General features: G+C 39.0%; 2 protein-coding genes across 3 annotated transcripts in view; both read right to left on the bottom strand.

Annotated features, from left to right (window-relative positions):
- Positions 1-45,012: 45,012 nt before the first annotated feature.
- Positions 45,013-132,996, bottom strand: LOC148898784 (GDNF family receptor alpha-2-like). Its single transcript, XM_088993690.1, has 8 exons — positions 131,571-132,996; positions 128,840-129,184; positions 108,967-109,053; positions 85,501-85,879; positions 63,405-63,517; positions 62,394-62,534; positions 55,942-56,084; positions 45,013-46,224 (listed from the first exon to the last, which is right to left on the bottom strand). The coding sequence occupies exons 1-8, from the start codon at positions 131,620-131,622 to the stop codon at positions 46,084-46,086; spliced, it is 1,401 nt and encodes a 466-aa protein (XP_088849816.1). The 5' UTR covers positions 131,623-132,996; the 3' UTR covers positions 45,013-46,083.
- An 8,322-nt stretch (positions 132,997-141,318) lies between these two features.
- The window catches only part of bco2l (beta-carotene 15, 15-dioxygenase 2, like), a 15,321-nt gene continuing 12,460 nt past the window's right edge, over positions 141,319-144,179 (bottom strand). For both annotated transcript variants that reach the window (XM_088993647.1, XM_088993646.1), the window contains 5 exons: positions 143,976-144,146; positions 143,462-143,599; positions 142,980-143,162; positions 141,947-142,057; positions 141,319-141,756 (listed from right to left, as the gene is read on the bottom strand). In XM_088993647.1, coding sequence (XP_088849773.1) covers positions 141,640-141,756; positions 141,947-142,057; positions 142,980-143,162; positions 143,462-143,599; positions 143,976-144,146 — 720 coding nt within the window. In that variant the 3' untranslated portion in view covers positions 141,319-141,639. The remainder of the gene's footprint in view (positions 141,757-141,946; positions 142,058-142,979; positions 143,163-143,461; positions 143,600-143,975; positions 144,147-144,179) is intronic.

Genomic DNA, 144,179 nt, shown 5'->3' with positions numbered 1-144,179 from the left:
CATTATAATTTTTTTCCTCCCAGTTTGTGATTGCCTGACGTGAAATGAACTGTTGTCATGACTCCATGTATAGAATACGTGTTTGCGCTTAGTTTTTTTTTTTCTCGATCAGGTGTGCAGCTATTTCAATGCAAAGCGTGTAAAAGCGTATTGTGAGAGTCCCTCCTCGCTTTCAAAGCCCGTCTCATAAAACGCAATCAGAGGGAAGCAATTAAGAGTATTTTTCCTCAAATGACTAAATGGCTCGGATTCTTTGGAAATGTTCTGTCTGCTAAACGCTCTGAAATAACTGCTCGGTCACATTCATTGTCTTCTATGTCAAAAACATTCATCCAGAATATGGCTGTTATTCTTGGTTCAGCCTTGTCTTTCTCCTTTCACTCCCCCCACTAAACACACACACACGCACGCACACATTCCTGTTTCGATGGTTTTGTGAGGTCTGGATGACTCCAGATAAGGAGTGAGGACCACTGTTGCTGATAAGTTTAGAGAAGAACTAGTGTTACATTTGAACACTAAATGTCACCCCGTTTCCCAGTTCAACTTCTTTAAAAACAAAGAACTAGCAAGTGGACTTAAAACGGAAATAACTGCATGAGTGAGGTTTCTGAATGGCTACATTCAAAGTCCTCACCCCTGTTGTGAATTTGGTTAAAATATTGTTTTGCTTTTTGCGGTATAAACTTTTTCCTCTCATTAACACACACACATAAACACACACAGTGAGTAACAAAATGTGTGTATCCAAGTGAAATTAAAATACACAACAAAAATAATTTTGGGTGAATTTGTGAGGACCTTTCTGAAACTCTCTGAATGGGGTGCATTTTGTTAAAATTTTGTTTTACTTTTTGTGGTATGAACTTTTACCTCTCATTAACCACACACACACACACACACACACACACACACACACACACATACACATATATATACGTATATATAAACACACACAGTGAGTAAAAAGTGTGTGTATCCAAGTGAAATGAACATACACACCGAAAAAAATCATTTTGGGTGAATTTGTGAGGACCTCTCTGAAACTTTAACAGATGCATATATAGACCCTCTAGAAGCCTTTAGAATGAAAAACATGTGAGGACCGGCCAAAATGTCCTCACTACGTATGGTATAAATGTTAGTGGTCCTCACAGAACTATTCATACAAACACACACATACACACACACGCACACGCACACACACAGTCCCAAATGTTGGGGGAAGATCAATACCCGGTTGAGTAAAAAGCTCATGCATAACGTTGCATAATTTTGTTGACCCAGCTGGCCCAAAGAACTGACCCGATTGAATATGCACACAATTGTTCGTGAGGCAGCTGTTATAAAAAAAAAGCATGATAATAATAATAACAAAGCCATTGTAAAATAAAACGCCATCAGGCTGCCCTTTTCTTCTCCTGCGCTAATATCAAAACACGAATAATAATAATAATAATAATAATAATAATAATATTTCATTTATAAGTGCCTTTCAAAACTCTCAAGGTCACTTTACAGTCACTGGAGCAGTTTTTCTATGGGTGAGCAGCGGCTGCCACACGCGCCAACGTTCACGCAATCAGAAAGCTAGCTCAATAGCTAATAAATAGCTAATAGCTAGCTAAATAGCTTATAAATAGCAAATATATAGCTAGCTAGGTAGCCAGCTAGCTAGCTCATAGATAGCAAATAGATAGCTAGCGAGGTAGTCAGCTTGATAAGTAGCTAGATAGCTAGCCAATAGATAACTAATAGCTAGCTATCTGGATAGCTAGCTATCCGGATAGCCAGCTAAATAGCTTATAGATAGCAAATATATAGCTAGCTAGGTAGCCACCTAGCTAGCTCATAGATAGCAAATAGATAGCTAGCAAGGTAGTCAGCTTGATAAGTAGCTAGATAGCTAGCCAATAGATCACTAATAGCTAGCTATCCAGATAGCTAGCTAGATAGCTTATAGATAGCAAATATATAGCTAGCTAGGTAGCCAGCTAGATAGCTCATAGATAGCAAATATATAGCTAGCTAGGTAGCCAGCTAGCTAGCTCATAGATAGAAAATAGATAGCTAGCGAGGTAGTCAGCTTGATAAGTAGCTAGATAGCTAGCCAATAGATAACTAATAGCTAGCTATCTGGATAGCTAGCTATCCGGATAGCCAGCAAAATAGCTTATAGATAGCAAATATATAGCTAGCTAGGTAGCCACCTAGCTAGCTCATAGATAGCAAATAGATAGCTAGCAAGGTAGTCAGCTTGATAAGTAGCTAGATAGCTAGCCAATAGATCACTAATAGCTAGCTATCTGGATAGCTAGCTATCCAGATAGCTAGCTAGATAGCTTATAGATAGCAAATATATAGCTAGCTAGGTAGCCAGCTAGATAGCTCATAGATAGCAAATATATAGCTAGCTAGGTAGCCAGCTAGGTAACTAGGTAGATAGCTAGCTGATAGATAACTAATAATAATAAAAATACATTTCATTTGTTAGCGCCTTTCAAAACTCTCAAGTATCCTTAAAGATGTGAAATATTTTCATCTATTATCCAAATAAACATCCAGAGTCTTTCCGGGAGCACTTCAACCTGTTAATCGTGAGTAAAAAGCGAACGGCTCGCGCGCAAATAAAAAAAAAATGTTGCTATTTAGAGTCGTAAACAGGAAGCGGCGACATTAACGCCCCGGTTTAATTACTTCCAACTGCTCCCTGGTGCTTCCTACATCGCCCGAATTGCATTTGCGTGGCTTTTTGATGGCCTTCCATCATTTCAGCGACGCTTTTGTGCAATATTCAACCTCCCGTCGCTAGAATAGCTCGGCTGCTCGCTGTGAAAAATGGAAAATATGCATATGGGTGAGATAGACATGGATGCGCTAATAAGCTAAATGGCCTTCAGTAATCCTTGCGCCTCGCTTGTATCTATGGATTTGAAAAGGTCTGTCAAGGCTGATGACTCAGGTGAGTATTTGCATCGCCCCTCACCGGGGGGTCTGATATCGGGCTCACGACGGCCACGAGTTGGTGTGAGATGAATGCAATTTGGCAAAATGGACACAGTTGCGGCATTTTTGTTTTTTTCCGACACGAGCCAAGGATGCGTACGCTAAATCTTCTGTTGCGCTACCACGACCTGGGTGGGGAGGTGGAATCTTTGCATTGCACAGTTGGGAGCGCTTCTCATAGCAGGTGGAGCAAGTCGGATACTCAGCTGCTTGTTGACCTGTTGAGATAGTCATCTTGCAGTGAGAGCTGGCAATCGGCAAACAGCATTCGAGCTACAGTAGAACCTCATTTTAGATGTTTGTAATCGGGCGGCGACCAGTCCTGGATGTTTTCTGCCTTTTGAAAGTCATTTTGGATAAGCTCTAGGTGACTTGCAATCTGAATGTCATTAAATGGAAAATTTCTTGAAATAAATCGGTGGCTCTGTCAGGGATCGATCGATTGATCGTTCATTCGTTCATTCGTTCGTTCGTTCATTCATTCATTTTGCCATGTATTTATCTATTTATTTATCCATTTATTTGTCAATGTTTTAATCAATTTTTTTAGGTACTTACCCATTTAGTTATCTATTTATCCATTTTTATCCATTTATCAATGTCTTAATCGTTTTTTAAAATCCATTTTAATAATTTTTTAAATATTTTTTACCAATGTTATATCAATTTTTATTAATTTATTTATGCATTTATTTTTCTATTTATGAATCCATTTTTACAAATATTTTTTAAAAATAAAATTGTATCCATTTCTATTTTTTTTCCTATCTTACATCCATTTTTGTATACATTTGTTTCTCCATTTTTCAATCCATTTACTTATATATTTTGTATCAATTTATTTAGCAATTTCTAAATCAGTTTTGATCAATTTTTAAAATACATTTTAATCTATTTTATACGTTTTTAATCCATTTTTAAATGGATTAAAATGTTTATAATTTTTTTTTTTTATCCATTTGTTGATAAATTTGGACCCATTTTTTATCCATTTAAGTACCCATTTATTCATCAGTTTTGTATCCATTTTATCAAATTATTTTTCCATTTACTTATCATTTTTTTTGTCCAATTTCTTATCCATTTATTTCACAATTTTTAAATATGTTTTAATCCATTTTTAAAAAACATTTTTATCTATCTATCTATCTATCTATCTATCTATCTATCTATCTATCTATCTATCTATCTATCTATCTATCTATCTATCTATCTATCTATCTATCTATCTATCTATCTATCTATCTATCTAGCTACTCACCTATCAGCTATCTGTCTAGCTAGCTACTCACCTATCAGCTATCTATCTACCTAGCTACTCATCTATCTATCTATCTATCTATCTATCTATCTATCTATCTATCTATCTATCTATCTATCTATCTATCTATCTATCTATCTATCTATCTATCTACTCACCTATCAGCTATCTGTCTAGCTAGCTACTCACCTATCAGCTATCTGTCTAGCTAGCTACTCACCTATCAGCTATCTATCTACCTAGCTACTCAACTATCTATCTATCTATCTATCTATCTATCTATCTATCTATCTATCTATCTATCTATCTATCTATCTATCTATCTATCTATCTATCTATCTATCTAGCTACTCACCTATCAGCTATCTATCTAGCTAGCTACTCACCTATCAGCTATCTGTCTAGCTAGCTACTCACCTATCAGCTATCTATCTATCTATCTATCTATCTATCTATCTATCTATCTATCTATCTATCTATCTATCTATCTATCTATCTATCTATCTATCTATCTAGCTACTCACCTATCAGCTATCTATCTCCCTAGCTACTCACCTATCAGCTATCTATCTAGCTATCTACTCACCTATCAGCTATCTATCTATCTAGCTATCAGCTATCTAGCTAGCTATCTTTAAATGTATTTTTTGATCCACAGTTTACCACTGTTTACAGTTAGTGTTCAAAACTAACTTTCTTATTCTTTCTTGGCTTTTTTTTCATTTTTGGCTGCTCTTTGCCATCTCTGACCGGCACACACATGCTTTCACTTCAAAGCGGCCATGGCTGCCTCTCTCTCGCTCTCTGCGCAAAGCCAATTTACTCACACAAAGTTGCCTCTCACCCACAGCATATAAATAAACCCGGCAGCAAGTGGTCAATGCGCACGCTAACCGACTGTCACATCACGCGAGGACAATAAAGTTGTCGGGCGACGACAAATCCAAAGAAGCCGCGGTTGATGAGACCCCGAGACGGATAGGAACACCAAACATTTAGCTGCTAGTATTGATTCAACACGCTCGGCTCGCCTAAGCCGCAATTTGACGAGGCTTCCGTTCGTCAACGAACAAGCGGCGTAAAAGGATTAGGCCTGCCTTCATTTAACGCGCGCAGATCATCAATGCACATCTTGACCCTCGGAGACATCTTTGATTGCAGCTCGCAGCTACTGTTTCACCCTGGTTTTACCTTTCAGACTGGATTTTCCTTCATAATCCTATTAAAGTCTCGCAGTAAATCAGGGGGGGGGGGGGTGAAAGCGGTGAGTGGATGATTTAAGTTTTTGATGTGGTGCGGCGTACGTTAGCCAACCGCGGCGGCGCGGATTGAAAAGCGCTAAAGTCAGCCCTGATCTCGCCGCCTTGTCCTCCAGGTGTTGTCTGTTTCCAAATTTGACAAACTAACGCCATTCATCTCGCTATGCGCTTGCCGCATTAGAGGCTAACATGGAAGGGAGGTTATTTATTTATGTATTTGTTTATTTATTTATGTGTGAACGTGTGGATGTGTTTGTGTATCTGTATTTGTTTGTGTTTGCGTGTGTGTAGGTCTTGTGTGTGTTTTTGTGTAGGTCTTGTGTGTGTGTTTTTGCGTGGGTTTTGTGTGTTTTTGTGTGTGTTTGTTTGTGTGTTTGTGTGTTGGTGTGTGTTTGTTTGTGTGTGTGTTTTTTTGTGTGTGAGCGTGTGTTTGTTTGTGTGTTTATGTGTGTGTGTGTTTTTTGTGTGTACGTGTTTTTGTTTGTTTGTGCGTTTTTGTATGTTTGTGTGTGTTTGTGTGCGTGTTTGCGTGTGTGTGTGTGCGTTTTTGTGTGTGTGTGTGTTTGTGTGCGTGTTTGCGTGTGTGTGTTTGTGTGTGTGTGTTTTTTGTGTTTGTTTGTGTTTGTGTGTGTGTTTTTGTGTTGGTGTGTGTTTATGTGTGGTTTTTTTTTTGTGTGTGTTTGATTCTTTAATCGATTGCAAACATGTATGCTTTCCTCTTCAGAACTATTTGCATATTGTCCGAATCTGAAGCCATTGTTTTGATTCTCCAGCAAGGCAAGACGTCTTGGGGTGACACCACGAACAAGGGGGCGGGACTTTCTGAAACTGGCCACTTCCCGGTTCATTTTTTTTTTTTTTTTTTTCAGATTTTGGACACTTTAAGCCATTTTTATTGGTGTTTCGACTAAAAATATCAGCCTGCGTGTTTTGGGTATTTTAGATGCTATAAAACGGTTTTCTGACGTCAGTTAGGAAACAAAAAAACTGATGTCGGTTGTCCTTTAAGCGTCTGTTAATCGGGATTTTACGCCCGTTTATCCGAGTCAAGTAGGGTGACTGGAAAAACAACATTAAACATCTCCTCGGAGTCACACAGCTAAGCGATGATGATCCTGTTTGTTTTTCCTTGTGTACTATTGCTAATCTGGCTAACGGATAGCCATGTTTTCAACAAGTGCTTCCCCCCCGTTTGAATAATGATGAGCTCCGTAAGCCAAAAGTTATTAATTTCCAAAGAGGCCAGGTTGGTGAAAAATGACGATGATATAATTAAGCCTGTGGCGAGGACTATGGCAACAGGCTAAACAAATGTGTTAATAACCGTCTAAGCTAATTAAAACTGAGCTTCTGCTTCAGTAATACACTTAAAAAAAAATCTCGCACTGGTTTGTGATTGCGGTTTAATCAGGCTGCTATTTCGCCCGTTTTGTTCATTCCATCACCGAAAAATGCTCAAGAGCTGCTGCGCGAGATAACCTCACTCTCTCTTTCTTCGCGTGACCCTATTTGCTTTGCCTGCCCCCCCCACACCCACTCGCCCTCCCACTTGTCCACATGTAGATTTCTGACAGTATGAACAAGTCTAATGGGCTTCATACAATTATACAGTTTTTTCTTCTTTCTCTAATTCCCTCGACGGCCACCGTGGAGATGATTTGCACGTGGGCTTCACAAGGGGGCAGTATTGACATTCCCAATCACCAGCGTCCACCCCCCCACCCTACAACCTCACCCAATTGCTCCCCTCCCTCACTAAAATGTCTTCTTCTGGCCCTTATAGATTTGATCTCACATGGAATTATGTTATTTCTCATAAGTACGGACAGCGGACTACCCCCCCCCCATCAAACCCCCTCAGTTTAGAATTAGATGTGCGCTGACACTGGGGCCACTGGCTCCATTGTGCTCTCGGCATCAAATGGTCCCTGTTAATTTCCGAGCTCAGTGGCGAGGCTGTCATTATCTGTGGATGGGCATCTACAATGGATAATAACCGTGGGGATGGGGGGGGGGGGGGTGATTGCGTGGGTGGGGGATATTTCAAAGTGCGCTAAACATATCGCCCTCATCAAAATCACTTCATCATAGTCGCTTTGCTTTTTTTTTGTTTTTTTTTTTCATTTCAACCTACGATCCATGTGTGACTCGGACTGATAAAATCATGAATAAATGAACAGCTACATAAATAAATAGCTTAATAAATAAAAAAATATATAAATAAATAGCTCAACAAATAGCCAAATTAATAAATACATGAAAAAATATATGTATCAATAAATACATGACTAAATACACGAATAAATACATGAATAAATGCATGAATAAATATATGGTTAAATAAATATATAAATAAATATATGAATAAATACATAAATAAATAGCTTAATAAATATAAAAATAACTAGATACATACATCGCCAAATAAATAAGTACATGGATAAATAAACAAATAAAAGAACGAATAAATACATACATAAATAGCTCAATAAATAGCTCAATAAATATAAATTGCTAATTAAAATTGCTAAATAGCTAAATAAATACTTAAATAAATAAATAACTAAATACATAAATAAGTAAATAAATAGCTAAATAAATAGCTAAATGGTTAAATAAATTGCTAAATGGCTAAATAAGTTGCTAAATAGCTAAATAAATAAATACATAAATAAATACATAAATAAGTAAATACATAAATAAGTAAATAAATAGCTAAATAAATAGATAAATAAATTGATAAATAGCTAAGTACATAAATAAATACATAAACAAATAAATACATAAATAAATGAACAAATAAATAAATACATACATAAATAGCTCAATAAATATAGTTAATTAAAATTGCTAAATAGCTAAATAAATACATACATAAATAAATAACTAAATACATAAATAAGTAAATAAATAGCTAAATAAATAGCTAAATGGCTAAATAAATAGCTAAATGGCTAAATAAATTGCTAAATGGCTAAATAAGTTGCTAAATAGCTAAATAAATAAATACATAAATAAGTAAATACATAAATAAGTAAATTAATAGCTAAATAAATAGATAAATAAATAGATAAATAGCTAAATACATAGATAAATACATAAACAAATAAATAAATACATAAATAAATGAACAAATAAATAAATACATACATAAATAGCTAAATAGCTCAATAAATATAAATAGCTAATTAAAATTGCTAAATAGCTAAATAAATAGCTAAATAAATAGCTAAATAAATAAATAAGTAAATACATAAATAAGTAAATAAATAGCTAAATGGCTAAATAAATAGCTAAATGGCTAAATAAATTGCTAAATGGCTAAATAAGTTGCTAAATAGCTAAATAAATAAATACATAAATAAGTAAATAAATAGCTAAATAAATTGCTAAATAGCTAAATACATAACTAAGTAAATACATAAATAAGTAAATAAATAAATAAATAAATAAGTAAATAAATAAATAAGTAAGTAAATAAATAATTAAGTAAATAAATAAATGTGTATATATAAAAAGAAATCAGTTATTTGGAGTATGAAAAGACTATGTGCCCGGTTCAGTCGAACAGAGCTTCAACCGATAGCCGATATCGTACCTAGTAGAACCTTCGGCCCGAGTTTTAAGCATCCCGTGCGCTCCTCACTCACAGAAAATTGACTGATCCACATGCAAGAGGCACAGATAACATTGACATGACATTTTGTCTGCAAAATTACCTTTCACAAAAAAAAAAAAAAGACTGACAGCTAAATATGATTCCTATCGTGTCGAGTGGCCTTCCAATTCATCCCCAAATCACTAAGCGCTTCCGTCAAAGTGTATCTGCAAATAAATCGAAAAATCTTTTGCAGTTTTTTTTTTTATCAGGCCAAGCCAATCGCCCCCCCCCCCCCCCCACACACCTTTCCCTCCACTTACCAGAAGACAATTTAAAACAACCCGATGCCCCTCCAAAAAAAGCCAGCCAACAGAAATAAGAAAGTAATTACTGTTATCAACGTATGAGACAAGCTGAAGTCCTGGAAAGTTCCAACTTTGACTCGAGTGCTTATTTGTTTTCTTTCTTTCGAGTGCTACAATCGAAAAACACGCAATTATCTGGATTACGCAGATAGTCGCTTCATTTTAGTCATGACATCTGCAGAAAATAAGATGAAAGGGGGCGTGGGACTATATTCTTACATGGAAGGGAGGCTATTTATTTATTTATTTATTTGTGTGTTTGTGTGTGTGTGTGTGTGTTTGTGTGGATGTGTTTGTGTTTGTGTGTATGTGTTTTTGTTTGTGTTTGTGGATTTGTGTGTGTTTGTGTGTGTGTTTGTGTGTTTGTGGATTTGTGTGTGTTTGTGTATGTGTATGTGTTTGTTTGTGTGTGTGTGTTTGTGTTTGTGGATTTATGTGGGTGTGTGTGTGTTTGTGTATGTGGATTTATGTATGTTTGTGTGTATTTGTTTGTGTGTTTGTGTATGTGGTTGTGTGTGTGTGTTTGTGTATGTGTTTGTGTTTGTGGATTTATGTGTGTATGTGTTTGTGTGTGTTTGTGTTTGTGGATTTGTGTGTGTTTGTGTGTGTGTTTGTTTATGTGTTTGTGTTTGTGTTTGTGGATTTGTGTGTGTGTGTGTGTTTGTGTGTGTTTGTGTATGTGTTTGTGTATGTGTGTGTGTTTGTGTTTGTGTATGCGTTTGTGTTTGTGGATTTATGTGTGTATGTGTTTGTGTGTGTTTGTGTATGTGTTTGTGTATGTTTGTGTTTGTGGATTTGTGTGTGTTTGTGTGTATGTGTTTGTGTGTGTGTGTGTGTGTGTGTGTTTGTGTATGTGTTTCTGTATTTATATGTGTTTGTGTATGTGTTTCTGTATTTATATGTGTGTGTGTGTTTGTGTATGTGTTTGTGTGTGTTTGTGTATGTGTTTCTGTATTTATGTGTGTGTGTGTTTGTCTGTGTGTTTGTGTGTGTCTGCGCTTGGGTGTGCGTATGCTTTTGCGTTTGTGTTTGTGTTTGCGTTTGTGTTTGTGTTTGCGTATGCGTTTGTGCATGTGTCTGTGTGTTTGTGTGTGTATGGATGTGTTCTTTTGTTTATTTACAGTATGTATTAGATTATATTCAAATTAGATGTATAACTTTAAGACCGTGCTGATGCACGTTTTGTACTGGTAGTCTTGTTCAACATAATTGTTGAGTTCATCTAAAAAAAAAAAAGAATAACGACCCTCGCAGTTTACTCTTGCTGTAGGACTTGACGTCCATTCCGATTCATGTTAGTTTTATATTCACGGTAATTATTTTCAATTTGTTTCTACTGACTTTGTTGGTCTGAAGAATAAATCATTGTTGTCTTAACCAAAGGCTGCCGCTTTCAAGATGTTTGTTTCATGTTGCGGCAAATGTCCGCACTGGAACGTGTGGCACATTTTTTTTCTTTGTAATGTGTTCTAGGATGTGAAGTTCTTTATGAGGCTCATGCAGCTATAAGCATCACGCCTGACTATAGTTGAGGTATAATTAGAACCGCTTATGGAAAAAAAAAAGATGATTTGAGGTATTTAAGCGGGCAACATACCTAGCAATTAATTGAGGGAGGGCAGGGGTTGCAATTTCAGCGAAAGTGGGTACTTAGAAATATTCGAATATGAGCACTTAGAAAATATTTGAATGTGGGCACTTACAATATAAACAACTGGCCACTTAAAAAATATTCGAACGTGCGCACATAGAAAATATTAAAAAGTTACACACACACATACAGTAAAGTCACGTAATATCGATATTGGTTATATCGATAGTACTGCTTATTACGATACTATTTCTATGAACGCAAGGAGAAAATTTACATGCCGCAGGATCGGATATATCGATAGTCCGGTTATATCGATATTTTTTCCGACTCCCGAGAATATCGATATAACGAGACTTTACTGTATATACATATATACAGTGATACCTCCGTTCACGAACTTAATTGGTTCCCAGAAAGTGTGTGGAAGGCAAAAAATTCTTCTGCCAAACATTTATTGCCCATAAGAAACCATTAAAAATGAGAATAATCCGTTTCCAGGTCCCCTTAAAACATAATTTTCTACAAAATAAGCCTTAAAACTACACGAAACATACCTTATTTTATGTATTATAAATGTGCTATTGTATTGTAATTAAAGAACTAAACTGTACTGTATAATAAAGTTGTTTAATTTACCTTTGTGATGGTTGTTGATGTAGTTGCCTCTTGATGATATCCAAGTGAAGTTGCCGTGCTTTCTCGGCGGGTATACCCTCACTTACACTGTCCCCTGCTAGCTTTTTTAAACTTTTCGATTGCCTGAGACAGTTTCTTAGACAACACAAAAACACCCTTAGCCACACGTAGTAATGGTCGATTTAGCGTACTGGTACAGGGACGCTAAGTCCCAAAAACGCACACGTCGTTCGTGTTTTTCGATGATCTCCTTCTTCTACTCGACTGTAATTTTCTTTTGTGTCCTCTACGGCTTAACATGAGCCTGTGGTGGGGTCTTTTTCAGTCCCATATTAGCAAAAGTATTCCACTCGATAACAAACCATGTCTGCACTCAAAGAAAGTGGGTGTGGAAAAGTAGTCCGCTAGCCGCCGTGGCGCTGTTTGACCGTGTGCTTTGGTGTTCATCCACCAAAAACTAGTCCGCCAGCCACCGTGGCGCCGTGTGGTTTCGTTCGTCCGCCGAAAACTAGTTCGTATGCCAAGATTATATTCTCATGAATTTAAGGTTCGTAACGTGAAACGTTCGTGAGCTAAAACGTTCATAAACCGAGGTATCACTGTATATATATATATATACATACAGTTTCCTGTCATTCATGAGTCGTCAGCAAAATGTCCGCCTGTCAGTGGCGTACATGCAGTTTGCCGTTCTCTTTAGGTTGCCATTCCTAAAATAAAATGGACATTGTGGATTTCACAGCTGTACAGAACGTGCCGAAAGGAATCTATTTATTGATTTATTTTTTTGAAAATCCATAGCGGGTCTTGTAAACTTCAATACGGACCGAGCTTCGCCTCAAACCACACTTATTAAACACGCATCTGCTAGCGTGACTTTCCCTTTAGCCTCCAAGCACCTCATACAGAAATACGGTGCTGTTATTGTTGTGGTGCTCAAACTGATAATTGCAACGCACTGTGCTTGCAACCCCCAAATCGTCGAAATCACATGGGAGCAAAAAGAACGTTAGGATATATTTGGAGGAGGCTCAAAGCGCCGACAAGCACTCTGTTTCCTCTCTGGCATCCTCGGTGCTTATTGACCCTGGTAGGCCGGTGATGAAGCAGACCCATCTCGTAAAACGCATTACACCCTAATGAGATTATCCCGTAAACGGATAAAAGTTCAATAAAATAACATCATTTCTGCCTAGTTCAGGAATAAGCAGATGATGGCGCCGATTTGTTTCTGCCGCCGGATTAGCTCAACAGAATCTAGTTTGATTCAGAGTTAAGTGAGTCGGCACGGCCGTCTGGTCCGAGCTAATGCTTCGACGCTAACGTAGCTAGTTTATCTCGCAGTGCTGCAGGGTGTGAGCGCTGGGAATTGAAGAGGTGCAACTCTCGGAGCCTCTTTCCGCTCGTTTCCCCGGATTTCGGTTCCTTCAGCTTTGATGCTCCAAGGCCGCGGAACATCCTTCCTGAGCACCGAGGGCGCTCCAAAACATCTGACTTTGGCATGTTAATGTTTCCATGTTTCTTTACTTTTACAGTGATACCTTGGCTTACGAACTTAATTGGTTCCCGGAAAGTGTGTGTAAGGCGAAAAGTGTGCATTCCAAACATTAATTTCCCATAGAAAACCATTTAAATGAGAATAATTCATTCCCAGGTCCCCATAAAACATAATTTTCAATTAAATAAGCCTTAAAACTACACACAATATACCTTAGTTTACGTATAATAAATGTGCTATGGTAATGTAATTAACGAAATAATCTGTACTGTATAATAGAGTCGTTTTATTTACCTTTGTCATGGTCGTTGACGGCTTGATGGAATGGATAGCTTTTTGCATAAAGTGTCTCAAGGAGCTCTGGGTTGTCCATCTTGGAAGTTGTGATATTGCAACAGATGCAGGCAGACATACTAGAAACTTCATTAATAGCTGGTTCCCTTGCTTGGCTTTTCTCTGCAGGCTACACTCTGACACACTTTGAACTATCAATAAAGTTTAAACGAATCTCAATTTCACTGTTTTCTTCGCACCTTTTCACTTTTTTTTCACTTTTTTTTTTTGTTTCAAGCTCTGTCGTCTCCCTTTTCTGTTCATGTACAGCTCTGTTAACTGAAGACTGGGGGGGGGGGGGGGGGGGATAGAGGCCAAAAAGAGTCGGCTGCCATTTCCAGCTCCTTGTTCGGAGCCAGCTCTCTTCGTTCAATTCAGAGATCCAGCTCCAAGAACCAGCTCGTTCGCGAACGACTCATCACTCATTGTGGGGCTCAGTGTGTTTCCCGGAAAATAGTTTGAATGCCAAGATTACATTCTCTCGAATTTAACGTTCATAAAGTGAAAAGTTCGTCAGCTAAAGCGTTCGTAAGCCGAGGTATCGCTGTACTTGAATAAAATGGGTGATCTAAGTGCCTGATTTAACGTCTCCATCGTGAAATGTAAGAATCACCCTCGGTGGACCTCATTGTGGTTTTGAAACTGGATTTCGGCCAGATATTATGGAGCTGTCCGACCACACCTGCGCAATATAACAAGAGTTGTTAAAATTCTCCCTTTGCAAAGATAATAATAGTCTGGTTTTACAATCATCGTAAGGCACTTGTTATTTATGTATTTTTTTTTGCCCCTGCCGTGCGTCTTCACACCATATAAAAGAATATCGCAAAGGTATTTTAACATCAGTGTAATTGACGAACAGCAATAACACCCGAATCCTAAAATGTACAACAGAAGCTGTTCTGGTTTTTATATTTACTCCATTCCCTCGTCCACTAACAGCGTTCTAAAATGATGTTAATATTTTAATACAGTAAAGTCTCGTTATATCGATATTCAAGGGAGTCCGAAAAAATATCGATATAACCGGGACTATCGATATATCCGACCCTGTTTGCATGTAATTTTCTCCGTGCGTGCATAGAAATAGTATCGATATAACCGGGACTATCGATATATCCGATATCGATATAACGAGACTTTACTGTACATGAAAAAAGTGGAGAGTGAGAGAAAATCGTTACCTTTGGAAAAATATGACACAAGCAAAAATAAAGTTTACACTTCCTGAAATCAGGTTACAGCATCGGTTTCAAAGTCAAGGCCCGCGGGCCAAATCTGGCCCACCTCATCATTTTATTCGGCCCGCGAAAGGAAATGAAACTTGTGAAATGCCATGACGCTTGCTAAAGTCCGAACAAAAATTTCAAATCGTCCCATGATAACAGTCATTAGTTTTGACTTGAAAAAAAACTAGTTATTCATTATTCATTCGGATCAATAATAATAATAATAATCATCATCATAATCATAATAACAATAATTGTAATCATAATCAAAATACCTATTATTTTATGTATAATATATACCACAAACATCTTATACATAATAATAATAATATTATTATTATTGTTCTTATTGTTCTTCTTCTTATTATTATTATTATGAATGACTCTCTGTGTCTTTGTGTTGTCGTTTTTGTTTTTTTAACTTTATGTTACCTCCGGGTTGAGTGAACGCTGGCACTTGTGGCTGCCACTACTCACCCGCAGATAAAAAAATATCCTATAACTGTAAATTGTCATAGAGAGTTGTGAAAGGCGCTTATAAATGACATTTATTATTATTATTATTATTATTATTATTATTATTATAAACCTATTCATTACCATTCCAAATTATTTGGGATTGCAAAAATATGACGTGGAGCGCCATTCCCGAATTTATTCACGTTTTGCCTTTTCTTGGGGGGGGGGCATAAAGCGCCTGTCAAACCTATGGAAATGTTCTTTCACTTCCACCTTTTGTACATCCACCCACATTTCAAGTTCAGATAACTCCAAACCCATATAACTTAGGAATTAACTATTTTTTTCAGATGGAAGAAGAGAGTCTAAGATTTCTTACGCTGCATTGGATCTTTATGTCGTCCTAAAACTCAATATTTTTGGAATTTGAGTGAAAATGACAAAAACCCTGGCACTGGAGTGGATACTTTTTGCACATTGTCTGGCAATAAATGAGTTATAGGCGAAACAGCCTCTAGATACGGGGGCAGATTTCACAAAATGGAAGATACGGAGAGTGTAGGATGGAGCAACGGTGTGTATCCTCCTGAAAGGATGTTGTCAGAACTGCGAGGTGTTTTCTTTTGGCTATCTTTTCCTTTCATCAGGAGACAGCCGGGACGTGCCATTGATGGAATACGTGAAGCAGCTCGAGACAGAAAAGGAAGTAGAAAATAATAATAATAACAATACAATGACAATAATGTGAGGAAAATGAGGTGACTGGTCGGGTAAGAAAATCCCCAAATCCCAAAGTAGCGTATTAAAATGACAGCGACATCCTCCGCGTGACTAAATTCATATTCATTCATAGTCATTCTCACTAACTGTCTTCTCTCATTTTTCAAGCCGTATCAAAGAAACACATGTGAGTACAGCTCCAGGCTTCTTTTATCATACAAAGATGGAAGTTATAACCTCTCAGTCATACGGGGTGGTGCACAATCGCTGAAATATAAACACATGACATTTTCCGGAACGACATGTCAGAGGCATATTGAATCAAATAAGTTTCTGATAGAGAATAGACAGAGTATAAGTTATCATATTGAAAGGTTTCAAGCTTAGAAGGCCCACAATGGAAGCACAGAAAATTTGGGGTCAATCTGAGGTGAACAGAAACAGCCTGTTAAACTGTCATCTTCATGTAGGAGATCTGGCCTTGGACTAATTTAGGACTTGGTAAACTCCTTGACAGGAAGAGGTCAATAGCCAGGTTAGAAATGTATCAGTTCATGGAAAAGACAACCAATTTAAATGTCTATGTTCTGATGTTTTATAGTTGTTGTAAATGTAGTAAATTTTAGTACAGTGATACCTCCGTTTACAAACGCTTTAGCTAACAAACTTTTCGCCTTATGAACATCAAATTCGCGAGAATATAATCTTGGCATACGAAGTAGTTTTCGAGAAACACACGCAGCACCACGATGAGTTATGTGTCGTTCGCGAACGAGCTGGTTGTTGCGGCTCCTAACAAGGAGCCTCAAATGGCAGCCAACTTTTTTTGTCCTCTATTCCCCACTCCCAGTCTTCAGTTAAAGTCGCACGTGATTGGTCAAGATCCGTGGTAGAGGAGAGAGGAAACACATGCAGCAGGAGGGGGTTACAGAAACACATAGCTGTACATGAACAGAACAGGCAGATGACAGAGCTTGAAACAAAAAACAAAAGTGAAAAAAAACATGGATAGAAAACACAGTGAAATTTGGACTCGTTTCAACTTTATTGATAGTTCAAAGTGTGTCAGAGTGTAGAGAAAAGACAAGCAAGGGAACCAGCTATTAATGACGTTTCTAGTATGTCTGCCTGCATCTGTTGCAATATCACAACTTCCAAGATGGACAACCCAGAGCTCCTTGAGACACTTTATGCAAAAAGCTATCCATTCCATCAAGCCGTCAACGACCATCACCAAAGTAAATAAAGCAACTTTGTTATACAGTACAGATTATTTCGTGAATTACCTTACCATAGCACATTTATTATACATAAAATAAGGTATATTGTGTGTAGTTTCAAGGCTTATTTAGTATAAAATTATGTTTTATGGGGACCTGGGAATGGATTATTCTCATTTTAATGGTTTCCTATGGGAAATTAATGTTTGGAATACACACTTTTCACCTTACACACACTTTGTGGGAACCAATTAAGTTGGTAAACCAAGGTATCACTATAACTGTAAATTTCTCCACTGCAAGACTAACAGAGGCTAATCCGATCTTTAGATCCGACTTTACCGCGGGCCACATTGTAGTTATGGTTTCCTCTCTAGGGCCGTTATGAATTTGGGGAACCCATTAGAATGTTTAAATCCCTTCAAATATTACATATAGAGCACACAGCAAATTAATGAATAACTCGTTTTCAAATCTGAAGTCGAGAATAATGAGTTTTATTGTGGTTGACATCCAAAAATATGAAATTTTGGCTCAGATTTTAGCAATCATCATAGAATTTAACAAGTTTGATTTGCTTTCGCGGGCCGAAAAAAATGATGTGGCGGGCCGGATTTGGCCCCCGGGCCTTGACTTTGAAACCTGTGATTTACATGAAGTATCCAGGCAAAATTTGAGTGTTGGAAGAGCCATGCTTTTGGATTATTCTCTCCTTTGAAATGCTTGAACTTTACAAAATGAAGCCTTAATCCAACCCTGTGGTCAAGGGCTTTAAAAGCAAACTCCCAAGTGTATAAAAAATAAGAAATAAATAAAAAAAAAAAGCTCTCCTGTTGATAGGAGCTATTTGGCCTCCTGGAGAAACCAGTCGCCAGTGTCATGTTTGCCCATTACCGCCTTCATCATTGCTTTCCTCCATTAGCCGCAACCATCGCAACATACTTGACCTCATCAATTAATCACCCCCAGCTCTTACTTTTCATGACATGTTCACTCCTCTACTCGTCAGTCCAGCTCGGTTTTCCCTTTCCATCTCACGGATGTTTCAGCTGATGTCTTTTTAATAACACGCACTCATCATTGCGCCGCTGTAGAAGGCACCAGTCGTCATTGATGAGAAACGCAAGCGCTTGGTGACATTCCATGTGCATTTACTTTCATGTCAAGCCAGTTCCCCATGTTTGCATGGAAACGATCATGGCAGCGAGGTGCAAACAGGATTTGTTTGAATATGGGCAATGGCATAGCTCCGCCCCCCCCCCTGCGCTTGAATCGATACTGATGATCAGTCCCGATGCAATCTGTTATTTTTACAAATGAATCCCCGATCCAAAAAAAAAAAAAAAAACCACAAGCAAATGTATTAACTTTTTTTGACACTTAACTCAATCACTGCCAGACATGTGAAAAAATGTGTACGCTCCAGCCAATGCCAAAGCCAATTTTTGTCATTGTCAGTCAAATTCCAGGACCCACAGAATATTGGGTGTTAGGACTACATAAACATTCAATGCAGCGTAAGAAACCTTAGACCACAGGTGTCAAAGTCAAGGCCTGCGGGCCAAATCCGGCCCGCCACATCATTTTTTTCGGCCCGCGAAAGCAAATCAAACTTGTTAAATTCCATGATGATTGCTAAAATCTGAGCCAAAATTTCATATTTTTGGATGTCAACCACAATAAAAGTCATTCTTCTTGACTTCAGATTTGAAAACGAGTTATTCATGAATTTGCTGTGTGCTCTATATGTAATATTTGAAGGGATTTAAACATTCGAATGGGTTCCCCAAATTCATAACGGCCCTCGAGAGGAAACCATAACTACAATGTGGCCCGCGGCAAAAAATGACGAAGTTTTCAGACTAAACAAAGTACCCACAATGCATTGTGTGTCGCTTTCTCAGTCAGGGGCGTTCCAGACGTGATTTCACGGTAGATAACAACTCAAAAACAAGACTTCCTGAATATTCAGCGCGAGTCTTAAAACGTAAAATATAGCTATATGCCGTGGAATCTTTGTAAAATACGCTCAGTAGAAGTTATTTGAAGCCATTTTACAAATTATGGACACAACTTGTCCGGAGGCGTCGGTTGTCCTTTAACAACAGCTGAAGATGGAACAAAGTGATAACATGAAAAAAAGGGAAATGCTGCCCACTTGTGGAAAAGGACAAAATATTGCCTGAGGCCACAACCAGCGCTTTATTGGCACGCAAGCATGAAATAACAAAACCTGAACAAATTCAGGAATGGCGCTCCGAGTCATATTTTCAATTCCATACATACATTCGTGAATGGCAGTGTCCATCCGTGTCCATCGCTAAATTTGTTTTTCATCAGGGAAAAAAAATAGTTAATTCCTAAGTTATATGGGTCTGGAGTTATCTGAGATTGAAATGGGGGAAGCAGTACAAAACGCAAAGGCAAATGTGGAATTACTGAATCTAATAACATTTGATGGACAAAATATAAATCACATTAGTTCAGATATTTTTAAGCCAGCAAAGAAGGCCTTGCAGGCTCTGACGGCCCACCACTGATTGATTGGGTAGGTGGATGCAAAGAAGTGGGTTTTCCTGGGAATGCATTATGTTTTTCACTGTTCTGAGTGGTAAAGGTTAACCAGAGTGGTTTTCTCATGATTGAAAATAATTTGCACTCACGAAACCGCTGAAATGTTCCCAATCTACATACATCTGCGCGCAATCATCGAATTGTAGAACTGTCTTCTATCGAGGCTCCCTTGCATTAAAGGGCAACCGACGTCACTTTTTTTGTTTTTTAACTGACACCAGAAAAACGTTTTATAGCATCTAAAATACCCAAAACATGCAGTATGATTTTTTTAGTCAAATGCAAAACACCAATAAAAATGGCTTAGTGTCCAAAATCTACAAAAAATTGAGCTGCGAATTAGGCATTTTCAGAAAGTCCCGCCCCCATTTCGTGACGTCACGGCAAGACGTCTTGCACTGCTGCAGAATCAAAACAAAGGCTTCAGATTCAGAGAATATGCTTTCTTGTTTCACATCCAGTTATGAATATGATTCAAATAGTTCTGAAGAGAAAAGCATACATGTTTGGAATGGATTAAAGAATTTATTTCTGCCATTTTGAGGCAACATTGGGGGAAAATCTCTGACCCCCAAAAAAAGAGGCACAAAATGGCGACCTCCTGTGGCCACCTTCGTTTCCACAGGCTGATAAATTCCTTCTTCTGGCCTTCTGGCGGCTTTTGGGTACAACACGAGGTCCCCAGACAACACAAGTACAGCAAAATACATTGACATGATGGAAGGACCGTTACAAAGCGTCTTTTTTACGGTCAAGGGGCGGTCCTTTAGTGACGTCACGTACGGACTCGTCACCAACTCAAAAACAAGACTTCCTGAATATTCAGCGCGAGTCTTAAAACGTATAATATAGCTATATGCGGTGGAATCTTTGTAAAATATGATCAGTAGAAGTCATTTGAAGCCATTTTACAATTTATGGACACAACTTGTCCGCAGATGTCGATTGTCCTTTAAGGAAATGAGGCTGCCTGTGGGAAAAAAAAGAAAAAAAGTGTCACAGGCAATTTATTCGGCTGCGTAATAATACTGAAAACAAACTCATGAATCTAATTTCATCGCGCGAGCCCGAATGATACGTTTCATTCCTTTGCGCCTTTTTAAAAGACTTAAGGTTGCCTTACAAAACAGAGGAAAATAATGAAAATGATTTAAAAAAAGTTGAATGGCAAATCGGGAGTAAATTAGAAATAAGCAGACTTACACTCAATTTGCTTGTTTCGGTCAACTTTGGAGTCAATTTGGCATCGGGGAAAAGCATATATTGATGATACTTATAGCACTCATCTTTTTATTTGTTGCATCACTAAATTGTTAAAGCATGAATAAAACGGGTCGAAAATGTAATATTAGTAGCAGAACAGTCATGTCTTCCCGGAGGCTATTCAGGATTATGAAAATCATATCTTAAAAGTGATACTGAATCCATTTTATTAATTCATTTTGGACTATTAAAATTCATCAGAGTGGCTACTTAAATACAGTGGGGCCTCCATTGAGCTTTGACTTACGCTAGCTTGCTGCTACTGAGGCGGATGATAATTAATTTATTATTATTTATTTATTTTTAATTGCAGATTACGTATTTCAATTTCCAATTCTGAAAATACAACTCTAAAAGACATGCTTGACCAGACCAGCTTGATTTGTACGGTTGGTGTTGATGTGATGCGGGGTGATCGATCATTGATTGATTGAATGACTTCGAACCTCACCCCATGTTCGATTAATCAGTTGTACCAGTTATCATAAATTTGACAAGATTATTATTATTATTATTAGTAGTAGTAGTAGTAATATTACTATTATTGGATTGGATTGGATTGGATATGCCTTTATTAGTCTCACAGTGGAGAAATTTACATTTCACAGCAGCAAAGTGATGAATGGAATGAAAGTAGAAAAACAAAATACATGAGTATTACTTTTATTATTATTACTTTCTATTATTATTATTATTACTAGTAGTAGCAGTAGTAGTAATAATAGTAGTGGTATTACTATTATTATTATTATATATATATTTTTTCGCCCCTTATTTTTTTTCGCCCCTGACCGAAAAAAGGACACATTGTAGCAGTCCTTCCATCAATTCAATGCATTTTGCTGTACTTGTGTTGTACCAAAAAGAGGCAGAAGAGGGCGAGAAAGCTCCATGTAAGGAATTAATCAGCCTATGGAAATGGGCTGATTAATTCCTCACACGGAGCTTTGTTGCCATTTTCTGCCTCTTTTTTGGTGCTACATTTCCCTCCCCTAAAGCCTCAAAATGGTATGGAATAAATTCTTTAATCGATTGCAAACATGTGTGCTTTCCTCTTCGGAACTACAGTAAAGTCTTGTTATATCGATATTCAAGGGAGTCCGAAAAAATATCGATATAACCGGGACTATCGATATATCCAACCCTGTTTGCATGTAATTTTCTCCGTGCGTGCATAGAAATAGTATCGATATAACTGGGACTATCGATATAACGAGACTTTACTGTATTTGAATCATATTCATCACTGGATGAATAACAAGAAAGCATATTCTCCGAGTCTGAAGCAATTGTTTTGATTTTTCAGCAATGCAAGATGTCTTGGCGTGACGTCACGAACTGGGGGCGGGACTTTCTGAAAATGCACAATTCGCAGCTCAATTTTTTGCAGATTTTGGACACTTTAAGTCATTTTTATTGGTGTTTTGCATTTGACTAAAAATATCATACTGCGTGTTTTGGGTATTTTAGATGCTATAAAACGTTTTTCTGATGTCAGTTAGGAAACAAAATAGTGATGTCGGTTGTCCTTTAAATGAATGAAAAAGTTATTCCAAACATAACATATAAATCTATAAATGTTTCCCCAATATAAGGCGCACCACATTATAAGGCGCACCCCCAATGAATGGTGTATTTTCTAACTTTTTCCATATATAAGCCATACTGGACTATAAGGCGCACCTTCAATGAGTGAAAAACATTTTGCAAATAATAATATAGAAATATATCCAACTTTTCCAAATATATGGCACACCACATTATAAGGCGCTGCAGTAGAGGCTCGGTTTACGCAACACTTTTTCCACAAGGGACAGTAATTGCGAGACCTGTTATACGTCAATATTATTTCACATATAAGTTTCAGCTGTGTATAAGGCATCTTTTGAAGAAAATCTGAACGTTTTCAGGCGGGTGCGCTTGTTTATCACTTGTCTTTATGGGCTTTTTTTTTCTTCATGCGTTGTCACACACACACACACACACACACACACACTCACACACACACACACACTCACACACACACACACACACACACATACACACACACACACACACACACACGTATGAAGGCGTCTAATCACCGGCACAAATGAATCCCCCCCACCCCCGCTTTCCTTTTCCTCAGTTTTCCCAACTCTCATTATGTCTCAGTATCCACATCTCCTCCTCCACTCGTCTTCAGTGTCGCCCTCATCTTTTATAGCCTTATGCTCTCTCTCTCTCTCTCTCTCTCTCTCTCTCTCTCTCTCTCTCTCTCTCTCTCTCTCTCTCTCTCTCTCTCTCTCTCTCTCTCTCTCTCTCTCTCTCTCTCTCTCTCTCTCTCTCTCTCTCTCTCTCTCTCTCTCTCTCTCTCTCTCTTTGTCTGTCTTTCTCTCTCTCTCTCTCTCTCTCTCTCTCTCTCTCTCTCTCTCTCTCTCTCTCTCTCTCTCTCTGTCTCTCTCTCTCTTTCTCTCTTTATCTCTCTCTCTCTTTGTCTGTCTTTGTCTCTCTCTCTCTCTCTCTCTCTCTCTCTCTCTCTCTCTCTCTCTCTCTCTCTCTCTCTCTCTCTCTCTCTCTCTCTCTCTCTCTCTCTCTCTCTCTCTTCTCTCTCTCTCTCTCTCTCTCTCTCTCTCTCTCTCTCTCTCTTTGTCTGTCTTTGTCTCTCTGTCTCTCTCTCTCTCTTTGTCCATCTTTCTCTCTCTCTGTCTCTCTCTCTCTTTGTCTGTCTTTCTCTCTCTCTCTGTCTCTCTCTCTGTCTCTCTCTCTCTCTCTGTCTCTCTCTCTCTTTCTCTCTTTATCTCTCTCTCTCTTTGTCTGTCTTTGTCTCTCTCTCTCTCTATCTCTATCTCTATCTCTATCTCTATCTCTTTGTCTGTCTTTGTCTCTCTCTCTCTCTCTATCTCTATCTCTTTGTCTGTCTTTGTCTCTCTCTCTCACTCTCTCTCTCTTTCTCTCTTTATCTCTCTCTCTCTTTGTCTGTCTTTGTCTTTCTCTCTCTCTCTCTCTCTCTCTCTCTCTCTCTCTCTCTCTCTTACTCTCTCTCTCTTTCTCTCTTTATCTCTCTCTCTCTTTGTCTGTCTTTGTCTCTCTCTCTCTCTCTTTCTCTTTGTCTGTCTTTGTCTCTCTCTCTCTCTATCTCTATCTCTTTGTCTGTCTTTGTCTCTCTCTCTCTCTCTCTCTCTCTCTCTCTCTCTCTCTCTCTCTCTCTCTCTCTCTCTCTCTCTCTCTCTCTCTCTCTCTCTCTCTCTCTCTCTCTCTCTCTCTCTCTCTCTCTCTCTCTCTCTCTCTCTCCTCCCCCAATCTCCACGAGTGGTTGAAAAAAAAGAGATGTTTGGACGCAACATATATTTTTTTCCAACCTACAAGTGCAGCGGGGCGCGCCCATGGGGTTATTGGCCCTTGTTGATGATGCGCTGTAGTTCTCCTGCTAACAAGCTCATTGCAAATCCAAACCTGGAGCTCCACTTCGAGTTAGGGGGTGGAGGGGATAGGTGGGGGGGGGGGGTTGCTACAGTTGCTTTTTTTCTGCATTCCTGTCATCCCTCAACGTTTAGGTCGCTTTTCTCTCCAGCCTCACCTGACCTGTTTTCCTTCCGCCTTCCTTTATGCTTTGTTACTTGGATAATGTTCATAGTCCAGCATCCCATTTTAAAATGGTAATTTATTTATTTATTTATTTATGAAATGTCCTATTCCACAAATACAAATAAGTGAATATGCTCAAGATGTTTTTTTACATGACTTTCCCTTTATTTAATTTAAAAAAAACGTTTTTTTTACATGACTTCCCCTTTAATTAGTAAAGACGTCCCCTTTAATTAATTTTAAAAAGTTTTCTTACATGACTTCCCCTTTAATTAGTAAAGACGTCCCCTTTAATTAATTAAAGTTTTGTTACATGACTTCCCCTTTAATTAGTAATATTTTTTTTAAACTTGATTTCCCCTTTAATTAGTAAAAACACATTTAAATTAGTATAATGCACACAAGTGAAGGATAGTCCAGCATCCCTTTTTAAAATGTTATTTATTTATTTATTGATTAATTGATTTATTTATTTTTGTGATGTCATATTCCACAAATACAATTTTGAACGAAGTGAGTTGAGCCGCTTTGAAAATATGCTCCAGATGGTTTTTTTACATGACTTCCCCTTTAATTAATAAAAAAAACGTTTTTCACATGACTTCCCCTTTAATTAGTAAAGATTTCCCCTTTAAATGGTAAAGACGTCCCCTTTAATTAATTAAAAGTTTTCTTACATGACTTCCCCTTTAATTAGTAATATTTTTTTAAACTTGATTTCTCCTTTAATTAGTAAAAACACATTTAAATTAGTATAATGCACGCAAGTGAAGGATAGTCCAGCATCCCTTTTTAAAATGTTATTTATTTATTGATTGATTTATTGATTGATTTATTTTTGTGATGTCATATTCCACAAATACAATTTTGAACGAAGTGAGTTGAGCCGCTTTGAAAATATGCTCCAGATGGTTTTTTTACATGACTTCCCCTTTAATTAATAAAAAAAAACGTTTTTCACATGACTTTCCCTTTAATTAGTAAAGCCTTCCCCTTTAATTAATTAAAAAAAGTGTTCTTACATGACTTCTCCTTTAATTAGTAATATTTTTTTAAACTTGATTTCTCCTTTAATTAGTAAAAACACATTTAAATTAGTATAATGCACACAAGTGAAGGATAGTCCAGCATCCCTTTTTAAAATGTTATTTATTTATTTAATAAAAATTTATTTATATTGATTAATTGATTTATTTATTTTTGTGATGTCATATTCCACAAATACAATTTTGAACGAAATGAGTGGAGCCGCTTTGAAAATATGCTCCAGATGTTTTTTTTACATGACTTCCCCTTTAATTCGTAAAAAAAAAATAATTAAAAACGTTTTTTTACATGACTTCCCCTTCAATTAATAAAAAATGAATTAAAACAAGATTTTTTTTTTTACTTGACTTCCGCTTTAATTAGAAAAATAATAATTTAAAATTAGTATAATGGGCAAAAGTGAGGAATAATCCAGCATACCTTTATATTTTTTTTGTGATGTCATATTTCACAAATGCAATATTCGACCCACATTTTTTTTCAACAAATGGAGCCGATTTGAAATTACAGTCAATATTTTTTTACATGACTTCCCCTTTAATTAGTAAAAAATAAATTAAAAAAATAGATATATTTTTAAACTTGACTTACCCTTTAATTAGTAAAAAATAAATTAAAAAAACATTGATTTTACTTGACTTCCCCTTTAATTTGTAAAAATACATTTAAAATGTGTATAATTTACACAAGTAAGGTATAGTGCAGCATCCCTTTTGAAATCTGTATGTATTTATTTTTGTGATATCATTCCACAAATGCAATATTGACCCAAATGTTTTTTTTCAACAAGTGTAGCCGGTTTCAAAAATTCTTTTTTACATGACTTCCCCTTTAATTAGTAAAAAATTAGTAAAATATTTTAAAAATCTACTTGACTTCCCCTTTAATTGGTACACATTTTTTTTAACTTTACTTCCCCTTTAATAAGTAAAATGAATGCATTTTAACCATGATATTATATTGCACACACGGGGAGAAAAATATGCAAAGACCAAACCCGTCACAAACGCAGACTTTAACCGGAACCAAAATGGAAAAAGGATTTTATCTTTTTTTTTTCCCTCCCCACATTTTCCACAAGGATTGTCAGCCTCTACAAGAGGTGTTAAAAATAGGACGCAATCTTCCAAGAAATGATTTTGTTTGACCTTCTCCTGTATTTTGACAGAACTTTAAAGTGATCCAAGTTTGGCTATCCGTCCATCCATCTTGTAGAGCGCTAATCCCGTTTAGGGTTCCTGAGAGAAAGGCAGTCGGCCTGGACAGCTTTCCAGTCAATCACAGGGCACTTAAAGAGACAGGCAACCTTTCACAGATACACAAACATCGCAACTGGGAAGGAACTGAACCCACGCAGGTCTTTCTGGTTAAAGTACCGCACCATTATTGTCACCGATTATGTAATTTCCAGAAAAATTAATTCACATTTTCTGCCTTCAGAGTGTCCCTTTTCGACAAAATAAAGCACTTTATTTCCCTACAAAATTCTACTCGCAAAATTTTGTAAGAAAAAAAAAATATACGCATTCTCACAGCATGACTTTATAGCCATCAATTCATATCAATATACCGTATTTTCCTGTGTATAAGGCGCACCGGAGAATAAGGCGGACCCCCAATGAATGATGTATTAAGTTTTTCCATACATAAGGCGCACCTTAAATGAATGAAATACATTTTCCAAATATAATATATTAATAATAATATACAAATAATATAATACAAATATACAAATATACAAAATATACAATATACAAAAATACAAATATAATATATTAATAATATATTAATAATAATAATAATAATAATAATTAATAATATAATATATAAATGTTTTACAAATATAAGGCACACCGGAGTATAAGGCGCAATCCTAATGAATAAAGTATTTTCAAACCTTTACCAAATAATAGGCTTCATATATATTCGTATAAGGCCCCCAGTGAATGGAGTATTTTCAAACTTTCTCCAAATATAAGACACGCAGGTTATATGACGCACCTTAAAGGACAACCGACGCCACCGGACAAGTTGTGTCCATAATATATACAATCACTTGAAATGACTTCTACGGAGTGTATTTTACAAAGATTCCACGGCATATAGCTATATTTTACGTTTTAAGACTCGCGCTGAATATTCAGGAAGTCTTGTTTTCCAGTTGATGACGATCCACACGTGACGTCACTGAAGGAACGCCCCTGACCGAGAAAGCGACACACAATGCAGTTTGGGTACTTTGTTTGGTGTGAAAACTTCGTGTTGATCCGTGTTGATGGCGAAATTAGAAGGAAAACACATAAATAACGCGATGGTGAATTGTTGTGTGTTGCACCAAGACTACTATTTGATAGTAGTTGACACAAATTCCCAGCAGACAAATCAGCCCATTTCCAACGGAGCTTGGGCGCCATCTTGTGCATTTTCAGGGACGCTACATTGGCGCTACTGACGGCTCGAATTGATACGGAAGGACTTCTTTAATCGATTGCAAACATTTATGCTTTCCTCTTCAGAACCATTTGAACCCTATTCATAAATGGATGAGTAATAAGAAAGCATCTCCTCTGAATTTGTAGCCATTGTTTTGATTCTCAAGCAAGGCAAGACGTCCTGGCGTGACGTCACAAATAAGGGGGCGGAACCTTCTTAACCTCGACATCTCCGAGGTCATTTTGAAGTAGTTTTGGGATACTTTAAGCCATTTTTATTGGTGTTTCGTCTAAAAATATCATACTGCGTGTTTTGGGTATTTTAGATGCTATAAAACGTTTTTCTGATGTCAGTTAGGAAACAATTCAAATTTGGTACAAATGGTGTATTTTCAAACTTTTTCCGTATATAAGGCGTACCGGACTATAAGGCACACCTTGAATGAATGAAAAGTGTCCAATTACAATATATAAATATATAAAAGTTTTCCAAATATATGACACACTACATTATAAGGCGCTACAGTAGAGGCTGGGGTTACGCAATACTTCGACTGGGGGAAATGGAGTCAGTGGCAGCTGACAGTAATTGCGAGACCTGTTGTAGCTTAATATGACTTCACATATCGGGCGCACTTGCGTATAAGGCACAGGGTCATCTTTGGAAGAAAATCAAGGCTTTTGGGTGCGCCTTATATACAGTGAGACCTCAACTTACAAACTTTTTGTCTTACAAAAGTCACATTTATGAAAATTAAACCTTATAATAAGCACTATTTTCATAATACACACCCACCACGGCTGGTGGAGTGATCTTTGGCGGAAGCACACGACCGAACAGCACCAGAGTTTAAGTTACCAACAGTCTTTATGGAAGGTGACTCTCCTTCCATAAGCCATTAAAGACCATCAAAAAGGTAAATAAAACTTTATTTTACAGCACAGTTTATTTCTTTAATTACAGTCCTCATGTAATGCGCCTCTCTTTCCAAACAGCAATTCCCTTTGACCTTCGACCTCCAACGCCATTCCATCAAGCCATCAATGACCATCATAAATGTAAATAAAGTGACTTTATGATACAATGCAGTGTATTTCTTTCATTACAATACAATAGCACATTTATTATACATAGAATAAGGTATGTTGTGTGTAATTTTAAGGCTTATTTAGTTGAAAAGCATTTATTCTTTTCATTTTAATGGTTTCCTATGGGAATTTATTTTTTGAGATACACACTTTTCGCCTTACACACTCTGTCTGGGAACCAATTAAGTTCGTAAGTTGAGGTCTCACTGTACTGGTAAATACGGTAATATAATATCCATGAGCGTGATGCATTTCTATCAATACTGCTTGATTTGCTTTCTGTCATCTCTGGCCTGACAGAAAAATAATTCATTTTGAGTTGGCTCCGATAAGAGTATTAAAAGCAGGGAATAAATAAAGCAGCCGTACGTTTGCAACACATGTGCTTGTACAGCAAAAAATTACATTAAAAAAATAATCTCACGTTTTAGAGTAATTGATATAGCACTGATTTAAACAGCGGACTTATTTCATACACGTGGGTAATTTTCTAATTGGTTGAAGGGGAACCGAGATGTTTTGCTGCTCCTGTCAGAGAGGAGCTCTGTTGCTATTGAATTGTGATGAATTTAAAAAAAATGAAATGTTTGCATTTTCATGAATATTTTTTTCTTTTTCTGTTGTCATCAACCATCGACATATAGTCTGTAATAGATTTTTCAAAACACAGGTTGACCTTTCAGAAGACTCCCTGACAATGTAAAGTCTGCTCAGATTCTGGTTGCTTCATTAGTTTTAAACCAAGATATGTACTAACAACATTTCAGTATCGATTTCAACAGCTGACTGACTTTTGGGTGATATTATTTTTACAAAAGCAGCCTTTTTTTCAACATCATTTGAAAATGATGTCTTTGATTCGGTGCTTACGGACCCTTAAAGGACAACCAACGTCTCCGGACAAGTTGTGTCCATAATTTGTAAGATGGCTTCAAATTACTTCTACTGAGCGTATCTTAATAAGAATCCAGAATCAGAATCATCTTTATTGCCAAGTATGGCATATAGCTATATTTTACGTTTTAAGACCCGCTCTGAATATTCAGGAAGTCTTGTTTTTGAGTTGGTGACGAGTCCGTATGTGACGTCATGAAAGGACCGCCACCTGACCGAAAAATAGACGCATTGTAGCGGTCCTTCCATCACGTCACTGTATTTTGCTGTACATGTTTTGTCTGAGAACCGTGTTGCACCCAAAAGCCGCCAGAAGAGGGCATCCAAGCTCCATATAAGGAATTTATCAGCCTGTGGAAGCGGAGGTGGCCACAGGAGGTCGCCATTTTGTGCCTCTTTTTTTTGGGTGGGAGATTTTCCCCCAATGTTGCCTCAAAATGGCATGGAATAAATTCTTTAATCGATTGCAAACATGTATGCTTTCCTCTTCAGAACTATTTGAATCATATTCATAACTGGATGTGTAACAAGAAAGCATATTATCCGAATCTGAAGCCATTGTTTGAATTCGCCAGCAATGCAAGACGTCTTGGCGTGACGTCACGAACTGGGGGCGGGACTTTCTGAAAATGTCCAATTCGCAGCTCAATTTTTTTGCGGATTTTGGACACTTTAAGTCATTTTTATTGGTGTTTTGCATTTGACTAAAAATATCATACTGCGTGTTTTGGGTATTTTAGATGCTATAAAACGTTTTTCTGATGTCAGTTAAAAAACAAAAAAGTGACGTCGGTTGTCCTTTAAATGATTATTTATTTATTTATTTATTTATTTATTTATTTATTTATTTATTTATGTGCACATTTGTGTGTCTGTATTTCTTTATTTAGTCGTTTTATTTATTGATGTATTTATTTATACAATACAATATATGTGCACGTTTATGTATATATTTATTTATTTGTTTGTTTATATGCACATTTATTTGTGTGCACATTTATGTATATATTTAAGTGTTTATTTATTTATGTATGTGCAAATTTATGCATATATTTATTTATTTAGTTATTTCTTTATGTATTTATTTATGTGCACATTTATGCATATATTTATTTATTCTTATGCACGTGTATTTATTTATTCATTGCTTTTAATTTATTTATACAATACAATATATGTACACATTTATGGATATATTTATTTATTTATATGCACATGTATTTATGTGCACATTTATGTATGTATGCATTTATTTATTTAGTCATTTATTTATGTACTATGTGCACATGTCTGTATATATTTATTTATATATTCATACGCACATGTATATACTCACTTCCTCCCAACATTCGTAACATCGATTCTCTTCCCTACCTTCAAGTCCCATCTCAAAACCCACCTACCTAACCACCACCTAAAATTGCATTTTCTGTGTAGCTATCTCTTGTTTCTATTTATAATTGTATTTCATTTATTGCATTCTATTTGTGATTGTATTTTATTTATTATAGTACCTATGCTTGTCTGTGACTGTAAAGCAGGGTCTCTAACTCCGGTCCTCGAGGGCCGTAATCCTACATGTTTTCCAAGTCTCCCTGTTGCAACACACCTGTTGCAACACAGTCCCAGGTGCATTGCAACGGGGAGACTTGGAAAACATGTAGGAAAGCGGCCCTCAAGGACCGGAGTTTGAGACCCCTGCTGTAAAGTGTCCTAGAGAGCTTTGAAAGGCGCTTAAAATGAAATGTATTATTATTATTATTATTATATACAATTATAGCATAGTTCTTCTCCATTTATCAAAAAAACAGAAAAAAACATCCTTGTATGTCACTCTCGTCAACACACAGACTGCATTTGCATTCAAGATAACCGAACCTGTCATATGAATTTTATACTCTCTTGCCTTCCGCCTAAGGATATTGGGTCTCAAACTCCTCCTGCGGCCATGAAGGCTGTTCATGAACCAGAGGCCAATGAAATATTCAGTTCCCATCCTATATTTGCAATAAATTATGCATCTATTTATGTTGGATCATACACATTCTTCATTCTGTTTCATTAACACGTCTTTTTTTTTCTCCTTTTTTTTAACTCCCTTCCCCCTTCAGATATCGCCTATGGCTCGCAACCACTCTGGTGTTGCACTTGTGGCCTTTTTTCTGCCGTGACAACGCAACGTTGTCCTCCTCATTTATTGGGGGTAAATTTGACAACAACAGCAGCGTTAGGGGGGGCATGTTGGGCATTGTGCATGCTCTGCGTCGGCCGGCCATGGTGGCTTTGCAATAAAAGGCCAGACAGCAGCTGCATGAGAGACGGAGACCCCATTGGCAAATTCAATAAGAGGAGTAGAATTTCATTACAGATGTTCAGGTTGGATATGATGGCTCCATCAATAACCACGCCAACATGAAGTTGCGTCGCCGCCGTCCAATCCATATTGGATTGTTTGGCAATTCCCGCTCGCTCTTTCGTTTTTTTTTTTTTTTTTTTTTTTGCCCGACGCATATTAAAATCCTGGTTTTAACTGAGGAACTTCAGATGCAGATTTACTTCTGTCTTCATACTTGAACGTCTTGAATCATTTACAGTGATACCTTGGCGAACTTACGAACTTAATTGGTTCCCAGACAGAGTGTGTAAGGCGAAAAATGTGTATCCCAAAAAAATATTTTCCATAGAAAACCATTAAAATGAGAATAATCCATTCCGAGATCCCCATAAAACATAAAAACTACTTTCTAATTTCTAACGCCTTTAAACTACACAAAATTGTTTTATGTATAATAAACGTGCTATGGTATTATAAATAAAAAAATAAACTCTACTGTATAATAAAGTCGTTTTATTGACCTTTGTGATGGTCGTTGATGGCTTAATGGAATGCAGTGGCTGGTTTCCTCAGCTTTAAACACGAGGTCGAGGAACGTAACCTTCTTTCACCATCTTGAGGAATGATCCCTTGTAGGTGCTTTCTCTGTGATAATTTTATCTAGTTCCTCATCAATTGTGTTCTGTTTAGCTGGGTTGATAGCTTTTTGCATCAAGTGTACAAATGGTTTTTGAGGGTTGTTTGCCTTTGAACTATGAAAGTGGAAACTCTCACTGTCGTCTGCCTGTCTCTTTAATGTTTAAACCACCTCGCCTCCCTGCTGCGTTCTTGACCAATCATGTGGCTTTAACCGGAGACTGGGGGCGGGGAAAAGATGACAAAAAACGTCGGCAGCCATTTTCTTATTGGAGAACGGCTTCACTCTCTCTCTATCTGTAAACCCCACGCCTCGTCACTGCTGCGTTCTTGACCAATCACGTGGCTTTAACCGACGACTGGGGGAGGGGAATAGAGGAACAAAACAAGCCGGCTGCCATTTTCTTGTCAGGAGAACGGGTTCGTTCGCGAACGACACATCACTCATTGAGGCAGCTCCGTGTGTATCGCGAAAAATAGTTCGTATGCCAAGGTAAAATTTTCAGGAATTTAACGTTCGTAAACCGAAAAGTTCACTGTACATGCAATCCAATCCAACCTGACACCATTTATCCGCTTTTGATTAAGAAGTGACGATGACAACTGAATCAGGACCTGCAGAGATACTTGACCAATAAAACAGGCTTATTCGTTCATATAAATATGCAATGTGACCTTTGCACTCATAAATTAGTTGATCTTATTTGTATACAGAGACTGCTGGGTTTGCAAGAACTCAGAACATCAACGTCTGCATTTTGTTTTGTCCCCAATGACCATCTTTTTGTGCTGCTTTGGCCAAAAGGGCGTCTTTTTTTTTTTTTTTTTAACAAGATCGCTGAGATCTTTACGCTGTTAATGGAGCTAATTAGCCTCTAAAGCCAATCAACCACATTTGCACTTTGTAAAAGGTTAAGTTCATTTCTTTCAGGGCTCCCCTTTGCTGTCCTGAAGGGAGTTTTTTTTATTTCAGGAAAAGCGGTGAATTTGTGTGACAGAGGTTACAGTTTCCCGAAATTCATAACAACACTCGAGAGGAAACTGTAAATCTGCTTCAACAGTCGTTACAGCTTGATGGATGTTTCTGCTTGAGTACTTGTCGAAATGAAGCATTTCATTTTTGCAAGCAGCAAAAAGTTTGTTGAACGATTACGCAATCTTATGTGACATTTGTGGTGTCCTGATTACAGATTTCTTGATAACGTGGCATTAATACACTGTCGCTGTTGTATTGATTAGTAGCCGTGGTGCACGTGCTGTTGTTTTCAAATGAAACTCAACCCCAGCACATCTGGTCAAGGTTCATAATGTTAAGGATTGTCGTTTTAATAGAACCGAATGAGCAATACAATGATACCTCGGCTTACGAATGCTTTAGCTCAGGAACTTTACGAACATTTACAGTAAAGTCTCGTTATATCGATATTCAAGGGAGTCCGAAAAAATATCGATATAACCGGGACTATCGATATATCAGACCCTGTTTGCATGTAATTTTCTCCGTGCGTGCATAGAAATAGTATCGATATAACCGGGACTATCGATATATCCGATATCGATATAACGAGACTTTACTGTAATTTGTGAGAATATAGTCTTGGCTAACGAACTCGTTTTCGGCGGATGAACCAAACCACACAGGTGGTTGGTTGGCGGACTAGTTTTCCACACCCCCTTTCTTTGAGTGCAGATATGGTTTGTTATCGAGTGGAGTAATTTTGCTATTATGGTCCCGAAAAAGGCTTGTGTTAAGCCAAAGAGGACACAAAAGCAAATTACGGTCGAGCAGAAGAAGGAGATCATCGAAAAACACGAGCGAGGTGTGACGTAGCGTCCCAGTAGCAGTATGCTAAGTCGACAATTGCTAGGTGTGGCTAAGGGGGTTTTTGTGTTGTCTAAGCAACGGTCTCAGGTAATAGAAGAGGTTGAAAAACTTCTGTTGATTTGGATTAACGAAAAGCAGCTAGCAGGGGACATTGTGAGTGAGGGTATTATCGTTTAGAAAGCCCGGCAACTTCCCTCGGATATCATCAAGAGACAACTACATCAACGACTATCACAAAGGTAAATAAAACGACTTTATTATATAGTACCGTTTATTTCTTTAATTACAATACAATATCACATTTATTATACATACATTAAGGTATATTTTGTGTAGTTTTAAGGCTTATTTAGTAGAAAATTATGTTTTATAGGGACCTGGGAATGGATTATTCTCATTTTTAATGGTTTGTTATGGGAAAGAAATGTGCGGCAGATGACCTTTTCACTTTATACACACTTTCCGGGAAGCAATTAACTCTTTCCTCCCTCGCAGGCATTTTGTATTTCTTCCCCCACAGCCTACAGAGCCTGCAGCCTAGCTTTGTAGTGTGCTTCCTGAGAGCCTTCAGCAGGAAATTCATAACTAACATGTGTGTTCAAATAACCTGTGATAACTTCTTTATTTGTTGTTCAATCTTTATGAAACTTTCAGTACACTTTCATAACATATAATACAATAACATGAAGTTTTTGGGTGAAATTAATTGAAGTTTTAGAAAATTATTGCAATGTTAATGAAGATTTTTTTTCTCCAAAACCTGCAAATTACAACAAAATGCATTCACAACAAGTCACAAATGCATGAAATAAACCTAGAATGCATTTAAAATAATTCAGGATTTTTTTATTTGTGGTATGGTTTAAAACATGGAATGCATAGGTTCACCTTGCATTGCTCACAACCTGTTCTTGGCTCGCGACGAATTGTCTTCTTTGCACACTCTTTACAGGGAGTAGTCCTCTGCTCCCCCCAACCTGAGAGCAGGGACCTATTATAGCAGAGTCCAGCACCGCCACGTTTGGAAGTAGGGATATACATATATAGGGCCTACACTACCAGTAAGACTTTTGTTGGCTGACGACGTTTCTTGGATGAGAAGCGAAACGTCCGACACTTTCAAAGAAGTACAGATGACGGCTGTAGAAACCTTTTCATCGATGGAACACTCCTGGACGACTGGGAGCTTACACAGACCTATCTATTAGTTATATTTTAGCTAGCTAGCTAACTTTCTATCTATTTGAGTTATTCCGGGTTGAGTGAACACAGGCGCGTGTGGCTTCCGCTGCTCACCCACAGAAAAACCAATCCGGTGACTGTAAAGTGACCTTGAGAGAGGTCACTGGTGTTTTGCATTTGACTAAAAATATCAGCCTGCGTGTTTTGGGTATTTTAGATGCTATAAAACGTTTTACTGGTGTCAGTTAGGAAACAAAAAAATGGTGTCGGTTGTCCTTTAATGATACGTGACAAAAAGTGGATCAATCTGCGTCGGTCGCTGTCAAAGGGATATATATTTTGAAGCGTGCTGTTGCACTTTCCCCGCAGCACGCCGCCGCGAGAACTTTCCACATTATCGTCTCATTACGAGTGTTTACATCATTTCCTGTGCTAATCTCCCAAACAAAGCCCGCCATGCGTGCGTGCCGTGAACTTTTAAAATCTATCAAACATATCTCCGACCCCCCCCCCCCCCCAAAAAAAAAAAAAAAAAACGACTTGGCACCAAGGTGGGTCCAATTGCATTGGGGCGGATCCAGCTGTGGCATTTTAACATGAAGAGAACCCCCTCTGGAGAAAAAAAAATGTGATGATGGGATGGCGATGGAAGTCACGTGTGATTGCAGTATCCCCCCCCCCCCCCCCCTAAACCCAGTAAAGCATCTTTCACCAACATGTGCAAAAGGTTGATAAGCGACATCATCCCACTGACTCATTAATCAGTTTTTGTAGCTACAGCGACCTGATGCTAATTCTCATTCCCATGCCCCCCAATGATCACCATTCACCCGCGTCAACCCCATAGCCGCACTTCCTTCTGCTACCTGCCTCCATTATCGATGTCTCCAATTGGGAGAAATGAAAAATCAACAAGAAAATTTTACATTAGCCCTAGAATGTCCAAAATGGTCCAAAATGGCGCCCGAGCCTTGCTCTTTTGTTGTGTTTGTGTTTTTTTTTAGTCACTTTGAGTTGTTGTGCATCATGTGGAATGAATACGGATTGTTTTTGCCAGCATTTTTGGCCACAACATTCATGAAGGGGGTGACTCCGCTGAGTGGTTGCATGAATATGCCAGCACCGTTTTTGATTCGGGTCGTATGTCGGTGCCGTTTGACTGTCAACGCTGGACAACTTGTGGCGATTGTGCTTTTTTTTTTTGCGCCTGGAATGGGCAGCATTTTCACAGCAGAAAAGTCGGTGTTGTTGGACAATCTGCAGCTGGATGGAAGCATGCGTATGTGAAACTGTCGCGGCTTGGAATTGAAGCGGATTCACGTGGGGGCAGGAGATGTGAGACAATGTTTTTTTGTCAGTGGATGCTACAGCTTCGTGTTTGCTTTCAACATTTAGCTTGTAGCAGAAGTGCACATTTCACCATGTCAATGTCTGTGAGCCACTGGTGAAAAGGACGCTTTGATCCTCTCCTCTTTCATCTCGAACTGCTTCATACAACGCAGAAAGTGCTTAAGATTGAATGACTGTCTTTTGTGTTGTGTAACATTATTTGCTATTTAGTTTTTGTGCATATGTGGAATTGCCGCAGCTTAGAATTGAAGCGGATTTACAGTTTCCTCTCAAGCGTTTTTATGAGTTTGGGGAAACCATTGGAAAATTTCCTCTCCTTCACATATTACTTATAGAGCCCACAACAAATGAATGAATAACTAGTTTTCAAGTCTGAAGACGGTGATAGTGGGTTACATACGACAATGTGGAACTTCCGCGGCTTGGATTTGAAGCGGATTCACATGGGACCGAAGATGTGAGACAGTCTCTTTTCGTCAATGGATGCTACAATTTAGTTGTTTTCTTTCAACAATTAGCTTATAGCAGATGTGCACATTTCACCATGACGTCCGTGATCCACTGGTGAAAAGGACATTTTGATCCTTGCCTCTTACATCGAGAACTGCTTCATACAACAAAGTGTGCAGAAAGTGCTTAAGATTGAATCTGTCTTTTGTGTTGTGTAACATTATTTGTTATTTAGTTTTTGGTTGTTTTGACTTCAAGATGGCACCGCAAGAATGGCTGCCTTTACAGCAGCTCCTTCATTTGTTTTTCTACTTCTTCTTTTCATCTCCTCTTAATTTCATCACTTTGCTGCTGTGAAATGTAAATTTCTCCATTGTGAGATTTATAAAGACTAATCCAACCCTATCCAATCCATGGCAGGTTCCAGGTTTGAATAAAAAAAAATGTTCTGAAGAGGAAAGCATAAATGTTTGTATAAATGTTTGCAATTGATTAAAGAAGTCCTCCCGTATCAATTCAAGCCGTCAGGACTGCAATGTAGCGTCCCAGAAAATGCACAAGATGGCGCCCAAGCTCTGTTGGAAATGGGCTGCTTTGTCTGCTGGGAATTTGTCAACTAGTATCAAATAGTAGTCTTGTGTGCAACACACAACGATTCACCATCACATTATTTATGTGTTTTCCTTCTAATTTCGCCATCAACATGGATTAACACGAAGTTTTCAGACCAAACAAAGTACCCAAAATGCATTGTGTGTCGCTTTCTCGATCAGGGAGGTTCCTTCAGTGACGTGACGTCAGGAATCGTCATCAACTCAAAAAGAAGACTTCCTGAATATTCAGCGAGTCTTAAAAAGTAAAATATAGCTACAGTGAGACCTCAACTTATAAAACACCTTATCTTACAAACTTTTCGTCTTACAAACGCCAAATTTATGAAAATTAAACCTTATAATAAGCACTATTTTCATAATACACACCCACCACGGCTGGCGGAGTGATCTTCGGCGGTGACTCTCCTTCCATAAGCCATCAATGACCATCAAAAAGGTAAATAAAACTTTATTTTACAGCACAGTTTATTTCTTTAATTACAGTCCTCATGTAATGCGCCTCTCTGTCCAAAGAGCAATTCCCTTTGACCTTCGACCTCCAACGCCATTCCATTAAGCCATAAATGACCATCACAAATGTAAATAAAGGGACTTTATGATACAGTGCAGTGTATTTCTTTCATTACAATACAATAGCACATTTATTATACATAGAATAAGGTATGTTGTGTGTAGTAAGGCTTATTTACTTGAAAAGTATATTTTATGGAAACCCGGGAACGGATTATTCCCATTTTAATGGTTTCCTATGGAAATTTCTTTTTTGAGATACACACTTACACACTCTGTCTGGGAACCAATTAATATCGTAAGTTGAGGTCTCACTGTATATACGGTGGAATCTTTTAAAATACGGTAAGTAGAAGTCATTTGAAGCAAATTTACAAATTATGGACACAACTAGTCAAGGCGTCGGTTGTCCTTTAAAAGTTGCTCTCTTCTCCACGAATGCAGACGCATGGCCGATGCATTTCTTTCCGGGGGTGAGCTTAAACCACGTAGACATGAACGTATCCCTGATCGGTTTTGGCTGCACATCTAACAAGCATAAGCGGGCCGTTACAGAGCACTTGTTCCTGATATAAAAGCACTTTATTTCTCTTTTCAAGCAATCCGCTGCGCTCCTGAGCGGCGTTAAAATGTCGGAAATGTGTCTAAATTGCGCCCCTTGTTGTGTAAGAAGTCTCTTGAGCCATGTTACGGAACTGCTGATCCGCAATGTTTTTCACCTCGAACTTGGGCTGAGTGGAGGGCCGTCATGAATATTTGATGATTGTGGTTTTTGTGGGTCGGGACCCTTAATTCAGTGGCTGTTTTAATTACCGGTTTAGTTAAGCCAAATACACTTTTGGTGTTTCCGATTTTTTTTTTAACTCATTCACTGCCATTCACGAATTTATTCGGGAGTTGAAAATATGACAGAGCGCCATTCCCGAATTTGTTTGGCTTTTGTTTGTTCATGCTTGTGTGCCGATAAAGCGCGGGTTGTGTCCTCAGGCAATGTTTTTTTTCATGTTATAATCATAATACATTTTATTTCTAAGCGCATTTCACTTTACAGTCACAAGATAAGTTTTTTTCTGTGGGTGAGCAGCGGCAACCACAGGCTCCAGCGTTCACTCTCCCAGGAAGTAACTCAAATAGATAGAAAACTAGCTAGCTTGCAGCTAGCTAGCTAGTTTTCTAGAGGCTAGCTAATGGATAGCTAACAAACAGCCAATAGTTAGATCTTCAACAACCATTTTCTTTGCCACAAGGGGGCAGCATTTCCCCATTTTACATGTTATAATAATACATTTTATTTCTAAGCGCCTTTCAAAACTCTCAAGGTCACTTTACAGTCACAGGATCAGTTTTTCCGTGGGTGAGCAGCGGCAGCCACATGTGCCAGCGTTCACTCAACCCCGAAGTAAATAGAAATCTAGCTGGCCAGCTAGTAGATAGCCAACAGATAGCTAGCTGGATAGCGACCCACCTATATAGCTAATAGAAACCTAAGTCAAGCGAAAGCTAGCTAGTAGATAGCTAATAGATAGCCAACAGATAGCTAGCCTAGCTGGATAGCTACCCACCTATATAGCTATATAGCTAATAGAAAGCTAAGTAGAGAGAAAGCTAGCTAGTAGATCGCAAATAGATAGCCAGCAGATAGCTAGCCTAGCTAGATAGTTACCCACCTAGATAGCTATATAGCTAATAGAAAGCTAATTAGAGAGAAAGCTAGCTAGCCAGCTAGTAGATAGCTAATATATAGCCAACAGATAGCTAGCCCAACTATATAGTTACCCACCTAGATAGCTATATAGCTAATAGAAAGCTAAGTAGAGAGAAAGCTAGCCAGTCAGCTTTTGGGTAGCATTTTTTTGGAATCACAAAATATTTCATGTCAGGGTCGTCATGTCAACATGACAATTTCGTTATGAAACATATCCTATATTTGTCGATGAAAAGGTTTTGGACGTTTTGCTTCATCAATGAACTAAAATTTGGTGGTTGCTCTGGCCCTATATATATATATATATATATATATATCTATATATTAGGGCAGAGAACTATCAAGCAGAGGTCTGGCACCGCCACCTCTGGACATTATGGATACCAGCAAAAAATTTTGTTCGCTGACAAAGCTTTTCAGATGAGGAGCGAAACGTCCGACATCTTCAAAGAAGTATAGATGACGGCTGAAGAAACCTATTCATTGATGGACCACTCCTCTACGACTGAGTTTACACAGACTTAATCTCTTTACATTCTAGTTAACTCTTTTTAATATGTTTTTATGTTCAATCTTTAAAAATGCAATTTGTATTCTTAAAAATGCATTCCGGGCATTTTCATTGTTTTTTTTTTCTTCAAATCGAGAACTGATTATCGGCCTTTCCATTGACTTCAATGGGAAAGGGTGATTTGAGATCAAAGTGTGCTCACTGAACAAATCAAACTTGCATGTGAAGGTTGACCTTTCTGATACAAATGAGCCACACCTCAGCCAACCTGGCTCGGCGGCGCAATGCACCGATGTGGGTATGTATGGCTTTGCGCTACCATGACGACGACTTAGCATGGTTGCTTGGGAAATCATTCAAACCATGTCATCACCTTTCGCAAATAATAACCCGAGTATTTTTTTTTCTCACCAACCACCAACACTTGACCCAAATGTTGATTATAGTGGTACAACAACAGCAGATGTGAATGAGAAATGAATTTAAGATGTGAAAAGTGCAGAGGGGCTAATTTTGCATACCATTGAAACACACGTATATGTTCCTGACCATTCTTCATTTGTTACGATTGATGCATATGGCCTAGAAACGGATATTTACTGCCGATATGACCATAATGCGTAGGCGTTGTGGTTTGTGATGGACGATGGCACACTTTGACTTAGCCAGCTATAAATTCCTATTATGTTGAAGGCCATCTAAGAAGCGAACACACTAACCACACATTATTGCTCTTCTGTGCATTCAATAACACTGTAGCTTTGCTTATTTTTGTCTTTGTGTGTTTTGACTGTTATATGTAAATAAAAAAATAAATAAACTGATAAATAAATAAATAAATAAATAAATAAACACAAAAATGAGGAAATCAACAAACAAACTCAAAAATGAAGAAATCAACAAAGACAAATAAATAAATAAATAAATGAACAAATAAAAAATCATAACTGAATAAATCAAAGAATAAATGAATGAATAAATTAAGAAATGAACACAAAAAAAAAAAAACATATAAATGAACAAATTAATGAATAAATGAATACATGAATAAATAAATGACCAAATAAATATATACGTCAATATATAAATAAACAAATAAAAAAATGAAGAAATATACAAACACAAACAAACAAAGAAAAATAAATAAATAGATAAATAAAAAACATACATAAATAAATGATTGAATAAATGAATAAAAAACATGCTAATAAATGTATAAATACATACGTGAATAGATAAATAAATACATAAATAAATACAATTAATACATAAATATATACATAAATGCATAAATAAACAAACACAAAGTTACACTAACATGAAAAAATAACCAAACACAAACAAATAAAGAAAAATAAATTAATAATAAACTAAAAAGATGTAAATAAATGTATAAATAAATAACTAAATATAAAATATACAAATAACTAAATGTATAAAATAAATACATACATAGATACATATATAAACTCCTAAATACATAAATAGTTCCACAAATACACAAAAAATAAAACATAAATAAAAAAATAAATAGAAAACATACATATAAAATGTATTAATAAACAAATTAATACATAAATAAAATACATAGAAAGCATACAAATAAATGTATATAAACAAATAAATACATAAATAGATACTGTAATTAAATCAATGGCTAAATAAATAAATAAACGAACAAATACAAAAACAAAAATAAATAAAATAAATAAAGTAAAATAAAGTAAAACATAAATAATAAAATAAATAGAAAAACATACATATAAAAAATAAATACGTAAATAAAACTTGAGAGTTTTGAAAGGCGCTTATAAATGAAATGTATTATTATCGCAGCTGTGAAATGTACACTTCTCCACTGTGAGACTAATAAAGGCAAATCCAATCCAATTATTATAAAACACATAAAAAGCACACAAATAAACAACTATAAAATAAATAAATAAATAAAAAATAAATAAATAAATAATAAGTAAATAATATAATATAAAAATAATAAATAAATGTCAGTTCATATTGAGGTGAGGAGAAAAAACAGACGACCATTTTTCCAATATCCAATCTTTATGCATCTAAACTCAGTAGCAACTACAGTTTGGGCAACTTGGGCATACAGATAAAACAGTCCAGCAAACTTTGAGCGAAAGAAATAGCCTTACTGCAAAATACCTTACTACTCTTATCAATAAAATTCAGCACAAACATCAGATTGAACTGGACATTGAAAAATAGCATCCCTTCCTTTTTCAATATAATATTTTTTTTGTTTTTGTTGTCTTGCCTTCACAAGCTTGTCTCATTGTAATTGATGACTCAACATTTTCTCAGTGATGTACAGTATAGTGGAAGTAAATAAAAAACGACCTCTAACCCCCTGTTCCCATGGCAGGTTTATGTGATATTGAAAAATAAAAGTGACAAATATTTTCACAACCTGTTATTGAATTTTTATGACTCCTTTTGAGAAGTGTAATAAAGAATAGAAATGTGGTGCGTTTTAGAACATTTTCACATATATATATATACGTATATGTATATGTATATGTATATGTATATGTATGTATATATATATATATATATATATATAGGTCCCTTTACAGCAGCTCCTGTATTTTGTTTTTCTATTTCTTCCTATCCTTACTTTGCTGCTGTGAAATGTCAATTTATATTATAAGTTAAATGTAAATAATATATATTTTCAGAAATTATAAATGCATTTCGGAGAAGTGGGCTGGAATGTGGATATGGCTGCCTTTACAACAGCTCCTGTATTTTGTTTTTCTAATTCTTCCTTTCCTTTCATCATTTTGCTGCTGTGAAATGTAAATTTATATTGTAAATATAAAAGAAATAAAATTCATATTTTCAGAAATTATAAATGCATTTCGGAGAAGTGGGCTGAAATATGGAGTAGAGGTTAGTCAACAGCAAAAATATGCTTTTGCAAAAAAAAAACACAAAAAAACACTATAGCAGAGTTATATTGTTCACATCACAAAAAAAGGCTTTCCATAGGAGCAGGGGTGTGCAGACTTTTTCTACCCGCCAAAAAAACACAAACGCGCACGGTGTTGTTGATTGTCTCGATGAATGCGTGAAATCAGTCACACGTCGGGCATCGGCGTTCTAAGCAGACGGAGGATTTAATCTCATATTTCTGTATACATTCTTTGTCATCATTCCTGTTTTTTTTTTTAACACAGAGACATTGAAACGCAGATCATGAAGGCCTTACATTAGTGAACTAATCCAAAATTTTCAAAGTCAACACAGTCATCATTGTTTGACAGGAACTGCAGATACCATTTTGGTTGAGATCAAAAAAAGCAAGGTGCTGTTGTTTTTTTTAAGATATACAGTGATACCTTGGCTTACGAACTTAATTGGTTCCCAGAAAGTGTGTGTGTAAGGTGAAAAATATGTATTCCAAACATTAATTTCCCATAGGAAACCATTCAAATGAGAATAATCCGTTCCCAGATCCCCATAAAACATAATGTTCTACTAAATCAGCCTTAAAACGACACAAAATATACTGTATTTTATGTATAATAAATGGATTGTAATGAAAGATATAAACTGCACAGTATAATAAAGTTGTTTTATTTACCTTTGTGATGGTCGTTGATGGCTTGATAAAATGGAGTGGGAGAAGGAGGGAGGGAGTTACTGTTTGGAAGGAGAGTCACCTTCCATAAGGACTGTCCCCTAGAAGCTGCTTTTCATTTATCCAAATCAACAGGAGTTTGTAAATGTCTTCTATTGCCTGAGACCGTTGCTTAGACAACACAGAAACACCCTTAGCCGACACGGAGCGACTTGGCATACTGGTACTGGGACACACAAAGGCACACCTCGTTCATGTTTCTCGATGATCTCCTTTTTCTGCTCGACCGTAATTGTCCTTTTCGGTTTAACACTAGCCTGTGGTGGGGTTTTTTTCGTATCCCAAAGAAGCGAAAGTATCCACTCGATAACAAACCACGTCTGCACTGAAAGAAAGTGGGTGTGGAAAACTACTCCGCCAGCCATTGTGGCGCTATGTGTGTTTCGCGAAAATTAGTTTGTAAGCCAAGATTATATTCTCGCAAATTTAATGTTCGTAAGGCGAATGGTTCGTAAGCTAAAGCGTTCGTAAACTGAGGTATCACTGTATTTTTTGTGTGTTTTTTTTTTCATTAAATACATAGAGACGGATATTCACATGTGCAAGTCCATGTGTCGGGGTTAACCGTCATGGTGGTCAACAGCAACATCTTAAATGAGCAAAGAAGCATGAATAATGCTTGACTGTCTTTCGTCAAATTTTACACACCTGAAATGACTTTTTTTTTTTCATTTTATTTTTGTGATCACGGATACTATACGGACACTTAGAACACTGAATAGGTTTTTTTTTCAAGATTACAGTTTAACAATAAACAGGCTGTAATCATCCCCTCGTCCTGTCGACGATGACAAAAACAAGACCGAGAGCCGAATCACGTCCACGCCCCCCCTCCCCACGCTTTCTTTTTATCAGTCCTTTAATCATTTCACACCCCCTTCTTTTGCCGAGACGTCTTTTGCGGGAGGGAGCTGTCCCTCGACGCCAACGAGGGTCCTTTTCAGTCAAGCCATATGTTCCATCCGTGTGGTCCGTGGTAATATGACGACGAATGGAAAGTCAAGCACTTTGTTGTTGTTGTTGTTTTTTTTTTTTTCTTGATATTTGTTGCACGTTCCCGTTCAGTTTTTTTTTTCTTACCACTCCCCCCCCCCCCCCCCCTCCCATATCAAATGTCCAGCACTGCCGCCATCTTAATATCAGTCAGAGAAATAACACCTTCCGCTTTTGGGATTAGCATGTCGAAAGGTGACCTCCTCCCCCTCTCCCCCCCTCATTCCTCACCCTCGCTACCTTCCCTTCCTGGCACTTCTATAAGGCATGTTGAGCCTGTAGCAAAGCCAAAGCCAGGCCAGGAAGCAGCAGAGCCCAGACGTTGGCGTGCACACAGGCGCAGTGATCCCCTGGCAGGCCTTGAGGTTTGCCGGGACCGCCATCTCTCGGTTCGGGATACTGAGCGCATGGAGGGAAACAAATACACACACAGACGGAGAAGAAGAAGAAGAGTGAGACTTGTAAAGGTTAGACGTGACTCACGCACAGTCCGTCTGATGTGGTGGCATTTGATTCGGGGGCGCAGGTGACACTAAGGCTGCCGTCGGAGGAGAAGAAGGAAAATGATGAGTCAGGAAGTATAATATCGGCAATGCACGGGAGATTCGTTTTTTTTTGGGCATGAAGGTGAAATGTTCGCTGGAGTAAATGTGTCCACTTTTGTGCGGCGTCTCTTGCAGGTCGAGGTAACCTGTTTCTTGAAGCTATCATTATGGAGTTTATTTACAAGGCCGAGAAAAAAAAAACAACACACTGGTGAGCTGAGATCGTGAAGCTAACCGCGCCCTAGTGGGAGGGTTCCGCTTCAATATTTCATAAATTACCACAAGAAGAGGTCAGAACGACATAGTTAACTCATTCATTGCCATTCACGAATTAATTTGAGAATTGGATATATATGATATAGAGTGCCATTCCCATTTTTTTTTCTTTTTTTGGGTGGCGATAAAGCACCGGCCATGGCCTCTGGCAATGTTTTTCCTTTCCACAAGAGGTTAGCATTTCCCTTTTTTCCAGGTTAGCGCTGTTCCATCGTCAGCTGTTGTTAAAACGCTATATAAACCAATATGTATGTATGGCATTGTATTTTGGACAGCCACCCTCATTTCAAGCTTATATAACTCCAGACCCATCTAATTTAGGAATTAACTATTTTTTTTCTGATGAAAGAAGAGAGACTAAGGTTTCTTACGCTGCAGTGAATGTTTATGTAATCCTAAAACTCAATATTCTGTGAAATTCAAGTGACAATGACAAAAACCCTGGCACTGGAGTGGAAACATTTTTGCACATCATCTGGCAGTGAATGAGTTAAAATAAGGACAGTATTTATTGGACCAATACTCATACCTGGGATTGGTATTTGCCAAACCCGAGTGCGTGACAATCAGTGTAGGGAATGCCAAAGTATGCTCCCTCTTTCGTGTTGCGGTTAAGATCTGAATAACAGCATTTTTAACCCACCAAATTTCAGTTTCGCAGCATCAAATAGAAAACTCTTTACAGATGGGCAGTGAGGGGTCTTGCCGGATGTTCAGAGCAAGGTCATTCCAGAAAGAGGGTCCGACAATGATATAGACTTGATCCCCTCTGAGCCTCTGTTTAGTTCTTGGTACTTCTAATAGCGTCTGGTCCGCAGACCTGAGACACCGGGCAGGAGTCTACAAACGCCCTGCTGCTACTTGCTGAAAAGAGAGGGAAATTATACCGTCGTACAGTGCTCCCATCTCAAATTTCTGCTCTTAAGTCAAAGCAAAAAAAAATATAATGTAAAAAACAAAAATCAGAATTCCTACTCGTTCCAGAAAAACAAAACCATTGGTACCCTTTAAAAGGCAACTCATGAGAGTGTGGGGGTGCGGAAACCTACAATGCTCACAGAACTTTTTGCAAAGTGTGCAAAATGAGAGAAATGCACCACAACGGTCACATTACAACAAAGAGCGATGGGACCATATCAGTCCAGATATTAAAATGCTCAGCCTCTAGAGTTGCAATATGATTGCGAAACAAACCAATATCCTTAAAGTTGTATTTTTTATTTTATTTTATTTATTTTGCAGACCAATTGCTGGCATTTTGAGAACTTTTCCAATTTTCTAGTCTGCTCGTGGTACAAAAACGAAACAGTTTGCCTCCAAGTTAAAATAGTCACACTCAATTTGCAAGCGGCATCGTTTTCAGTGCATCGCAGCGGTACAGAAACGCATCATAAGGAACATGAAACATTTTGTACGCCGCCGTACCCTCAACTCATCTCCTCTAACGTAACCTTTGCACAAATTGCACATCATGTCATTTTCCCATATGTTGATAGAAAGGAGGGGAGGGCGGTATGAGGTCCCCACAACTCATCAAATGCTAAGATGTGTGTGAGAAAATTGTGTTGAATTATCATGGATGGCTGATAGAGAATAAGAAGTTATCATATTTCAAAGTTTCATGCTGTTGTATGCTTCGTCAACACTTATGACTCAATACACAAGTGTAGCGTGGGCAACCTGGGGTCAAACGGTCAGTTTTCACAGGAGTTATTTACGACTTGGGGAAGTCCATATCACAGGGGTAATTTAGGACTTCAAACTCCTTTTCACACAAAGAGGTCATTAGGTTTTGAAATATACGTAAAAAAAGTACTAAAATAGGCATTGTAACAGTGTTGTGTCGACTTTGGACCGTCATGTGTTGATTTTCCAGCTCAATTGAAATTAATCAACCTGGACAGATCCAACCCCAAAACCCCCCCAAAAAAACCACACAATTGCAGCACCGATGTCAAAATCCTCATCGACAAATCCTCTCATTGAAGTACCTGTGTCTACTATTCGTCGCTTTAGCAAAAAGTTGGCAAACTACAGCCGCGTTTGCTTCGCTCGGAGAGCTTAAGTAAACAAGCGCATTTGGATACAAACTTATCAGTTCATGGGAAACACGATGTTTTATTGCTTACATCTGTTGTTGCGCAGCACGTCCAGAGGCGTGGTATGCTAATCAAGAAAACTATGTTTTACTAATGTATCACTTTAATTTGCATGTATTCTCAATAAATGGCTTGGCAGAGGGGCGCAGAATTCAGACGTATGTCATAGATGACTACGTTTCCTGCCGGCAGTAGGGACAATCTTTCTAGTTCCGAGTGTCTGTCCACAGTGTCTGACTGTCATATCTTTGAGAAGGGCAGATATTTTTTTTTTCTTTCTTGGAAAAAAGATAAAGCCTCTCGCAGCAAATAAAGGCTGCTAAAAATGAAGAGGGTGGAAAAAAATAGTGTTGACAATGCACCAGGCACATCTGCAACTAAAAGCCAATTAATTAGCAGGGGCAGCCATGTGTGTCAGCAGCCTGTTGACATGAGTCCAGATCGGTGGCTGCAGCCAATAGCCACACATTCGCCGCCGAGGCCTTTTGAGAAGGCGCAAAACAAACCCACGCGTTTAGACACCGTGACCGAGCAGGCAATATCCAAATGCGCTTGTTTATTTAAGGTCTCCGAGCGAACCAAACGCGGCTGTAGTTTGCCAACTTTTTGCTAAAGTGACGAATAGTAGACACAGGTACTTCAATTAGAGGATTTGTCGATGAGGATTTTGACATCGGTGCTGCAATTGTGTGGTTTTTTTGGGGGGGTTTTGGGGTTGGATCTGTCCAGGTTGATTAAATTCAATTGAGCTGGAAAATCAACACATGACGGTCCAAAGTTGACACAACACTGTTACAATGCCTATTTTAGTATTTTTTAACGTATACAGTAAAGTCTCGTTATATCGATATCGGATATATCGATAGTCCCGGTTATATCGATACTATTTCTATGCACGCACGGAGAAAATTACATGCAAACGGGGTCGGATATATCGATAGTCCCGGTTATATCGATATTTTTTCTGACTCCCTTGAATATCGATATAACGAGACTTTACTGTATTCCATTCCCATTGTAGTACCGCAAATTGCCACTCGGTTGATTTTGTTCAACAAAAAGACAAACAGGAGTGTCCGAGTGTCACATTTCAAGTGGAACAAATCTGTTTTACCTACATTTCTTTATTTATTTATTTATGTGTATTTGTCTATTTATCTATGTACTTCTTTATTTTTCCGTGTATTTATTTATGTATTTATTCACCTGAGTTTTTATTTATGTATTTATTTATCCATCTATTTATTTATCTGTGTATTTGTTTATTTATCTATGTACTTGTTTATTTTTCCTGTGTATTTATTTATGTATTTATTCACCTGAGTTTTTATTTATGTATTTATTTTTTGTGTATTTATTTACCTGTGTTTGTATTTATTTGTTTATTTATCTATCTATTTATCTATGTGTATTTGTTTATTTATCTATTTTATCTATATACTTGTTTATTTTTCCTGTGTATTTATTTATATATTTATTCACCTGAGTTTTTATTTATGTATTTGTTATTTTTTGTGTATTTATTTATTTACCTGTGTTTGTATTTATTTGTTTATTTACCTATCTATTTATTTATCCATGTGTATTTGTTTATTTATCTGTATACTTGTTTATTTTTGTGTATTTATTTATGTATTTATTCACCGAGTTTTTATTTATATATTTATTTAAGCATTTGTTATTTATTTATGTGTATTTGTATATTTATCTATGTACTTGTTTATTTTTCTGTGTATTTATTTATATATTTATTCACCTGAGTTTTAATTTATGAATTGATTTATTTACGTATTTGTTATTTTTTGTGTGTTTATTTATTTACCTGTGTTTGTATTTATTTATTCACTTATAATTTATTTATTTATTTAGTTAGTTATTAATTTGTTAATTTGTAGCATTTTATTTATTTATTTATTTATTTATCAAACTGAATGAGTTGTTAACTTACCAAAGTGTTTTTTTCTAACACGCAACTTGGACCAAAACACGCGCAAGCGACGGTCAGCAAGTTCAGTTCCACTAATCATTCAAATAAATCACATCAACTTTTCACATTTCAAGAAACAATACGCTAACTTAACCATTGAACATACATGTTCATAGTATATACATAAATGAATACCCAATACATACACAAGTGCAGCCTTGGGGATTTAAAAGAGACATATCACTCCATTGCAATGTCAATTTCAATTTAAGCATTCAGTCCTTGCGTTAGCAACGCGAGCGTGTTTTTTTTAATGCTATTAAATAGCAAACGCCTCTTTTAACTAGTTCCCGCTACAGAAAACCGAGCGCATATGAGCACATTACATCTCGTGATGTCTACCTCGGAGACTCTCAAAGCTCGCAGGACCGAGCATTCCGCCCACATGTTTACTCACTGAGCACGGGATAAAGCCCACAGTCAGAAGTGGAAGTGACGTGTGGAATAATTACGCATCTAAATGAGCTGTTGAGGGCTCGGTATAAGTGACCTGAGCGGACACACACACACACAAACACACACACACACACACACACACACTTCTCACTGACTGCACTTTATTGTTCGTCTTGCTTATTGTACATTTAATCACACATCCGTCCGTACATGAATCCATTCCTTTTTGCTATACATGCGTGTACAGACACCCACATTGGAGTGTCGATTGACAGTACGCAGTTCGCAGCTCTCTGCTCATGGGGATACTGCGGGAAAATTTTGAGTCACCAGTTGTGTCCATAATTTGTAAAATCACTTCAAATGACTTCTACTGAGCGTATTTTCCACGGCATATAGCGATATTTTACGTTTTAAGACTCGCGCTGAATATTCAGGAAGTCTTGTTTTCGAGTTGATTACGATGCCTGACGTGACGTCACGTCAGGAACGCCCCTGACCGAGAAAGCGACACACAATGCATTTTGGGTACTTTGTTTGGTGTGAAATCCGTGGTGTTGATCCGTGTTGATGGCGAAATTAGAAGGAAAACACATAAGTAACACAATGGTGAATCGTTGTGTGTTGCACCAAGACTGCTATTTGATACTAGTTGACACAAATTCCCAGCAACGGAGCTTGGGCGCCATCTTGTGCATTTTCTGGGACGCTACATTGGAGTCCTGACGGCTCGAATTGATACGGGAGGACTTCTTTAATCGATTGCAAACATTTCTGCTTTCCTCTTCAGAACTATTTGAATTATATTCATAACTGGATGAGTAACAAAAAAGCATCTTCTCCGAATCTGCAGCCATTGTTTTGATTCTAGAGCAAGGCAAGACGTCCTGGCGTGACGTCACGAACAAGGGGGCGGGACCTTCTGAAACTCGTCATCTCCGAGGTCATTTTGAAGTACAGTAAAGTCTCGTTATATCGATATTCTCGGGAGTCGGAAAAAATATCGATATAACCGGACTATCGATATATCCTGTAAATTTTCTCCTTGCGTTCATAGAAATAGTATCGTAATAAGCAGTACTATCGATATAACCGATATCGATATAACAAGACTTTACTGTAGTTTTGGGAAACTAACTCATTTTTATTGGTGTTTTGCATTTGACTAAAAATATCAGCCTGTTTTGGGTATTTTAGATGCGATAAAATGTTTTTCTGATGTCAGTTAGGAAACAAAAAAAATGGTGTCGGTTGTCCTTTAAATAGTAAAACGGATCCATTTTGCAGGATTACTGTTTTCTTTTTTAGCATTTTTTTCTACTTGGCAATGCTTGGGAGAGCTGTGAATACTTTCCAATATTGTGAGAAATAATTCTCTTCAAAAGTTTGTATTTTGACATTTGATAAATTTTGAGGACATAACCGACCATAACAAAAGTCTACCTAAAATTATTAGGGCGCCGTTCACTCATCTGACAGCTTGCCAATTCCGCTACTGGCTGAAGTGAAGAGAAACTGCCCACAAGTTGACAACACAAGGATGTAAATATTGAACATAATTAATTTGAGACAGGCCAGAAGGTGAAAATTTATAGCCGGCAAAAAACAAACAAACAAACAGGCAGAAACGCTGAGTCAGATCTGAATTCATTTTCATTCATCTCATTTTGAGATGCGAATCACGTGTTCCGTATGCCCGTTTCTGTTTGATTCCTTGTCCCGGAAGTAGCCTACTTGTTGCCAAGTCATTCATTAGCTTTGTGATAAATGATCTTTCTATGCGTCTGTGTTTTTCTGTCAAAAATAAGTTTTTCTCGTCATATTCATATAGAATAACTCACATAGTCACATAGACGTTTTTCCGGTCATATCATATGAGAGGTTCTTTGTGAGTGTTGAAATGATTGTGACGTCCATGCGTCTGCCTTTTAAGAAAGGACTAATACAAAGCAACTGCGGGGTGGGGTCCTATACACATTGATATTATCTAGCTAGCTATCTAGCTATCTTGCTCGCGAGCTAGCTCACTAGCTAGCTCACTAGTTCTCTAGTTAGCTCTCTATTTCTCTAGCTAGCTCTCTATCTAGCTTCATAGCTAGCTCTCTATCTAGCTCTCTAGCTAGCTCTCTCCCTAGCTCTCTACCTAGCTCTCTAGCTAGCTCACTATCTAGCTCCCTGTCTAGCGCACTATCTAGCTCCCTATCGAGCTCTCTATCTAGCTCTCCATCTATCTACCTATTTCTCTACCTTGCTCTGTAGCTATCTGTAGTTAACTAGCTACATGAACTACAGAACTAGCTAGCTAGCTAGATGGAGAGTGAGAGGGATGGATGGATAGATGGCTGGCTGGATATCTAGCTAGCTGACTAGCTTGCTAACTAGCTAGCCATCTATCTAGCTGTCTATCTAGCAAGCTAGCTAGTTCTGTAGCCTGCTCTCTAGCTATCTTTAGCTAGCTCTAGAGCTACTTGTAGCTATCTGTAGCTAGCTACCAAAATGAAACCAGGAAATAACTGCTTTTCAGATGAATCCAGCATTGTCTGTGCCATTCCAGCGCTACAGTTTTGCTTCATTACAACTGCAAAAGCAACATCTCTAGTCAGACTTTTGCTCTATATTGTACGTCGACCCAACCAAGCATCCACGCGTACACGCATCTGGCTATCCATTCAACCGTGCGCACGTCCATCCCCACGTTACGCGCTCGCTCGGAAATCCATGAGCATCCTCCGCCATCAGGGCTCAAACAAGGTTCTTCCAATTTATTTGTCTTCCAAGTCGGACCGAGTTTTAATTGGCGGGCGTAGACTGCAAGGCTGCCCAAAATGTCCCCGTAGCTCATTCACTAATTATAGACTTCCTGCTTGAGTAATTGCACGGCTTATTGTTTCCTAATTACCATTTTTACAATAAATTAAACGCCGTGCCACGCCGCTGTTAGACAGGCAGACATGAGTGCATCAATACCGTCAACGCGGCGGAAAACGTCACACTCGCAGCCACTCGGCCATGCACGTTTTTCATCCATGCGCCTCATTATTGTTGTTTGTTTTCATTGTGTTTCAAAATGTCTTCACCATTACGATGCCGTGTGACTCGGGAGTACGCGATGACTGTGGAGGCCCTTGGACAAACTCAAAAATAGGTACGTCTGTGTAAGCTCTCAGTCGTACAGGAGTGGTCCAAATAGGTAACAATATCAATGGCCGTTCATCTAGCACAGGGGTCGGGAACCTATGGGTCGCGAGCCATATATGGCACTTTTGATGATTGCATATGGCACGCCGATAAAACGAAATACATATTCTCGCTTTTTTGCTGTTCATTTCCTGTTGGGGCTGCAATTGGCAGAAAGCGCAATTTTTATTGGATGACACTGGCCTAGGTTGGCGGAAAGCGCAATTTTGATTGGATGATACTGGCCGTCTTGTTGAAACAGGTAAACGCCCCTTTAAAGGACAACCGACGTCACTTTTTTGGTTTTTATATATATATCACGGCAGTGAAATGCAGTTATTTTAAATAATACATTCTGACATTTTATTGAAAAGTGGCCGCGCCTGCGTGCATGTTTGCGTGCATGTTTGCGTGCATGTTTGCGTGTGTGTGTGTGTGTGTTTGCGTGTGTGTGTGTGTGTGTGTGTATGTGCGCGCGCTCGCGTGTGTGTGGCTCTCACTGAAAAACATTTCTAAATACAGTAAAGTCTCGTTATATCGATATTCTCGAGAGTCGGAAAAAATATCGATATAACCGGACTATCGATATATCCGATCCTGCGGCATATAAATTTTCCTTGCGTTCATAGAAATAGTATCGTAATAAGCAGTACTATCGATATAACCGATATCGATATAACGAGACTTTACTGTATTTTACTTTTATGGCTCTCTTCGTCAAAAAGGTTCCCGAACCCTGATCTAGCATGTATTATGTTTTGCAAATTTCCCCATTGTGGGACGAAAAAAAGGTTTTCTGATTCTGATTTTCTGAAAAATTAGCATCGGTAAATAGTGCAAGCGCGTCATGAAGAGTATTCGACTCTAAAAACCGTAAAAGTAACATCAGCAGCGGCGGCGAAATGGAATTTCGCAAAGATTTGTAAGCGGGTCGCGCGCAAAGGTGAGAAAACATCATCTGTCTTAAAGTAGAGGCTGCACGTCGCCTAGCCCAAAGTGCGGCGTGAAATATTTCTTCCCTCTACCACAGAGACGAACGAAGTGGTGGGAGGGAGTTTTTGGCAGTCGGTTTCTGTCATTTCTGTCACACCTTATTCGAACGGAAACTGATGCGCCGTTCTATTAAAAGCCAAACATTGGTGCTCATTTTCCCGTAGCAGACATTGAACCCAGTTGCAGTCGTTGCGGGGAGACGCCATTCTGTAGAGTAAGAAGCCCTGGGCCAATATTTGAGAACCACTAATCCAGATTAAAAAAAAAAATATCTAAACCAACCTTCCATTTTCTTTTCACTGAGAAATATATGATTTCAACTGATGTCATCAGCTTGGGTGTAGCACCAACTGTCTTATCGTGAAAACGCGAGATTTCGTGTGCCAATTGCTTTGAGACTGAAGTCGATGAGAATTTGGACGGCGTGCCGTGATCGGCTTTACCGCCTCAAAATCCTCCTTTTCATGGTTTGCCCGAGTTGAGGGGTGATTTTGTGGTTCTTCAAGTAATAGGCCTATTTTCAACAACACATGCAAAGAAGACTGGGATGTACCCCAACCTTTATTTCACCCGGAGATAAATTCGGGATAATACACCCCCGCATATGAAACTGAAAAATAGTTGGCGCGTTTAAAAGCGTTACCTTCACAATAGTCACAAAGGGAGAGCCGGTAGTTGCCGCCAAACGATCCGACGCCATCTTGGCCGTGACCGAAGGGTCAGGAACGGATGCGTTCTTGCTCGCCATGTAATCCAGACCGTAGCCAAAGGCCTGAATGGCGTTTCCTGTAAGAGACAAACCTCGTGACGACGGGAAGCCATTTTGTACCCGAGCCAACCCGCTACGTTCGCCCGCCCAATATTTGGCAAGCGCCATGACGAGGTAGGCGTGCGACTGTGGAAGCGACAAAGATGATGGCGAGCCAAAAACATTCGTCTGTGGGATTAAGCGTCATATGCCAAAACTCATCAAAAACAATCTGAGATTTGTGTTTTAAAAACTGTCACCAAGGGAGGCCGCAAAGGATTTTGCGGAATCGCTAGCGCTGGCCTTCGTTCAATAATCAAAGATGACCCCTCCTTATGTAAGCGTTCACGTCGTCAATTTAACTTTCGGTAAAACAAAATTTTAAAGGACAACCGACGTCACTTTTTTTGTTTCTTAACTGACATCAGAAAAACATTTTATAGCATCTAAAATACCCAAAACACGCAGTACGATATTTTTATTCAAATGCAAAAAACCAATAAAAATGATGTAAAATGTCCAAAATCTGCAAAAAAATTGAGCTGCGAATTGGACATTTTCAGAAAGTCCCGCCCCCAGTTCGTGACGTCACGCCAAGACGTCTTGCATTGCTGGAGAATCAAAACAATGGCTTCAGATTCGGAGAATATGCTTTCTTGTTACTCATCCAGTTATGAATATGAATCAAATAGTTCTGAAGAGGAAAGCATACATGTTTGCGATGGATGAAAGAATTTATTCCGTGCCATTTTGAGGCAACATTGGGGGGAAATGTATCACCCAAAAAGAGGCAGAAAATGGTGTCCAAGCTCCTGTGAGGACTTAATCAGCCCGTTTCCACAGGCTGATAAATTCCTTCCATGGAACTTGGTCGCCCTCTTCTGGTGCAACACGTTTTTGGTGCAACACGAGGTTTTCAGACCAAACAAGTACAGCAAAATACATTGACGTGATAATAGGACTGCTACAATGTGTTTTTTTTGCCCTTTAGTGACGTCACATACAGACTCGTCACCAACTCAAAAACAAGACTTCCTGAATATTCAGCGCAAATCTTAAAACGTAAAATATATCTATATGTGGTGGAATCTTATTAAAATACGCTCAGTAGAAGTCATTTGAAGCCATTTTAAAAATTATGGACACAACTTGTCCGGAGACGTTGGTTGTCCTTTACGAGAGTCCTACAGACTTATTTGTCTAATTTTTGGTTCATATCATCTCGCTCAATAAAGAAGCTTTAGCGCCGTTCTGGATTTTGTGGAATAGCTAGCTCTGGCCTTTGTTCAATAATCAAAGATGTGCCTTCTTTATGTCAGCGTTTACGTCGTCAATTTAACTTTCGGCAAAAGAAAATTTTCAGGGACTCCAACAGACTTATTTGTCTAGTTTTTGGTTCGTATCCTCTGGCTCAATAAGGAAGCTTTAGCGCCGTTCCAGATTTTGCGGAATAGCTAGCGCTGGCCTGCGTTCAATAATCAAAGATGTGCCCTTCTTATATAAGCGTTCACGTCGATAATGTAACTTTTGGGAAAAGAAAATCTTAAGGGAATCCTACAGACTTATTCGTCCAGTTTTTGGTTCGTATTCTCTGGCTCAATATGAAGGCTGCTTTAGCGCCGTTCCAGGTTTTTGCGGGATAGCTAGCGCTGGCCTGCGTTCAATAATCAAAGATGTGCCCTCCTTATGTAAGCGTTCACGTCGTCTATTTAACTTTTGGCAAAAGAAAATCGAAAGGAAGTCGTACAGTCTTATTCGTCCAATTTTTCACTCAATAAGGAAGCTTTAGCGCCGTTCGCTCGACAAAAATCGAAGACAATTGCGCCCACACTCTGAGATGATGATCCCCCAATTTGTTTTGCGATCAATGCGCGCAGCAAGAAATAGGATTCTTTTTTAAAACAAGCTAATCGGTCGTCTCGAACAAGGGGAGGCATTAGCCTACGAATGCACACGTGAGGCGCTTCCAGTGCATTTGTCGTATCTAAGCACATGCGCGAGCCGCTGCAAGAATGCGATAAACTCCAGTTCAGTCGGCTTTTTCAGACACGTGGCAAAATAGTGGCGGTCTACCGCTTTTTTTTTTTCCGCTTCTCCGCCGTTGAAAGCGCCACGCTTTTGTCTCATTGTTCAACCGGGGGAGGAGAGAAACCATATAATTGCTTGGCAACCACCTCCATTATAAGGTCAGTTTGTAGAGATGACTTTGAATAGATTTCAAACCACTGATCAAATTCTAAACGGGTGCGGAACAAAAAGGTGAAACGGGTCCCACGTGGTGAAGCCTGCCGGACGTTAGCGTTTGGAGATTTTTGTGTTTTGCAACAATGCTATGCAATGCAATGCAACTACTTAACACGCATACAGTGCATGCTCTGGATGCCCCTACAAGAGCTCCAGCGCCCCCTAAAATTGTCATGTTGGTGTTTTTTCTGTGTTTGACGTATGTGGAGGGCGTTCCCTCCAGAGCGGCACTGGTCAAGAGGTTTCCTTGTTAGCTAAATGCCGATTTCAATGTCGTCGCGCCAAAAAGTGGCCGTCGGATTATTTTACCTTGCTCACGATTTTTGTCTCAAAGTGTCTGTTTATTCTTGACATTCTTGGCTTTTTGCCTCATCGCTCCTCACCACGATTTTGGGTGAGTAGTTTTAGTTCAAGGAAGTAATAATAATAATAATAATAATAATAATAATAATAATAATAAATACAAAAAAATAATAATTAATAAAAAAATAAAATAAAATAAAATAAAATAAAATAATAATTAATAATAGATTATAATATTAGATGATAATAATGATAATAATGATGACGATTTTAATGATAATGGTGATGATGATGATGATAATGATGATAATGACGATAATGATAATGATGATGATAATGATGATGATAATGATGGTAATAATAATGATAATAATCATGATAATAGATTATAATACAGTAAAGTCTCGTTATATCGATATCGGATATATTGATAGTCCCGGTTATATCGATACTATTTCTATGCACGCACAGAGAAAATTACATGCAAACAGGGTCGGATATATCGATAGTCCCGGTTATATCGATATTTTTTCGGACTCCCTTGAATATCGATATAACGAGACTTTACTGTAATAGATGATAATAATGATAATGGTGATAATGATAATGATGATAATGATGATAATAATGATGATAATGCTGATGATAATAATAATGATAATAATGATGATAATAATCATACATAGTATAGTTGTGGTTGTGAAACTACAACCACAACTACATAAGTAGTTGTGGTTGTAGTTTCTTGCTATGTATTTCTCGGTGTGTTTTGAATTTCCTTGTCGTTGTCGTGACGAGCAATTTACGTCGATCTTGTTACTTGTCTTTTGTTTGACTTTTTCCTGATGTGTTATCTTCCCTTGTACTCATGTCGGTTCTGGTTTTGGTAATTTTCTTTCTGTCAAATTATTATCCGAGTCTTTGCTGATGGAATTTTGCAACATTTTTGGCCATGACTTTCAACAGTAGCCAAAATGGAACTGTATAGTGCCATTTAGCAGTTTTTTTTTTTTTTTTTTTTTTTTTTGACGACGATACTAGTGCAGCGTGTTCGACCGGAAACAAATTCCTTGTGTGTTCTACATACTTGGCAATAAAGATGATTCTGATTCTGATTCTGATTCTGATTCTGATGACATTCATTCAAGGAGGAGACTCTGATGAGCGGTATAGCCTTTTTAGCAGCACGAATTGCCAGCACTGTTTTTGATTTGGGAGGAATGTCAGTGGCATTTTACTGACAGCTCTGGCGCCATTGTGATTTTTTTTTTTGCGCCTGTAATGGGCAGCATTTTCACAGCCCCACTTTGTTCAGCGGAATGGTCGGTTTCTGTTGGATAGTTTGCGGTTGGATGGATGCAATGAGAAGTGTGAGCGCAGAGCATATGTATGTGGCAATGTCGCGGCTTGGAATTGAAGCGGATTTACGTGGGACATGCAATCCCTTTTCGTCAATGGATGCTACAGCTTTGTGTGAGCTTTCAACATTTTGCTTGTAGCTGAGGTGCACATTTTACCATTTTACCCTTATCCACTGGTGAAAAGGACACTTTGATTTTCTCTTTCATCTAGAACTACTTCATACGACAGAGGGTGCAGAAAGTGCTTTAGATTGAAGACTGTGTCTATTGTGTTGTCATATTATTTGTTATTTAGTTTTTTTGTTGTTGATTCTACTTCGAAACGGCACCGTCACAGTGGCTGCCTTTACAGCAGCTCCTGTATTTTGTTTTTGTACTCCTTTTCCTTCTCACATCCATTCATCACTTTGCAGCTGTGAAAGGTAAATTTCTCCAGTGTGAGACTAATAAAGGCTAATCTAATGTAATCTAATATAATCCAGATTCTCTGCAGAGGTTTCCGTAAATCTGCCAAAAATACATTAAATGAAAATTTCGCTGTGCGAAGATTATTATGATGACTTTTTATTGAGTTTTTTAAAAGATTGAGAGAGAAAAGTATTGGTTTATTTTTTTTTTCACATCATGTTGGTGAATACCAACCATATATTTAATTGCCCAACGGTTGCGTTGGTTTAATAAAAGTAAAAACACTACTGTGCAGAGAAAGCGATTCAGTCATACGTGAAACCGGCATTTGACTGCCTTTACCTCGCATGCAAATCGAAGACTGAAACGTACGTTGAAATGGGAGCCAATTATTGTTACATTTTGCTTCAACGACCATTTTTCACGTTTAGCGCGAGCCGCCATTGTGGAAATGGATGCCATATAAACGAGTACATTGATACTCCATCGTTGAATTGCAGTCGCTATAATAAGCGCAGCTTTTGCGTATTCTCTCCTCCCTGGTGTGTCGAAGTTTATCGCTCGTTTCCCTTGACTGCAGTGGGGAACGAGGAAGAGGCGGGGCGTGGGGGGTGGTACGGGGATACTGCGTTTTAGGAGTTATTTTTCAAGACGGCTCCTCATCCCTCATCCTGCGCATTCAGCAAAAAAATGCAACCCTCCCCTGTAATGTATTGAAATGGTCTGAAAGCGTTTTACCCACACGGTGAGAATACGTTCAAGGTGTCGCAAAACACCAATCGCCATATCAAGGAAGGATTTTTCCCTGCTGAAAGCCACGCGAGGACGTTTTTAAGCGAACCACCTTGTCAGTCGCCGTCTTCCTGAAGACGAGCTGAAGATATGTATTATTTAATTCTTCGCCGGATTTTTTTTTAATATGACATGTTCCTCCCCCCCTTAAAGCGATAAGCCTGAGATTGCTGGTGAAAATGACATGCAAATGAGTTCATTTGTGTTAAAGGACAACCGACACCATTTTTTGGTTTCCTAACTGACATCAGAAAAACGTTTTTTAGCATCTAAAATACCCAAAACACGCAGGCTGATATTTTTAGTCAAATGAAAAACACCAATAAAAATGACTTAAAGTGTCCCAAAGCTATTTTAAAATGACCTCAGAAAGTTTCAGTTTCAGAAGGTCCCGCCCCCTTTTTTGTGACGTCACGCCAAGACGTCTTGCCTTGCTTGCTTTTTTATTTATTCGGGTATTTAATCAGTTTATTTAGATATTTGACTGTTATTTATTTGTGTATTTATGAATTTATTTATCTGTTTATTTATTTGTTTATTTCAACGTATTTACGGTGATTTATTTGTTTATATATTTATTTATTTATCTGTTCATCTATCCTCGTATTTATTTATTTATTTATTTATTTATTTTTTTATTTATTATTTATATACTGTTATTTATTTATTTGGATGTATTTACTGCAATGTATTTCTTTATTTATCTGTTCATTTATCCGCATATTTATTTATTTATTTATTTATTTGTTTATTTCGATATATTTACTGTTATTAATTTATTAATTTCGATGTATTTACTGCGATGATTGTATTTATCTATGTATTTATTTATTCATCTATCCGCTTATTTATTTACATATTTTGATGTATTTGCTGTTATTTATTTATTTATTTAATTAATTATATGTATTTGCTGTTATTGATTGATAGATGGATGGATTCATTGATTAATTTATTGATTTATTGATTTATTGATTTTTTGATTCATTGATTTTTGTGATTTATTGATTGATTCATGTTTTGATTGATTGATTGATTGATTGTTTGATTGATTGATTGATTGATTGATTGATTGATTGATTGATTGATTCATTGATTGATTGATTCATTTATTCATTTAGTTATTCTTGGCTGGGTCAGCGTTTCCACGCAGCAACCACGTGGCTGATTTTGGAACACCCAACTTTAATTTGCCCGTGTCGCGTATGAAACTGAAAGCATTTATGGAACGTGGCTCACTCAGGCAAGTGTTGTCGGTGAAGCTGTGTAGGAAGTTGACACACTCCTCTTCCTGGTTTCCGCTGCCCTTGCATGTGCACCAGGGCGAGATGGTCCAGTGGCTGAAGCTACTGTCCACGTAGTTGGGTGTCATCTCCGTCCCTGCGAAAACACACGCGCATCCAGACACATCCACAGGTCACTAATGGACAATAATGGCTTGACATTTATTGCAAATAGTTTCCGTAAAACACAGCGACGTGGGAATGACACCGTCCTGTTTTACTTGTTATGGGAAGCGAGCGCCGGTCGTAATACTTCATTTGCGATGTAAAGAGGCCATTACGCCGATGAATATTTTGGCAAAGCGGGCGCTTCGGAGGAGAGAAAACAGCGCCGAGGCAAAAAAAAAAAAAAAAAAACACTTCACTTTTGAAAGGTCTGTCAGCAGGAGTCAGCCATGTCATCCATTTTGTGTGAGCAGCGTGACTTATCTCCTCCCTGTGTGCCGAGTATGCGCCCATGCAACTTAGGCGCTAGGAAAAAAATGAAAAATAAAAATTCCACTTTTGCACCACGTCTGATCTCCGACGAGCATCGGACGTCATCGCCAAAGTGCCGTTATCAAAATATGTATGCATTAGCCAGTGCGCATTGTTGGAGCAACATTTAATATGAGCAAACAGATGGCCATCAAGTCTTTTAATTAAGTAAACACTCTCTCTGTGCCTCCCTAATTACTTCTCGTCGTAAACTGATGGCCTGGCCGCTGGGGAGGATATCTGTAGTCGCTGGGGGGGAAAGCTGACAATCTCACTCCTACCCCCTGCTCCATATGATAAAAAAAGAAGAAGAAAGGAAGACAAGAGCACTGGAGCGGCATTTCTTCCACTCTAGACCGCAAACGGTCTTCTGTAATATCGTAGCAGCGCACTGCTGACATTTGTGAAAAATATGGTGAGATCTCCCGGTAGGTGGTTGAGTTTCACTCTCTCTTCAGACACGCTTTCACTCCATCACAGTGATACTGACCGATGAGTCTTGTGTAGGAAGCCAGACAAGCTTGGTGATTGTCTTGGTTGGGACAGGTGCTCACAGTGGGTGGGATGTTGCGGCAGTTTGCCATGAAATCAGCCAGTCTGGATCTGTAGAAGAAAGGGAGAGACTCAGACTAAGAAAGTTGTTACAAATGCAAAATATTCACCAACAGGTGAAATAAAAAAATGAGTCAGGGAGGATGCAATGTGGATGAAAAAAAAAAAACAATCTGGTCTCCGTAGTGACTTAGAACTAATATTTTATTTCTTATTATTACTGTATTTTAATTGTAATTGTAATGTTATTTACAATTAATTGTGATTTATTTTTTTATTCTCATAATGTATTTTTATTTTTCATTTTATTGTTATTTTGATTTTGATTGATTTATGTATTTATTTGTTTATTCATTCATTTATTTATTTATTTTATTTTACTTTATTGTACTTTATTGTACTTTATTGTACCTTATTTTCATTTTCATTTTCATTTTCATTTTCATTTTCATTTTCATTTTCATTTTCACATTCACTTTCACGTTCACATTCACGTTCACGTTTAAGTGTCATTTTTAATTTTTAATTTATGATTTGTAATTTGTAATTTGTAATTTTTAAATTTTTAATTTTTAAATGAAGTTATTTAAATTTTAAATTTTTAAGTGATTATTTTTTTTCATTTTCATTTTCATTTTTTATTTATTTATTTATTTATTTTTTTTTTTTTTTATTTTTTTAATTTTTATTTTTTAATTTTTAATTTTTAATGTTTTATTTTTTATTTTTTATTTTTTATTTTTTATTTTTTATTTTTTTTTTTTATTTTTTATTTTTTTTATTTTATTTATGTATGTATGTATTTCTGTACGTATTTATGTATGCACAGTATTTTTCATCATTTATTTATTTATTTATTTATTTATTTATTTATTTATTTTTTATTTAATGTAGACCAAAGCGAGCAGTCTTTAATTCATGGAGCGTAGGAGCGTCATGCTTTTTTTTTTTTTTTGAGCCGTACTTCTCCGATTATCCTTCACATCTCTGAAGGTTCCCCAAATTGACTCTGGGCGCTAACCTTGGTTACTGATAAAAAGTGTTGCGTTTTATTTATTTATTTATTTTTGATTTGATTGTGGTTGTTGTTGTTGTTGTTGTTTTTTGTTTTTTTTTTTGGGTGTGTTTGCGATAAGAGCTTTAAGTCTGCCGAGGCCCCCGGGTTGGCATTGCTAATCCACTTAAGTAGGTTTATTGGGAGGAACGTGTGCAAAGTTACTCTGTCTGTACGCCTCACATCAGTGATGCCCACTGCGTGAATCACTAAACGTTTCCCCCCCACCACTCTCTTCGTGTTCTTCTGAACACTTCATGGAGCCTTTTTTTTACGCTAGACTCTGCAGTGGATTTTAAGCAGCTATACCTGACGCAGGTAATTTGAATTATTGCAAATTTCCCTATTCCCGATAGGGATGTTTGATATCACTTTTTTTTTACCTCCTCACACCGATACCGGTATGAGATATCATTTTCCAGTACTCACCGATAAATAATAATAAAAAATTCATTTATAAGCGCCTTCCAAAACTCTCAAGGTCACTTTACATTCACAGGATACATTTTTCTGTGGGTGAGCAGCATTCACTCAACTTGAAAGTAACTCAAATAGATAGAAAGCTAGCTAGTAGATAGCTAGCCAGCTACATAGCAAATGGATAGCAAATAGATAGCTAGCTAGACAGATAGCTAACCAGCTAGATAGCAAATAGATAGCACATAGATAGAAAATAGCTATCTAGCTAAAGAATATCATTTGTAATTTTGACAAACATGTATGCTTTCCTCTTCAGAACTATTTGAATCATATTCATAACTGGATGAGTAACAAGAAAGCATCTGACGTCACAAACTGGGGGCGGGACTTTCTGAAAATCCCCAGCTCCGATGTCATTTTGTGGCAGTTTTTAGACACTTTAAGTGATTTTTATTGGTGTTTTGCATTTGACTAAAAACATCACCCTGCGTGTTTTGGGTATTTTAGATGCTATCAAACGTTTTTCTGATGTCAGTTGGGAAACAAAAAAAATGGTGTTGTTGTCCTTTAAAGATGGGCAGCGAGGGGGCTTGCTGATAGTTCAGAGCGAAGTCATTCCAGTGAGAAGGTCCGACAATGGAATAGACTCAATCCCCTCTGAGCCTCTGTTTAGTTCTTGGTACTTCAAATAGCGTCTGGTCTGCAGACCTGAGATGCCGGGCAGGAGTCTACAAACTCCTTCTGTGTGGTGTTCGTGTGTTCAAGCCCTGCCTGCGGGGGTTTTCCCCTCTGGTGTATTTGACTTTGTGCCACATTCTAAAACACGCTGAGGACGGTAATTTGTCTCTCCATGTGAGTGAATGTCAGTGTGAATCGTTTTGTATCCATTGGTGACCAGTACATCGCCTCTGCCACAAGATCCCCTTGCGGTAGACTAAGCCGGATGGAAGCCATATTTCCTATCTTGATTTGTTTTGAAACCTGACCAATTTGACGATTATCAGTACAGTGAGACCTCAACTTACGAACTTAATTGGTTCCCAGACAGAGTGTGTAAGGCGAAAAGTGTGTATCTCCCCCAAAAAATTCCCATAGGAAACCATTAAAATGAGAATAGTCCGTTCCCTGGTTTCCATAAAATATACTTTTCAACTAAATAAGCCTTAAAACTACACACAACATACCTTATTCTATGTATAATAAATGTGCTATTGTATTGTAATGAAAGAAATACACTGCATTGTATCATAAAGTCACTTTATTTACATTTGTGATGGTCATTTATGGCTTGATGGTATGGCGTTGGAGGTCGAAGGTCAAAGGGAATTGCTGTTTGGCGCATTACATGAGGACTGTAATTAAAGTAATAAACTGTGCTGTAAAATAAAGTTTTATTTGCCTTTTTGATGGTCGTTGATGACTTATGGAAGGAGAGTCACCTTCCATAAGGACTGTTGGTAACTTAACCTCGGGTGCTGTTCGGTCATGTGCTTCCCCCGAAGATCATTCCGCCAGCCGTGGTGGATGTTTATTATGAAAATAGTGCTTATTATAAGGTTTAATTTTCATAAATTTGACGTTTGTAAGACGAAAAGTTTGTAAGTTAAGGTGTTTGTAAGTTGAGGTCTCACTGTATTCTGATTGCGGTTGACTTGTACATATATTTCCTTGGAAATTATCATCCGATCCCGCTGTTCCCTTTCCATTATCAAAATACAAACGACTTTTATTGTTCCAAAACCCCGCAGTCTTCGCCGAGCGTTTTAACCGGCACAGCCATCCGAGCTGAACGCTTTATGCTTCACTTATGCCTGATTTTTTTCCCCCATTTGTTTTGCTTCGCAGCCAGTGTAGACAAATTGAGCCTCATGTATGTTGAGGGGACAATATCCGCTTTGTTGATGTCTTTTACACGGCCTTCTCAGAAGCACACTTCACCTAAAGGGAAATCTTATCACCATGATGGTCTGGGATGGATGTGAAAATAATCACCTTGTGCACTGATACAGTGTGTACCTTCCCCCCCCCCTGAAGATATGCTGCCTTTTTAACAAATACAATGAGTTCATTAACGAAAGGGAATAAAAGAGATGAACAAACTAAATGATGTGTTTCAAAATCCTGACCAGTGTGTGATGCATTTCGGGGATTCGTGTGGTCGTGTTGTGAGACTGTAAGATGAAAACAATGCGCCATTGAATCACATTTTAAATATGCCTTGCGGCTTCACAGCGCTACCCGATCGTGAATGCTTTCCCAGATATTTTGGAAGAAGCTGGACCGGCTTTGATGAAAAATAAGCCATGTGCCATCAGCAGAGGTGATATTGTCGTTTGTGGAAGCCCTTCTGGTGAGCTGAAGACAAGTGCGTGCACTGTTACGCTTCATCTTAAATTTGTGGGTAAAAAGTTGACACAAACGGATTCTGTCCTTTTTGCTGAAGTATGGTATGATGCGATTGACAGGGAAAAAAAAAGATAGAAGTAGAAGTAACTCAAATATGTAGAAAGCTAGCTAGCTAATAGCTACACCTAGATAGCTAGCTGTGTTAAATTCATTCTGTCTCCTTATTATCTGTTACAAATTAGCTAGGTAGCTATTTCGCTAATAGATAGATAGCAAGAAAAGCTATATATGTCTTTTGTGTTGTGTTATATACAATGTTACCTCGGCTTACGAACGCTTTAGCTCACGAACTTTTCGCCTCACGAACATTAAATTCACAAGAATATAATCTTGTCATACGAACTACTTTTTGGCAGACGAACCAAACCACACAGCGCCACGGTGGCTGGCGGGCTAGTTTTCGGCGGATGAACACCAAACCACACGGTCGAACAGCGCCACGGACTAGTTTTCCATACCCCATTTTGAGTGCAGATGTGGTTTGCTATCGAGTGGAGTAAGTTTGCTGTTATGGGACCAAAAAAGACCCCACCACAGGCTAGTGTTAAACCGTGGAGGACACAAAAGAAAATTACGGTCGAGCAGAAGAAGGAGATCTCGGAAAAACACAAACAAGGTGTGCGTTTGTGTGACATAGCGTCCCAGTACCAGTATGCTAAGTCGACTATTGCTACGTGTGGCTAAGGGTGTTTCTGTCTTGTCTAAGCAACAGTCTCAGGCAATACAAGAGGTTGAAAAACTGTTGATTTGGATTCATGAAAAGCAGCTAGCATGGGACAGTCCTTATGGAAGGTGACTCTCCTCCCAAACAGTAACTCCCACCCTCCCTCCTCCTCCCACTCCATTTCATCAAGCCATCAACGACCATCACAAATGTAAATAAAACGACTTTATTATAAAGTACAGTTGATTTCTTTAATTACAATAAAATAGCACATTTATTATATATAAAATAAGGTCTATTTTGTGTAGTTTTAAGGCTTATTTAGTAGAAAATTATGTTTTATGGGGACCTGGGAACGGATTATTCTCATTTTTAATGGTTTCTCATGGGAAATAAATGTTTGGCAGACAAACCTTTCGCTTTACAAACACTTTCTGGGAACCAATTAAGTTCGTAAGCCGAGGTATCACTGTATATTAAAATGGTTGTGCCCTTTTAAGGAAGGGGAACAGTACATAATAAATAAATAAATAAATAAATAAATAAATAAAAACACAGCGTAGCAAAATTCGGGTGTGAGGCACAACCGTGAGGAAAAATTAGGTCAATTGAGCAGTGCCTCTGTGAGTTTTATATATATTTTTTGGTCTGAATGATCGGTAGATTGATCGGTAGTTATATGAGGGAGTAAGACGGGACCTTGAGTGTGTGCGTGCATAGAAATAGTATGTCCAAATAGGCCAAACTGTATGTCCAAAAGGCCAAACTCCCAAAAAAGACATTCTGACGTACGTCCAGGACGTAAAGATTCTTCAAAAGTAGAATGCTTTTTTTTCCAGTAAGGTAAACATGATGCTTTGCCTCGTGTTTCTTTTCCCAAGTGAAATTCTCAAAGACAATGACGGCGTTAAATACAGTCATTTAACGGTTACGGAGGTGTGTTGAGTGTTGCCGCAAACGGCGTTCCGACACCGGGGGTGCAGCACGTTTCAAGGTTTCCACAGGATTTCCATTATGGCGCCACCGAACGCCACTCGCTGCCGAAATTACAGGTTGTCGAGCTCAACAGCATTTTTTTTTCTTCTTCCCGGTCATTTCAGCCACTCAGACCCTCTCCCTTCCCAAAAGAAAGTGTCAAGGGAGCCGAAGTCGACTTCTTATAGCCAACCTGACACTTTAAACACAGTCATTCAAGCAAGTCCGTCCATCGTGGCGGCAAACGGAAAGCTAATGGCTTTTTATCTGCATTCTTATTCCCGAACGCTTGATGGATGTGACAAAACAATACCAGTCCAATCAGATGAGTGTCAGTCCAAGAAACTATTTCTTTTCTTGATGAGACAAAATAGCCATCAGCCTCCCCCAAAACCTCTAATCGCTTCTAAAGGATGATTATTTCGGTTCAAATGAGAAATGGCCGCACTTCTCGCTTATCTGTCGTCTTCAGCATTGCGAGGCTGTCAGCGTTATCTCTCCATCATCGACACGAGGCATAACAACCGCCATGACAATAGCGGCCACTTAATGGGAAATGCATAATGGCGCTCAAATGAAAAAACAAAGGAGGTGCATTTCCGTTGCGTCCGCCTCCTCGCCCGACGTTTTATCTCTTTTCTATCCTTCGGCTTTCACCTCCTTATCCTCCTTCCTCCCGCTCTTGGCAGCCTCAAGTAGGGCCCGTTTGCTAACTTGCCATTAAGAAATTTAAATGCAAAATCCACAGCCTAATAAACGCGCATGTTTGTGTGCGTGTGTTTTTGATGCATATCAGAGGACAAAACAATGGGTAACATTTATCGTGGAAGCTTGCGCAAGCATTGCTCATTACGTCAATAATTATGATGGAAAAAAAGGTAAACAAAGCACTCTGACCTTGTGTGGGGAGCAGAAAAGCTATTTGATTTAAAAAAAACCCAATCATAATAAGGATGTTACATCTATAATAACAATAATAATCATAAAGCCCTTATATCCTTCAGCGATACGGTTTAATTCCGCTCATTTTCACTTTTAAGTATTTCCTTCGAGTTTATGGCCTCGTTTTCTGCTGTGTGACCTTGAAGCTAGCTGGAGTTTGCGCTAAAGTTGTTAGCCACTACACCGGAGCAAGCTAACAAGAGTGGCGTACAGAAATTCTGCCTTGACAAAAGCGGTCATTCCCATGGGAATAGAAAAGCTATTTCATTAAAAAAAAAATCATAATAAGGCCGTTAAATCTCTAATAATAATAATCATAAAGCCCTTATATCCTTCACAGATGCGGTCTCATTCCGTTCATTTTCACTTGTAGGTATGTCCTTCGCATTTATGGCCTTGTTTTCTGCTGTGTGACCTTGAAGATAGCTGGAATTTGCGTTAAATGTGTTAGCCGCTACAGCTAGCTGGAGTTTCCGCTAAAGTTGTTAGCCACTACACCTGCGCAAGCTAACGAGAGCGGCGTACAGAAATTCTGCCTTGACAAAAAAACGGTCATTCTCCATGGAAACAGAAAAGCTATTTGTTTAAAAAAAACAACAATAATAATAAGGACGTTACATCTATAATAACAATAATAATCATAAAGCCCTTATATCCTTCAGCGATACGGTTTAATTCCGCTCATTTTCACTTTTAAGTATTTCCTTCGGGTTTATGGCCTCATTTTCTGCTGTTGTGACCTTGAAGCTAGCTGGAGTTTGCGCTAAAGTTGTTAGCCACTACATCGGAGCAAGCTAACAAGAGTGGCGCACAGAAATTCTGCCTTGACAAAAGCGGTCATTCCCATGGAAATAGAAAAGCTATTTCATTAAAAAAAAAATCATAATAAGGCCGTTAAATCTCTAATAATAATAATCATAAAGCCCTTATATCCTTCACAGATGCGGTCTCATTCCGTTCATTTTCACTTGTCCTTCGTGTTTATGGCCTTGTTTTCTGCTGTGTGACCTTGAAGCTAGCTGGAATTTGCGTTAAATGTGTTAGCCGCTACAGCTAGCTGGAGTTTCCGCTAAAGTTGTTAGCCACTACACCTGCGCAAGCTAATGAGAGCGGCGTACAGAAATTCTTCCTTGACAAAAAAAACGGTCATTCTCCATGGGAACAGAAAAGCTCTTTGTTTAAAAAAACAACAACAATAATAATGAGGACGTTACATCTATAATAATAATAATAATAATAATTATTATTATTATTATCATAAAGCCCTTATATCCTTCAGAGATGCGGTCTCATTCCGCTCATTTTCACTTTTAAGTATTTCCTTCGAGTTTATGGCTTCATTTTCTGCTATTGTGACCTTGAAGCTAGCTGTAGTTTGCGCTAAAGTTGGTAGCCGCTACATGAGCTACACGTGCGCAAGCTAACGAGAGCGGCGTACAGAAATTCTGCCTTGACAAAAGCGGTCATTCTCCATGGGAGCAGAAAAACTATTTGATTAAAAAAATCACAATACGTCATTAGCCGCTACATGAGCTACACGTGCGCAAGATAACGACAGCGGCGTACAGAAATTCTGCTTTAATAAAAGCAGTCATTTTTTCATGTTGTCTAGTCTTATTATTTTGAGGTTCCGGGTTCAAATCTTAGCTCCTGTTCTTTGAACCGAAACGTTTTACTCATTTGCTGCCATTCCCGAATTTATTCAGGAAATGAAAAGTCTTACGTGGAGTGCCATTCCCGAATTTGTTTGAGTTTTTGTTTTTCTTGTGAGGGAGGTGCAGATAAAGCGCTGGTCAGACTTCTGGTATTTTTTTCCCCTTTCCATTTTAGAGCTTTATTCCAGCTTCAGTTGTTCTTAAAGCGCTATATAAACCACTTTGTATTGCAGTGTATTTTGTATAGCCGCCCTCATTTCATGCTCAGATAACTCCAGAACGATATAACTTAGGAATCAACTATTTCTGATGAAAGAAGTCCTAGATAGCTGTGGATATTGAGCAGATTGAGTCACATTTACCTAAAGATGGGATACTTAACTAATTTACTGTCATGCCCAAATTTTTTTTCCGGAATTGGAAATATGTCGTAGAGCGCCATTCCCGAATTTGTTCGGGTTTTGGTTTTTCTTGCTGAGGGAGGCTGTCGATAAAGTGCTGATCAGACCTCTGGCAATGTTTTTCCATTTCACCAGGAGGCGGCATGCGCCTTTTGTACAGCCACCCCATTTCAAGCTCAAATAACTCCAGACCTATATAACTTAGGAATTAACTATTTTTTTCTGATAAAAGAAATGTGTCTAAGTTTTCTTACGCTGCATTGAATGTTTATGTCGTCCTAAACTTCAATATTTTGCGGGTCCTGCAATTTGACTAAAAATGACAAAAACCCTGGCACTGGACTGGACACATTTTTGTACATCGTCTGGCAGTGAATGAGTTAAGGAAAGCCCAAAATTGTCCGTGGATGTCCCTACCAACGACACATGAGCCGTGACCCAAATGACGCCGCGCTCCAGGAAAACGCACGGACAGATTGTTGTGAAGTGATTACTGCAAACAACCATAATCATACACAGCGAGTCATGTTTTTACCTCTTTTAAAGACGTATTTTCCCATTCCTGTTGTATCTAATTACTGTCTCCAGGAAAGTTCCTCATGTTGTGGCTTGTACATTTATCTTCCATTGGCCGTGCTAGCACCTGCTATTTTTGGCACCGACGCACTCGTCGGGATTCCCAGTCGATCCGAAAAAGCGCCATGTGGACAGATGGTACTCAGTGAAAACTCGAGGAAGCATTTTTCTTGCCTGTTTTGTTTTTTTGTTATTTTTTGGAATATTTTGAGAACGTAGACCGTAATTCACCTTACATGGTAGACATGTTGACTTGCTACTCCTTCGATACTAGCAGCTGCAAATTGACTTCGAGCCCCTTACTGCGCCATTTAAATGAATGCTAAATCAAGCGTCAACACACACAAACACACACAGAGTAGTTAAGAGCTGAATGGATTATTCAAGGTTATCTTAAGTCACTAAATATTGTGCAAACATTGCAAACAAACCTTCACCGGGGAAACAAATGTGTTGGGAAACATGAGCGCGGGTTAATAGTGCGCTACCGACCTCTTATCAGCGATAATTAAATCGCCATTAGTTGCACATGAAAGTTAGCTTTTTTTTAAATGCAGTCTCAGCCCAACTTGTGTTTCACGTCAAATTAAGAACTGAAGTAATAAACTCGAGTTGAGTATGCAGCTGCACAGGTGTGGGTCGTTTTAATCAGTGGCAGTTAAAAGGACTCCCGGCACGACCATTCAGTATCGGGTCATTGTTTGTTTCACCCTGTCAGGTTTGTTTCAGCTTGTCATGTTTCACGGTTTTGTTTGTTACTTTGGACCTTTCTGTTCCGATGATTGATACAGTAAAGTCTCGTTATATCGGATATATCTATAGTCCCGGTTATATCGATACTATTTTTATGCACGCACGGAGAAAATTACATGGAAGCAGGGTCGGATATATCGATAGTCCCGGTTATATCGATATTTTTTCGGACTCCCTTGAATATCGATATAACGAGACTTTACTGTATATTATTCCTGCTGATTTTCTTTAATACAATTTGTCAAATACACCCTGCTCCTCCCTACTGCTTGCTTTTTTTGGGGTCCACCACCACCATCTTGCAAATCAAACAGCTGGTCGACCACCATTTTGCTTGAGTTTGAAAGAATTTTGAAAGATCTGAAAATCTACTCATACGCCCAACCATATTATATGCCTAATGCAAAATGTCATTTTGGTTTTCTTGCAAAAGGACGCATGACTGTAAAGTGTCCTTGAGAGATTTGAAAGGCGCTTAAAATGTAATGTATTATTATTATTACTATTATTATGAAAAATAGTTCGTTTAATCACATGACTCGATTAGATATCACAACATGTGATCTTCAATGAAATGTTCACATTGTGAGTAGCAAAGAAAAAAAAATGCAAGCGGTGTCCAGTGTCGCGACCGACAAACAACTTTGACCCCAACTCTGCACTTTGCATGTGTCATGTTTTATTCCTGGTTTTGTTTGCTACTTTGGACCTTTCTGTTCTGATAACTTTGTTGTTTGAGATTTTGTACCTGCTGACACTAATCCTACACTTCCATTTATTTCATATTATTCACTCGTCGCTTTGCAGTGATTAAAAAAAAATATTTACCAAAACTGAAGAATAAAATGAGATGGTAAAGCAAGCGCGGAATATGCAGCGTGTGCTGTTCAAAAAGTTTACTTTTCATATTTTCTAAGGAGTCTGCAAACAAATAGCTGTGAAAAAAAACTGTTCGCACAGTTCTGAAATGCAAATCAAGGATAAGAAGAATGCGTCAGGTTTGCTCTAAACTCCATACACACACACACACACACACACACACACACACACACACACACACACACACACACACACACACACACACACACACACACACACACACACACACACCACGCTGTACATAAAGATAAGTCCCATTTGCATCAATAATAGATGTGATACCACCAGAGGAAGTGAAGGTGAAGGAAAAATAGAAATGCCTCGTCAATGATGCCTCCAGTTTACATCGATACATATTTCCTTTGATAGCGCGGTTAAGACGGTCAGTGAACATACGCACATAGATACACACACTACGTATCGGAATTAAAATCACTTTCTTTAGCAGAGACCTCCCTCTGTGTTTTTTCCCTCTCTCGTTTGCCTCTCATCTTGTTTACAACTCTCATGTGCAGCCAGCATGTCTCACACCGCCAAAAGCAAAGGCCCGATCACTGCACAACGCAGAAGAAGAAAAAAAACCAACTCCACACACGAGGCAAAGGTCACCAGTTGCCCCATGATTCATTTTCAAAATCGCAGCGTTCTACTTTGAGGAGACACACTTCACTTGCGGTAGTCAAAGCACAGAGAAATACGTTAGTGTCTTTGAAAAGTATTCCATTTAACACGGAACCACACGTAGCATACGATACATTTCAAACATTGTATTTAGCTTTGAAATGTTTATTTATTTGGTGTTCTATAAACACGATGCACCAATCTGCCGTGATGGAGGAGCAAACTGCCCATTGTGAACTAAATTTTTGGATTTTAATGGGATCATCGTGCGTATTTGGAACGCTCGGGTTGCAATTATCTCGACTCGGAATGTGTGACATATTGTAGCGTGGTAGAACGACCCATCTTTAATTAAAACAAAAAGGATTACAGTCAGCTATAAAAATGTCAAAACAACAACGCAGCCCGTTGTGTATTTTAGTGTCATTTCTCGCCTCCATCTGGCCCGGCCTCAGACGTCCTCTTCCATGCTAACTTCAAAGCACTCCCAGACCACATAAAATCCCACAACTAGCATAAAAGTCAACTGATAAGCAGTTAGTCAATAACAACTAGTTCACACCTTTTGGTTACAAGCCCTCACATTGTCCGAGCGAGGCAGACAAAACATGAAAATTCCCACGCTAGCTTAATGCTAGCTTAGTGCTAGTTTAGCACTAGCTTAGTGCTATTTTACAGCTAGTTTAGTGCTATCTTAGTGCTAGCTTGGCGCTAGTTTAGTGCTATCTTAGCACTAGTTTAGCGCTAGCTTAGTGCTAGTTTCGCACTACTTTAACGCTGTTTTAGCGCTATTTTAGCACTAGCTAGCAGCTGCTACGGCTCATGTTGGTGTACAAAGTGAATATGAGGCTTGTCAAAGTGCAATAATAATAATTTCATTTATAGTCCCCTTTCCCAAAGCTGGCCTACCACATCATTTCTTTCGGACCGCAAATCAAACTTGTGAAATTCCATGATGCTTGGTAAAATCCTAACCAAAATTTCATATTTTTGGATCTAAACCACGATAGCAGTCATTATTCTTGACTTCAGATTTGAAAACTAGTTGTTCATTAATTTGTTGTGCGCTCTATATGTAATATGTGGAGGGGATTAAACATTCTAATGGCTTCCCCAAATTCATAACGGCCCTCGTGACGAAACCGTAACGACAATGTGGCCCGCGGCAAACAATGACTTTGACACACCTGGCTAATAGCTAGCTAAATAACTATATAGCTAATAGATAGATAGATAGATAGATAGATAGATAGATAGATAGATAGATAGATAGATAGATAGATAGATAGATAGATAGATAGATAGATAGATAGATAGATAGATAGATAGATAGATAGATAGATAGATAGATAGATAGCTATTAGTCTCACAGTGGAGAAATTCACACTTTACAACAGCCAAGTTATGAAAAGAAGAGTAAAGGAAAAATAAGAAGTAGAAGAACAAAATATAGGAGTCGCTGTAAATGCAGCCACTTTCGCGTTGGAGTTGGTTCCAGATTTTAGACTGTAAATTAATAGTAGCCAACATATTGCTTGGGTGCGAGTGCGATATCTAAATAGGATTTTGCTTGAAAAGAGCAACCAAGAAATAAAGTCGTGAATTTCTCCACTGCGAGACTAATAAAGGCAAATCCAATCCAATTCAACTCTGTCATGATCTGGTTGGCGACCAACGGGGGGCGCTGTCGCCCCCGCCTACACCTCACAGATGCTGGTCGTCCCGATCAGATTGGCGACCAGCGGGTAGCGACGTCAGCCCTGCCTGCAGCCTCGCAGGTGTTGGTCGTTTAATCATTGACATTTAAAAGAACACCCGGCACGACCATCCGGTGCCGGTTCATTGTTTGTTTGCTGCTTGTTTGCTGCATGCATCGTGTACGTGTTTGTTTAACCTTGGCGGACTTTTACTTTTGGTCTTCTTTTGCTACTTTGTATTTTTTCCATTCAGATCATTTTGATGTTTTTCATTTTGTTCCTGCTGACCTTTATTTTAATACAATTTGTCAAACAACCTCCTGCTCCCTCCTGCCTGCTTTTTGGGATCCGCACCCGCCATCACCACCTCGCAAAATCGTGACAAACTCATTTCCATTCATGCCTTTTGACAACTGAGTCTTCATTTACATTTTTGGAGTGTAGGTGGTTCTCACGCCAACACAAAATGTAAATAGGGGCAAAAATCCTACAAGCCAAATATTATTGTACAAATAATACAGTGCCCAGGAAGAATTTAGTGAAAAGAATAGGTTGGTGGTGAGGTTCCTTTGAGGTTACAAGGAATTACAATTTGTGGCGCTCGCCGTGTTGGCTGCTGTTTCTCAGCAAAACTGTGTTGATGCCATTACGTCTACCTATTGGGTGATCGATTGTCACTCAAGCACTTCACCTTGTCAAGCAGGATGCAAAGCATTCAATGAACAAGTGCCCAACGATAAGCACTGTGATGGGGGTAAGGCGGTGCGATATCAATCAAAGATAGAAAAGTGTTGCATCGATCGTCCGGCCAATCGATAAACTTCACATTTAGCGTGCGGCTTAAATTCAAGGCGTCAATTGACATTCAAATGGATCACGGGCCTTCGTTGGTTTGATGATAGGACGTCCAAATCGAGCCCGCCGTCACGGTTTGGACTCTGCGGCTCATAACGGAGCGCATTCATTTGAAGGTTCGAAAAAGCAACAGGGGAAAGCCATGTTTGTTTTTCTTTGTTTGCGCTGGATTATGGAACAAAATAACATGGTGGCAAACTGCGGCAGAAGGACAACAGAGTGGAAGAAATGAGTGCTGCTCCATTTAACGCGCGCTCGTAGTCGACGTCCCCAGACCTCGATTGAATAGAAACAATTTATCCTCCGCGGATAGCAGGTAGCGAATGAAATCTCTGTGCACAATGCCGCCACAATCTCAGCCAATATTAGATGTTTGATGTCCACTCATATCATTTTTTTTGTTGTTTTATTTGCAGGGACTCTGGGCTCCAACCTAGAAAAATTATGATGATAAAAATGGCAAACAAAAAGTATAGTTATATTGCAAGTTGGAGCTGCTGATGCGAATGAACGTCTCGATATGACTTTTTTGACCCGCGCAAGTTGAAGTCGTGCTGTTTTTTTTTTTTTTTTTCGGCCTTTCACTTCTTTTGGACGCTTACCAAAAAATATAAAAATAGGCCTCGGATAGTGCACCAAAAAAAAAAATATAAAGGTCACCATGCCTGGCAATGTAATACACTTCAACAAAACATCCTGAGCATCAAAAAGATAAACTGAAAGTGTTATTTTGTTGTTTTTTTTTCCAGTGCGAATGGTTGTTTGACTCGATGTACCCTGCGACTGACTGGCAACCAACTGACTTATCAATCGTCGTCGCCCGTCTTTAACCCCACACATCACTGCTATCCTTGTTTATAGTCTTGTCACCACCCGAATTGACTATTGCAATTCACTTCTCCTTGGTGTCCCTCAGAAACTTCTCCACAAACTACATCTAGTCCAGAACCTCATCACATTCACCACATCGCCACTGTCCTCCAAGAGCTCCACTGGGTCCTGGTCAAATATAGAATCAACCTTAAAATTCTTCTTTACGCATTTTAAGCTATACATAACCTTGCCGCACCATACCTATCTGACCTTCTTCAAATTTCTATTCCCTCTCGTTCCCTCAGATCCTCTTACTCCCTCCACCTCTGTATGCCCACCCTTCCCGTCTCAGTACGATGGGAGACAGAGATTTCAGCTGCTCTGCCCCCAAACTCTGGAACTCACTTCCTCCCAACATTCGTAACATTGATTCTCTTCCCACTTTCAAATCCCATCTCAAAACCCACCTATTTAAAATTGTATTTTCTGTGTAGCTCTGTCTCTCTTGTTTCTATTTATAACTCTATTTTATTTATTGTATTCTATTTGTGATTATATTTTATTTATTATTGTATCTATGCTCGTCTGTGGCTGTAAAGTGTCCTTGAGAGGTTTGAAAGGCGCTTTAATTTTTATTATTATTATTATTATTATTATTAATATTGTGATTATTATTATTATTATTATTATTATTATTATTATTATTATTGTCATTATTATCAGAATCAGAAAGCCTTTAATCGTCCCACAATGGGGAAATTTGCAATTATTGTTACTTTAATATACATTTTTTTGTGAGCTTTTGCTTTTTGGTGGTTTATTTGCTTAACTTTACCTTAACTCATTCACTGCCATTCCCGAATTTAATCAGAATCAGAATCAGAAAGCCTTTAATAGTCCCACAATGGGAAAATGAGCAATCTACAGCAGCAAAATTGAAATGGGTGGGGGAGGGGCTGAAAATATTAAAAAACAAAATATTCTATGCATAATATTCATTTATCATGCTAATGAAGACAGCGTCAAGGCATTAAGACTTTATAAAATGTATTCTGGAATTGAAAAGCATGCCGAATTTGTTCAGGTTTTGGTTTTTCTTGCGCGGGTGCCGATAAAGCCCTGGTAGGACCTCTGGAAATGTTTTCCCCGCTTCCACAAGGGGGCAGCATTTGCCTTTTTTCCATGTTAGCGCTTTGGTACAGCTTTAGCTTTGTTAAAGCACAATATAAATCGACAAGTGTGAATTGTATTTTGGACAGTGACCCCCTTTTCAATCTCAGATAACTCCAGACCCATATAACTTAGGAATTAACTCTTTTTTTAAGATGAAAGAACAGAGTCAAAGGGTTTTTTTTGAACGTTTATGTAGTCCTAAAACTCAGTATGCTATAGGTCGTGCAATTTGAGTGAAAATGACAAAAAACACTAAAGTGGACACCTTTTTGCACATTGTCTGGCATTGAATGAGTTAATATTTTTCATTTTTCATTCATTTGCAAGTAGAATGCATTAAAGATTTCTCCTTAGGTATCTGCCCCCTCAGTTTCACCCTCGGGATCCATGTAAGTTCACCTAGCGTGTCATAATCAAGAAAATTACATTTAATGGACACCCCCGAACCCCTCCTTCCCTCAATATGACAATTGTAGGTTGCATTTTTTCAATTCGTCCTCCTCTCGCTGCTTCGTTATCTCTGTTACTCGTCAAAAGGGTCGTGATTAATCTCACGAGACGCTCTGCATTCTTTTCCTTGTCACATGATCACATTTCCGTTCGTTTCTGAAAGCTAAACTAGCATTTGGAATGAAAGAGACTGAGGCAGGGCGAGCTGTGTATCCCCCGTTTGGAGGTGGATGTCCCCGGGGGGGGAGACAGGCCTGTCGTTGAATGATCATCCCTTGCTTTAATCAACACATCTCCTGGAGGGGAGAGCAAAAAAAAAAAGTTTTCCCCTGGCATTTTCCCGGTGTGTTTTTTTTTTTTAGAGTTAACTTTAAAAAAAAGTTTTAAAAGCATTGCCTCTAATTTTGAGAAGGTTTCTCTACAGGGTTTCTTCACACGGAGCCACAAAATAAAGTCCTAACGCCTTGACGCTGTCTTCATTAGCATGACAAATGAGTTGAAATTCGATTTTCTTGTAGAACATATTGAGGGCGTAGCACAGATTAGCCGACAATGCTGCAGCGTCAATAAATGATCCGATGAAATTAAATTGGTTCTTTGGATGTTTCCCGGGACAAATGAAGTAATTGGAGGACATTGTATTGTATCGGTGAGCACTTTTGGCTGCATGTGTGGACCAAAGTAAAGAATTATCAGTGTGCGTAGGTTACAATTATTTGCAGCGACGTGCTCATCGAGCTGTTGACCTTTAGTGGCCACTGATAATGAGCTTTTATGCTCTATTACGTATATCTCAAGACGCAGGTCAACCCCTGACACCTGAGTGCCAATGGGGTCGGAGAAATAATCTCAGCCTGAAAACAGGTGACACAATGTCCACATGCAAGTAATTGTAGGGGACAATCATAAATTGAAGGAGAAGATTTAGCTGCTTTGGATGGGCTTTTTATGGGAAGAAGTTCAAGATGGCGCCCGAGTAGGCAGCCGTTGGAAAGTGGTCTCACGAGTTTTGCATATTTTTTTTTTCATGCATCGTGCAGATTGTTTTTCAGAATTTTTTCCAATGACATTCAGCAAGGACGAGACTCTGCTGAGTCTGGGATGGATGGATGGATGGAAAGATGGATCTGGTTGATGGATGGATGGATGGATGGATGGATGGTTACATTGAATGATGGTCGAATGGATGGATGGAAAGACAGATCGGGTGGATGGATGGAAGAAAAGATGGATCGGATCGATGATGGATGGATGGATGGATGGATGGATGGATGGATGGATGGATGGATGGATGGATGGATGGATAGAAAGATGGATTGGGTGGATGGGTGGATGGATAGAAAGATGGATTGGGTGGATGGGTTGATGGAAAGATGGATCGGTGGATGGATGTATGGATGGATGGATGGATGGATGGAAAGATGGATTGGGTGGGATGAATGGATGGATGGACGGAAAGATGGATGGAAAAATGGATCGGTGAATGATGGATTGAAATATGGATCGGGTGGGATTGATGAATGGATGGATGATGGATGGATAAATGGAATGGTGGTCGGATGGATGGGTGGATGGAAAGATGGATTGGGTGGATGGATGGAAAGATGGTTTGGGTGGATGGACTTGGTGGATGGAAGGATAGAAAGATGGGTAGAGTGGTTTGATTGGGTGGATGTATGAATGGATGGAAAGATGGATCGGGTGGATGAATCAGGTGAATGGATGGATGGATGGGTAGGGTGGGATGTATGGATTGATGGATGGATGATCGGATAGATGGATGGAAAGATGGATCGGGTGGCTGAATCAGGTGAATGGATGGATGGATGGGTAGGGTGGGATGTATGGATTGATGGATGGATGGGTGAATGGGTGGATGGATGGATGAATGGATGGATGGAAGCTGCCAAGTGGTGCTCACATGTGTCCAGAGAGCCTCACGTCCTGTGTGGAAATTCAACAAAATTCCCCTCCATTGATTTCACTTCGATTGATTTCCCATTTTTCAGAAAATAAAATGCTGTCACTTGCTCCAACATGCTGTATTCAACATGTAAATGCCACCCAGACGTGGCACTAATGGTTGTATCAGCTGCCTAATCATCTGTCACAGTCTGAAAATGGAAAATTAGCCATTCATGTTTTTTTTACCCCCCCCCCCCCCCCCCCCCCGTCGGCGGATATTTCCCACACTGGCTTTTTATATTTAGCGTTGGGCATTCAGAGGTCTAGCGCTCCGTCGAACTTCATTAGGCTTTCAAATGAGCTTTTAAATACTTTGAATTATTGAAATGTCTCACAGTTTTCGAGCTATTAGACTAATGAACTGGCTGGACGCACACGCACGCACATGCACGGAGATTTGGAAAGTGTGAAGATTCTTTGACTTGATTGGGTGAACGGCACACACGGTTGGCGAGGTGTGAATTGAAGGAAGCTGCCTGGATCCTATTCGCTCGCTATTAAGTCAAAGTATGATACTAATACTAATGTAATACTAGTACTGATACTAATGTTCCCTCCGCCCTTTTTTTTCTGCTTAATTGGACATTGTCTCAAGAACTCGCCCATTCATGTTTATCCAGAACTAAAGAGCAACGGCATCCTTAAAAAAAGTGGAATGACTTTGCCACGGGAGGAACATCATTGCTGTTAAGTGACTCTCTGATAGTCCCTTTTAGCTCATTGTCATCAATGTAAAATTATAATGAAGAAGTCAGATGTGCCACGCCTCTTTCTATATGTAAAACCGATTTCAAAAAACACAGTTGTAAGTTTCCCATAAGGGAAACGCAGACGCACTTGCATCTAAATAAATTAGAAGAATTCAAAGACCGTGAAATGGATTTCAGTAGTTCTACTTGAAAAGTAGAAATCATATATTGGATTGATTCACTAGTCACAGTTTCAAGTTGATTAATATTTTCCCTCCATCTTAAGATATGACAAACTCTAATACCAAATCAAAATGAATTTAGAATGGGACGAGTACTCTTATAACACATTCCTATGTGATTAAATAGCTAGATAGATAGCTTGATAGATAGCTCGATAGATAGCTAGCTAAATAGGTAGGTAGACAGCTCGGTAGGTTGGTAGGTAGGTAGGTAGGTAGGTAGGTAGGTAGGTAGGTTGGTAGGTAGGTAGGTAGGTAGGTAGGTAGGTAGGTAGGTAGAAAGTAGGTAGGTAGGTAGGTAGGTAGGTAGGTAGGTAGGTAGGTAGGTAGGTAGGTAGGTAGGTCGACAGACAGACAGAGAAACGGACGGACGGATGGATGGATTGACAGATGGACGGATGGATAGATAGATAGATAGATAGATAGATAGATAGATAGATAGATAGATAGATAGATAGATAGATAGATAGATAGATAGATAGATAGATAGATAGATAGATAGATAGATAGATAGATAGATTTATTTTTATGATATTCTAAAACATAGGTGTTGTTAAACTCAAAGCCGGTGGGCCAGATCTAGCCCGCCACATACAGTAAAGTCTCGTTATATCGATAATCAAGGGAGTCCGAAAAAATATCGATATAACCGGGACTATCGATATATCCGACCCTGTTTGCATGTAATTTTCTCCGTGCGTGCATAGAAATAGTATCGATATAACCGGGACTATCGATATATCCGATATCGATATAACGAGACTTTACTGTAATTTTCTGTGGTCCGCAAAAGCCATTCGTGTTTCTTCCCAGAGTACCCAAATTGCAAATTGTCTTTATTTTTTAAAATGTTGAGCTACTGCAAGTATTTTTTTTATCCGACATACAAATTGTGAGATTTATTTTGATCTTGTCAAAAAAGGCAAAATTTAACTTTGAAGCATTGGGAGTAGATAAAAATGGTCACGCACCTCGCCCTGGACACTAAAGTTGGCCACCCTGATTGCCGTTCGGGCAAAGCTGAGGCAATTGTTATTCATGACTTTCAGTCGTGTATGGTTTGGAATGAGTTGAAAGCAACGACAGAGAGATTTGGTATCAGACAACCCTTCCGGATGGATGATACATGATTTTCTGCCGCCATGGGGGCTCTCGCCAGTGTCATTACTTTGGTGGGCTGACTTTGGAAAATGCTAACTGATCCAAAGAATCAGATTCATAATTGTTCAAAATCAGGGGAAAAAAATCTATTTGTAGTCGAAATACAGTGCGTCAGATTTTTTTGTTGCTATTTTGGTGATGTGTGGTCTCGACTTTACTACCAGAACTGCCCAGGGACTTGGCAAACACTACTATGCCACTGCTTCAGGCCCCCCTACCTTACAAGAGCTAATTTCCTGTTAGCTACTTAAATGATAACCGGACAAGTTGTGTCCATAATTTGTAAAATCACTTCAAATGATTTCTACTGAGCGTATTTTACAAAGATTCCACGGCATATAGCTATATTTTACTTTTTAAGACTCACGGTGAATATTCACGAAGTCTTGTTTTCGAGTCGATGACGATTCCTGACGTCACGTCACTGAAGGAACCCCCCTGACCGAGAATGCGACACAGAATGCATTTTGGGTACTTTGTTTGGTCTGAAAACTTCGTGTTGATCCGTGTTGATGGCGAAATTAGAAGGAAAACACATAAATAACGCAATGGGGAATGTGCTGCACCAAGACTACTATTTGATACTAGTTGACACAAATTACCAGCAGACAAATCAGCCCAATTCCAACGGAGCTTGGGCACCATCTTGTGCATTTTCTGGGACGCTATATTGGAGTCCTGATGGCAAGTATTTCTTCAATCGATTGCGAACATTTATGCTTTCCTTTTCAGAAGTATTTGAATCATATTCATAAACGGATGAGTAACAAGAAAGCATCTTCTCTGAATCTGAAGCCATTGTTTTGATAATAGAGCAAGGCAAAGACGTCCTGGCGTGACCCCACGAACAAGGGGGCAGGACCTTCTGAAACTCGCAATTTCCGGGGTCATTTTGAAGTAGTTTTGGGGCACTTTAACTCATTTTGATTGGTGTTTTGCATTTGACTAAAAATATCAGCCTGCGTGTTTTGGGTGCTTTGGATGCGATAAAACGGTTTTCGGATGTCAGTTAGGAAAAAAAAAAATGGTGTCGGTTGTCCTTTAAATCCTGGTGTGCCTTATATGTGAAGTTATATTGAGCCACAACAGATCTTGCAACTACTGTCAGCAGCCACCAACTCCATTTCAAACCCCTTATGATGTGGTGTGCCTTATACTTGGAAAAGTTTTATATATTAATTAATTATATTTGGAACACCTTTTTAATTCATTGAAGGTGCGCCTTATAGTGCGATGCGCCAACTTTCTGACGTCATTTTAAAATACAGTAAAGTCTCGTTATATCGATATCGGATATATCGATAGTCCCGGTTATATCGATACTATTTCTATGCACGCACGGAGAAAATTACATGCAAACAGGGTCGGATATATCGATAGTCCCGGTTATATCGATATTTTTTCGGACTCCCTTGAATATCGATATAACGAGACTTTACTGTAGTTTTGGGACACTTTAAGTCATTTTTATTGGTGTTTTTCATTTGACTAAAAATATCAGCCTGCGTGTTTTGGGTATTTTAGATGGTATAAAACGTTTTTCTGATGTCAGAGTTTCTGATGTCCAAAAAAAATGGTGTCGGTCGTCCTTTAAGGTGTGGTCATTTAGTTGAATGTGTGCCCCCAACCTCGTCCCCACATACCTGCATAGAGAGTCCTGGCGGCAGATCGTCCTCAGCTCCAGGCAGTTGGGTTTTTCTTTCTCTTTATAGGAGCAATCGGGCACGATGGTCTGACGGCGGCGCTCGGCGCAGCCCTCCGTCTGGCAGGGACAGAACAGCAGGCGGTGGCTGAACTCTGTGGGCACGCGATCCAGGAAGAGCCGTAGTGCTTTGTGGCAGCGCTTCTTGCTGCAGGTTTCGCCCTTGTTGGGGTCCTCCTTGCTGCAGGTGGCGATGTAGGCCGAGCGATGCCTTTTACAGGTGCCGTTGAGGTTGCAGGCTTTGGCCGCGTCCAGGCAAGGGTTGCAGGTTCGCTCGGCGTCGGCGCAGTGGAAACCCTTCGGGGCTACTGTGAGCATTCCTAATCGGAAAGGGAGGTGCAAAGCGAGTCAGAATTTTTGTGGTTTCAAGTTACTGTGATACCTTGGCTTATGAACTTAATTGGTTCCCAGACAGAGTGTGAAAGGTGAAAAGTGTGTGTCCCAAAACTTAATTTCCCATAGGAAACCATTAAAATGAGAATAATCCATTCGCAGGTCCCCCTAAAATGTAATTTTCTACTTTCTAATTTTCTAAGCCTTAAAACTACACATGATTTTACGTATAATAAATGTGCTATGGTATTATAACTAAAGAAATATACTGTATTGTATAATAAAGTCATTTTATTTACCTTTGTGATGGTCGTTGATGGCTTGATGAAATGGAGTGGCCGGTTTCATCAGCATTAAACACTTGATGAGGAACGTAGCCTTCTTCTTTCTTTCTAATTTTACCTTTTTCCTCATCAATTGTGTTCTGTTCATCTGGGTTGATAGCTTTTTGCATCAAGTGTACAGATGGCTTGTGTGGGTTATTTGTGGAGCCTGATTGATGGGAATTGTAACTTTGCAGTCTACACTCTGCCTTTGAACTATCAAAGTTGAAACAAGTCCAAACTTCACTCTCTCCCTGTCTGCAACCCCTACCCCCTGAGTGCTGCGTTCTTGACCAATACCGTGGCTTTAACTGCCGACTGGGGGCGGGGAATAGAGGACCAAAACAACCCGGCTGCCATTTTCTTGTTAGGAGAACGAGCTCAGTCGCGTACAAAACATCACTCATTGTGGCAGCTCCGTGTGTATCCCGAAAAATTATTTGTATGCCAAGGTAAATTTATCGTAAATTTGACGTTCGTAAACCGAAAAGTTCGTAAGTCAAGGGGTTCGTAAACCGAGGTATCACTGTACACTAATTTTCTCTCGTGTAATATGTCAGTCACTATATTACATGTGTCAAACTCAAGGCCCGGAGATCCAGCCATGCAGCTTGTGAACTTGCTAAAATCCGGTCCGAAATGTCAAATGGTCATGGAAAAAAAATAACGTTGAGACTTTGCAATCATTTTGTTACCCCTGTTTACATTCACTTGAACCTGCTTGCATAAAGGAACCGTTGCGGCTTGGAATTGAAGCAGATATACGTGGGACAGTCTCTTTTCGTCAATGGATGCTACAGCCTCGTGTTTGCTTTCAATATTTAGCTTGTAGCAGATGTGTACATTTCACAATGACGTCCCTGATCCACTGGTGAAAAGGACACTTTGACCCGCTGCGTCATATGACAGAGGGTGCAGAAAGTGCTTAAGATTGAATGACTGTCTGTCTTTTTTGTTGCGTCATATTTTTGGTTTTTTTTTTTTTTTTTTGTGGTTTTGACTTCAAGATGGCGCCTCGAGAGTGGCTGCCTTGACAGCAGCTCCTGTATTTTGTTTTTCTACTTCTTTCTTTCCTTTTCCTCTCATCACTTTGCTGCTGTGAAATGTAAATGTCTCCACTGTGAGACTAATCCAATCCAATCCAAGAGACTGACCACACGAAGCGGACATATTCATCTGGATTTATTCACTGCACTTGTTCATGGATCGATCCCGACGATGTTGCAAGAAACTCAATGATTTGAGCCACAAAATCAAATCGCTTATGCGCATACCTCCTCGGAGTCTCAGACAGCCAATCGAATTTACTTTGAAGGTCCTCAGTGAGCAGAACATATTGTAAATATTTGGAGATAACGGGAGGAAGCTCAAGTATCCTTCAACTCCGTAATGGCTGGCGGGAATTGATTCTAGCGGATTGTCAATGTCATCACGATCAAATCGTGGTGAGTTTTTCTGTCTCGTTCTTCTTCCTGTGTCGAGTTTGCATGTTCTCCTCGGGTCGTCTCCGTGCCCCCCCCCCCCCTGGCTTTCTTTCAAAAACAGAAATGCTACGTTCATTGAAGACCATAACTCACCCGTAGGCTGTCAATGTGAGAGGGAATGTTTATTTGTCTGTACGTGCCTTTTGAGTGGCAGTTTTTGTGGTATACCGGGACTATTGGCCGAATTCAGCTCACCTTTAACCCAAACGAGCGCAAGTAATATAGAAAATAAATAGATGGATGGATGGGATTTATTTTTTTTGCCAGTCCATAAAACATGGCCACACCAAATGCAATAATAACCAAGAGATACACATCGATATGCGGTCAACAGCAACAATCCACCATAGATCACACAGAGGCTTTGCAGTAAAGTACGGTCAAGAAACAAAGCACGCATCCTTGCGGCTGTGGTCAACAGTAAATTCATTCCGCAAAAAAAAAAATCCCAGATTGTCTTTGAGAAAGAGAATAGTTGAACATCTGCTACGAGTGAAATATCGATTTAATGCCCAAGAAATCTGTCATGTTTTAAATGAGACGTTCTGAGAATACGGTGGAAAAAAACCGGCATCGTGATATCGTGAAGCAAACCAAGAAATGTTAAATATTTTTCACTCCAGAACATGAAAATTGAACACCCTAAATCACAGGTGTCAAAGTCAAGGCCCGCGGGCCAAATCCGGCCCGCCACATCATTTTTTTTCGGCCCGCGAAAGCAAATCAAACTTGTTAAATTCCATGATGATTGCTAAAATCTGAGCCAAAATTTCATATTTTTGGATGTCAACCACAATAAAAGTCATTCTTCATGACTTCAGATTTGAAAATGAGTTATTCATTAATTTGCTGTGTGCTCTATATGTAATATTTGAAGGGATTTAAACATTCTAATGGGTTCCCCAAATTCATAACGGCCCTCGAGAGGAAACCATAACTACAATGTGGCCCGCGGCAAAAAAATGACTTTGACACCCCTGCCCTAAATCGTTCCTGAGTGTGAGTGCGTCACATTTTAATCATCATTTGAGAGAATAACTACGATAAGGAACTTTTTTGAGTCCATTCATCACAATTTGGAAGGCCCTGTTATTTGATTCCAAGTCGTTTATTTAGTCTCAACACTAAAGTGCCAACAAAATAAAATATTCCAGTTTCCAAAATCCAAGCCTGACATCAAATCAAAAACAGTGCTGGCATATTCACGCGGCCGAAAAGGTGCAACCGCTAACTCTGATATTTGTGGATTAACGATGATGCCAGTAGGTGTTCCGCTTCCTACCACGGGACGTAAAATAATACACTTTGTGTACCCCGTTCGCTTGTATACAAATCATATTCGAGGATTTAACCTTCCTCCCCCGTGTTGATAATGATATTTCAGAGGTCAGGACGCCACGTTGACACCCAGAGATCCATCTCTTATTCAACACAACCAATCTCACACTGTCAAATGACCTGCGGCAGGAAAAAGACCATTTGTTTTTTGGAAGGGGGCGGTGGGACGGGGGGCGCCCATGGCCGCCACGTTGTTTTCAAGCGTCGATATCAATCCTGCAAACGGACTTGCGGAGGACACCGAGTACTGCAAGTGAGAGAGGAAATAAGAAGTCTCTCTGAATTCATTATTTTGTGCTTTTAGATCCTTCTTTAGGAAAAAAGTAACCCCCCCTGCACACCCTCTGTGGTATTGAGAAACTGCTCAAGGGGGTTTCATCGCCGACAGAAGAACGTAGAAGAACGTAGAGTGAATCTTTCTTTCCATTAACTAACTTTCATTTCGATGTATCAAGGTTAAATGGAGAAGGTTGTCTGGAGAACATGGGGGGGGGGGGAGAACTGGCATGTTACTTACTCGATGTGCTTTCTTGTGAGTCATTAGACAGTAGGTGAAAAGAACCACTTTTCTACCTGAAAAATCGACTTTATTTGTTTGCCTGCATAAATATTTGTCGGACTATACGTATTTGTCTCAGGATTTTGGAAAATCCTGATTTGTAATCACCACTTCCCTATTTTTTATTATTTTTTGCACTTCCACATTGGACCAAACTGTTTTTTTAACTGTTCTTTGCAGCATAGTGACAATTACAAATATCAGGGATCCTCCTGTGAGCAATTGTAAAGCCTCCATATCGGTGCACGCCCTTGGGGGCGAAAAGCAAAAATCCTTCATTCTCAAGGAGGTCATGTTTGCACTCGCTTATTTTATTTCTTATCTACTGTGTTTAGAGGTTTTTTGGATTAGGGAAAAGAAAAACAAAAAAAAAGGATTTCCTCCCTGATATGATGATAACCCGTTGTGCAGTGTTAGCCAGGAATGTAAGTATTAAATATTACAATACAATACAATACCTATTGATTTTGATAGCGCTTTAAAGGACAACCCACACCTCCGGAAAAGTTGTGTCCATAATTTGTAAAATCACTTAAAATGACTTCTACTGAGCACATTTTACAAATGCTATATTTTACATTTTAAGACTTGCGCTGAATATTCAGGAAGTCTTGTTTTCGAGTTGATGACGATGCCTTACGTGACGTCACTAAAGGAACGCCCCTGACCAAAAAAGCGATACACAATGCATTTTGGACACTTTTTTTCATCTGAAAACACCGTGTTGATCGTGAAGTTAGATGGAAAACTACATAAATAACGCGATGGTGAATCGTTGTGTGTCGCACCAAGACTACCAATTGCGGTAAAACGCATAAAGAAGGTGTTAAGTTGACACAAATTCCCAGCAGACAAATCAGCCCATTTCCAACAGAGCTTGGGCGCCATCTTGTGCATTTTCTGGGACGCTACATGGGAGTCCAGGCGGCTCGAATTGATGCGGAAGGACTTCTTTAATCGATTGCAAACATTTATGCTTTGGTAACAAATGATGGCTGAAATGTGATTAGTCAAGGGCTTAAATACGAAAACATACATGTGGAAGCAGCGCAACCGGGGACAAGTAAGAGAAGCAGAGAAGGCTTTGCAGGCCTCGACGGTCTGCTGCCACTGCCAAAAAGTGTCTCAGGAAGTTTTGCAGTCGCCGAGGGAGGGAAGCCGTCTAACTGAGGCCTTCCCAAAGGGGACGGTGGTCCAGCTGGATGAGAGCTTTCCGTGGCCCTTGTCCAGTTACATTGATGAATCGCAGACCCCCTTTAAATCTCCCCTGACCATCTGCAAGCTCTAATATTGGCTACCGAGGGTGGGGGGTGTTACAGGAGGAGACGGATGAACTACAAAGATAGATGCGAGGGTTGTACCCGCCTAAACGTGTTTTTCTTTCGGGACGACCACTGACTGTGGAGTTGAGATTGAATTTGGTATTCAAAAAAAAATTGTCCTGGGGTGAATCTAAGACACTTCCTGGCACTGCGGCATTTCGGCGCACTGGCAAAAACACAAACTCAGGAGGCACTCGGAACGGCGGGATGAAAAAAAAATGGAAGGAAGAAAAATATTGCATATGGGAGGGGAAAAGTGCAGCATTGTGTTACTAATTGATTTTCCGAGTGCACCTCTAAGAAGGTTTGTTTTGATACAACGCAAGAGGGAGGCGGTTGATAAGCTAATGATAAAAGACATATAAAATGGAAAAAGCTTTCAGCAGGCAGATGGCTGTTGGTCATGACAGATAGAGAGGATGTGATGAGAGGATTGCCACTTAGGCAGACTCGCATGCACACACACACACACACACACACACACACACACACACACACACACACACACACACACACACGTTCAATTAATCCCGACTAATTCAGGAAAGATGTGCGACTCCTGCTCCTAATAATTAACCCAGCCCATCAGCGATGCAATCAACAGCTCTCATCGCTACATTCGGCACATACCTATTAGCTTAGCTTTGCTGGCGGCTGAACCAAACATTACCGGGGAAAGTGTATGAAGCTGGCGGAATAAATGAACAGCAGCTTGACACGCTGAATGGTTAATGGATGCTCTCATTAGCTTCGCATTAAAAAAAAAAAAGAGAGAAAGAAAATATTCACAGGGAAATATTTGTCACATAGCAAATAAACAGTAATATCGCTAAAATGAACTGTATAATTTGACTGCCTTATATTTAATGTTGTGCATTTATGTTTGTGTATATAATGTGTGATTGTTGAAGGTTCTCTTAAGAATATATTATCAATCCATGATGGCGATCATGTTTTAGTTTATTGTTGGGATTCTCATCGCTAATGTGATCATTAAAGAAGCCATATGCTAAACAATGCATTAAGGATATACAGTATAAAATTTTCCATGGTGTGTTAGTCTTGCAAGTTCCGCTGCTGATCTGAATAACTGACCAGACATAAACTGCTCCTGAAAAGGACATCTTCACAATCATTGTGATCGTCATAATAAAAAGGGCAACTTAGTCATTGGCAAGGCAACTCTGCTTCATTGATTTTTTTTTAAACCCATCGGGCACAGAGCCAAGCAACCCTAATGGACTGAATTGTCATGCAGTTACAGATATCTGCCAGTTACTTTTCATGAATAATCCACAATTTGGCTGCATATATTAAAATTATATTTCTGGTTAAACGTGTCAATGAAAGCCAGCAGTCTGGGAGCAACGGGCGGTCTCGTTCTTGTGCCTGAACTTTCTACTTTTTGACCAGATTGCATTTAAGATTATTTATTTATGTATTTTTTTATTTATTGAAATGGTAATTTTAATGTTAATTTTTATTGTTCTTTGTATTTTTAATTTTGTTTCTAATTTAATTGAATGCTTAATGCTTCATCTTTAATGTTTAATGTTTATTTTTGAATTTTGAATTTTGAATTTTGAATTTATTTTAATTTTAGTTTTTGTTTTTGTTTTGCAGTTTTTGTTTATTAGTTTTTGTTTTGTTGTATTTTTTTTTTTTTTTTTTGTATTGTTACTTTTATTTGTAGTTTTATTTAGTTGTATTTTTAGTTGTTTTTTTAGTTTAATTTTTATTTTTTCTATTTTGTTTTAGTTTTATTTTCATGTTTTTATATATTTATTTTTCTTTTTATATTTTGAATTTTAATTTATTTTTGTTTTTTAGTTTTAGTTTTTTAGTTTTATTTTGTTTTTTTTTTATTTAATTTTGTTTTTGTTTTATTTTGTTTTTGTTTTATTTTGTTTTTGTTTTATTTTTTTGTATTCTTGTTTTTAGTTTTATTTTTAGTTTTATTTATTTGTTATTTTTAGTTGTTTTCTTAGTTTTATTTTTATTTTTTTTCATTTTGTTTTAGTTGTATTTTCAGTTTTTTGTATATTTATTTTTCTTTTTATATGTATTATTTATTTATTTATTTATTTATTTATTTATTTATTTATTTATTCATGAGGGATAGATGGAGGACATTGATTCGCAGTGGCGACCCCTGAAGAGAAAAGCCGAAAGGCAAATTTATTCATGAGGGGATTATTCTTAAAAAAAATGCATATTCCATGACAACAGAGACAGTGTGATTGCCGATGTTTGTTAAGTGTTGGCATCTCAGTGGCGAGGACATAAACTACACTTGACTGACTGTTCGGACACTTCGCCGTTCTTTGGGGAATTCCGGCCATTTGACTCGAAGTCGACTTTTCATGGGCATCATTTAAGCGCAATGAAAATCACCATCATTTGCCTTTTAGTACACATGCGGCACACATGGGAGTAAAAGGGAGACCGGCAATGATGCCCCGAGGCGCGTATAACGGTTAAAATGTGACTCTGACCTCTGATGGCACAGAGAAGGCTGAAAAAAAAAAACAGGTAACAGTGAACTGTCCTCAAGAGGAGGAGGAGAAAATGTATATTGTATTTGACGTGACATGTTTTGCCTTCCTGACTCTTTTTCCCCCCAAAGAGAAGCAACTGCATTCCGTCAGGGTAATTTGAATATATCATCGCTTACTCAAAGTTGTAGATCGGTAGGTTGGTTTGGGCCGTGGGGGTCATCCCAGGTTAGAAAAGAGACTACTGACTATGCATATGTTCTCAGTCATTTGGAAAGGCGCCAAAATTTGGATGTTATATAACCCTGGGTGAGTGTGCAAGAGCTTGTTAGGAAGTTCTTTAGTCCGGACCCTGAGGAACATGTCAAGTGTTTCTGTGTCAAAGGGCTCATCAGTCATTAGCGCCGCGCTTGCCGCCGCAGCGGGGTCTGCATTAGGCACAAAGAAGGTCCGCAATGTTATCTGGTGTCAGTTTCAGATGGCAAATCATTCTAACACATCTCCTCGGAGGAAGAGTTGAAGAGCGTCAACCAGTTAAAGTGGAGGTCAGAGATGATTGCAATGGAGCCAAACCATCTTTCAACGACACTATTTTTGAAATTTGGGTGCATTGGGGTGCACAGGGTGAGATTAGGTGGGGAGTCAGTCAGAATTTAAATTCCTTGCAAGGCCTCTTGAAAATCATCCAGCAAAAAATTAGCATCTGCACTTTGCAAACCTTTGTGATTCTATGACTTTTTGCGCCTTTTTAAAAGCTGTTAAATTACGTTAAATTATTTTGTATTGGCATTGGAACCTGTCAATCGTATTTTTTTTTTTCATTGAAACAAAGGGAATTTGTGGGGTGGGGATATAGAGACCTTCGAGCCTTGAACTTATTCACTGCCAGACGTGCAAAAAAATGTGTCCACTCCAGTGCCAGGGTTTTTGTCATTGTCACTTGACAGATGCAGATACAAAAAGGAAAGGAGTAGCAGTACCTTACATTGCAGGAGTTTCTGAAAAACTACAGAGTCCTTTGGCAACACAAAATTCCTACTTATTTCAAACCGACCAACAGTTTAAGGCAAAAATTAGTGCATCCAAAAGATATGCTGCCAAATGAAAAACAAAGTAATATAGTTTATTCAATACATTATTAGAATGAAAATTGTCAAGAGCAATACATTGGGGAGACTAAAAAAATTCTCAAAAAAAGACTTTAACAACATCGCAGGGATAATACTAGTGGGCCTCAATCGGCAGTACATATGCACCTAAAAGCTAGCAACCAGTCATTTGACGACAATGAGGTTAAAATCTTAGCGAAAGAAAATAGATGGTTTGAAAGGGGAGTAAAAGAAGCGATTTTCATAAAACAGCTAAATCCTTCACTAAAGCGATATGGTGGTGGTATGTTTAATTTGGATCGTTGGTACAACAGCCTGCTTAGGCAAAATAGGATTAGGAATACTGATGAGGTGATACCAGAGCAAATAGGGCAATCAGGCCAGTCGTTAGTCAGGACAATAGGAACAATCAGTGGAGCCGCAGGGAGCCCCCGACCTGAGAGCAGGGACCTCTCATAGCAGAGTCCGGCACCGCCATGTCTGGACAGTAGGGATATATATATATATATATATATATATATATATATATATATATATATATATAGGGCCAAAACTACCAGTAAGACTTTAGTTCGCTGAAGAAGCATCTTGGATAAGAAGCGAAACGTCCCACACCTTAAAAAAGTACAGATGACGACTGAAGAAACCTTTTCATCGAATTATGTGAAAAACAAATTAGTCATGTAAAAAATACACTATATCAAATATTTTTTATTTACATGGCCAAATTTATATGTGAACAGTTAGTGGATGCTAACTTTAGCTTTCCCTGTGGTTACTCTGGTCTGAAGATCAACTGTCACTAATTTGCTTTTCATATTAATAATGCCATCATACCAACTGGTAAAAATATAATAATTGAATAATAATAAGTGCATAATGTGATAACATTTGTCCACCTGTCTATCCGCCCCTTCCTTGTCACTGCTGTTTGTGTCTGTAATTCTCCCCTCCCTCCTCTACCACGGATATCAACCAATCACGTGCGGCTTTAACCAAAGACTAGGGGTGGGGAATAGAGGACAAAAAAAATCGGCTCCCATTTCCGGCTCCATGTTACGAACCGGCTCTCTTCGTTCACTTCAGAGATCCGGTTCTGAGAACCGGCTCGTTCGCGAACGACACATCATTACCCCATAGCTGAGAAGAAATCCACGTAAGCCGCCCGTCTAAACGGACTATGTGCTTGCCTAAGTAATGCTAATTGTAAGACGGACAATGTGAAAATGTCAAACATTTCAACAGCGCGGGCGCGCGCGGCTGTTACGCCTCTTCGTTTTTTTATCTCCCGACAGCCGCGGCTAGCTGTGGGTATTTAATTGGATAGGAGACACGCTGAGATGTGAAGCTTAGTGGCGAGGGTTAGAAACTTGTACTTAAAAGATGTTTCGTCTTAATTCCCGGAGCGCCCCCGCTAGTCATCATTCTCAGCTAGCCTCTGCTCCTAATAAGTTCATTAGCTCAGCGTTGGGTCAGGAGAACACAATATATTTCTTGTGGAGCGCATTAGCAATTGTACATAATGATCAGTGAATGACTTTATTTGCCTGCTGCGTGGAACTGGCCATTCGCATACCTGTCAACCTGTGAGACACTGTGACCTTACTCACGGCTCAATTTTTCATTACTTACAGAGAGAAACCCACACGCGTGTGTAATATTTCATTGCGGAATTTTATGAACAACATTTCACATGTAAACATGAATACTTTTATTAAGTTACAACATATTTAGCAATAATCAAGTACAGTGATACCTTGGCTTACAAACTTAATTTGTTCCCAGAACGAGTGTGTGAGGCAAAAAGTGTGTATCCCAAAAAATAATTTCCCATAGGAAACCATTAAAATGACAATAATCTGTTCCTAGGTCCTCATAAAACATAATTTTCTACTTTCTAATTTTCTAAGCCTTAAAACTACACAAAATATACCTTATTTTATGTATAATGTGCTATGGTAATCTAATTATATATATATATATATATATATATATATATATATATATACATTATTTATTTGTTTATTTATTTACATTTATATATTTTTTCGTATTTATGCATTTATATTTATTTCTATTTCTATTTGTTTATTGATATTTATTTGTACATCTTTATATTTATTTTTCTTTATTGATATGTTTATTTATATTTTCATATTTACTTGTATTTATTTATTTAGATTTATTTATTTAGATTTATTTGTATTTCTATGTATTTTTTATTTATTTTTTTTTACTTTATGTTACTTCCGGGTTGAGTAAATGCTGTTGCGTGTGGCTGCCGCTGCTCACCTGCAGAAAAAAATATCCTGTGACTGTAAAGTGTCCTTGAGAGTTTTGAAAGGCGTTTATAAGTGAAATTTATTATTATTATTATTATTATTATTATTATTAAGCTAGTTGTGGGTGAGAATAGCAGTTAACCTCGCTAGCGTGGGCTATTTCGAGGCTTTGCTAGTCACTTTACGACACTGAAAGCGACGCATGGCCTTGCTTCTTGTATTACTTGTTGTGCCATACAAAAGACAAGCAGTTACCACACCTGCATAGCGTCTTTCACATTGATTATCTTATGTGTGACAGTCTACAGGTACCTCACTTTAAAGGAGCCAAGAGGGTCAATAAGATTTTTTTAAATGGAAGAAGTTCTGCAGTTCTTCCTTACACGTTTGTAGTCCACACCAGCACTTCAACTCCACCAGAATGCAAGCTAACCAACCAAACTTATTGAAGCAGATATGATGTTATATGTAACCTTCATTGCAAACCCACCCAAAAAAAATGATGTGAATGCATGAGAGAACCGCTGCGCTGTGGAACAAAGCGGAGATGATTCATTTTCTGAGGTAACTAAACTCAGTGGGGTGAGACGCTGTCTGCCAACGCCACGTGCGGCACCGTAAATAAGACAAATGTTCCTTCCGATTGCACTCGGGCGCTTAATCTTTTTGACTTTGTCTGCATGCCGATTGTATGGCATTCGGGAAATGAGGTGAATGCGGACAGTATTTGACTACGACTCTGTCTTCTCGCTCATGGGAATTGGATGAGCTGCCTGTTTTCCTATTTTCTGTAATGGGACTTCTGTATGGATCGATAGGTGGAGGGATGGATAGAACGAAAATGAATGAATGAATGACTGAATGAAATAATGTATTTGCACTGTGAAGTGTTGAAGGTTTTTATATTTATATATACAGCGATACCTTGGCTTACAAACTTAATTGGTTCCCAGAAAGTGTGTGTTAGGTGAAAAGTGTGTCTTCCAAACATAAATTCTCCATAGGAAGCCATTAAAATGAGAATAATACATTCCCAGGTCCCCATAAAACATAATTTTCCACTAAACAAAGTGTCTAAAATAACGTCTGCAACTTTGACGTCGGTCATACAACTTACAGTTTTTCAAATCAAACGTTTGCTTTATTCAATAAAGCAAACATTTGAACGAAGATTTCAAAATCACAATAAATTATTCCGATTTCAAAATCTTCGTTCGGTTTGGAAATTTCTGAATTTCGGTTCGTTTGGCAATTTGCATAATCGGCAGCCAATCAGAAGCCTGCATCGAATAACTTTGTGCTTGCGGGTGCATTTGGATATGATTTTCCAAAGTAGACGCACAGAGAACACAAAAAAAATGGATAAGTGGTTAGCCATAATCGAGCCAAAACTCAGCCCCAGAAGAAAGATTCAAAAGAAGCTAACAAAATTTATGACACTATAAAACGTAAGCGTACATTAAAAGCATCGTGGAAAGAGGAGTTCACGTGGCTTGTAGCAGACGACGCAACGCAAACTTTGCCATTGTGCAACATGCCGAACAGTGTATGGACAAATGACAACTGGAGCAAAATCATCAGCAAGGGATATTTACCATAAATAAAGCAAGGGAGCATTTGTGGTAGGTACATTAATTGCTTAATTTTAAAGTGTTGTTCTGTTATATATTCTGATTATCAATCCTTAATACTTTTCAACAATGTTTTTTTTTTCGCGATTAGTCATCTTATTGTGTTTCAAGTTGTGAAAAATGGGGCAGGCAACTTTATATATACACTGATACCTCGGTTGGCTTACAAACTTTTCAGTTTACGAACGTTAAATTTATGAAAACTTTACCTTGGCATACAAACTATTTTTCTGGATACACACCGAGCGCCACAATGAGTGATGTGTCGTTCGCGAACGAGCCTTTTCTCCGAAAAAGAAAATGACAGCCGACTGTTTTTGTACTCTATTCCCCGCCCCCAGTCTTTGGTTAAAGCCATGTGATTGGTCAAGAATGCAGCAGTGAGGGGAGGTGGTTCAAACATGAAAGAGACAGGCAGACAACAGTGAGAGAGTTTCAACTTGGATAGTTCAAAGGCAGAGTGTAGTCTGCAAGCTTAAAATATCCCATCAATCAGGCTCCACAAACAACCTGCACAAGCCATCTGTACACTTGATGCAAAAAGCCTTCAACCCAGCTAAACAGAACACAATTGATGACGAACTAGATAAAAGTATCACAGAGAAAGCACCTACATGGGATCATTCCTCAAGATGGTGAAAGAAGGTTCCTCATCAAGCGTTTAATGCTGATGAAACCGGCCACTCCATTCCATCCAGCCATCAACGACCATTACAGTTTATTTCTTTAATTATAATACCATAGCACATTTATTATACATAAAATTAAAATAAGGTATATTTTGTGTAGTTTTAAGGCTTCGAAAATTAGAAAGTAGAAAATTATGTTTTATGGGGACCTGGGAACGGATTATTCTCATTTTAATGGTTTCCTATGGGAAAGTAATTTTTGGGATACATACTTTTCGCCTTACACACTGTCTGGGAGCCAATGAAGTTCATAAGGCAAGGTATCACTGTCTTACCCCTGAGGCTCAGAAGCTACTGTTTTTTCTGAGGACTCACCTGCTAAAAATATATATATTTGTGCGGTTAATCCTTGAGAAGCTCACAGAGTTGAAGTCTCTCCTTTTCATTGTTTGAAAAAAGTTTTGATTGAACATGACAATTTTTCAACTTTTGGGGCTTTGGATTTGGATAGAAGGCACTCATGCATGGAATATATAAACGTCTGCCTCTCAGGCAGTCTGTGCCGATCAAAAAACAAGTCCGATTAGTATTTCAAAGGCGTTATTTTGCCGGGAGAATAGCGTAGTCACGGTTCGGAAGGCGCTGGAAGTTCTGGGTTCGAATCAGTTCAGACCCTCCGTGTGTTGACACACGGGAACTCAATCAAACACTGACGCCATTGCGCGTTGTGCCGCTGTCACCTACATTTCTTCCATCCCCTAATTTGTTACAACATCCTCGGCATCCGTCACGCCGGTGGTCATCAATTGGGCGATACCAGCGCTTGTGAAACGATGATGGGGAGATTAAGTTGTCACATCTCTTTCTTTCCATCACTCCGCCGCACTTGCTAAGGCCGCCGGTCGCTGAGTAGAGACGCATTAAGCTTTTAGTGCACGTTTTACTTTTGCCTGTAAAATTCTATGCTTTGCTTTTAATGTTTTGAGGGGCAGCCGTTTTCAAGGCGCTGCACAAAGCGCTTATAAAACTGTTGATGAAAGACCTGTCGGAGTGATCGCCGGCGTTTTGTCTCCCGAAAGAACCCCAAGGTGGCACTTTTCAAAGGACGACCATGCGAGAACACGGGTAATGCCACAAAACATCATTGTGGAACACTTTGGGGCCATTATACAGAACTGCGATGACGGCCAAAGAGCTGCTCGCAATTCGGCGGTATTTCATCTTTTCAATGTTTGTGGCTACGCTGACAAATGCAGTGAAAGTGAGGATAAACGGACCAGCGAAAATGCATTTGACTGAACGTAATTGAATCCAAAATTCCTGAAGTTGACATGAGGCGATACGAAAACGCCGCAGAACAGTAATTATCGTATGAAATAGGAATCTGCATTACTTATCAGAATCAGAAATTCGTCCCACAATGGGGAAATTTGCAGTCCACAGCAGCAATTTGAATGGGGATGGCTTACGAACTTAATTGGTTCCCAGACAGAGTGTGTAAGGTGAAAAGTGTGTATCCCAAAAATACATTTCCAGTAGGAAACCATTAAAATGACAATAATCCGTTCCCAGGTCCCCATAAAACATAATTTTCTACTTTCTAATTTTCTAAGACTTAGAATTACACAAAATATACCATATTTTATGTATAATAAATGTGCTATGGTATTATAATTAAAGAAATAAACTGTACTGTATAATAAAGTGGTTTTATTTACCTTTTTGATGGTCGTTGATGGCTTGATTGAATAGAGTGGCCGTTTTACTCAGCATTAAACCCTTGATGAGGAACGTAACCTTCCATCACCATCTTGAGGAATGATCCCTTGTAGGTGCTTCCTCTGCGATAATTGTATCTAGTTCCTCATCAATTGTGTTCTGTTTCGCTGGGTTGATAGCTTTTTGCATCAAGTGTACAGTCGCTTGTGCGGGTTGTTTGTGGAGCCTGATTGATGGGATATTTTAACCTTGCAGTCTACACTCTGCCTTTCAACTATCAAAGTTGAAACTCTCTCACTGTCGTCTGCCTGTCTCTTTAATGTTTAACCCCCCTCACCACTGCGTTCTTGACCAATCACGTCGCTTTAACCGAAGACTGGGGCCCGGGAATAGAGGACAAAATCAGTCGGCAGCCATTTTGTCGTCAGAAGAACGGGCTCGTTCGCGAACGACACATCACTCATTGAGGCAGCTCCGTGTATGACAAAAGTTTGTATGCCAAGGTAAAATTTTCAGAAATTTAACGTAAGTAAACTGAAAAGTTCGTAAGCCAAGGGGTTCGTAAACTGAGGTTTTCGACCATAATCCATTCTTGAAAAATGTTTGAAAACCGATTTGTTCAAAAACCGAATCAGGACTTCCCATTATAATCAATGTAAACTTTTAAATTCGTTCCAAGTGTTAAAAAACAGTGTATAAAAGCACATTGTAACTATTTTACAGAATAAACTGTCCACGTATGTAATAAAAGTGCAAGTCATTTGTAAAGTACAATAAAAAAAACGTAATATGATTTATTTTCTACAATTTTAACTCATTCACTGCCATTCCCGAATTGTGTTTGGGAATTGAAAATACAGTATGAAGTGGAGCTCCATTCCTGAATTTGTTTGGGTTTTGGTTTTTCTTGCGAGGGGTTCCGATAAAGCACTGGTCAGACCTCTGGTAATGTTTTTTTTCCCTTTCACGAGTTTGCAGCATTTGCATTTTGTACAGCCCCCCACCACTTGCACCTCATATTACTCCAGACCCATATAATTTCATTTGTAACACTGTATTGAATTTTTATGTAGTCCTAAAAGTCAATATTCTGTGGGTCCTGGAATTCAAGTGACAATGACTAAAACCATGGCACTGGAGTGGACACATTTTTGCATGTCTAGCAGTGAATGAGTTCATTAATGCCTCATGGTTTGAACCGTGAGCTCGATCTGCCGGAACCCCATTCCCGCTCGATTTGATATGTCACTAAATTTCATTTTATGGCTAATTACGGCAAGGTGTTATGTTGGCGACTGGCATCCCGACTTCACAAAATATTAACTAATGAACACAAAAATTCGACTCTGTGACACAATTAAAAAAAAATAACATTTTCTTGACCTAAATGAAGGCAATGTTCTTTTTTGAGCGCCGTTTGATTTGATGATGCCGGACAACAGTGCACTATTTTGTATGTGCACGCCATGTCGCACAGCGACTGTTTTCACTGCCTAATTATTTTTGTTTTTCCAAATTATGTGCATAAGGCCAACACTAAAAAAAGAAGACATGACATGTTGAATTGTACTTTCTACATATCTCTCACACTTACAAGTGACCACCATACAATTCTTGTAGAATTTAATAGGATTTTATAATAATAATAATAATAATAATAATAATAATAATAATAAATTTATTTTATAAGCACGTTTCAAAACTCTTAAGGTCACTTTGCAGTGACAGGATAAGTTTTCTGTGGGTGAGCAGCGGCAGCCACACGCGACAGCGTTCACTCAACCCGGAAGTAAATGGAAAGCTAGCTAGCCAACTAGTAGATAGATAACAGATAGCCAAAATATAGTTAGCTCACTAGTTAGCTAGCAACCTAGATCGCTATATAGCTAGCTAGCTAGATAGCTAATTAGTTAGCTAATACACAGATAGAAAGCTAGCTAGCCAGCTAGTAGATAGCTAATATATAGCCAACAGATAGCTAGCTAGATAGCTAGCCACATAGATAGCTAAATAATAATAATAATAATAATAATAATAATAATACATTTCATTTCTAAGCGCCTTTCAAAACTCTCAAGGTCACTTTACAGTCACAGGATAAATATTTCTGTGGGTGAGCAGAGGCAGCTACACGCATATAACTAAAAGATAGGTAGCTAGCTATAGAGCTAGCTAGATAGCTAGTTAGCTAATACACTGAATGTCACCAATTAAATTAATAATAATAATAATATCTTTTCCAATACTTTTGCTCAGGAAATGAATTTTGTATGTATGTGTGTGGGGGGGCGGGTCTAATTAAATATGCAAATGTCGTTGAAGGCTTTGCAAATATATTTTAGATGTTGCCAACTAGTTCTCAATGTGTGAGTTTGATTTAGTCAGAGAGAAACGATGCACTCAAAGCACACATGGTGAAGTGGCATTTTGCCGCAATGCTGCGTAAAAAAATATAGAATAAGAACAATTTCCGCCCTCTTGACAGGAGATGAGAGCCAATCTCTTTTTTATGAATGGATGCAAAATGGTAATAAATGACCCAAAGAACCCTTTTGAGGAACATTTCTGCCATGTTGCTACTTGCTGAAAAGCCATGCTGTTGTACGGTGCTCATATCTCAAATTTCTGCTCTTAAGTCAAAGCAAAAAAAAAAAAAAAAAAAAATCGGAATTTCAACTGGTTCCAGAAAAACAAAACCATTGGTACCCTCTCACTTTCTGTGCATGTTTTTCAAGACCAAATCATTGTTTAAGCTGTTTATATTTTAGTATTCATACTCTTTGTATGACTTTTGTTTTGAGGGTGCGCCTTGAGCTTTATTTTTTGTCACGTCAAATGAGCGCCTTGGCCCAGTTAGTTTCGGTAGCCGCTGCGACAGTATTTCAGGCACTTTTTAAGAGTCGTGGATTGGGTTTGATGCGGAACGTAGTTAAGGTCTCAACGACGATGCATTTGTCAAGTCCGAATATTCACTAAAGGCTGAGCTGCAATCACGCTAGGCTTGTGGTGAAGTCATCCGTGGGCATGTTGCAGCTCATGCAGATGAAGTCATTGAGGGCGACCAGTGTTCTTGTTCACGCAGCTTCTAGTGACTCATTGCCTCATTGTCTGTGTGCATGTGAAAATAACCCAAGAGATGGACATGTCTGAGGAGCACAAATTGAAGTTATACCTGCGGCATTGCTTTAAAAACATCGCCTTGAAAATTCTTACAGTGCCGGCAGTTGATAGGAAAAAAAAAAATCATTTTAGTCACACAGAATCAAAGAAACGGAATAGTTCGCATTCTTCGGAGAGCTGTCGCTTTGTGATTTGATGCGAGAGACAATTTTGTCGAACAGCGATGAATAAAAACTGTTTGCGACAAGTTATCTCTGAGCATATAGCTACATAAGGGTAACCAAAACAACCCTGAAATTGGCTGCCAATTCGGTGTACAGTCGCTTTTCGCCTGGAATCCGTTTGGAGAAGCGCCAGCTTCATTGTGACGCTAATAAGGGTAAATGCTTTCCAAATTGATGGATGAACGCTAACCGAAACATGAAAAACACTTGACAGGACACCATTCATCATGCATTCTGTGACTTTCATAAACAAATCCAGTTGTTATCAACACGAGCCGAAAAACAATGGCTGACAAACAATTGAAATATAGTGATACCTCGGTTTACGAACCACTTGGCTTACGAACTTTTCGGTTTACGAACGTTACATTTATGAAAATTTTACCTTGGCATACGAACTTTTTTCGTACACAGAGCTGCCTCAATGAGTGATGTGTCGTTCGCGAACGAGCCCGTTCTTCTAACAACAAAATGGCTGCCGACTGTTTTTGTCCTCTATTCCCCGCCCCCAGTCTTTGGTTAAAGCCACGTGATTGGTCAAGAACGCAGCAGTGACGGGGGGTGGTTTAAACATGAAAGAGAAAGGCTGATGACAGTGAGAGAGTTTCAACTTTGTTCAAAGGCAAAGTGTAGACTGCAAGGTTAAAATATCCCATCAATCAGGCTCCACAAACAACACGCACAAGCCATCTGTACACTTGCAATGCACACGCAAAAAGCTATCAACCCAGAACACAATTGATGAGGAACAAGGTAAAATCACAGCGAAAGCACCTACCTACAAGGGATCATTCCTCAAGATGATGAAAGAAGGTTACGTTTCTCATCAAGTGTTTAATGCTGATTAAACCGGCCACTCCATTCCATCAAGCCATCACCGACCATCACAAAGGTAAATAAAACGACTTTATTATACAGTACAGTTTATTTTTTTAATTATAATACCATAGCACATTTATTATACGTAAAATAAGGTATATTTTGTGTAGTTTTAAGGCTTAGAAATACATTTTTGGGATACACACTTTTCGCCTTACACAATCTGTCTGGGAACAAATTAAGTTCGTAAGCCAAGGTATCATTGTATCTGCTCTCTTGTAGATCTCTTTCAGGTCTCCAATCAATTACCATGCGAGCTCAGAAATGATAAATAATGAGCTAAGCTGGCAGGGTAACAAATTCCTGCGAGCAAATCCGCTATTTCACCTTTGGGGAAAAAGCAGATGAATCAAAATGGCTGTCTTAATGACTCCCCGGTTACATCTTAATCAATCAAATACGCCGTTAGCATATGCTTTGTTTTCAACCGGGCAGTGCCGCAAATCGACACGGCATGATCACACATTTGGCTGCGATTGACACATTGCCAACGACGACTTTGATTCTCAATCATCGGGGCTGGATGACTTCACACCTTTGGAGACACTCTCGCTACGTTGCGTTTTCATCCATAGATCACGTCGCGAGTTATAACACCAGGTCCCCCGAAGGAAATTTCCAGGCATCACATTGAAACACAGACTCACCAGTGGTGGACCGTCAGGGCCTGCAAGGCCTTCTCGTCTGGCCTAAAAATATCTGAATCACTGACTGATTATAGTTATATTTTGTCCATGAGGTCTTCTGAAATAATTCCAAATGGTCTTAAAGCTTCCTTATATGGCTTTCCCCCCATTACGCTGCCTGGCTAGCTATCTAATAGCTATATAACTATCTGGCTAGCTATCTAATAGCTATATGGCTATCTATCTAGCAAGATTACCGTTGAAAGTCGGAAAGGAGATGGCAAAAATGAACAAATGTATCTATTCGCTATCTAGCTGCCTGACTAGCTGTCTAATAGCTATATAGCTATCTGGCCAGCTATTTAATAGCTATATAGCTATCTATCTAGCGATCTAATCGCTGTATAGCTATTTAGCTGGCTGTCAATTTGCTAGCTAGCTAGCTTTGTTTCTATTTGAGTTACTTCCGGGTTGAGTGAATGCTGGCGCGTGTGGCTGCCGCTGCTCACCCGCAGAAAATGTTATCCTGTGTCTGTAAAGTGACCTTGAGAGTTTTGAAAGGTGCTTATAAATGAAATTTATTATTATTATTATTATTATTATTATTTGTTACCAGGGTCAAAAATCTATCTGAAGGCCTTCACAATCAGTTCTGCGGGCCCTGTAGCATAAAATAATTGTCAATCAAACTGTTGCTTTAACTCATCAGATTTCGAGTTGGCGACACCAAGGCCTTGTCGCAGGCCTTCCCTGGCTAACAGTACCCTCTAGTGGACTTGTAGTAAATTGCACCACCTTTTTATATGAGTTGCAGTCGCAGCTGTAGCTGCAGTAATGGTTTTGTATGGTCATAGTTATTAAGAGTTGGATTGATTCTGACATAGCACAACTGAAGGCCTAGGTGTCAAATGCATGGGTCGCCACTGGATTCTACAGATATCTAACACAGAGACCTAAGTAAGTCTCTGGGGGGTTATTTTGTCGAAGCTTTTTCTTTTTGTGTGCATCACTTCCGTCTTTGTCATGACAAGAACGTCAATATTCATTCGCTGTTACCTGACCGTCTCATTTTGGCATTTTACAACAATTTCTGACAATTTTTTCAGACAATCCGCACTCTGTCCCCCCCCCCCCCGTCATGCCCCCGCTAATTTCAAAATAGTCTATGGCCATGCATTCATTAGCTATTCCAATCATCATTCTTTCCTCGTTTTGTCACGCAGACATTTCATGCGAGACCAAGTGATGCACCGCTGATTCCAAGCTAAAAGGATTATGCAAAAAAGCGTGCCTTTGTGCTACATCCCTACAAAGTGAGAAACAAGCAAAGAGGGGAGAAAAAATGCTGTCGTGAATGTTTCTAGATTGCGTTTGATAACACAAAAAAATGGTTTAAAAGTAAAAAGAACATCCACTGGAAATGTCTTGACAGAAGAGGATGAAAGAGAAGCATGGGATGTGTGATTCTGCAGCTTTTAGGCCTTCAGTGGGTAGAAATCATTCAATTTATTGGATAGCAGTATCCACCCATGCGGCTTGAAAGTTAAAATCTGCATTGATTGGTGGCACCGTGATGGTAATAACTGGTAAATGAAATCATCAGCTCAATGGCGCCTGCTGAGCCCACGCTGTTTAATTAGTAAAGAGGAAATCAAACAGAATGTAGAATCAATACAATGTGGGCGAGCTCTTCAGTTTACCTCACATGCCACAAGATGTGCCAACAGCATCAACACCAAACAAGAAAATGGCTGACCTCACAGACCCCTAGAGGCCCACATTTTCATCCCTTGGGAATTTACGTGCATAAACGTGACCAATGTCTCTGAAACTACTCACTCGGATTCTGCGTATAACTCAAACATTTTGGAGAATTAGATGGTTCTTCGACTTGTCTCGGAACAGTTTCAAAAATCTGTGTGTGTATGTGTATGTTATTGGCATTTTGAAAGGCCAATAAAGTCATTCATAGAAGGTGTAGAAGTACATCATGCCCTTGACCCAAAAATCATATATATTCAAATCAAAACAGTACTTTCAAAATGTATCCCATTATCCCATTCAAATGTACAGTGATACCTTGGCTTACGAACTTAATTGGTTGCCAGACTGTCTAAGGTGAAAAGTATGTATCCCAAAAATTCATTTCCCATAGGAAACCATTAAAATGAGAATAATCCGTTCCCAGGTCCCCATAAAACATAATTTTCTACTTTCTAATTTTCTAAGGCTTAAAATTACACAAAATATACCTTATTTTATGTATAATAGATGTGCCATGGCATTATAATTAAAGAAATAAACTGTGCTGTAATAAACGTGTTAATAAACATACTCTGCTGGATTAAGATTAACAACCAAACAAATATAAAATCTGAAAAGTAACCCTAACCCTGATAAGCAGTTAACATTTAATTTGGTGATGCGTTTGCGTACCTCTAGAGGGAGCCCACACGCCACAATTGGGTGTGTGATACGCCATAAATATGCAAAATATCCCTATTAAAGGACAACCGACGTCTCCGGACAAATTGTGTCCATAATTTGTAAAATGGCTTCAAATGACTTCTACTGAGCGTATTTTCCAAAGATTCCACCGCATATATCTATATTTTACGTTTTAAGACTTGTGCTGAATATTCAGGAAGTCATCTTTTTGAGTTGGTGACGAGTCCGTACGTGACGTCACTGAAGGAACGCCCCTGACTGAAAAAAAAGACACATTGTAGCAGTCCTTCCATCACGTCAATGTATTTTGCTGTACTTGTTTGGTCTGAAAACCTCGTGTTGCACCAAAAAGTCGCCAGAAGAGGGTGACCAAGCTCCATGGAAGGAATTTATCAGCCTGTGGAGACTGGCTGATTAATTCCTCACAGAAGCTTGGGCGCCATTTTCTGCCTCTCTTTGGGTGAGAGATTTTCCCCCAATGTTGCCTCAAAATGGCACAGAATAAATTATTTAATCGCTTTCAAACATGTATGCTTTCCTCTTCAGAAATATTTGAATCATATTCATAACTGGATGTGTAACAAGAAAGCATATTCTCCGAATCTGAACCCATTGTTTTTATTCTCCAGTAATGCAAGACGTATTGGCGTGATGTCACAAACTGGGGGCGGGACTTTCTGAAAATGCCCAATTCGCAGCTCAATTTTTTGCAGATTTTGGACACTTTAAGTCATTTTTATTGGTGTTTTGAATTTGAATAAAAATATCATACTGCGTGTTTTGGGTATTTTAGATGCTATAAAACGTTTTTCTGATGTCAGTTAGGAAACAAAAAAGTGACGTCGGTTGTCCTTTAAGGGTCAATAAGTGCCAAACTTTGGGTTACCTGATGAGATGGAGGCCAAGCGGAATGCATCCTGATGACGTCCGGGAGCGACTGGTTCATATGGTGACGAGTCGTCCATGTCTCCGTCTGAAGGGGCAGAACAAAATGGTTGAAGCACCTCAGTGAAACCACTTAGAATCCTGGATGCGTCTTTATGATGAAATGTTTCTCCTTGAATTCCCAGCGATGATTTTGTGTGTCTGAACAAACGGCTGTCGCAGTATTTGTATAGATTTAAAAAAAAATCAATATTCACAGCCATGTACCTTTGCTTTGGACCTTGTGGTTCGATGTAAGTATGCAAAGTAAATAGCAGCATGTTTTATTCGCTTAGGCGATAGATGCTCTTTAAAAAAAGAACATACAAATACAAAACAAGGGGTTCAAAAAATCTAATTAGAATCTAATTAAAATCTAATTAGAAACGCAAAGCGCCTCCTGTATACACTCTGTCTGTCGTTTGTAATCCCGTTCACAGCCATTAAATGTGTCTGAGAAACTGTATGAGCAACAGTTTGGCGACCCTCAAAGACTCACAACATCTCGCGAGGCGGCCATCTTAGCTTATGTGTGCTTAACTCAAAGCCAGACGATGCAAAAATGTGTCTACGCCAGTGTCAGGGTTTCTGTCATTTTCACTCAAAATACGGGACGTGAGCCCGACGCAAATGCCGGATCTCGCTCATGGTCGGCGCCGCCGCCTCTTTGACACGGGTGACCTTTTCTGGCTTCTCCGTTAGCAGGGAGAGCAATTTTTGGACAGCTCGCATGTGTGGGAAGCCGTGCGTATTTGGGTCAGCAGAAAGCGTGTGCGCCAATACAGTAATAAAGATAGATAATACAAAATATAAAATGATTAAAATGATACTAAAAGTTATAAGATTTATAAATGAACTGTCAACATTTTGGTATATAATAGTATTCAATAGAAAATATTGCTTAAAAACAACAGATTGACATCGTATACTATCCTGTCGTATAGGAGATGTCAGCGTGTTATGATCACGTGATCCTCGCGTCAGCCATTTTGAATGCTTTTCGATTTACGACCGTTTTGTCAAAACGGAACCCAGTCATAACTCGGATGTTACCTGCATATCCCTAATGGACAGAGGTGGCGGTGCCAGACTTCTGCTTTGATAGATCCTTGCTCTAAGGTATGGGGGAGCAGTGGACTACACCTTGAAGCTAATCTGATTACTTTTTTTTGGCATGTCTGATTATGTTCTATGACTGGCCCTGATTGCCCCTTTCGCACTGCTATCACCTCAAGCGCGACCAAGCCTACGTGGTAACGATCTAAGAATCCAAATTGAACCTCAAACCACCATGGCTAATTCAGCGTAAGAAACCTTAGACTGTCTTCTTTCATCTGGAAAAAAGAGTTAATTCCTAAGTTATATGGACTTATCTGAGCTTGAAAATGGGTCAGTTGTACAAAATACAATAAAATACGTACATATTGATGCATATAGCGCTTTAACAACAGCTGACGCTGTAACAAAGCGCTGACATGGACAAAAGGCAAATGCTGTCCCATTGTGGAAGGGAAAAACATTGCCAGGGGCCTGACCAGCGCTTTATCGGCACTCAAACAAGAAAAAACAAAACCCGAACGAATTCAGGAATGGCGCTCTACGTCATATTTAAAATTCCTGAATACATTTGTGAATGACAGTGAATGAGTTAATATTACTGTCATGACTGCATTCAGAGTGCCGAGGATAGCTGGTGGCAGGTAAAAACATTGCCAGAGGTCTGACCAGCGCTTTATTGCCAACCCCGCAAGAAAAAAAAAACGAAACCAGAACCAATTCAGGAATGGCGCGCCACGTCACAATTTTCAATTCCTGAATACATTCGGGAATGGAAGCAAATAAGTTAATCGAAAACAAAAATGTGAATCTGATTTATCAGGTTCATCAAAAGAAAAACAAAACAACTGACAACTTCCTGTTGATTGGACAGCATGTTTTGTAAGTTTGGAGATGACAACATGTGCTGCTTGCACAATCAATCAAAGAGGCAATCAGCAGCAACGGAATATTTTTGTTTGATATTTTCCATCATTTTACTTTTGTATGTCTCATCTGAGAACGCCTCATCAACAAATCAGGAAGCAGAATGGAAGGCAGTGATGGAATCAGCCGCGCCTTAATTTTTCACCCAAAATCAGGAGCTGTAAAAGTTGTGAAAAACTGATGATGAGAAAACAAAAACAAGCATAGACAAGCTTGCTGTACAAGAAATTTTTCAAAGGTGTGTCCAGAGGGGAAAGAAAAGTACAGTGATACATTGGTTCACAAATTTAATTGGTTCCCAGACAGAGTGTGTAAGGCAAAAAGTGTGTATCCCAAAAAATAATTTCCCATAGGAAAGCATTAAAATGAGAATAATCCGTTCCCAGGTAATAAAAGTTTTTCTACTTTCTAATTTTCCAAGCCTTAAAACTACACAAAATATACCTTATTTTATGTATAATACATGTGCTATGGTATTATAATTAAAGAAAAAAACTGCACTGTATAATAAAGTGGTTTTATTTACCTTTGTGATGGTCGTTGATGGCTTGATGGAATAGAGTGGCCGGTTTCATCAGTATTAAACACTTGATGAGGAACGTAGCCTTCTTCTTTCACCATCTTGAGGAATGATCCCTCGTCGGTGCTTTCTCTGCGATAATTTTATCTAGTTCCTCATCAATTGTGTTCTGTTTAGCTGGGTTGATAGTTTTTGCATCAAGTGTACAGATGGCTTGTGTGTGTTGTCTGTGGAGCCTGATTGATGGGATATTTTAACCTTGCAGTCTACACTCTGCCTTTATCAAAGTTGAAACTCTCTCACTGCCGTCTGCCTGTCTCTTTAATGTTTAAACCACCTCCCCTCACTCCTACGTTCTTGACCAATCACGTGGCTTTAACCGAAGACTGGGGGTGGGGAATAGAGGACAAAAAAAAGTCGGCAGCCATTTTCTTTTTGGAATAGAGGAATACGGCTGTCATTTTGTTGTTAGAACGGACTCGTGCGAACGACACATGACTCATTGAGGCAGCTCCGTGTGTATCCTGAAAAAAGTTCATATGCAAAGGTAAAATTTTGATGAATTTATCATTCGTAAACCGAAATTTTCGTACGCCAAGGAGTTCGTAAACCGAGGTATCACTGTAATCTCTGGCATGTGTATGTCTGTAAAGTCATTGTTTTATGTGAAGCTCTTTGCTCCTCCACCCACTACCCGCCGCCCCCCTCCACCACCATCAATATTGACAATCATAACAAGATCCAGAAGCTCTCATGGAGCCACTGGCAACCGAGCACAGTGTGTGAACGCTAAGTGTGTGTGCGTGCGACTGTGTGTGTGTGTCGAGAGGAAGAAATGGAAGCGAAAATGTAATCCTCTAATCCTCAAAGTTTGGAGTGTGTGCATTTTTTGCTTTTTCTCCTTTTTGATTGTGCATGCTGATCAAATTGTATATCCCGGCGTGTTTTGGAAGCGTATGCTCGGTTGATTGGCTTGTTGGACACATGGAGAACATCCCATGGATGTGTTTAATTAGACTTGCATTCTGAAGTTGTGCTACATTCACTTCCTGAGGTTTTCAACAGATTTGGAATTCGCATTCGCAGGGTAAACGTTGACCGTTCTTTCATGTCAAATGGCTCCGATTCGGCTCTGGTGTATTTCATGAAACTATAAAATAAAATAAGAATCATCTCCCGGTGTGCGTGGCAATTTGATTTACATTTGATTTTTTTTTTTTTACTTTTGATTCATTTATTTCCTGATAATCCGTAAACTGAAAGTTTGAGACTGGACTATTTTTATTTATTTATTTATTTATTTAGTTGTTTATGGATTTATTTGTTTAATTATTTATTTTTTGTGTATTTATTTATTTGGCTATCTATTATTTATTTATCTATTTATGTACAGTAAAGTCTCGTTATATCGATAGTCCGGTTATATCGATAGTACCGCTTATTAGGATACTATTTCTATGAACGCAAGGAGAAAATTACATGTGCGCAGGGTCGGATATATCGATAGTCCCGGTTATATAGATATTTTTTCGGACTCCCGAGAATATCGATATAACGAGACTTTACTGTATTTAGTTATTTGGTTTTATATTGTATTGTATGTATTTGGTTATTTGGTTATTTATTTTTGTGTTTATTTTTCATTTTTATTTTATTTAATTATCCATTTGTTCGTTTATTTATTTGTTTATTTCTTTATTTCTCGATTTTGAAAGTTTGAGACTAGACTATTCGTATTTATTTATTTATTTATTTATTTATTTTCCTATTTCTTTATTATTTTCATTAGCGTGTTTATTTATTTATTTCTCTATTGTTGCATTTATTTATTTATGTATTTATTTATTTTATTATTTATTGAGTTAGTTAGTTATTTAGTTAGCTATTTGTTTATCAATTCGTTTATTTATTTATTTATTTATTTATTTATTTATTTATTTATCGATTTCGAAAGTTTGAGACTGGACTATTCGTATTTATTTATTTATTTATTTTCCTATTTCTTTATTATTTTCATTAGCGTGTTTATTTATTTATTTCTCTATTGTTGTATTTATTTATTTATTTTATTATTTATTCAGTTAGTTAGTTATTTAGTTAGCTATTTGTTTATCAATTAGTTTATTTATTTATTTATTTATTTATTTATTGGGGGGAGGGTACGGATGTCGTCCAAACCCCCCAAAAAAGATTTGCCTTAATTTCCATGCTATTATAATTTTCTCTTCCGGAGTACAAAACATATAATTTTGAGTAATTCTGTACACATATGCTTCATTGTGCAATCATTTCCAAGCTGTTTGCCACGTTATTTATCCCACTCTCCAAGCTCTTTCAAGTAATCCCAAAACACGTCAATTGACGACTCATTCCAGTGCATTTGCTGACGGAATTCTTATCAAAGGGAAAAAAATGCGGTTTGATCAAATTAAACCCAACAAATTCCTTCAGAAAATGATTCAATAGGCATTTTTAGTCCAAACACCGACGGGATTCGACCGAGTCTTTATGCATGCGTGCTCAAAATGAATCACAGGCGTTCAAATATCACTGCTCTTTGACCCACAGCCAATCATGCGTCATCATCATCATCAACACGCAATAGAAAAGTCTTCCGAGCTGTTTGGTCACGTGATGTTTTTAGCTTCGGGGCAACGATTTATAGCTGTAATTAAGCCGCCATTTGCCTTCATTTTCTCTGCCTGCGCAGAGCATGACAAGACCATCAGGCCCGCGACATCAGTCATCCCGCAGCGTATGCATTATCAATGAAGCTCAACTCCCGAGGTGATGGAGATTGTCCTTTAGATTTTTTCCTGGCATTCTTGGCAACCTCTTAATGGCTACGAGCAAAGTCAATTTTAATAACTGTCATTCACAGAACCCTTCTTCTTTTTTTTGGTTCCTGTTAGATTGATTTCACGTTCTCTATTTTGTCTGCGGTCCAATGTTGAAGGAAAAGTCACAACGCGGCCCAACCGTAAAAATGACACAATGTGTACAACGACAGCGTAATAGAATAGTGTGTTGACACCGAAAAGACGAGCTCACTTCAAGAGACAAAATAGTCCCCGAAAAAAAATAAATAATAAAGTGATAAAGTTTTGCTGTCGAAAGAGCTCCCGAAAAAAAAAGCTTGCAAAATTAGCTGTCATAGTCAAATTGCTTTTGAGGAAGCAGCGCCGTAATACGTCAACTTCATTACATTTGCGGCAACGGAGTGCAAACATGTACCTTCTTTCTTGGAATACCGCTCCCTCAAACGCATCCGGCAGCATAAATTCACTTTGCGGCGCGGCTTTTGATGTGATATTGACATTTTAAACTCAATTCCAAACCTGACAAATACAATATTGGATTAGTCCCTGATAATATTTCAAGTCACATATCCGAATGTGGGTGGGTAACCTGCGAATAGAACCCTCCCACCCCTTCCCACTACCACCTCCATCCCACCGCTCACATTTCCCTGGGCAATGTGTAATGGTAATACGAATAGTTACACACTCACTTAGCTGAAATCACAATTTTTATACATGCCTGGTGCTTGGTGATTGAGAACAGGTTTCCTTCCCCCCCCCCCAAAAAAAAAAAACGAGAAATCATTTCACTGCATCGCCGCGGGTCAGACGGATCATTAAAAAAAAAAAGGGGGGGGGGGGTTCTGCAGCCTGGTCGTATCAGCCTCCCCATTTCCATTTGGTAGCAAAACCCAATTCGGGTTGTGACAAGCCGGCGTTGAATGTTGCCATCATAGCACTTCAATATTTCATGTAAAACGTGATTAGTGTTTCTTTATGGCAACGTCGCGTAGCCTGCCGGAAAAGCATCCAAATAATTAATCCGTCTGAGTAAGTATTTACAAAATAATTTAACCCCTCTGCGTGAGGGAAGGGAGGGGGAGGCCTGCGTTGACAACAAGCAATTTCAATTAACGACGAGTGAGCTGCTGCCAACACACACATATACACACACAAGCACACACGGACAGCCGCGATGACACCCTGCGGGTCTGGAAGTCGACTTGGGGAAAGCCACATTTCATTTCGTGGCGCTGCAAGGACTGAGTCTTAACTCATTCACTGCTAGACCATGTGCAAAAATGTGTCCACTCCACTGCCAGGGTTTTTGTCAGTGTCACTCGAATTCCACAAAATATTGAGTTTTAGGACCACATCAACACACAATGCAGCATAAGAAACCTTACACTCTCTTTTTTTCATCAGAAAAAAAGAATCCTAAATGAGATGGGTCTGGAGTTATATGAGTTTGAAATGAGGGTGGCTGTTTAAAATACGATGCAATACATACAATACATTGTTTTTTTTTGGGGATCCGCACCCGCCATCACCACCTTGCAAAACGCGACAAAAGGCAAATGCTGCCCCCTTACTAGAGGTCTCACCAACGCATTATCGGCACCCCACGCAAGATAAAACAAAACCTGAACAAATTCGGGAATGGCGCTCTGCGTCATATTTTCCATTACCGAATAAATTCGTGCATGGCAGTGAATGAGTTAATGTGTGTCCTGAAATGAAATGTTTTAACAGTTAATTCCTAAATTCTCTAAGTCTGTAGTTATATGAGCTTCAAATGAGGGCGGATGTACATATTTTTATATTGTGATTTAACAACAGCTGAAGCTGGAGCAAAGCGCTAACATGGAAAAAAGGGAAATGCCGCCTCCTTGTGGAAGGCAAAAAACATTGCCAGAGGTCTGACCAGCGCTTTATCGACACCCAAAGAAGAAGAAACAAAACCCAAACAAATTTGTGAATGCGTCGCTCTACGTCATATTTTCAATTCCCGAAAAAAAATCATGAATGACAGTGAATGACTGCATTCACGTTGCCTAGGATAGCCTGTCACTCACTTCCCCCTCCAGCCACTAAGACAGAACCTTGTCCACTCAACCCTCAGTTGGGGGAGTAAGGGGTGCCATGGGGGTAGACCAGGGGTGTCAAAGTCATTTTTTGCCCCGGGCCACATTGTAGTTATGATTTCCTCTTGAGGGTCGTTATAAATTTGGGGAACCCATTAGAATGTTTAAATCCCTTCAAATATTACATATAGAGCACACAGCAAATTAATGAATAACTCGTTTTCAAATCTGAAGTCAAGAATAATGACTTTTATTGTGGTTGACATCCAAAAATATGACATTTTGGCTCAGATTTTAGCAATCATCATGGAATTTAACAAGTTTGAATTGGTTTCGCGGGCCGAAAAAAATGATGTGGCGGGCCGGATTTGGCCCGAGGGCCTTGACTTTGAAACCTGTGGGGTAGACGATCCTCGCATTTAAGGACCCAAGCGTAAAAAGGTGGCATGACGAGAAAGAACTGCTTATGAAAGAAGGTATTGATCGTGTCCCGAAAGCTATTGGGAGGTTCATTGTTATGATGATGAAGTAGCTTGCTATGTCGGCCATTGGAGTGCAGGCGGGAGGATGTATTCAGCGTGCAAGAAGGTTGCTTCCCCTCTCTTGAGCCGCCTGACATGAGGGGCAGCCTGGAAAAAAATGTTCTGCTTATGACAGTGGATGGCTCAGGTAATGGCCGGTGACTGCTACCATTGCTCATAGTAATGATGGTTTCACCTCGGAATACTATGTACCTTTGTAACCCCCTCCCTAACCCATCCCCCACATTTCTGATCCTCCCCCTCACTTTCTTTTCCGCTATCCTCCCTCATCCCATCCCCCCTTCCTGTTTCTGTCAGTCTATCAGAGTCGCTGCCTCAGAGCATCGTAACAAGCTAGCGGCGGCCAGCGTGTGATGTTAACATGATATCACACGTCATAAGCGACTTGTGATATTAACGTGGCCTACTCGGAGGGTGAGCTTGCACTGTTGATGTTTAGGGGGAAAAAAAGAAGAAATGAACCAAAATGTTGACATGATTTTTTTTTTAGAATACAATACATATTGATTTATATATCGAGCTTAACATGGACAACCATCATATACAGTGATACCTTGGCTTACGAAATTAATTGGTTCTCAGAAAGTGTGTGTAAGGCGAAAAGTGTGTATTCCAAACATTAATTTCCCATGGGAAACCATTAAAATGAGAACAATCTGGTCCCAGGTCCTCATAAAACACAATTATAAACTAAATAAGCCTTAAAACTACACACAATATACCTTATTTTTATGTATAAACTCTGGAACTCGCTTCCTCCCAACATTCGTAACATCCATTCTCTTCCCACCTTGAAGTCCCATCTCAAAACCAACCTATTTAAGATTGCATTTTCTGTGTAGCTCTCTCTCTTGTTTCCATTTATAATTGCATTTTATTTATTGCGTTCTATTTGTGATTGTATTTTATTTATTATAGTACCTATACTTGTCTGTGACTGTAAAGTGTCTTTGAGAGCTTTGAAAGGTGCTTAAAATGTAATGTAAGATGCATAAAATGTAATGTAAGATGTCCTGGCGTGACGTCACGAACAAGGGGGCGGGACCTTCTGAAACTCGCCACTTCCGAGGTCATTTTGAAGTAGTTTTGGGACACTTTACTCATTTTTATTGGTGTTTTGCATTCAACAAAAATATCATCCTGCATGTTTTGGGTATTTTAAATGCTATAAAACGTTTTCCTAATGTCAGTTAGGAAACAAAAAAATGGTGTCGCTGTCCTTTAAAATAATGACGGGGGAGGTCGAATGCAGGATTTTAAGCCATACGCAGTGATCCGAATGGCAGCAAATAGAACATTTCAGGACAGCAGTCATCTACAAATAACGAGTGGTTCTTGCCCTGAATGTACAACAGGGGTGAGTATGAAAAAAAAAACAAAAAAATACATGGGCTCACGCAACAAGTGGGAGTCGGCCATGGTTCCCTTTCATTAGCGCCCTGGACCTAGCGTGCGTGTGGCCTTGCGGAGCAGCGCAGCCGAATAGAACATTGGAACGATCACTCGCACACCTCCGACATAGATTATTTCATGGGCTTCTCTGTGAAAGAGCTTTCATGAGGACCTTTCAGAGTGCCTTAATTAGCAAAGCTAGCTACAGTGATAGAACAGAGACTACCGCCACCCACATACACCAACCTCGGTTTTCTACATGACAATTTAGCTGCAAATTGCTCAAAATCAAATTAACATTCACGCACAGGTGCCTGAACGCCACAAACACGATGTTCTCAAAACTCAGGATGAGCTTTTAATTTGCTGGAAAAACTACCCAGACAAGTTTAAGTTACCAAGAAATGAGTTACTAGCTTATCATTCATCAACATTTTCTAAAAAGAAGTAACATTCCCATGTCAGGAACACTTGTCCTATATGTATTTACACCACAGGTGTCAAAGTCGAGGCATATGGTCCAAATCTGGCCCGCCACATTTTTTATTCGGCCCGCGAAAGCAAATTTGTGAAATGACATGATGCTTGCTGAAGCCCGGATGAAAAGGATAAATTGTCATATGTAAACCACAAACATAATAATTACTTGTGACTTGAACTAGTTATTCATTAATTTGTTGTGCGTTCCATATGTAATGTGTGGAATATGGCTGTGATATTTAACACTAGGAAAATGGGGGTGAGTCCAGCTTTTCAGGTACAGTGATACCTTGGCTTACGAAATTAATAGGTGCCCGGAAAGTGTGTGTAAGGCGAAAAGTGTGTATTCCAAACATTAGTTTCCCATAGGAAACCATTAAAATGACAATAATCCATTCCCAGTTCCCCATAAAACATAGTTTTCAACTAAATAAGCCTTACAATTACACACAAAATACCTTATTTTATGTATAATAAATGTGTTATGGTATTGTAATTAAAGAAATAAACTGTACTGTATCATAAAGTCGTTGTATTTATCTTTGTGATGGTTATTGATGGCTAGATGGAATGGATAGCTTTTGGCATAAAGTGTCTCAAGGAGCTCTGGGTTGTACATTTTAGAGGTTGTAATATTGCAACAGCAACAGATTCAGGCAGACACACTAGAAACTTCATTAATAGCTGGTTCCCTTGCTTATATGTTCTCGTTAAATTATACAGATGGCTGTTGCAGGTTATTTTTGGAGCCTGATTGATGGGTTATTTTAACCTTGCAGTCTACACTCTGCCTTTGAACTATCAATAAAGTTGAAACGAGTCCAAATTTCACTGTGTTTTCTCTCCATTTTCTCACCATTTCACTTTTGTTTTTTTGTTTTTTTTTCACTTTGTTTTTTTGTTTCAAGCTCTGTCGTCTCCCTTTCATGTGTTTGTGTGTTTCTGTTTCTGTAACCCCTCCCACCGCTCAGTGCTGCTTGTGTCCCCTCCCTCCTCTACCACGGATCTTGACTAATCACTTGCGGCTTTAACCGAAGACTGAGGGCGGGGAATAGAGGGGGAAAAAAGCTGGCTGCCATTTCAGGAGTTCCAAGAACCGGCTCGTTCGCGAACGACACATCACTCATTGTGGCGCTCCGTGTGTTTCCTGAAAAATAGTTTGTATGCCAAGATTATATTCTCGCGAATTTAACGTTCGTAAGGCGAAAAGTTCATTAGCTAAAGCGTTCGTCAGCCGAGGTATCGCTGTGCATCTATTCAGTAGCTTAGCAGAAGTCGGTAGGAACGAGCGGCTGTACCTTCTCTGCTCTGTTGGCTCCATTTTGACCGGTTAGCGCAATACTTCGAAGCTTGTTGCTTTACTCCATATAACACTTGAAGTGTGTCAGAAACGTTTCAAGACTCCTCTTACAGGAGTTGTACCTACTTTCAAATTAGCTGACCAGCCAGTATAAGTATACAAAGGTCATATCTGGCGTTTGCTTCGTTCAGTGTGTGAGAAGAGGCAAGAATTGTTGTAAAACGACTCATAGCGGCATTACAGGTATTTAATTCCAATATTTGTAGTTTGTATTTCAAATATATACTGTTTGTGACACCGGTGGTGAATTTCTCTTGACAACACAACTCAGAAAACTTCCATCTGTCCACTTTCTACCACTGTTTCCCCTCATTAAGGGCCGTCCGTGGGTGTACTGGAGCCTTTCATCGAGATCACATGATCTCGTCGCTTCACAGCATGGCATGTGGTGCTTTTTTTCAACGTTAACAAACATGCTTCCTCAACCTATGAAGAGGCACAAAAAAAAGAAGAGCAAATCCTTGAACTACCACAATCACTTTGGCAGTGAATTATATTGGACGTGAAATATCTTCCACGCTTTAAAACTGTGACGGTAGCTGTGTAATATACTTTGACAACTGCTAACTGGAAAAAAAGGCTGAGAACATCCGCCAACGAGAATAACCGGCGCTTATTAAAACAAATAATCAGGGCTTTTGAACAGCCCTAAAATTGCAAGATGCGCTCGTAACGTCCACTCGCAATAAGACGTAAAGCTCCAGACACTCAAAACAAAACCATAAACGAACAGCGTCCAGTCAATAAATGTAAGAAGGCACTCGTAAATAAAACACTTTATCGTAATGAGTTGCTAATAAGACCAAAAGAGATAATAACACATTTAGGTGATAATGCTACAACATATGCAGTCCAAACGGTGTCTATTTTCTTACGAGCAGGCTGAGAACTCATTTTGCTAACGAGCGCCTCAAAGTACGCTAAAGTATGTTCATGAAAACATACTGGATACTTTGTGCGGATGGATGGACGGACGAATGAACGGACAGATGGATGGATCGATAATAGGAAGGATGGATGAATGGACGGACGAATGAATGGATGGATGGATGGATGGATGGATGAATGGACGGACGAATGAATGAATGGATGGATGGATGGATGGATGGAAGCATGGATGGACAAATGAATGGACAGATGGATGCAGGGATGGATGGACAAATTGATAGATGGATGGACGGATGGATGGATGAATGGATGAATGAACGGACAGATGGATGGATGGACGGATTGATAGAAGGAAGGCTGGATGGATGGACGGACAAATGGATGGACAGACAGATGGATGGATGGACAGACGTATGGACAGATGGATAAATAGATGGATGGACAGACAAATGGACGGACAGATGGATGGATGGACGGATCGATAGAAGGATGGATGGATGGATGGATGGATGGATGGACGGACAAATTAACGGACAGGTGGATGATGCATGAACGGATGGACGAATGAATGGACAGATGGATGGATAGGACAAATTGATAGATGGATGGATGGACGAATGAAGAGACAGACGGATGGACGGATGGATGGAATGGACGCATGGATTTACGGATGGATGGAAGGAAGGGTGCATGGATAAAAGGGTGGATAGACGGACGGAAGATGGATGGACAGACGGACGCATGCATAGACGGACTAACAGATGGACAAAAATTGCAATGAGAGAAATAAATATTTCTTTTAAACACAAACAATGGGGGGGGGCGGAGCCAAATGACAGGTTAAGTCGGCAGTTATAAACATTTAAATTCAGTGAAAGAGGCCACAGTCACGGTGCAACGGCTGCATTTATAATTCGCCATGTGTGCAATCAGTGGCAGAACAGGCGCAAACCCCAGCCAGCCGTCAAACTTTGCCGGTGTCTTTTTGTGCCGCATGCCATTAGCGCCGTTCCCGTGTGAATTGGATATTAGGAAGGCATTAACTGTGGGCGCAAGTAAAGAGCAATGCAAGGTGCCATTGTTCTTGGTGGTTCCGGTTGAGCCTTCGGGTTATCTCAAGGTCATTTCAGATACAAAAAAAAAGGAGCTGCCGAAAATTATCGCGTTTGAGGATGGAGACTTTATCAAGGTCAGTGAGAATATCTGTCGAGCTATGAAGCGATCTACTGGATGCTTTTATGTTTCCTGCTCCTTCAGATGGTAAAGACACTTTGTTCTGCAGAATAAAAATGTTCCTGATGAGGTACGTACTCATTTGAAATATTTTTTTTTTTGCTGCTGTCAGAACAAATGAGCCCTGCTGTTCAAGCAATTCAGTCTGGAACACCACTTGCCAAACAAACCTTTCTGTTCCAACCATTAAAAACATTTTTTTTTTACTTTTGTTTCAAAAGATCCACTTATCCTCATAAAGGTCGTCATGGGTGCTTGAGCTTATCCCAGCGGTCTTCGAGCTGCATTTTGGGCACACCCTGAATGTGTTACCAGCCAATTACAGGGCACGAAGAGACAAACAAGCATCCAAGCTAATAGCTACGGACAATTTTGGGTGTTCAATTAGCCTGGCATCCATATTTTTGGAATGTGGGAAACCGGAGTACCCAGAGAAAACCCACACAGCCCCAGGGAAAACATGAAAAGTCAGAAAGCCTTTAATCATCCGACTTACGACCAAGTTCCGTTTACAATACAATACAATACAATACAATACAATACAATACAATACAATAAAATACAATACATATTGATTTATACTGTATTGGTGTATACTGTAGCGCTTCAACAACAGCTGAAGCTGGAATAAAGCGCCTAACATGGACAGCTATCATATACAGGTAACATCCGACTTACGACCGAGTTCCATTCCGACCAAACGGTCGTAAGTCAAAATGGTCGTAAGTCGAAATACATTCAAATTGTTGAAAAGAGACTCAGAGGCTAAATGACTGACAAACTCCCCCCCTCTGGTGCCATCACACGGTCGATTGCTGTGCAAGAGTGAGATGCTGGCTGGCTGGCCAAAATTGTCGTACGCGTTGCCGGCCTGCTAGTGCTTTACGGTGCCAGGCGTAGAATTAAATTTTCAAAAATAGGGTCTGGAGTCCTTAGTCGTAAGTATGTATGTGTGGTCGTAAGTCGAGCTGGCCGTAAATCAGATGTTACCTGTATATATATATATATATATATATATATATATATATATATATATATATATATATATATATATGTATGTATGTGTATATGTGTGTATATATGTATGTATGTGTATATATATATATATATATATATATATGTGTGTATAAAATATATATATATATATATATATATATACTGAGGAAAAACAACCAGTTCCAGGACGGAAGTCACGACTCATGAGGTGTCAATACGTAATTGTGTACTTTTTGTAAAAGTGTTACATTTTGAAGTTTCTTTCTTGCTGTCAACAACACCCCCCCCCCCCCCCCCCCCCCCCCCCCCCCCCCCCCCAAGATCACACTTATCATGTAGTACTGTCAGGTCAGAGTGACACATTTAACAAAGGTGATGAAATTGTATTTATTTATCTATTTATTTATTTCGACCGTATTTTCCGGTGTATAAGGTACAGCGGAGAATAGGGCTAACCCCAAATCAATGGTGCATTTTCAAACGTTTGCCATAAATAAGGCGCATCGGACTATATATATTTCAAATATAATATATAAATATATAAAAGTTTTCCAAATATAAGGCAAATCACATTATAAGGTGGTACAGTAGAGATGTAGTTATTTATTTATTCATTTATACTGTATTTTCCGGTGTATAAGGCACGCGCCCAATGAATTTTTTATTTTCAAACTTTTGCCATATACAGACGCTCCCCTACTTATGAACATTGGAGTTATGACGTTACGAACATTTTTGCGGATACAGTATGTCAAAAAACGTTCGGGCAGAGATGCTGTAAATTAGATTTTGTGTTGTGCGCCCTTTTTCCAGTCGAGCTCGCTTGCGGTTGGCTGCGTACTGTTCTTCACGCATAGGCACGCACACAAAAAAGGGCTGACCAATCAGAAGGGTTTTGGGTAAGATTTGCCGATCTCGCTTAACGATTGGCTACATAGAGTATGTGGGCGGGGCGGAAATCCTTCCTACCAACTGAGGCTCCAAAACACGATCCCCTAAAACGCGGTGCTACTGCCCAGGAACCCCCCCCCCCCTGGCTTACGGGATGGGGTAGCATCCGCGTCATTTACTTTGCTTTGAACTCATGACAGGGACCCTCTGCTGCCATCAGCATGATGAAGTGAAACCGGTGCTGTGAGCCGTCGAGTGGGTTGAAATCGCTTCACGGATCACCACGCAAAAAGTCCACAACCATCAAAGACGTCGCCACCATTAGCTCGCTTGTCATAAGAGCCAGAGTGCAGCCTGCTTCTTATGTAACGGAGTTGTACACTTAGGTTATTAAATTATGAAGGAAGTGACGCAACGGCGCACAGTGTGGCACTATGTCCCGCCCATAGTTTCCAGAACAATCTCGAGGAGATTCAGGGTGAGTCGCAATTTTCTGTTGGTCTTGATTAACGCGCATTTTCATGACAATATCTTATTTTGTTTCCCCTTTTGTACTGTCTAGTGTTATCTAATTAGTTCCCTTATTCATTTCGAGTCCAGATTACTTTTTGTGTCATTATTTACTTCACGTTTTGTCGAGTGGAACTTAGGAATATGCGCTTTTCTATCGCAGTTAATCACAAGACGAAACCCATGCGACTTCACCCATCCCTTCTGCCATACTGTGTTGCAGAAATAAAAGAAATAAAAAGACACATCCACGCGTCTCGTCTTCATTAATGCGGCAGCATCGTGGAGATGAGGACAGTCACTGTTGTGACACCCGTCACATTGGTGCCGTGACCCGGACTCACAAGTGACTCTCCACTTCGGACCGGGACCGCGATGCTGCACAATGAAGACGCTGTGCAGTCCCATCACTCGGTGGACGGTGTGTCGACCCCCGTTTTGGAAATACATGTAGTGTGTTAATTGTCTGACCTGCTGTTTTGCAATTAGTGTGTTTTTTTTCATGTACGTGTTTTCGTGTGTTAAGTCTAAGAATGAGCTCCTTACATTTAACCAGTAGCACACCTTTGAATGAGTGTGTTGCTAGAGGTAGAGGCTTCCCAACTGTGTAACAGTTGTATAGTGCAATCCAGAGTGGTGTAGGTTGTACAGAGGGGAATGGGCAGGTTCAAGCTGAGGCCACTTATGTTAGTGGGGACAGAGTTCCTTCCCAGACCCAGTGCAGTGCATCTACGACGAGCGCACAGACAACTGATACACCAGCAACAGATACCTTTCTCCAGTCTGTCACAGTTATGTAGTGCTATGCAGGGTGATGTAGTTTGTACAGAGGGGAATGGGCAGGTGCGAGCTGAGGCCACTTACGGTGCTCGAAAGTCAACCCAGTCATCTCCAAGTCTCACGTACGTGACCCCGGTTGTCGTTTTTAGCCATTCAACACCTTTGACGGTCAAACTAAGGAGACTTGTTTTTTTTTTTTTCATTCAACCCGTCAAAGTGTTTTGCCGTAAAAATCCAAAGAGTTGCGAGTTACAATAAGAGTGCTATTTTATGTGCGGCGTAAGTGGACGCATAAGGGCTATTGGGCAATACAAGCGTAACCTAATTACATGCTAATATGGAACACTTTAGGTGAAAAACAATAAGTCTACCATAACAGGTCCTCCTAATGTAATCCCATTATGTCTCCATTACCTTGGAGAGGATGGAGCCAGCAGGAAAAGCATGGATTTTATCCTGGGGCGGGGGGGTTAAAGCATCTCCATAAAGAGGACAAGAGGGGCGTGGTGGTGTACATCTATGAAGATCTTTGAGGATGAAGTGTGTACTGAAAAAAAATGGTTGTCACCTTTACTCAATTTTATTTTGTTAACTCATTCGTTGCCATTTCCGAACTTATTTGGAAATAGAAAAATGTGATATAGAGCGCCATTCCAGATTTTTTTTTCTTGTGGAAGTGTCTATAAAGCGCTGGTCAGACCTCTGACAATGTTTTTCCCTGTTTTTGCCTTTTGTCCATGTTAGCGCTTTAACAAGCGCTTCAGCTGTTGTTAAAGCGCTATATTAATCAATATACAGTGAGACCTCGGCTTCCGAATGCTTTAGCTAAAGAACTTTTCGCCTTACGAACGTTGAATTCCCGAGAATATAATCTTGGCATACGAACTATTTTTCGGGAAACACACAGCGCGCCACAATGAGTGATGTGTCGTTCATGAACGAGCCGGTTCTTGGAGCTCCTGAAATGGCAGCCGGCTTTTTTCCCCTCTATTCCCCGCCACCAGTCTTTGGTTAAAGCTGCACGTGATTGGTCAAGATACGTGTACATGAGGGAAAGGACACACGCAGCAGGACACACACACACACACGCAGCAGTGAGCGGGGGAGGTTACAGAAACAGAAACACACACACGAAAGGGAGACGCCAGAGCTTGAAACAAAAAAAAACACGTGAAAAAAAACCAAACGTGAAATGGTAAGAAAATGGATAGAAAACAGTGAAATTTGGACGTATATCAACTTTTTTGATAGTTCAAAGGCAGAGTGTAGACTGCAAGGTTAAAATATCCCACCAATCAGGCTCCACAAATAACCCGCACAAGCCATCTGTACAATTTGAAGAGTAGACAAGCAAGGGAACCAGCTATTAAGGAAGTTTCTAGTGTGTCTGCCTGCATCTGTTGCTTTTGCATTATCACAACTTCTAAGATGTACAACCCAGAGCTCCTTGAGACACTTTATGCAAAATACTATCCATGCCATTAAGCCATCAACGACCATCACAAAGGTAAATAAAACAACTTGATTATACAGTACAGTTTATTTCTTTAATTACAATACCATAACACATTTATTATACATAAAATAAGTTATATTGTGAGTAGTTTTGAGGCTTATTTAGTTGAAAATTATGTTTTATATGGACCTGGGAACGGATTATTCACATTTTAATGGTTTCCTATGGAAAATTAATGTTTGGAATACACACTTCGCCTTGCAAACACTTTCTGGGAACCAATTAAGTTCGTAAGCCAAGGTATCACTGTATGTATTGCATTGAATTTTGTACAGCCACCCCCATTTCAAGCTCAGATAACTCCAGACCCATATAACTTAGGTAATAACTCTTTTTTTTTCTGATGAAAGAAGAGAGTCCAAGGTTTCTAACGCTGTATTTAAAGTTTATGGTGTCCTAAAACTCAATATTCTGTGGGTCGTGGAATTCGAGTGACAATGACAAAAACCCTGGCACTGGAGTGGACACATTTTTGCATATCATCTGGCAGTGAATGAGTTAAGATCTTGGAACATTTTGTCTACCACTTATCTATACTAACCGAGAGTGTCCATGTGGGGGGGGGGGAATGCAACCTCCAGAAGGAGTGTAACCACAACCCCCCCCCCCACCCGTCTTCCAAATAGCTCAAGGCAAACACAACATCTCTAATAATCACCCATTGATCCCATAAATCATCAAATGGCAAAAACACACACCATAAAATCCAAATTGTTGAACAACATGGTGAGAAAATCAATAACAGACGAAAGAGAAGTCCTCAAAATCGCCCCAACTGCGTCACAACTGACGGCTGTGGTTCATATTTACCTCCGTTGACGCACTAGCGCGCCACCGGACGTGTTTTGCATACATGCTTCTCGGATGCATTCAATTACCCGAAACAGCGGCGTGAACGTCGCCTTCGTGGGTTTCATTGTGACTCACGCGTAAATCCAGCATGAAGACAAACTGAATGCGATGGCGAGAAGCATAAGTCACAGAGTCCAACTCAGGCTCTCCTCAGTCATGAAGATGATGGATGAATTGATTTATACCGCGAGAGATAATATATCTTAGTTGAGCCTATCTATGCCGTTGATGTTTCGTGTCAGGAAAGACAACGAAAATGCATTTCCAGTACATAGCAGGAGGTACATTGAATCTGTTGCCAATCATCCAACTTTTTCTCTTCTCCTAACAGATGCAATTTTTGCACCATTTTTAACTCATTCACTGCCAGGCATATGTGAAACTGTCGCAGCTTGGAATTGAAGCGGATTTACGTGGGATAGGAAATGTGAGAACAGTCTATTTTTGTCAATGGATGTGACAGCCTCGCCAGCCTTTGTTTTCAACATTTAGCTTGTAGCAGATGTACTCATTTCACCATGACGTCCGTGATTCACTGGTGAAAAGGACACCCTCTCCTCTTTCATCTAGATTGCTTATATAACAGAGGGTGCGGAAAGTGCTTCAGTCTTTTGTGTGTCACATTATTTGTTATTTAATGTGTGTTTTTTTACTTCAAGATGGCGCCGCAAAAGTGGCTGCCTTTACAAACGCTCCTGTATTTAGTTTTTCTACTTCTTCCTTTCCTTTCCTCTTCCTTTCAGAACCTTGCTGCTGTGAAATGTAAATTTCTCCACACTGAGACGTCTTCTTTTATTTACGGCTTTTCGACACCCAAAATTGTCCGTCGCTGTGAGCACGGATGCTTGTTTGTCTCTTTCGTGCAATTGGCTGGTAACACGTTCAGGGTGTCCCCTGACTGCTGCTCGAAGACCGCTGGGATAAGCTCAAGCACCCCCGGCGACCTAATAAAAGAGAATCTAATCCGATCCAATTTTTCAATCGAGGATGGGAAACGTGCCTCCTACCTTCAGTGAGTCCCATGTGGATGGTCCAGTAGTTCTGAAGACACTGCAGCTCCTTCTTCATGCCCCTCTTGCAGCGGCAGTCGAAGAGCGGACTGACCAACAGCACCTCCAAAGCCGCTTGGCACTCTCGGTTGTTGTCCAGCATGGCTTCCTTCTCCTTGCCCACCAAGCATTGACGCATCACGCGGTACCGAGAGCTGCAGTGTGGGTTCTGGTTGCACATATCGCTCGCTTGGATGCAATCCACCCATTCCGATGCGGTCCCGGCCACTTCGGACACGGGGTGCCCGTCGGCCAACAGCACGGAGACAGCTGAGGATCCATCCCAGGAATTCACGGTTTCATCTATAGGGGGCGACAAAAATCAGTTTTGGGATTATTGTATTTTGCGGTGTGTAAGGTGGACCCCCAATGAATGGTGTATTTTCAAACTTGTTCCTTATATAAGGCGCACTGGAGTATAAGGCACACCTTCAATGAATGAAAAACTTTTTTTCAAATATAATATATAAATACAGTGAGACCTCAACTTACGAACTTAATTGGTTCCCAGACAGAGTGTGTAAGGTGAAAAGTGTGTATCTCAAAAAAAAATTATCATAGGAAACCATTAAAATGGGAATAATCCGTTCCGGGTTTTCATAAAATATACTTTTCAACTAAATAAGCCTTAAAACTACACACAACATACCTTATTCTATGGATAATAAATGTGCTCTTGTATTGCAATGAAAGTAATACACTGAATTGTATCATAAAGTCACTTTATTTACATTTGTGATGGTCATTTATGGCTTGATGGAATGGCGTTGGAGGTCAAAGGGAATTGCTGTTTGGAAAGAGAGGCACATTACATGAAGACTGTAATTAAATAAATAAACTGTGCTGTAAAATAAAGTTTTATTTACCTTTTTGATGGTCGTTAAGGGCTTATGGAAGGATAGTCACCTTCCATAAGGACTGTTGGTAACTTAACCTCTGGTGCTGTTCGGTCGTGTGCTTCCGCCAAAGATCACTCCACCAGCCGTGGTGGGTGTGTATTATGAAAATAGTGCTTATTATAAGGTTTAATTTTCAGAAATTTGAAGTGTGTAAGACGAAAAGTTTGTAAGATAAGGCGTTTGTAAGTTGAGGTCTCACTGTACTGTATATAAAGTTTTCCAAATATAAGGTATCACATTATAAGGTGCTACAGTCGAGGCTGGGGTTATGTACGACTTCTTCTGCAAGGGGGAAATGGAGTTGGTGGCTGCTGACAGTCGTTGTGAGACCTGCTGTGGCTCCATATTACTTCACGTATAAGGCACACATATGGTTAAGGCGCAGTGTGTGGCTTTTGGGTGCGCCTTATTCACCAGAAAATACGGTAATTTGTATTTGATCCTTGAAATGTGTTTTCAATCTTTTATTATCATCCCATTTTTACGATATTTTATAATTGTGCCTTATACACTGAAAGATACGGTAGTTAACTCATTCACTGCCATTCCCAAATGTATTCGGTAATTGAAAATATGACGTACAGCGCCATTCCCGAATTTGTTCGCATTATGGTTTTTCTCACTCTGGTGCCAATAAAGGGCTAGTCAGACATCTGACAATGTTTTTCCCTTCCACAAGAGGGAAGCATTTCCCTTTTTTCCATGTTAGCGCTTTGTTACAGCTTCTGCTGTTGTTGAAGCACTATGTAAACCAATATGTATGTTTGACATTGCATTTTAGACAGACGCCCCCATTTCAAGCTCAGATAACTCCAGACCCATGTTTATGTAGTCCTAAAAGTCAATATTGAGTGGGTCCTACAATTTGAGTGACAATGACAAAAACCCTGGCACTGGAGTGGACACATATTTGCACATCGTCTGTCAGTGACTGAGTTAATTAATTAATTGATTGAGTGATTATTTATGTATTTGTTATTTCTTTATTTGTTTTTTTTGTAAGCCGTTTTTGCTATTGTGGCTTTATGGAGGCAACAGGTTGAATGTGACAACATTAAAAAAGAAGTGCTTAATGGCCTGTGACAATTAAGACGTCCGCGTGTGCTCAAGTCAAACTGAAAAAAACAATTAATGGTCCACTGCAGTCTTTATACAACACACTGCTATTTAGTTGTCACATTATGATGCAAAAAGCGTCCAATTATATTATTTGTCCACTGCTTTGTTTTATGTCATGAATAGCAAATCCGCCTATCGTTTTCAATGTTTGCCTAACAGGTCACATCAGAATCTTGTATTGTTCTCTTGCAGGTAACGAAATGGGATCACGGGGCCAGACAGACGCTCAGGTGCGTCCTGGTGACACAAGACTTAAAGATCCCAAACTCGCTCACACCTGCGTTCGGCGAGAAAAAGCTCGAAGGACAACAGCGATCCCTTGTGGTGATTTGGATAACTACACTGCCATTGAATGAAACCGGATCATCAGGTACGAACGGGAGATGAAGTTGTAGCGTATATTTAGCTAATTATTCCTATTTTATAGATATATAACACCGAATTTAATGAGTATTCGTCTCGATTGAAATAAAAATTACACGCGTGAAACAATTGGCAGCCTTGTATATACGCGGTGACTTAACGTATCGTCAAAATGGTCAAATTTATCACAGGTATTTAAAAACACGATAGTTTTAACAATGTGGGTACACACTCATATCATTAGAAATATACCACAATGATTGCATTATTTGAGATATTGGTTGGAGAATATGAATATTTCACCTCACCTAACAGCAGAAGAAAGCTGCATACGCAAATCCACGCCGCGAGGGACCTCATGATGGAACGAGGGATGTACCGTTTCCAATTAGGTGCTCTTAAAAATTTATTGTAAAAATTATTATTCCAAAGGGTAATCCGTATTTTGGTGGGGAGGGAAACAGTATCCTCATTCAACTCCCAATAACCGGCCCATTGATGTCACGATAATCCACTGATTTCAATTTAGATTACACTGACCACGATTGTTGAAAAATGAAAATATGAAGAAGAAAATAAGTTAATGGAAAGGAGCGGGAGAGGAGAAAAAAAAAGGTCAAATGACAGTCACTGAGTTAATCCATGAACGCAGTTTGTCAAGGTCCGTCTGCGCTCAAGGCGACCAACTAGTGAGACTTCTTCATCTGTCGGCATTCTAAACCCCCCAACCCCTTGACACTGATTTACTCCGTCGTAGAATTGTTCGTCTGTTATGAAAATCAATTAGTATCTCGCGTGGAGTGAAAAAGTCCGTGGCGTACTGAGCGCTGCTGGTAAACAAGCGTGTGCCTCGCAGTGAACGCAGCACTGACTGCACGCGTGTGGAGGCAAGGCAAGCGTTTTATTGGAGGGGGGGAGGTGGTGGAAGAGGATGGAGGGGGCGCTAGAGGGCGCTGCAAGTGCGATCTGACCTCATTGGAAAATGTATGGAATGCTAACAAGACTTTATTCTACTTTTGCCCGATGGTGGTTTAAGACACAGGTGTCAAAGCTAAGGCACGGGGGCAAAATCTGTCCCGCCACATTATTTTATTAGGCCAGCGAAGGCAAATCAAATCTCAAGCAAAATTTCAAATTGTCGCATGTCAACCATAATAACAGTCATTGTTTTTTATTCACGAATTTATTCAGGAATTTAAAATATGACATAGAGCGCCATCCACGAATTTGTTCTTTTTTTTTTTTTTTTTTTGGGTGCCGTTTAAGGGCTGGCCATGGCGCTGGTAATGTTTTCTTCCTTTCCACAAGGAGTCAGCATTTCCCTTTTTTCCATGTTATCGCTTTGTTCCAGCTTCAGCTATTGTTAAAGCACTATATAAACCAATATGTATGTATTGCATTGTATTTTGGACAGCCGCCCCCATTTCAAGCTCAGCCAAATCCAGACCCATATAATTTAGGAACTAACATTGGAAGAGAGTCCAATGTTTCTTACGCTGGATTGAACGTTTATTTAGTCTTAAAAGTGAATATTCTGAGGATCCTGGAATTCGAGTGACAATGATAAAAACCCGAGCACTGGAGTGGACCCATTTTTGTACATCTGGCAGTGAATTAGTTAAATTTGAAAACTAGTTTTATTCTCAGGTATATAAGGTGCACCCAAAAACTCATTATTTTCTTATATTCCGGTGCATCTTATATTAAAAATGGAAAACGTTTTAAAATACACCATTGAATGGGGTTGCGTTTTATATTCCGGTGTGCCTTATACACCAGACAATACGGTATTCATTAATTTGTTGTGATGTTCTGTATGTAATATGTGGAGGAGAAAAAAACACAGGGGACACTTTGTTAGGTACAGCTGCGCAATCCATATATTCATGAGAGATTGTCCTCGTGATGAGGCCCTGGGTGAGCTCGACTTGATTTTATGGCGCCAACAACAAGGGCTCTATTTTTGAAGGAAGAAATACAGGCCGCATCTTCGCTTCCGTGCTGGGGCAAAGTACGCGAAAGTCCAGTTTACCCTGTTTGGGAATTAGACGGACCGCTCTGCCCCTCGGTGGGCGTTCAGACTGAATGCTTGATGACGGAAAGTAGACTCAACTTTATAATAATAATAATAATAATAATAATAATAATATACATTTAATAATAATACATTTAATTTCTAAGTACCTTTCAAAACTCTCAAGGTCACTTTACAGTCACGGGTGAGAAGCGGCAACCACACGCGCCAGCGTTCACTCAACCCGGAAGTAACTGAAATAGATAGAAAGCTAACCAGCTGGCTAACAGATAATGAGTCGCAGTTACAAATTAACCTTTTTCTTCTCAGACAAAAAGAGAGTCTGTTGTTAAAGCGCAGGTACTGTATTTTGGACATTTGCCCCCATTTCAAGCTCAGATAACTCCAGACCCATATAATTTAGGAATTAACACTTTTTTTCTGCTGAAAGAATACAGTCTAAGATTTCTAATGCTGTATTGAATTTTTATATCCTAAAACTCAATATTCTGTGGAATTTGAGTGAAAATGACAAAAACCCTGGCGCTGGAGTGGCCACATTTTTGCACATCGTCTGCCAGTTTTTAGTTTTGAGTTGTGGTACAGGTGACACAATGTAATTGTGTAAAATTTGAACTAGACATCATTTGACTATTACTTACAATTTTTTGAAAATGGATAGCAGTTTGTTTTACTCCCAAATTTGTGAAAATATTGTAATATTTCTGGGTTTTTTTTTTGTTTGTTTTTTGACAATTTGACTGGCCAGTTTTCATATCTTTTTAACTTCAAATTATTAGCTCTGGCCATTATTTTAATACGGAAACTAGGCAGATTATTTCACACCATCTCGCATTGTCTATGTTATGCTTTCAGACTGAAACAGAGAAAGCGATGTCATTATTTACCTTACTTATATTATATTACGCAGAATGAATCTCAATTACTGTAAATATCAGAAATGGAACCGACAAAATGTGTGAAAATGTATCTTTTTATTTATTTATTATTGTATTATTATTATATATTAGTATTATTATTGTATTAGTTTTTGTATTATTATTTTTTTGAATTAAATTGTATGTGTTGTTTATTTATGTATGTATTTTTTATCAGTGTGTTTTTATTTTTTAATTTCTTTATTTCTTTATTTCTCTTTTTCTCTTTTTCTCCATTTCTCAATTTCTCGATTTCTCGGTTTCTCTACTTCTCGGTTTCTCTATTTGTCTATTTGTTTATTTCTTTATTTCTTTATTACTTTATTTCTTTAGTATTTATGTATTTATTTATATGTGTGTTAGTTGTTTTTTTATGTATTTATGTATTTATGTGTTTATTTTGTATGTATGTATGTATGTATGTATGTATGTATGTATGTATGTATGTATGTATGTATGTATGTATGTATGTATGTATTTATTAATTTTATTTATTTAAGCATTTATTTATTTATTTATTTAGTAATTTATTTTTGATTATTGATTGATTATTGATTGATTATTGACATTCTGAATCTCCACACGTGCTTCAAAATGCAACACGCGAGAACTGTCAGCATGATGCAGTGCGGTGCCACGCGGCAATAATAAACACGTTGTCGAACGAATACCTCTCTGACAGCGCCAATGAAGCCCCCGTATCGCTTCGTCCACCAAGACCGTAGTCCACTTCCTCCGCGTTAAATTCATTTTGGATTGACAGAAAGAAATCAAAGCGATTCGGAGAAGATTTGTTACAGTGGATTCCAAATCGGTCTGGGCCGAATGACATCACTCATTTCAGCAATATCCTGGCAATGGCGTGTGTGTTTCCTTTTGACGGAAAGGGAGATTATAGCTATGGCACAATGCATGGCATTATACTGTATTTGTTCTCTGGGGAACGGTCAAGCCCACAAAGAATGTGCCATTTTTCAAAGTGGTTTCACATTAAACAAAATGACTTTGTTGTACATCATCGCTCCAATGGCGGCGAGAACGTCATCAATCTTGACGAATGTTGAAAACAAAAGTCTCCATTTAAAGACAGTGACAGTGACAAAGTGCCTGGCGACTGACTCATATAATGATGCTTGACTGTCAGCGCAGGCCGACTTCCAAAATAGTGAATTCTTCATTTCGGCCATGTTGGTATGACTTTCTTGTCATCTCCCCCAAGAGTTTGACAGTCTGTCGTGACGATGACGCTCGGTTATAACCTTCTTTGTGCCTTTCTTCAAAATCCGCAAAGAAACATTCTACAAACATTTTGCCTTCGATAGATTTGTTTGCCTTTGACACTCAGCGGCTAACGAGTTACGTGATACTATCCTAAATATGATTGGATTGGATGTACCTTTATTCGTCTCGCAATGGAGAAATTTACATTTCACAGCAGCAAAGTTATGAAAGGAAGAGGAAAGGAAAGAAAGAAGTAGAAACAAAATACAGGAGCTGCTGGAAAGGCAGCCACTCTCGCGGTGCCATCTTGAAAAAAAAAAAAAAACACAAAAAAACAAAAAAAGACACAGAGTCATTCATTCTTCAGCACTTGCTGTACCCTCTTTGTGACATGAAGCAGTTGTAGATGAAAGAGGAGAGAACATAATGTAACCGTTACCAGAATTCTACTCTGTTTTAATGACATAGTTGATAATAATAATAATAATAATAATAATAATAATAATAATAATAATAATAATAATAATAATAATAATAACAGTAGCCAAAATGGAACTGTATAGTGCCACTTAGCAGTTTTTTTGACAACGATACTAGTGCAGCGTGTTCTACCGGAAACAAATTCCTTGTGTGTTCTACATACTTGGCAATAAAGATGATTCTGACTCTGATTCTGATTCTGATAATAATACATTTCATTTATAAGCGCCTTTCAAAACTCTCAAGGTCACTTAACAGTCACAAGATAAGTTTTTCTGTGGGTGAGTAGGTAGCTAATAGATAGCCATCTAGCTAGCGAGCTAGCTAGCTAATAGATAGCCAGCCAGCTAGCTAGCCAGCTAAAAGATAGCTAACAGATAGTCAGCTAACAAGCTAGCTAGCTAATACATTGTCTCGGTCCATTTTGGACCCAGTTCCTATTTACTTTTTTCCCGGTAGTTTTGAAAGCATAAACTCTTGCACTGTTAACGCATGCCGCAGCATATGAACACGCACGGGGTGACTGGATTTGCACGCAGGCGAGTCTCTCCTGATTTGAATGCCGACACTCATCTCATCTGACCCACAAGGAGTCTTAACTGTTGGCGCCATCATTATTTCCCTACAAAGGCATCACGATACGGTCCATATTCAGCATATTAGCCACACTTGTCAGAAGCATCACAAGCTGACTCCACTCCATTCTGACACTGACATATATATACATACACGCACGCACGCACACACTAACAGTATATTTATCTTCCACGTCTCCATCAACCGCTGACGTGCTGATTAAATGCAATTCTGCGTGTGCTTATTTTTACAATAGAGTTGTTTTTTGCCCCCCCCCCTCCCGACATCCCCCACTCCCGCAATAGGATAGATGAGCAGAACGGCATGCAGATGGATGTGTATGCAACTCTCTTTGCAGTCCATATAAAAACAAGCGATGTTTTATGGAGCCGTAGATTTATCAGCCACAATATTAGGTACATGAACTCAAGAGCTGTTGCAAAAGTCCGCTTTTACTCATTTAAATCAGCACTGTTTTACATACCCGTCCGTCTCTTGTATAATGTTGAATTTGTTACGAATATACATGCATTATCCATTTACGAATGCCATTAAGAAGAATGCCAAACAACAACATTGAAAACTAGCCCAAAAGAATAGAACCTGACTTTCCGTCAGAGTCAATAATAATAATAATAATAATAATAATAATAATAATAATAATAATAATAATAATAATAATAATAAGGACACTCAAGGACACTTTACAGTCACAGACAAGCATAGGTACTATAAAGAAAAAAATACAATCACATAATAATAATAATAATATTATTAATAATAATAATAATAATAATAATAATAATAATAATAATAATAATAATAATAATAATAATGCATTATATTTTAACTGCCTTTCAAAGCGCTCAAGGACACTTTACAGTCACAGACAAGCATAGGTACTATAAAGAATAAAATACAATCACATAATAATAATAATAATAATAATAATAATAATAATAATAATAATAATAATAATAGAAGAAGAAGAAGAACACATTTCATTTATAAGCGCCTTTCAAAACTCTCAAAGTCACTTTACAGTCACAGGATAAGTTTTTCTGCGGGTGAGTAGCGGCAGCCACATGCGTCAGCGTTCACTCAACCCTGAAGTAACTCAAATAGACAGAAAGTGAGCTAGCTAGCTAATAGATAGCTAATAGATAACTAGCTAGATAGCTATTAAGCTAATAGATAGCCAGACAGATGGCTAGCCAGACAGCTAGATAGCTAATAGATTGCAAATAGATAGATAGCTAGGGAGCTAGCCAGATAGATAACCAGCTAGATGGTGAGCTAGATAGCTAGCCGGATAGATAGATAGCTGGAAAACGTAATGTGTGTGTCGGGAATGGCAGTGAAGGTATCTCAACATTTGGTAAACGTAACTCAATCTGCTCAATATTCCCAGCTACCCAACAAGCGCATTCGGAAAACAACCCGCCATTTTATCATGTGCGTGCATCATTTTCCCAGAATTTATTTTTATTAATATCATTTTGCATCATTCTCCCAGAATTTATTTTATTATTATTATACATACATTTTTTTAAATCACAAACACATTAAATTGACCATTGATTCTTTTTAGCCCACAGTTCAAATAAACTGCATGCATGGCTCGCTTGATAAGGTTTTACTTTGCTCAACTCAAATTAAACTTCGGCTGAACTGAGTTCAAAGGTCTCCGATCACACACCCCGATCACACTTGTACTTATAAACTGAACATTACACGCACGAACACACACACACACACACACACACACACACACACACACACACACACACACACACACACACACACACACACACACACACACCGGGAGGCAGACTGTCAGAGAGAGGTTAAGCATGACTGATTAGATTAGAAATTATGAGCTAATTAATGCGTATCTTGGGAGACTAGTGCAGCATGCTTATTAGGTGGTCGGCAGCAGAGAACACAGAACGGTTTTTAATTCCCAGCTATATTAGATGTGGCCTTACATCAATTGCAACAATATGCCGCCGCTCAGACCGGCCCTGTGTGATGAATAAAAAAGCATATGAAGATGAGACATCGGCTCGACTCCGCGCGGACACGATTCCGAAGGTAGAATGGCATTCAGCTGAGAGCATTCCGAGGCCGAGCGATTGAAAATTGGATCAACACTTTATTTGATCAACTTCAGAGACACACACTTTTCATTTGTTTCCATTTTGTCTTTAAAAGTATTTTAAAGACAGTTTTCAGACAGTCCCCTTTTTTTAAACTTCAGACTAACCTTAACAACATTACACGTAACATCCGAGCTATGACCAACGCGACTTACGACCACCCGTACAGTGAGACCTCAACTTACAAACACCTTATCTTACAAACGTCAAATTTATGAAAATTAAACCTTATAATAAGCACTATTTTCATAATACACACCCACCATGGCTGGCGGAGTGATCTTCGGCGGAAGCACACGACCGAACAGGAACCGAGGTTATGCTACCAACAGTCCATATGGAAGGTGACTCTCCTGCCATAAGCCATCAACGACCATCAAAAAGGTAAATAAAACTTTATTTTACAGCACAGTTTATTTCTTTAATTACAGTCCTCATGTAATGCGCCTCTTTCCAAACAGCAATTCCCTTTGACCTTCGACCTCCAATGCCATTCCATCAAGCCATAAATGATGTAAATAAAGTGACTTTATGATACAATGCAGTGTATTTCTTTCATTACAATACAATAGCACATTTATTATACATAGAATAAGGTATGTTGTGTGTAGTTTTTTAGACTGATTTAGTTGAAAAGTATATTTTATGGAAACCCCGGAACGGATTATTCCCATTTTAATGGTTTCCTATGGGAAATATTTTTTTGAGATACACACTTTTCGCCTTACACACTCTGTCTGGGAACCAATTAAGTTCGTAACCAACACCATTTTTTTGTTTCCTAACATCAGAAAAACGTTTTATAGCATCTAAAATACCCAAAACACGCAGGCTGATATTTTTAGTCGAAACACCAATAAAAATGACTTAGTGTCCCAAAACTACTTTAAAATGACCTCAGAAATGACGAGTTTCAGAAGGTCCCGCCCCCTTGTTCGTGACGTCACGCCAGGACGTCTTGCCTTGCTCGAGAATCAAAACAGTGGCTTCAGATTCGGAGAAGATGCTTTCTTGTTACTTATCCAGTTATGAATATGATTCAAATAGTTCTGAAGAGGAAAGCATAAATCGATTAAAGAAGTCCTTCCGTCTCATTTTGAGGCGTCTGGACTCCAATGTAGCGCCCAGAAAATGCACAAGATGGCGCCCAATCTCCGTTGGAAATAGACTGATTTGTCTGCTGGGAATTTGTGCAAACTAGTATCAAATAGTAGTCTTGGTGCAACACTACGATTCACCATTGCGTTATTTATGTTTTTTCTTTCTAATTTCGCCATCAACATGGATCAACACGAAGTTTTCAGACCAAATAAAGTACCCAAAATGCATTGTGTGTCGCTTTCTCGGTCAGGGGCGTTCCAGACGTGACGTCACGACAGGCATTTCATTTCAAGTGATTTTACAAATTATGGACACAACCTTTTTGAGGTCATTTTGAAGTAGTTTTGGGACACGTTAAGTCATTTCTATTGAGGCAGACAATAGTGAGAGAGTTTCAACTTTGATAGTTCAAAGGCAGAGTGTAGACTGCAATGTTAAAATATCCCATCAATCAGGCTCCACAAACAACCTGCACAAGCCATCTGTACACTTAATGCAAAAAGCTATTAACCAGCTAAACAGAACACAATTGATGAGGAACAGAGAAAGCACCTCTAAGGGATCATTCCTCAAGATGGTGAAAGAAGAAGGCTACGTTCCTCATCAAGTGTTTAATGCTGATGAAACCGGCCACTCCATTCCATCCAGCCATCATTGACCATCACAAAGGTAAATAAAACATTTTATTATACAGTGCAGTTTATTTCTTTAATTATAATACCATGGCACATTTATTATATGTAAACTAAGGTATATTTTGTGTAGTTTTAAGGCTTAGAAAATTAGAAAGTAGAAAATTATGTTTTATGGGAACGGATTATTCTCATTTTAATGATTTCCTATGGGCAATCAATTTTTGGGATACACACAGCCAAGTTATCACTGTATTTGCCTTCTGGATTTGGCTGAATTGGACCTTTGTGACTCATAACGGCATGGAATGGATAATTACTATTTTTTGTATATTTATTTTGATAATACAAAGCAATTCCAGTTGGCACATTTCTCTGGAGGCTCTGGACGAGTGAATCATGTAACATTTAGAAGGAGTCTTTGGTGGCTGTGTGAGGCGCAGAGCCTGAAGTCAGGTGAAACTCATCCACCCGCATCAATATGAGGGCGAAAATAGCCAATGGAGGCAATGGTGAGGAAGGTGGAGTGACAGGCACCGCCACAGGCCACTTCATATTCAGTCCAGGCTATAGCGAGTTTTGGACATTCCCTATTACGGTTGTTTTTTTTTTTTTTTGCGGTATCAAAGTGCTCTTGTTCCCACATCAGGTCTGACATGCCGGCGTTTAAGTGAATGTCAACGTTGTTTTGCTTATTTCGACAGCAACAAGTTTGCGACGTGACTTCTGGCAGACTCTCAGGAGGCTATCGACCAGTCGGATCCATTTGTTTTTCAGCAATTTCTTTACGCCGTCTATTTCTATCACATTAACTTTGACAGAAATTGGATTTGCTCTGATGCATTTTGATGTCTCCTAAGTGCATGCTACGCTCGCGCTGGAAGTGTCGTGTTTCAAGTGGCGCGATGATGCAAAAAAAAAAAAATCACTTCAGATTTAAACAGATTTCATTTTATTGTCTTCTGCTGACATTTGTTTGCACGATTGTAAAAAGGATTTGTCCTTCAAAGACTTCCATTAGGGTCTGGATGAAATGCAATTTGAGACAAGTTTGCTACCAAAGACCGCTATTGTTATAATTGCCAGGAGGACATTTTTCCCCCCACATGCTTTTATGAACTGGACATATTCCAATCAGTGGAATCCATAAACAGTATTTAAGCATTTATTTCTTCTCTTTTTCAAATCAACCGTTCATTCGTGTCACGGGCGAGTCATTTGTTGTCACGTTGACGGGTCCTGTACCATTGGAACTTCTAACCCATGACATTGAAGACACCGTGGGTACCGTATGGAATATTGACAGGCACCTCTGCTCTGGCCAGGTCACTGAAGGTCTTTGAATCCAAAACGAGAAGGAACGTACTTTTGTCCTGTAAGCAAAGACCGGAACACATTTGTGTATTTCGGATGTTTTTTTTTCTTTGACCTCAAAACAAATTCAACTCTTAACTCAAAGCTCCACAAGCCCACCAATCTGGTGTCATGTGTAGTTCAATCGTGAGACTTGATATTAAACAATGACCCCCCAACTTGACATTATTTTTGGAAATGTGAACTCACTTCTCGTGGTGTGATAACGACTGACAACACCACGCCATCATCTTCCTCGGTCGCCTCGGGCGAAGCAACGAAAACAGGCTCAGACGGGAACAGGCCAGGATAGCGCCACACCTCAAGAGGTAATATTGCATTCAACATATGCCCCACACTCAAAACAAAACACCTGGTCAACTGCCACTACGGACATATTAAGTTGTATTTCTGATCAGTTGAGAGTTAAAAGCAAGGCAACACAACACGCGTAACATCTCTTATTTCATCTTTTTGGCTAAAATGACCAATGTAGTGACCGGACACCTTTTAAACGCCACTGACAAGTCAGGCTCCTGGCTAGCTAGCTACCTCGGTAGCTATTTCGCTCGCTTGCCATATCACTCGCTCGCTATCTCACTCGCTAGCTAGTTCGCTCGCTAGTTTGCTAGCGAACTAGCTAGCTAATCTGCTCGCAACTTCGCTAGCTAGTTCTCTAGCTAGTTCGCTAGCTAACCGATGAAAAGGTTTCTTCAGCCGTCATCTGTACTTCTTTGAAGGTGTTGGACGTTTCGCTTCTTATCCAAGAAGTACAGATGACGGCTGAAGAAACCTTTTCATTAATGGATCACCATTGTACGACTAGACTAAGTGCTTACACAGACAGTTCGCAAGTTAGTTCGCTAGCTCGTTCGCTAGCTAGCTCGTTCGCGAGCTACTTCGCTAGTTGCAGTCAACATTTTTATCGTCCTTCAACAGGATGAAAAGATGAACTCCACTGGACCATACCAGGCACAGAAAATTCGAATCAAAATTGTTTGACAACATTTAAGGCAATGCCCATTACTGAAAGTCAAATCAAGTGAACAGCAACAAAAAATAAACCAAAACTGGTCATAGTCGTTCACTTTTTCCTCACTAAATTCATTGTTGCTTGCTAAAATGAGGGCTAATGTCTATCTGCTACAAAGCCCTCACAAAAATAGTGACAAATTTGATACTTATTTTAGTTTCGGGTGTAAATATGTTCGACTTTTAAGAGCAGTGCGTGACGAGTGGAGACCTTAAGCTCCTTGGTGTGAATGTCCATCTTGAGCAGGGAGTCACCGAAGACATGTCCAAAACCACACGAGTAGAAGTAGCGATAAGGTCGTCCGTTGTAGTGCTCGTAGTTGATCTGAGGGAACTCCAAGCCACCGTATTTCAGCAGTTCCTCATCGTGAAGTTCCTCGTGGGTCATGTAAACCTAAATAAGGTCAAGAGTACACTTAGTTTTAGCTGTTTGAAGTGATTTAATTTCATAATTGAGGCTATGGTCTGTCGTCACCATTACGCTTCCGCACATTTAAGATACCTGTATCTGTCAAACAACCAAACCTTGTCATGTTTTGTGTTTTTATTTCATCCAAACATATTCCGATGAGTGATGTTTAATTGTGTTTTTTTTTTTTTAAATAGCAATCAGATGGACCGCTATTCCTCATATTTCTACCCGCTCTCATCCCCAAAAACATCCTGACATCATTAATCGTCGATGAAAATTACCTCTCCCGGTTTGGTCATCCTGGCCGTGGCTTTGTAGTTTGGCAAGTTGACAAGGTTCTGGTCCAGCGGTGTAGATTTGTCGACATTTAACGGCAGAACGTACCTCCTTGGCAGGTTTCTGCACAGTGAGTTGTAAAACTGTCAAATAAAAAAGCACAAAGGAGTTTAGCACGACAAAATATGCTTTGGAAGAAGGCAAAATATTTTTGTCAGTCATGGAGTTGGTCGTCATCAAATGTATTTGATGTTAGTTTGTAATTTAAGGAATCAAACCTGAATCATATTTATTTATTATTGATTCCAAATGTACTAATTTATTACCAAAGTAAATACAATTAAATTAAACATTAAGTAGTAATCGTGATTAGCATTTTTCTAAATGCTAATTGTTGCTAATTAGGATGGCTATGGCAATGTTCTTATCCTTATAAAAATATATTATTTACCTACTTTATATCCAATGTACATCTGTCCATCTGTGCATGAATTAATTCAAAGCAAACACAAAACTAACCTTGTCCATCTCCTCTCCAGGGCCTCTGCGAAGGTTCTCCAAGGTAAAGTCTCCGATGACCTCGCCGTCATCCCCGCAGCACATGTCCATAACCAGGAATCCGTTGTCCTCAAAGGCGTTGATCTGATGCAACGTGAACATGGCAGCTGTACGGTACTTCACGTCACTCTCCTGTCAAACACACATCAAACACAGTAAATTTAA

This window comes from Hippocampus bargibanti, linkage group LG04, assembly GCF_051943395.1.
Source record: "Hippocampus bargibanti isolate YZ-2025 linkage group LG04, ASM5194339v1, whole genome shotgun sequence".
NCBI lineage: Eukaryota > Metazoa > Chordata > Actinopteri > Syngnathiformes > Syngnathidae > Hippocampus > Hippocampus bargibanti.
The sequence above is the reverse complement of the archived record's forward strand: the minus strand, read 5'-3'. Positions and strand labels throughout refer to the sequence as shown.

Coding starts and splice junctions, on each gene's coding strand:
- LOC148898784 (XM_088993690.1), bottom strand. CDS start 131,622: ATGAGGTCCCTCGCGGCGTGGATTTGCGTATGCAGCTTTCTTCTGCTG. Junction 129,185..131,570: donor CAGCTTTCTTCTGCTGTTAG/GTGAGGTGAAAT, acceptor CGCCCCCTATAG/ATGAAACCGTGAATTCCTGG. Junction 46,225..55,941: donor CCTTTGTGACTATTGTGAAG/GTAACGCTTTTA, acceptor CCATGCGCTCAG/TATCCCGAACCGAGAGATGG.